This window comes from Osmerus mordax, chromosome 18 (genome assembly GCF_038355195.1).
Source record: "Osmerus mordax isolate fOsmMor3 chromosome 18, fOsmMor3.pri, whole genome shotgun sequence".
NCBI classification, from domain to species: Eukaryota; Metazoa; Chordata; class Actinopteri; order Osmeriformes; family Osmeridae; genus Osmerus; species Osmerus mordax.
This window is the reverse complement of record NC_090067.1, coordinates 7,707,164-7,827,146: the sequence shown is the minus strand read 5'-3', so window position 1 is coordinate 7,827,146 and position 119,983 is coordinate 7,707,164. Positions and strand designations below refer to the sequence as shown.

General features: G+C 46.5%; 10 protein-coding genes and 1 pseudogene across 16 annotated transcripts; 8 read left to right on the top strand and 3 right to left on the bottom strand.

The window, feature by feature from the left end:
* Window positions 1-1,705: 1,705 nt before the first annotated feature.
* grin2da (glutamate receptor, ionotropic, N-methyl D-aspartate 2D, a) lies at window positions 1,706-4,747 on the top strand. The gene is given in 6 exon segments (XM_067256270.1): window positions 1,706-1,918; window positions 1,920-2,198; window positions 2,200-2,433; window positions 2,435-2,540; window positions 2,543-3,434; window positions 3,469-4,747. Coding segments are annotated over 6 exon segments (3,003 nt in total).
* Window positions 4,748-23,080: 18,333 nt separating this feature from the next.
* cacng7a (calcium channel, voltage-dependent, gamma subunit 7a) lies at window positions 23,081-30,757 on the top strand. Of its 2 annotated transcripts, XM_067255183.1 has the most exons (6): window positions 23,081-23,276; window positions 24,071-24,160; window positions 25,226-25,366; window positions 28,922-29,067; window positions 30,281-30,511; window positions 30,704-30,757. In XM_067255183.1, exons 1-6 carry the CDS (start codon window positions 23,081-23,083, stop codon window positions 30,755-30,757), a joined length of 858 nt encoding a protein of 285 aa, XP_067111284.1. The 2 variants fall into 2 exon arrangements, with proteins under 2 accessions (XP_067111284.1, XP_067111283.1); XM_067255182.1 differs by having other exon boundaries at window positions 30,281-30,757.
* A 4,711-nt stretch (window positions 30,758-35,468) lies between these two features.
* On the top strand, window positions 35,469-41,363 carry LOC136961762 (voltage-dependent calcium channel gamma-4 subunit-like). Of its 3 annotated transcripts, XM_067255178.1 has the most exons (6): window positions 37,267-37,297; window positions 37,705-37,722; window positions 37,860-38,096; window positions 38,979-39,062; window positions 40,167-40,307; window positions 40,543-41,363. In XM_067255178.1, exons 1-6 carry the CDS (start codon window positions 37,267-37,269, stop codon window positions 41,361-41,363), a joined length of 1,332 nt encoding a protein of 443 aa, XP_067111279.1. The 3 variants fall into 3 exon arrangements, with proteins under 3 accessions (XP_067111281.1, XP_067111279.1, XP_067111280.1); XM_067255180.1 differs by lacking the exons at window positions 37,267-37,297; window positions 37,705-37,722 and adding an exon at window positions 35,469-35,502 and having other exon boundaries at window positions 37,851-38,096; XM_067255179.1 differs by lacking the exon at window positions 37,705-37,722 and having other exon boundaries at window positions 37,869-38,096.
* Window positions 40,131-49,755, bottom strand: cacng6a (calcium channel, voltage-dependent, gamma subunit 6a). Of its 3 annotated transcripts, XM_067255187.1 has the most exons (6): window positions 49,404-49,686; window positions 47,788-48,807; window positions 47,159-47,233; window positions 46,820-46,957; window positions 45,782-46,007; window positions 40,131-40,251 (listed from the first exon to the last, which is right to left on the bottom strand). In XM_067255187.1, exons 2-5 carry the CDS (start codon window positions 48,194-48,196, stop codon window positions 45,787-45,789), a joined length of 843 nt encoding a protein of 280 aa, XP_067111288.1. In that variant the 5' UTR covers window positions 48,197-48,807; window positions 49,404-49,686; the 3' UTR covers window positions 40,131-40,251; window positions 45,782-45,786. The 3 variants fall into 3 exon arrangements, with proteins under 3 accessions (XP_067111288.1, XP_067111286.1, XP_067111285.1); XM_067255185.1 differs by lacking the exons at window positions 40,131-40,251; window positions 49,404-49,686 and adding an exon at window positions 49,721-49,755 and having other exon boundaries at window positions 44,672-46,007; XM_067255184.1 differs by lacking the exon at window positions 40,131-40,251 and having other exon boundaries at window positions 44,672-46,007.
* Window positions 49,756-49,910: 155 nt separating this feature from the next.
* si:dkey-14o18.2 (neuronal pentraxin-1) lies at window positions 49,911-61,848 on the top strand. Its single transcript, XM_067256269.1, has 9 exons — window positions 49,911-49,980; window positions 51,775-51,780; window positions 56,952-57,152; window positions 57,192-57,586; window positions 58,831-59,119; window positions 59,226-59,645; window positions 59,839-60,089; window positions 61,171-61,350; window positions 61,639-61,848. The coding sequence occupies exons 1-9, from the start codon at window positions 49,911-49,913 to the stop codon at window positions 61,846-61,848; spliced, it is 2,022 nt and encodes a 673-aa protein (XP_067112370.1).
* Window positions 61,849-66,362: 4,514 nt separating this feature from the next.
* On the top strand, window positions 66,363-68,963 carry LOC136962482 (cytochrome c oxidase subunit 6B1-like; annotated as a pseudogene).
* slc2a3a (solute carrier family 2 member 3a) lies at window positions 68,468-75,702 on the top strand. The gene is made up of 11 exons (XM_067255176.1): window positions 68,468-68,607; window positions 69,066-69,175; window positions 71,492-71,593; window positions 71,757-71,917; window positions 72,315-72,555; window positions 72,683-72,845; window positions 73,387-73,574; window positions 73,969-74,073; window positions 74,156-74,254; window positions 74,458-74,661; window positions 74,831-75,702. Exons 2-11 carry the CDS (start codon window positions 69,164-69,166, stop codon window positions 75,110-75,112), a joined length of 1,557 nt encoding a protein of 518 aa, XP_067111277.1. The 5' UTR covers window positions 68,468-68,607; window positions 69,066-69,163; the 3' UTR covers window positions 75,113-75,702.
* Window positions 75,703-78,151: 2,449 nt separating this feature from the next.
* On the top strand, window positions 78,152-84,528 carry LOC136961757 (polyhomeotic-like protein 1). Its single transcript, XM_067255173.1, has 15 exons — window positions 78,152-78,412; window positions 79,048-79,169; window positions 79,393-79,503; window positions 79,679-79,756; window positions 79,870-80,007; window positions 80,098-80,271; window positions 80,423-80,495; window positions 80,649-81,619; window positions 81,783-81,918; window positions 82,075-82,244; window positions 82,336-82,426; window positions 82,585-82,672; window positions 83,001-83,202; window positions 83,307-83,514; window positions 83,657-84,528. The coding sequence occupies exons 2-15, from the start codon at window positions 79,050-79,052 to the stop codon at window positions 83,806-83,808; spliced, it is 2,712 nt and encodes a 903-aa protein (XP_067111274.1). The 5' UTR covers window positions 78,152-78,412; window positions 79,048-79,049; the 3' UTR covers window positions 83,809-84,528.
* A 182-nt stretch (window positions 84,529-84,710) lies between these two features.
* Window positions 84,711-90,543, bottom strand: styk1a (serine/threonine/tyrosine kinase 1a). The gene is made up of 10 exons (XM_067255177.1): window positions 90,399-90,543; window positions 89,071-89,117; window positions 87,897-88,115; window positions 87,442-87,675; window positions 87,058-87,239; window positions 86,330-86,410; window positions 85,950-86,164; window positions 85,744-85,784; window positions 85,548-85,644; window positions 84,711-85,329 (listed from the first exon to the last, which is right to left on the bottom strand). The coding sequence occupies exons 2-10, from the start codon at window positions 89,114-89,116 to the stop codon at window positions 85,134-85,136; spliced, it is 1,311 nt and encodes a 436-aa protein (XP_067111278.1). The 5' UTR covers window position 89,117; window positions 90,399-90,543; the 3' UTR covers window positions 84,711-85,133.
* A 1,195-nt stretch (window positions 90,544-91,738) lies between these two features.
* Window positions 91,739-105,253, top strand: clcn1a (chloride channel, voltage-sensitive 1a). 2 transcript variants are annotated; one of them, XM_067255168.1, is made up of 23 exons: window positions 91,739-91,810; window positions 94,822-95,122; window positions 95,535-95,666; window positions 96,117-96,245; window positions 96,439-96,572; window positions 96,676-96,753; window positions 97,046-97,124; window positions 97,446-97,571; window positions 97,902-97,986; window positions 98,137-98,238; window positions 98,347-98,431; window positions 99,041-99,196; window positions 99,333-99,402; window positions 99,668-99,778; window positions 100,212-100,425; window positions 100,670-100,803; window positions 100,976-101,166; window positions 101,255-101,336; window positions 101,536-101,618; window positions 102,515-102,559; window positions 102,893-102,997; window positions 103,238-103,324; window positions 103,519-105,253. In XM_067255168.1, exons 1-23 carry the CDS (start codon window positions 91,760-91,762, stop codon window positions 104,065-104,067), a joined length of 3,129 nt encoding a protein of 1,042 aa, XP_067111269.1. In that variant the 5' UTR covers window positions 91,739-91,759; the 3' UTR covers window positions 104,068-105,253. The 2 variants fall into 2 exon arrangements, with proteins under 2 accessions (XP_067111269.1, XP_067111268.1); XM_067255167.1 differs by having other exon boundaries at window positions 91,760-91,810; window positions 99,668-99,764; window positions 100,731-100,803.
* A 553-nt stretch (window positions 105,254-105,806) lies between these two features.
* Window positions 105,807-109,249, bottom strand: fam131ba (family with sequence similarity 131 member Ba). Its single transcript, XM_067256411.1, has 5 exons — window positions 109,031-109,249; window positions 108,693-108,830; window positions 107,207-107,529; window positions 106,262-106,522; window positions 105,807-106,125 (listed from the first exon to the last, which is right to left on the bottom strand). Exons 1-5 carry the CDS (start codon window positions 109,233-109,235, stop codon window positions 105,901-105,903), a joined length of 1,152 nt encoding a protein of 383 aa, XP_067112512.1. The 5' UTR covers window positions 109,236-109,249; the 3' UTR covers window positions 105,807-105,900.
* Window positions 109,250-119,983: the final 10,734 nt, after the last annotated feature.

The following is a 119,983-nucleotide window of genomic DNA, read 5'->3' as shown; positions in this document are numbered from 1 at the left end:
CCATTCAGATAACCCCCCCCCCCCCAATGAGCCCCATGTCCAGAGCCTACCCCCCTCTCTCGCTGAACAAGTGTTAGTGGTCAGCGGACACATCAGTGACCTGTCCACTTTCAATTTCACAGACGGTGCTCAGCTGATTCATACACACACCGTCAGGACATTACTCCGCCCCGCTCCCCCCATCACCCCCGCTCTCCTCCCACCCCCTTCTACCACCCCCCTTCCCCCTAATGGAGATTTAGTGAGAGTGCTGTCCGCTCATCTCTCATTAAGACGAATGGCCTGTGATGAATTGCTCCCGTATCTACAGCGATAAAGATGCTGTGATTTACATGGGACTCCGCCCGTCGCGCTCCCACGCCGTAATGGTGACACGTCGAGTTTGAAAAGGTCGTAAACACGGCGAGCGTTAGAACTGACGTCCGGCCCCCGGCTCGGCGGCGTCAGTGTTCGCCGGTCAGCTCTCTCGTTTCTGAGAGGGGAGGTGCTAACATAGCCAGGGAAAAGGGAGAGCGGAAGATTGAGGGGGAGAGCCAGAAGGAGAGAAGTGATTCTCATTTGTGATGCTGGAGGGGAGGGCACAGACGGGTTATATGAAACGGTTCTGAATACCGCTCTGCGGTGGAGTCGCTAAGTAGTGTCTGCACACTGCAGTGCGCGAGGTGATTTAAAATACATTGAGCAGAACCTTGAGTGCTTTAATGAGATATAGGCTAAGTGTAGCTCCAAATATCAGCTATGCTCACAGTTGGAGGTAAGACTATTAACGACCAGACTGGGAGACCTGTCACTGACTTACAACGCAAGCTTTTGGCCAAGGTGCTCGAGCAATCTTTTCCAACGGATGTAATGCAGCAATGCGTCTTGTCTTCAAAGGAAGACAGGGAAATGTGGCTATAGTGCCTGACTGGTCTGTTAAGCATTGCTCTCTCTCTGTATATATTTCTCTTTCATCTATTTATCTGATTTTACTGTACCTTCTCTCTTCCTCTTCTCTCCTCCTCCTCTCCGCCCTCCCCTTCATCTATTTCCTGTCTTGACTACCATATCTCTCTCTACCCCCCTCCCTCTCTCCCTCTCTCTCTCTCTCTCTCTCTCTCTCTCTCTCTCTCTCTCTCTCTCTGTCTTTCTCTTTCCTTTCCCCCCAATATCTTTCCTCTCTCAATTGCTCCACTTTCCCTCTCTCTCTCTCTCTCTCTCTCTCTCTCTCTCTCTCTCTCTCTCTCTCTCTCTCTCTCTCTCTCTCTCTCTCTCTCTCTCTCTCTGTCTTTCATCTTTCTTTCCCCCCAATATCTTTCCTCTCTCAATTGCTCCACTTTCCCTCTCTCCTCTCTCTCTCTCTCTCTCTCTCTCTCTCTCTCCCTCTCTCTCTCTCTCTCTCTCTCTCTCTCTCTCTCTCTCTCTCTGTCTTTCTCTTTCTTCCCCCCAATATCTTTCCTCTCTCAATTGCTCCACTTTCCCTCTCTCTCTCTCTCTCTCTCTTCTCTCTCTCTCCTCTCTCTCTCTCTCTCTCTCTCTCTCTCTCTCTCTCTCTCTCTTTCTCTCTCTCTCTCTCTCTCTCTCTCTCTCTCTCTCTCTCTCTCTCTCTCTCTCTCTCTCTCTCTCTCTTTCTCTCTCTCTCTCTCTCTCTCTCTCTCTCTCTCTCTCTCTCTCTCTCTCTCTCTCTCTCTCTCTCTCTCTCACTCTCTCTCACCCTCTCCAGGGTATGTACAGCTGCTGCAGGTTTGAGGACGAGACCTCCTCTGGGGGCATGAAGTCCACCCTCCCCCAGTACCACAGCGTGCCCTGCGCCATGCCCCCCCCGCCCCCACCATACCTCGTCTCCTCCGCCGTCACCAACACAACCATCGCCATGGTTCAGCAGCAGCACCTGCAGCAGCAGCAGCAGGCCTACACCAGCCTTCTCCCTGGATCTCCTCCCCCACGCAGGGCATTCAGCCATGGCCTTGGGGCCCTCTAACAGCCCCTTACTGGAGGGCCCCATGCCCTGCTCCACCTTCCTACCCCGGCACGACCGCAGGCTGGCTGTGGTGGAGCGCTGGAACAGGCCCCCCAAGCCTGGTACGGAGAAGTCTATGGGTGGAGGTGGGGGGCACTCAGACCAGGGGCCTTACCCCCAGGGAATGCCCCCTCTTTGGGCTGGGGGTGCCAGCGGAGGTGGGGGCGGGGATGGAGGTCTGGATGAATATAAGCGCTACTTACGGTCCCATTGACCCTGAGGGTCTGGGGGCCAACACTGACCCCCAGACCGGGGGTTCCCAGACCCCCAAGATGAACCCAAGGGGAAACAAGCCCCCTGGGATGCCAAGGCTGCCCCCAAAAGGCTTAGGGCCTCCTGGACACCTGCTTTCCAAACTCCCACTAGCACTGCCCTCCTCCCCCCGCCGGCCCTCCTTCTGGCGGAGGGGCAGTCTCCCCAGGAGGAAGAGCTCCGGGTGGGCCTCTATACGAGAACATCCTTCCCCTCGGAAGACGAGGCGGAGGGGGACGCTATGGATCCAGGGACGGGGGCAACAGACGGGGGCGCCGCCCTCCCCCCTCCCTCCTTACCCGTCCCTGTCTCCTCCCCCACACACACCCCCGACCACCCCCACCACCCCCTCCCGCCTCTACACCTCCTCCTCATCCTCCTCATCCTCCAGCTCGTCCTCCTCCTCGTCCTCCTCCTCCGACTCGCTCTCCCGCTCCAACTCCCCGTCTCCTTCCTCCTGCTCCAGCGCCACTTACTCCTCGTCTCAGAGTTTCCGGTACCGGCCCGGGGACCGGGGCCCGGGCGATGAGTTAGACTCGGACCAGCTCACCGAGGAGTCCAGCCTGCTGCTTGGACGCAGGAAGGGAGGACGACGCTCTTGCTCTCGCATGTCGTCGCGCTCGCTTCCCTGCAGCCCGCCGCCACCTCCCGTCCCGCCCCGCAAGCCCCGCCTCCAGCGGGAATACATCCGGGAACGGGCGGGGAGCCAGCTGGCTCAGCTGCAGGAGTGGTGGGCCTCCTGGGGGGAGAGAGAGCGAGCGAGGGGAACCGAGAGGAGCCGGGGGGAGGGGAGGGAGGAGAAGAGGCACCACAAGGAGAGGGAGAGGGAGCGGAAGAGGAGGAAGAAGGGCCGGAAGCAGAAAAAGCGGGAGGAGAGGGAGCGAGAGAGGGAGCGCAAGCGGCGCAAAGGGAAGAAGAAGAGGAAAAAAGAGGACAAGGCGAGGAGGAGGGAGAAGGGGAGGAGGTCGGAGCAGGAGGAGGGGGACGGAGAGAAGCTTCAGGAGCTGAAGGCGATAACACAGGATTATTCCTCCTATCCCGGGATGAGGAGAGAGTCGTACAGGAAGAAGAGCGAGAGCTCCACCCGAAGCTGTGGCTGGGACGTCCCCCGGGAGGAGGAGAAAGAGAGGGACGAGGGGGGAGGACAGCAGAGGGAAGGAGCGTCACCATGGGAGAAGGTCCAGTAAGAGCTACCACACCCCCAGTAAACCCCCCAGCTCTGTCAAGTTCTGGAGGGGAGGCAACCCGTCCTCCGACACACCTCCCTCCGCCTTCCTCCCCCTCCTTCCCCTCTCCTCCAAACGGAGGAAGAGTAAGGGCTCCGACAGGGAGGCGCTGGGGAGGGAGGTGGAGAAGCGCCCCCTGCTGGGCAGGATCGACCGAGGCGAGGTGCACTCCAAACAGGGCCTCTCTTTCCACGAGTGGGAGTCTGAAGAAGAAGTTGAGGATGAAGAGTCGGAGGAGGAGAGGAGGAAGGCGGAGCGAGCCAAGAGGAGGGGAGGTAGGACTGCTTCGGAGTCGGAGCGCGAGCGGGAAAGGGATAAGGTTGTGGGCGTGTACTCGGACGAGGGATCCTCGGGCGAGTTTGGGAAGTTCGAGAGGTACTGGGAGGGGCACGAGGGGCGGGCAGTGGGGGGCATCGGAGGCGGGGGCTGGTTCTTTGGCACTTATCCTGCCAGAGAGAAGGCTGGCAGCGTCAATAGCAGAGACGACCTGTTTCTAGGGCGTGGCGAAGGGTGGGGGACAGGGGAGGGAGGCTGGGGGTCAGCCGGAGGGGGAGGCGAAGCAGGGAGAGAGTGGGCGTCGGGCTCACAGTGGCCCCCGCCCCCGTTGACCCCCCCTCCTCCTCGGAGGTACTGGTCGGTGGACAAGCTTCACGTCCAGGAGGAAAAGAAAGGCAAACGCAAGAGCAAGGACAGAGGGAGGGGCTACGCAGGCTGTTCCTGCCACTCCCCCCTGGACCACCCCCACTCTCACTCCAAGTGGGCCCGGGTGACCTCCCGTAGCCAAGAGGAGCTCTATCAACACTGTCAGAGCTTCGGCAGCAGCAAGTCCAAGCGCCACGCCTCCAAACTGGACCGTGCACAGGACCAGGCCAAGTCGGGAAGCCAGACCAACCTCAGCATCCAGCGGACGCAGCGGGCCGACCGCTCCCACCAGCCCTCCCCTCCGCAGGCCCTCGTTCCATCCCTCCCGCCCTCGCTCCCCCCTGCCCTCCCTGCCCCGCCCTCCTCATCTTCCTCCCATCCCATCCACGTCCCTCCGCTGACTTCCTCCTCCTCCGTCTCCTCCCCCTCGGTGGTGTCCTCCACCCCAGGTGCCCCCCAGCCCCCCTCCTCCTCCATGGCGTCTGCCTCGGCCAAGCTCCAGTACCAGAGACTGCGCTCGGTGCCCCAGCCTCAGAGATTCCAGTCACCCCACTTGCCACTAAAAGGCAAGAGCATGTGTTCGCGGAGAGGCTCGGCTCACTTTTCCAGTGTTGAGAGCGAAGTGTGATTTCAAGTGCCACGTAGGGACCTAGGCCTGAGAGCCAGACGACACGTGTGTTCCACAGACTGCAGTTTCAACAAGCTAGCTAACTGTGAATTTGTGTTGTTGCTGAGTTGCTGAAGCTCTTAGAAGTCTTGCACCGACCCCCGATATAATGTTTCCAAGGACTGTTCATTTCTCTCAGAGTCCCTGAAATACTTCAAACATGGGGACTGAAATACTTCAAAAATGGTGACTGAAAGACTTCAAACAGTTTTATGGTTTCTGAAAAACGTAAACACACGGTGTCTCCAAAAGACTGTCTAAAAGATATTTATGGAGGCTGAAAGACTACAAATATTGTGGCTGAATGACTATCAAACATCTAGCCAATAGGTAAACTGAAAAGTTGTTCTTAGCGGGACTGGTCGCCTGTCACAGGGTCCTCTTTTATAGGGCTGTGTGTCTGGCTTTGACGTCCAGGTGTGTTCATTGTAAAACTCTCTTTGCTTCTGAGGGCTCAGGTACTCGTTAATGCAGCAGGCTACCCTACTGACGGCCCTGACACAGAAACATGGTCCTTAAACCACACATGACCCTCTTCTCCTCCACCTCTTCCTCCTTTCAAAACATTTACCCTCTTGGCTTTCCTTTACTAAACTGTTTACATCTGAAGGAACTGTGAAATCTGAGGCAATTGTTGTGGTTTATGTGTATGATCAATACTTATCAATACTTTATGTATAAGGAGTTCAGTAGATGTTCTAGTCTTATATGTTTTAACTCTCAATACTTCATGTTGAGGGAGAGTGGAATATCGTCTCTGTTTTTCATTATCCCCCTCTCACCTTTTCAACCTCAGATTTGATATTTTGCATCTGTGTTTTACCGTGTTTGTGTTCTTGACAACAGGGTAAGTCAACCGTGACTGATGTTAATACAGGCTTACTGAAGCTGAGTGCCAAACCCAAGGAGCTTATGTCCATAGCTACACACACTCACACAGGCACACACAACACGACTGCACCACAGCTATCTTGCAGGCTCTCACACACAGGACACATGTCATCTATTCCCCTCTTGAGCAATACATGATCCGCGGAACCACACACACATAAGTTCATGATTTTTATATATTTTTAAAGGTTGTTTTACTATTTGTGTTGTGATATTATGAGACAAATGTATTGAGGGCGATGACAAAGTAAGCACTGTGCTGTACTTATACTGGGCGCATATGACAAGTGTTCAGCTACATATTGTCAATGGCAGCCTCTCCCCAATAAGACTGAATGTAGCCTCTACCCAGAAATCTTTGCTGCAACTACGACGACACTTGAAGACTGGACGTAGCATTTGGGGAGGAGGGGGCAATTGTTTGTATGTGTTAGTGTGGGTGAGTGTGTGGGGGGGTGGGTGTCTGTAACTTTTGAGGTAAAATACTATGTGAAATTGAAATTGTGTTTGGAATTGTGACTCTTAACTTAATTCTCATGTTATTGGTGTGGGAATAGTAAAGTAGACCAATTCCAAGTTAATAAGTTTGAATAGAAAGCACTGGCTTCTATTCAAGTCCATTTTTGTCATTCAACATTGACAGCTAGTTTAATTATACCAGCACATCCAGTTTTCTCCAAGTAAACAGTTCATAATCCTGTTAGCATTAGCATAATAACATTGCTGTGGCAATGGTGAAAATGTGCATGTTGATTAGTTAGCAGCTAAGCTAACTAGCCAGTTAGCTCCATCTTTCCATCCAGTCTGGCCAGCTCCTGTGACTGCTACTGAGCCATATTTCAGTTGAAGAAGAAGAAGAAAAAATATAGATTTTACGTTTAACACAATGTTGTTGTGTAAAAGTTTGTCTGCATTTCTTTAAATATCTAGATATATAATATCACATATGTATTTGTGGAGGTGGATAGTGTTAGCAGAATTGTTGTTTAGCATCTTTGATATTGGGAGACATTATTTATCATTCCAGTTTCCATTTCGTTAGGATTTACTGTATAGCTGTGAGGAAAAACACAAAAGATACTCTCAAGCTGTCTCCCTTCGCTTCACCCACAGTTTAGAGCTTGGGTTTAGAACTGGCTACCAGATCTAGGTTTTCATCTTCAGAAGAAACCTGTCTATAAAGCCCAGTGTGGCAGGTATACACAAAGGGAACAGTGCTTTGCTTGTTACAATCAGCAGCTTACAAGAATCCAATGATGGCCCACAAGGTGACCAGTTGGCCTGGTTGTTATCTGTTCAGGCTACTTGTGGATCACTAAACCAACAGAAATGTCTGCCCCTCTTCTTCTTCTGTATGTTTGTTGTGTTAATGAGTGTCTGCAATTGTAAACTGGTCTATTTTTTAAGTATTTGTGTGGCTATTTATTTTATCTCAATAATAGTATATATATATATATATATATATATAATAGTATATTTCAAGCTAAGATATGTTACTAAGTTTGTCTACTAAATTTACAGTATTATATTATGAATCTGTCTTTTTTCGTCCTGCTGTCTGTCCTCCCTTGTCTCGAGCCCAGTGAATCCAGAGACCAGTACTTAACTGTGTTCTAACGCACTTATTAACACACACGCACACACACACTGGGCCAACCAGCGAGCACCACTTACAAACGATGAGACTCACCATGTAAGTTAGGTGTGTATGAGGAGAAGACCATGTCACTGTAGTGTGTGTTCAGACCCTGGCTGTGAGCAAACAGCTTTTAGCACACTGTGTAACTGGTGAGACACTGGATCTTAGTCCATCTGGACAGAGAAGTTCTATACATGTACAGTGACCTCTTAAGACAACCAAACACACACATGTAGCTGGTTACTGGCTTTGCATTTCACAGGTAACTAAATTACTCAAACCAGTGAGACCGTCCCTGAACTGCTGAGGTGGTAGTGGTGGTGTGTGTGTGCTCTCTGCAAATGTTGTGCCATCAAAAACAATGCATTCAACTTTACACACTGTGCTCCTTCATTACCGCATAGTTTCACCGTTCTAGTCCGGTCGGGTCCGGTCCTGTCGACCGGCCCTGTGTGGTCACGTGAACACCACCGCTACTGTACTGGGCTGCGTCACTGTGTGAGGTTGGAGGTTGTGTTTTAGTGCCATATTCTGTCGCACACTGGAAAGGGCCCTGCATCCAACCAGACACTATGACTAAACTGTGCTGTAACTGCAAGCAGAACAGAAATAAAAAAGTATAATTTTAATAAGAAAACAAGCTGTCCTTCTGTTCTTCTGTCTTCTAGGTCGAGTTTTTTGGTCCTTTATGTCAAGGTGTTATTTCAATCCCGAGGTGGGGGATAGGTGAGAAAGTCTCATGCAGATGCTGGGAGAGAGAAAGAAAAAGTGAAAGGAGCGAAATAAATTGACAGAGGGAGAGCAGGAAGTATATATAGTGTAAAAGAGAGACAGAAGAAGATGACGAGGAGAAAGGGAGCAAGAAGAGAGGAAGTGTGAGGAGAAATAGCATGACAGGAAGTGAGGGGGTGGGGGGGGGTGGAATATCTGCAGAGAGATATATAGGAGAAGGACATGTCAGGATGTTGTTTGCTGTATGTAGACTAGTATAATGACCCATCAAGGAGAATGACCAGAATTCTAGATTCTAGGCTTTTATCCAAAGCGATTTACAACAAAGTTTAGTTTTACAGTTAGTTTTGTAAGTTTAGTCTTACAGTTTAGTCTTTCCCTCACTCTATCGTGAAAGCATGCTCATGAACCTTCTTTCTCTTTTATACTCCCAAAGTGCGTCCAGTCTCTCCAAATGTGTGTCACTCCCTCTCTCGTTTCATTTGACTGGCCTATATCTAGGCACCTAGGGTGGAGGGGGTGTTTTTATTAGCTAGCTTCCCTTGGTTGTCACCCAGGGGGTCTCCTAGCACCGTTCACAATCAACGACATGCATTACGTTTAATGAACGCCATACAGAACGAGGTGCAGGAGCACTTACAACAGCGATGAAGCTAGATAGCTGCCACCTCTCATAAAAAATGTAATGGGCTTTCTGCTCAACAACCATTTTGTGACATGGCAAGCGCCTATCCAATAAGCCCAACTGGGAGAGGTCAGTTATCACTTCTCAAGTTAAAGTGGAGAATGGACATAGCGTGGAGCTGGAATGGGATTTTATGGGTCCCTTGTCCTTTAATATTGACTGCCTTCCAAAGTCGATGGCTACTCTCCTAGAATGTTTAACTATGATCTTAGGTTCAGTGGTTGGACTATGGTCTCCCTGGAGGCTGGTGTCCACATTCACACGATACATATTCATGCACCTGAGTGGTGAGAGAGCAGGCGTCTGATGCAATAACCTGACAGCCTTGGTATTCAGAGTGCTGCTCTTTGTGTGAAGACCAGAAAGGAGAGATGGAGGGAGAGAAAGGACTGAGCGAACTGCGGCAGAGAGGTATCCAGGAGCAACAGTGTCCTCAAGGGAACGATGTGGGCTGTTTCAATGTTCTCTACACACACACACACACACAAAAGCACAGTCACACATACACACAGGCCTACACTTGTTTATTTAATTATTCATTGTTCAGTTTTTCATGAACACAAGAAGTGCTCCTTTCATGATACACTTGTCTAGTGTATCATGAAAGGAGTCTAGTTGCCTTATCAAGCTTGGCAGGAGCTTCACCCAGAAGTGTGCTCGACCCACTAAACAGCCCCTTAAAATCAGATCAATTTCTTTTATATTAATTCACAATACATTTCAGGAAATAAATTAATATTCCATGTTCTACCAAATGAGCTTTTAGAACGACTGTAAAGTGTGCATCTCTTGCAATAATAATAAGAATTCTCATTGAGAATCCTAAAATACATTATGTAAGTGAAGGTACTGAATGACGTAGCATACCACGAAGGAGAATGATCCCAAGATTGAACCTTCTGCAGTCCTTAATTCTGTTCTGACAGATGTCTCTGCTGAGTGTGTTCCAAGCTATGTATAGCTGACGTGTTGCTAGCTAGTTACCTGTCTCCTGAACTGCCTGTTCAGTCTGGCTAACTGGAGCAAGAACCGGGACGAGGGAAGAAGAGAAGGAACCGAGGCCCAGGAGAAAAGAAGACGGAGAGAGAGAGAGAGAGAGAGAGAGAGAGAGAGAGAGTGAGAGAGAGAGAGAGAGAGAGAGAGAGAGGAGAGAGAGAGAGAGAGTTAGAGAGAAAGACAGAAACTGAGCAGAATAACAGGAGTGGAAAAAATGAAGGGGAGGTAGAGATATAGACAGAAAGGGGGAGAAAGGGAAGCAAGGTGAGTGAAATTGGCCTGAGTAAGGTGGGACACTCCAGGAGACAAAAAGTTATGGAGAGACTGGAAAGGGTAGGGAGCGATACATAGATGGAGCAAAACTGACAGACAGACAGACAGACAGACAGAGCGTGATATTGACTATGCCAGGAGTGATATTGATTCCACGAGAGAAACAGGTCTATGGATTCTTTCAAGCTTGTTGGTTTTTAATATTTGTTTTCTTTTACAGACCTCAAGTCTGAGTCTCACACCAACTAAGAGACTGAAATAAACAAGACATTTTAACATGCGATTCCCCTCACAGATTTTGTTTAGACAATTTAGGATTTACAAACTTCATAGTATGTGCTAAACCATGAGATGATTCACTCTGACAACTGCAGATGTTTTCAGAAAATATCACTGAACTGTGGGGTTTAATAAATATGTATATTTGACCTAACATCAGCATGGAATTACAGCAGTAGTCCAGTCTAATGGAGGGAAACTGGGAAACTGACTGACAGGTTGTGACGCCACCTGCAATACCTCAGCCAACCAGAGAGTGGCAGTGGTGTTCAGGTTCACGCTCCCTGTCAGCTTCACTGTTGACCTCTTGTTCAGTCATCATATGTGACCAAGGCCTGGAGTTGTGGAGTGGAATTGATTGTGTGAGGTATTCTCACTTGTCACAGATGGAGTCACTATTACACTGAAAAATCAATTTGGCCCTTAACCTCGTCAGTTGCATGCCATCTATTCATTGTGGCAGGAGTAGCAGTGACTTTACTGGTTCTTAGGTTTCTAACGGCAACCCTCAATCGGAACAAAAATAAAATGACTACTTGATAACGGCAGACAATGTTTTACGGATGTTAAGTTTGCGATGTCCATTCTATGTAACAGTGTCTTCTGAATGCTCCACTGAGAATTAAACCCTGGATCATGTGAATATGCTATAATCAGACGAGGGTCATTGGACACATAGGAAGAGAGTGGGAGAGTCAGAGGTAGAAAGAGAGTTAGTGGGGAGAGAGGAGAGAGGGAGATGGATGAGTCATAGGCCAGCATTGTGCAGCACCGTCCCTGCAGGTCCACAAGGGGGCAGTATTGACACCACTATGAACCAGGGATTCCCCCTCTTACACAGTTCAGGGAGCTTTGCAGTACCCCGCAACTGCTAATGTTAATCACGGTAATGTGACAACCAATAATTCCTATCTGACTCCCCTCCTCTCTGAACTCCCTACTGGACCGTCCCCGCCTTCAGCTGCCAGAACAACCGGCAGCCCCGCCGACCCCGGCAAGCGGCAACGCTCGTGCACTGTCACACCGGATCACATCTCATTTGGGGATTTTTTTCTCTCTGTGGAGACGTACAGTACAGTGTGGAGTCAGGGCTGTCTGCAGTTCCCCTGTCTCACCACCGGGGAGCAGGCTGGCGTCCTGTCCTGCTGCAGCGTGCGGCGGCCGCGCCAGGGAAATCACTCACCATACGCAGATTCCTGGAGAACTGCCGGCGCACGACCGACGACTGGCTGGTCTAATTTGAGCCACGCTCCCCTGGCGCCCGTACGCCTTCGCATGCGCTGGTCACTGTGACCAAATGCTGCCGACTCAGACCGGACCAGGCTCTCAGTGATTGCATGTTCAGTGGTCATAAAGTTGGATTTTAGATGATTCTCTGCTGAAGGAAAAGAGAGAGAGAGGAGAGAGAGAGAGTGTGTGTGTCCGTGTGCGTGTGTGCGTGCATGTGCGCGTGTGTGTGACCAGCCTAAGATGATTATGGTCACAGAGTGATCCAGCACCTCCCTCTAGGGTTTCTCTGCACCAGAGTGTGAATATAAGATGAGGAGCAATGAGGACGATGGTGGGGGGGTGAAAATGTGACAGAGAGGAGAGAGAGGGCTTGTGGAACTGCATATGACACCAAGATAAAGCTGGTATTGTGAGACTGTGAGCAGAAAAGAAAGAAGGAGGAAAATGAGAGAAAGAGCGATGGGTGTACATGTGTTTGTGTGTTTGTGTGCGTGTGTGTGTGTGTGGAAGGAAGGGGGTGCAAATGTGGAACACGGAGAAAACACAGAGGAAGGTGTTTCTGCTCGCACATGATTTTTATGTGTGTTGTGGGGTGGTCGAGGGGTGGTGGTGGGGGGGGGGGGCATAGACCTGGAGTTTACGCACATGTGTGCATAGCGTGTGAATGACGCATTTTGTACTTGCATTTCATTGCAAGAAGAACCACTGTAAAGGAAGAACATTTTGACTTTCTGTACACCCAGCAGCAGCATAGATGTGTATGTGTTGGTGTGTGTTCTACCCTGCTGTCCTGAGAGGAATGGACAAAATAAGAATTTCATTGTACCACAAATAGATATGAAAAATAAAGATCTTGAGTCTTGAATCTTGTGTGTGTATATGATAACCAGTGGACCAGTCCATGTTCCCCACTTAAAGGTTCAATGCCGGTGTACTTCACCTCCTTAATTAAACAGATTAATTAATAAAAAAGCATTTGACTTCTGACAAGGCCATTAGCAGTCCTAGACAGGGCAGGCTAACAAGAACAGATTGCTGCTCTGTTTTGACCTAAAGCCCGTTATATAATGTGTTTTTCGAATGTGAGCGTAATAGGTGTTGGTGGAGAGGGTAGGAGTGGGTGGAGGGGATTTTAAGTTAGCTGTACCATAGGGGGACTGGTTCAGACTGTGATATATAGGACTGAGAGCTTAGACAAACAGCCTGTCTCTGGAAATGCTCAGAGGACTCAGCATGGGACCAGAGACAGTAGAGAGAGTTTCACACACACACACAAACACACACACATACTCACACAAACACAGAAACACATACACACAGAAACACCTGCTGGAAAGGCAGATAGTAAGAAAATACCAACCAGGTTTGTGATTGTATTTGCACCTGGTGAAACCTTTGCACCTGCTCCCTGCCATCCGCACCTTGGACAAACATGCCGAGGAGGAAAGCAAGTGTGTGATGTCACGTCGATTCGGAAACAGACGGAACCTGACACTACTACAGTTCTTTCCGATTGCTTTGACACAACATTTTCAAATAACACACAGTTAGTGAAACCTGACACTCAAGGAGCAGAACAGCAGCACAGATCCGGACAACTACAAGCACATTCTCAGCCTCACACTATTTGCAAAATACTACACACAGTGTTTTGGAAATCACTGGACACACTTTTCTACATTAGACACAGAAATATAAGATTATGTCACTTACTGTAAAAGAAAAAAAGGGTCAGGCCAAGTATGTCATTACAACAGTACACTTACTTACAGTACACAACTGACACATATTCACACGCACGCACTATGGACATGGGTATCAGGATACAGAGAGATCTGAGTCCTGTACTGGAAGTCCAACCCTGGACCCTCAGTCACAGGAACAAGATCTAAAATGGCCGTTGCTGATGGGACACAGGGGGGGCTGTGTGAGGCCACATCAGAGAGAGAGATAGGTCCTCTATCACAGATGTGTGGTGTGGCTGGGGGCTGTAAACACAGCTTCCCACAACTCTCTGTCTCCCTCTTTCTCTCTCTCCGCCCTTCTCCATCTCTCTCTCTCTCTCTCTCTCTCTCTCTCTCTCTCTCTCTCTCTCTCTGTTCCACTCTCTCTTTCTCTCTGTCTCTCTCTGTCTCTCTTTCTCTCTGTCTCTCTCTCTCTCTCTTTCTCTGTTCCACTCTCTCTGTCTCTCTTTCTATCTGTCTCTCTCTGTCTCTCTTTCTATCTCTCTCTCATTGGGGTAGCAGACACGAGTCCCTAACTGGGTCAGTCTCCCCGGAAAGAAAATCCTTCACACTCTGGCACTGGGTCTTCATCAGTATAACAGTAATGCATGGAGTTTACCTCTGCTCAGTCAGGAGACTGAAGAGTGGCTGGGAATACAAATGAAAAGACATGAACACAATGGAGGAACACGCGCATGCAAATGCGTTTGGCTAATTCGATTCCTACTGTTTGGATGGGTTTGGGTATCTTTGATTCATACTCCTTCGCTGGCGGAGGAGGAGCCGCGTTCACTGGCAGTGCCCTGTGGGCTCTGGCACAGTCTGCCAACAGAACAGGAGCCTTGGGCAGCCTTGCTGCCCGATGTGACACGGCAGGAAGGGAGTGAACATGTGTGTGAATTGGAGGCTGTAGTTTGATGTAAATGAGGCATTGCGTGTGTTGCTGTTCCAATATGGGGGTTTGGGCCGTGTGTTTATCAGTGTACATGCTGTCTGTTCTGTGTTTATGTACTGTACACATGTCTGACAGGCTGTCCTTGTGTCACTTCCTGTTTCCTGTCCAATAAGTTTACTCACAAGTCATTTACACTCCGGAAAGGCCTTTGGCTGTATGGATGGGGTCTCTAAGAGCAGAGAGTAAAGGTCTCACAGGGATGGAAACCCCACACACACCCTTCACTCTGGGTGTTTAGTGGCAGTTCATCTCAGTAATATAAAGTCATGACAGTTTGACTGAACCACAGGAGTGAATACACACTGGGCCCAAATTAAGAGGATCAGGTCTTTTATGGCTCTAATTCTGGGATGGGATTGAATGAATGGGCCTAGTTGTATTTAGTTTGGCTTGTTGGATTGGGAGCCTAAGAATGAACAGAGATACACTCGCACACAGAGCCGCATTGCTGTAATGCGCCTTTTGAATCTTTGACTAATATCTCGGCCCCCAACTGATTCTTAATTTCCTCCTCTCATTCTTCTCTTCCTATTTTTTCTTGCCAGCCTTCAATAACTTTTGTCACTTTCGCTCCCTCCATTGTTCTTCTCTTCCTTCCTCCAACTCTATCTGTTCTCCTTTATCTCCCCGCAGCCACACTCCCTTATTCTCCCTCAGTCTGCCTCTCTCGTTTATTGCCTCCCTCTATCTCTCACTCCTCATTTCAACCCTGCAGCCTTTTTCTCTCCAGCTCTTCCACTCCCTCTCTCTACCCCCTCTCCCCGATCTCTCTCTCTCTCTCTCTCTCTCTCTGCCTGCACTTATAAGATGCTGACCATCCGCTTTAGTAACGTTGAAACAGCAAAGCTCTCCTTTTCAGTCACTCAAGTCTGCCCTCTGCCTCCCTCCCTCTTTTCATTCCTCACACCACCAACTCTCCACCTTCTCAGTGTCGCTTCGGTGTTCTCTCTGAAAGTCTGAATGGAACAGCTCCCTCCCGCTGTGTGTACATTACTGCTCACATGAACCTTGTTCCTCTTGCTGTTCCTATTCTGTGCACGTTTAACACCACTTTGCTGTACACACTCATTCCCCTTTCTTCTTTTATCCTTATCTCTGGAGAATGTGCCTCCGTGGCCTTCCTCTCTTCTTCAACTCTCCCCATTCCTTACCTTACTCTCTGCTCTCTCCTTCCTTAACATACTCTCTGCTCTCTCCTTCCTTACCTTACTCTCTGCTCTCTCCTTCCTTACCTTACTCTCTGCTCTCTCCTTCCTTACCATACTCTCTGCTCCCTCCTTCCTTACCTTACTCTCTGCTCTCTCCTTCACACCAACTTCCAGCTGCATGTCAGCCACACACTTGATTCTTGCGGAATTCAGTCTCCTTTCTTGTTCTTTCCTCTCTTCTCCTCTCTTTTGGTCCCCTTTCCTCTCCTCTGGTATCCTCTCCTGTCCAACCCCACCTTCTTTCCTGACAAAATTTCTCTGAAGTAATGGTTGTCACAGCAACTAGATAACGTCATTGAAAATATTCAAGAAAATCTACATTAGATTACACAAGATTTACCTAGTGGACGATCCCCCCACTAACACACACACACAAACACCCCAAAAAACGGAACCAACTTTAGAATATTTATATAGAAATGATGTGTGATTTCTCACTGTGACACATTAGGTATTACCGCAGTCTGGATGTAACTGGCACATGTTCTGGCCTCATGCGTACAGCCCGGTCCATCCTGCATGGGAACATAGATCCGTGGATTGGCGATGTCCATGTATTTCTCATGAGATGCTGATCAATATGCAGCAGGCTATTTTTACCTCAGCCCGCATATCGGATTTCCCTGGCAAGGATCTAAAAATAGACTTGAAAAAAAGGAGAGGGACCTCAGAGGAATATAAAAAAAGCAGAGGGGAAGGGGGAGGAGCAATGGAGGGAGGGATGAAGGGAGGGAGGGAGGGATGGATCAAAAGAAAGTCCCCCTCAGCCCACTGCTAGTGCTGTGGTTGATAACACAAGCCCCTCCGATGACTGAGAGATACCAGAGGGAGACCTTTGCTTCACCATAATCTGTCACAAGCAGACATGACATCTCTCCAGCACGCCCTCCGAGCTGTGCGCTGGTAGAGACCCAGTACTGGATCTGATGTCACCCTGGACACGGGAACAGCCTGCTCTTTCGTCAGCACTTCTGTAGTGTCGAGCTCTTCTTAATTCAACAGTGTTTACCATTCCTTTTCTTAACATCCCTTCTGCAGTGAAGTCATCTGCTTAACCATGCTGTAGTGTAGTCTACTGCAGAACCTACTGTGCATGCATCTCTGTAATGGAGTGCGCTCCATTTTTCCAATGCACGTGCCTTCCTTTTCTGTTCTCTCTTTCTCAAACACACTTTCTCCCTCTCACTTTCTCTCTCGCTCGCTCGCTCACTGTCTTGGCAGTAAGCTGTTTAACTCTTTCCAACTGAAGAGGCAGTAACCGGTTAAATGTGAGCCATGAATCTTTAACCTTCAGCATGCAGGCAGCTGTACAGGCTCCATGCCGAACAACACCACATATGAGCTGAGAAGAGCGAGCTAACATACGCCATGCCGTTTCTGTGCTGGATTGTGACCTTTTGTCTTAATCAGCATGGCCTCACTGCAGTTGCCATGGAGGTGTTTAGGATGGTGGTCCTGGTGGTTGTAGATGATATAATGACCTCTGACTGTAGAGCTCTGTGGTTTGGTTGGGGGTGGAATGTGGTTGTGTGTGGTTTCGGTGGTTTCGGTTTGGTGGTTTTGTGTGTGTGTGAGTGTGTACGTGTGTGTGTGTGTGTGTGTGTGTGTGGCGGGTGGGATCGATTCCCTTGTGGACCACTTTACCCCCCTATCTCCACACTGACTCATAGACTACTGCCTATCAGTCTGCTAAAGTTGATGTGACTGCTCAACCATGAAAGGGTGCAGGCAAGCATGAAGACACATACACACACACACGCGCTTACACACAGACACATCACACATATACATTCTGTGTATGCACTAAAGTTCAGTACCTGTGTGTGTTTTTTGTTTGCAAGTGTGTATGGCATTGGTGATTGTCTGTGTGTCCATGTGGTGTGTGTGGCATGTGTGTGATTGCATGGCATCTATTGTATAATATGGGAGTGTGAGTGTGTCTGTCTGCATCGAAACAGTGGTGTATTTTGATGTGTGTGTCAGTGTGTGTGTGATTGTGTGTTTCTTAAGTGTTGTGAGTGTGTGTGTGTGTGTCTTGTGTGTGCATGTGTGTGCGCGTTTTTGTGTACAGGTGACCAGAGCTACAAGATATGAAGCCAGAGAGAGCCCTGTGCTGAAACACCCTGCACTACAGCAGTCATCCAAACACCCTGTCTTCCCCTCCTCTCCTCCTCCTCCTCCTCATCTCCCCATTTGCCCCTCCTTATCTCCTCCACTCCTCCTCCTCGTCTCCCCCTACTATCCTCTCCTCATCTTTCTCTGCTCCTCCCTTCACCCCTGCTCTGCTTCTTCTCCCTTTTTATTTCCCCACTCCTCTACCTACCTCTACTGTCTGAAAACAATACTCTGTGGGCCTACCCGTTGTATTTCAATACATGTACAAACGATGTTATGTTGTGTCATTTCTGTTTAAATGTTGAGAGTTACATGGATAAATGGGGTATGGCCCCAAGGATGGTCTGTATTGTTGCGCAAGACTGCCGCTGATCACTGTCCTTAGTATACCCCTTATTACCACGTTGCATTCAATGTGTATGTGAGTGCGCGCGCAATCAGCGCGGCCGAGTGTCTGTGCATACCCCGCTGCATGTCCCTGCCTCTGTCCCAGTTTGTGACGCGCGTTTATGACTCTTGTCCCCTTACAACATTGAAATGTATTCACTCGGCAACTCTCCCCGGTCCTACCCCCCCCCCCCCCCCCCCGCGCATCTCCCGCGCCGTCCACCGTATAGCCCATTCAACCGATTCTCCGCAGTGCTGAAAGAGAGTGAGTGAAGGGGGGCGGGGTAGGGGGGATGAGAGTGCGAACGAGGGAGAAGCAAGGCGAGGGGGCGATACGGGGAAACACGAGAGAGAGTGTGTGAGGTGGGAGTGACTGAGAAAGAGAGAGAGAGAAAGGGGGGGGCGGAGAGACAGAGAGAGAGAGGGGTGCAAAAAGAAAGCTGCAAAATCCGCCAAGGCTCCGAAGCGCGCGGATCTTTCGACGCCTGCACCATCCATTCAGACGTCGGGAAGGGTGAGTGTTTGGTGTTTCTGTATTCTCACAGAGCTTTTTGCTCAGCCGTTTTTCTCAGACTACCTGGAATATGCTCATAACGTAGGCTACCCAAATATACTTCACCATTTGTCAGTTAAAGCAGTTGGCATGTTCTGAGATGGTTAACATCAGTCCGTCAGACTATGTTCGTGTCTATGTAAATTTTCTGCGCCCCAGTATGACATGGGGAAATACACCGACACAAATATATGTAACTAAACATTTGCCTTAAAATTCTTCAAAAGGACTGTCTGGCGTTGTGCAATAAATGTGCCTCAGGTCTCTCTCTCGCTCTCTCTCTCTCTCTCTCTCTCTCTCTCTCTCTCTCTCTCTCTCTCTCTCTCTCTCTCTCTCTCTCTCTCTCAGCAAGACTTGCGTGTGACAGGCTCAGAGAATGTTATCTTGGTGGATGTTTCCTTTCCGTGACGTGTCTGTATGATTGGAATAATTCGCGTGTCGCATTTGGCAGTGCACAGAATCGTTCACACACAGCCAGCTACACTAAAAGTGGTATGTGCTCGAAGCAGTTGGAAGCGTGAGAGTATAAACGAGGGAGATTACGCACAATGTGTATGTAGTTTACATGGGAGAAAGTATTTGACTCATGTCTCTCCCTTTTTGTACATCGTTGTGGATATGTGTCTGATGAAAACATTGGTATTATTATTATTATTAGAAGCATCTATCCCGTGTTCACATTGGAGTGAGGCTGCAGTAGTTTTGTGTCTATGGCCATTCCAATGTGTGCATGTGCGTGTGTGTGAGGGTGAAAATGGAGGTGTGACAAGGGAAAAACGAAGATGGAATAAGGGACAGAGGAGTCAGATGTTTGGCTGGGTTATCAGTTTTCCTCCTGTGAGTGCTGAAGTGAATGCTGGAGGAAGCCTACATGCATCACTGGCTGCTAATGTGCGTTTTGTGAATGGTGGTCTGTGTCTGTATGTGCGCTCTGAACTAGGACTTTCGCATGCACAGGCATGTGTGCCTCTGAGTGTGTGTGAGAGAGAGAGTGTGTTGTGTGTGTGTGTGTGTGTGTGTGTGTGTGTGTATCTGTGCTGTGGAGTCTCCTCACATTTTTTGGGCCAAGGTCTTTCCCCAGTTATGTCTCTCACTGTCTCTGTCTTCTTTCATTCCCTCTCGCTCTCCCTGTCTCTTGCTTTCTCAACCCCATCTCAACCCCCAACTTCCCCTTCTCACTCCCTTCTTTCTCTCAATCCTCCACCCCCCCCAACACAAGCCTCTCTGTCCACAGGGTCTGTCCCCTCTTCCAGCGTTTCACGGTAATTAGTTGTATCTTTCTACCATTCCAATGCCCATGCTTCTCCGTGCACGTGGAACGGCACTTTACCCACCTGCCCACACCCCCGCATGCTATTCTACACACTATACTCCCCTCTCCAAAGAACCATATTACACCATCAACGGGCCATTGTTGTACACATGCTAATATCCATTGTCCATTCCCAGCCATCTTAGAATCCTTCCTCTTCTCTTCTTCATCCCTTCTTCCCCTCCTCCTCGGCTCCTTTTACTGCTTTTCTTCTTTCCAGGTCTGTACATGCATGTTTTTTTTATCCCAGGAGGAGCAGCTGTCCAATCAGCTCCCTGCTTTAAATACATATTCCTCCTTCCTTTCTGCCCACGCTCCCTCACCCCTCCCTCCCTCACCCCTCCCTCCCTCACCCCTCCCTTCCTCACCCCTCCCTTCTTCATCCCTCCTTTTTTTCCCTTGTCCTGCCAGTTGGCCTGGCCTGCTGACGGAGGAACATATTGCCCTCTCGACAGAAAACTACACCCCCCATGAGTCTCTGCTCGACACTTAGCTGGGAATACCATCTGTGGTGCTCCGCTCGGCACCTTGGGAGATGTAGTATTGGGCTACTCAGCAGTTGTTTCCGTCCACTCTATATTGACCCATTATCGCTCCAAACCACTTCATTCCCTACTCTGTATCTTTCCTGTCGACCATCCCTCCATCCCTCCATCCATCCATACCTCCCCCCTTCCCTCCCTTCTTCTGCCTCCCTCTCTCCTCTACTGTAAAACAGTACAGCATGTGATACACCAGGAACAGTACATAGTTCTCCTACACTGCAGGAAACTGGCAATGCCTCTGAGTAGTGGCTTGAGTAATCCATGAGGTCCCACTCAAGGTGCAGTATTGCTCCAGTGGCTGTCTGTCCTTACTGGTCACATCAGGATAACATTTACATCAGGTGTCTATAACATATGGGTTACATGCCACACACTAAAGATGACATGATGCCTTTATTGCGTAGTCATGGCATTTAGGAACATGTGGGTAGCATGCATGGTCACAACTCTCTTTTAACAGCACTATTACCGTCTCGCTGCAGTGACATGACGACTGTCCAATTACATCACCTAGTTCACATTGAATTCATATTTAGAGCTAGTACCATCTAAAAGTGTATATAATTCACATTCAGTTGAAATTGGCTGGTAGACACCTTGCGATGGCGTTCCAAGATACTAGATGATCGGTATTGTAAAGGCAGAAAAGGGCTACAGGGCAGTAGTTAGCTATTCCTGGAATTAATTCATATTATAACCCACGGGTAAGATTCTAATTAATTCAACGTATGAAACACCTCCATATTAACATTCTCAATTGACTGTTTTAATTGATAACTCAAGCTAATTGATTAAGTTAGTTAATTATGCAGAAAAAAGGTCCTGCAGAATTGAGCTATATTTCCAGAAGCTAGTTTGGGCCAAAGCATGACTATGCAATGTTGTATTGATGGCAATGGTATTTCAGGACCACAGTTGTGGACAGCTCCACCCTCGTATCTCTACCCCATGCTTGTCTCTCCTCTACATGCTCATCTCTCTACCAAATGCTCTTAGACATGAGATATACTGTAGTGTCTTCTTTTCTCTTTTCTCCTTTCTCCCTCTCCCCATACTCTCAAAGTATAGTATATTATCCTCTCCCTCCTTCTCTCCCCCTCTCTCTATACTCAACACATTCTTTAATCATTCTTCCTCCATGGACTTCTTGCCCCTCTCCCTCCTTTTCCTCCTCTCTTAGCTCTAACATAAAGCCCTTTTCACCATTCATCCCCCTATTCATCTGTAATTCATTACATTGCCCCCGGCTCTCCCAGCCCTCCCAGCACACTGTGGTAGCTGTGGGTGCATCATGGGAACTGTGGTTTTTATACTGTAGGTTTAACTACAAAAGGAATCTCATTCAAGACCCTATGGCCGGATCTTAGGAAACACGAGGGTCTTCATGTTCCTAAGACTCTGAGGGCATCCGTGGATCAAGGGAATAATAATCTCCTCTGACTTGTGGATGTTCTGACCCTGGAGAACTAACAAAACCCGCTCTCTTTTCACTGTCTTTGAACTTTCTCATCTAGCTTCAAGGGAAGCACTGTTAATCTATCTGTCTATTCGATCTATCCTTCCCTATCTGTTTATTTGCTGTCTTCTGTCTGTGACTTTATGTGGATTTTTGTCCTGACCAAGGAATTGTCCTATCTTATCTGTGCTTGATTGGTCTTGTCTGGTGCAATGTAACAGATGGGAGCAGTCATCAAAGTGTAAACCCTGTCGTCCTAAAACTGGATTTCAAAAATATATTTGATTGGGACTGTCTTGCTTAAATGTCAGGCAGAAAGCTGTTGTTCCAGAACTCCCCTCTCTCTTGCCTTCTATGAGGTGTCTCCTTTTTAAATTCCTCTTGACCTTGCATATGCAAGTCTCCTATATGTCATCCTGGTTCTAACTCAGCACTCAAGCGAACTGTTAAACCTTTCTCCACCTCCACCCTTCCCTCTCTCCTTTCCCCCCTCCCTCTCTCCTTTTCTTTCTCTCCTCTCTCCCTTCCCTACTCTTCTCAAGCCCTTTACTTCTAGTCTGGAGGGGCTCCCTTTTTCCCTCATCCGCCACCTCTTCTCCCACCGCTCCACCCCTGTCTCCCCAATCGTGGAGGACACATCTTTATTCATGGGGTATTTGAAGGGCTGGGTTGGCTGAGTTCACAGTCAAAGCAGGTTGGGTTGTGGCTGCGCTTTTTTTCCATACCAAATATTTGTTGCTGGTGAGTCATCATGAGTGAGAGAATCCATTCTGACATTGCTGAATGTGCTCTGCTGCATTTCAAACCGGTGATGAGGTCATTCGGCTCCACGCTGCCTTCCTGCCGTTTTCTTTCCCCTTCCTCTGCTCTCTGTCTCCTGGCCGATGAGACTGTTTCAGTGAGAAACGAGGCCCCTTTGCCCGATAGGTTGATGAGGCTCACCTCTACGAGCACACTTGGGCGATGAGGTCATTCAATTGCACAGCCAGTCACGTCTCCCTCCCGTTCCTTATCGAGCAGATGTCCCATTGGCGGATCTGACTCACCTCTGCCTTGTCACGTGGCTGTGCTGAGAAGAGCGAAGACTGGGGGGATTTCTGTAAAATAATCTGAAGCCTAACTAAACACTTAATAGACGAGACCGTTCAGGGGCAGTATAAGATAAGACTCGAATTTGATCTGGCCTTGTCGAGTAATAATACATTGAAGTTCATCTAAAGTTATTCCCTGATTGCTGGTCGTATTATTTGAATGTCTCCTAATGTAAGACTTCCTCCTTTCCTCTCCCCTCCCTCCGTTCCACCCCCTCCCCAGATGAGCTCATTCAGCACGCGGGCGCTCACGCTCCTGTCCTCCGTGTTCGGGGCGTGCGGCCTGCTCCTGGTGGGTGTGGCCGTGTCCACAGACTACTGGCTGCTGATGGAGGAAGGCATCGTGCTGCAGCAGAACCAGACCACCGAGGTCAAGATGGCGCTGCACTCGGGCCTCTGGAGGGTTTGCTTCGTCGCAGGTGAGGGAGGAGGAGAGGGAAGGGCGGGGACGGTGGAAGGGGGAAGAGGAGAAGGAAGAGGTGGGGGTGGTGGGAGGAGGAGGTGGCGGTGGAGGAGTAGGAGACAAAGGAGGAAGCGTGAGGAGGCAAGTTGGTGGAGGAGGAAGAGAGGGGCCGAATGGAGGAGCTACAGAGAGGTTGAGGGCGTAGCTGTGGTGAGATACTCACATTGGTGTAGCATTATTCTGCCTGAGTTCTCAGACAGTGGGGGTCGATAGATACACACACATACACGGGAACACACCCACACGCGCCTGGCCATGCCAGGTCCTTGCTGGTGTCCCTTGGGGAATGATGACATGTTTGTTTCTGTGTGCGTACGTGTGCGTTTGTGTGTGTGTGCACCTGTGTTTGTGCGCGTGCGTGAGTGTGTTTGTGTGCGTGACAATGTGTTTGTGTGTGGTTTTCCTGGTACAGAAGGTGGGAGGTGAAACATTTGCCTGTCATGCGGAATGTGTGTGTCCTAGACGACTGTTGACCTCTGTGTGTGTGGGGGCGGTTTGTGTCCTCTCCTTCCTCCATCCCAGGGTCATGACTGCCTCTCTGTTTCTTCCTCTGCTCTGTGCCAACCTGATTTTTATTCTCTCACTGTCCTCTCTCACTCCCCTCCCCTCTCTATCTCTCACTCCTCTCTCTCTCTCTCTCTCTCTCTCTCTCTGTCTCTCTCTCTCTCTCTCTCTGTCCTCTCTCACTCCCCTCCCCTCTCTATCTCTCACTCCCCCCCCCCCCTCTCTCTCTCTCTCTCTCTCCCTCAGGAGCTGAAAAGGGGAGGTGTGTAGCATCCGAATATTTTTCAGCAGACACCGAGATTGAGATCACGACGGAGAACACAGCCAACATTCTCAGTAAGCGGCGCTTCTGCTCCACGACACGTTTTCTAACACCTCACTGTAGTGACATCAACACCCAGATGTGGTAAGGTCATACCTTCAAGACACGGCTGACCCCTGTTATCTAACTGAACTGAACTGCAGCCAGTTGGGAGTTTGAGACTGAAGAGGGACAAACAGAAGAGAGCAAGACATGCACAGCTCACTTGCTTTGTTTGGGTATTTGATTTCTTTAAGGACTTTAAAGTTCATTTACACAACCGACTACTCGTCTGGATCATGTTAAGTATGCAAACACCAGGGTGTTTTACTGGACACTAAGATTGCTGTACTGCAGTTCTAAACTCCATGCCTTGGAGGTTTGTGAGTGTGTAAAAGGCCTCCCCAGTTCCCATGGTACACCCACTGCATCCCACAACCGCTTAAATGATTTACAATGTTGAAATGTAGACCTTCGTGGAGCTGCTGTAGTTTTGGAGAGCATGGTAGGTTACACAGAGGATTCTACGGAGGGCCTTCTGCATCCACCTGGCTCAGGCCTACTGGTAGGTCAGCACACCCTCCCTCCAGAGATGTACACACACCTGCCTCAGACTGACGCCAGCTACACACCACCTTTTTATGGGATTCCAATCTCTTGATTGACAGGTGATGCAATTGAAGGGGATTCAAAAGAAGGATAATCCCCCTGTGCCTCTGTTGTATGATATTGTGTAAGACGGGAGTTGCAGTGGATCCATGTGATTCGTTCATGGTTGCGTGAAGAGATGAATGAAATAATAGATGTGCGAGTTATTTTAGTTATTTAATGACCAGTTTCAGGCCTCACCTCGATGGAGCCTCTTCTCTCTATTGATTTGTCTCCTTTGTGTAAACCTGATCATTTATGGATACTCTTAATAAAAAATGAATTATAGCTGGAGGGTGATGTCAGGGTTTAATAATGTGTCTCTAGATGCTGTGTAATTCTATATTGTGTAATATGTAATGATCACAGTGGAAGTACTGTACCAACTAGTTCTTACAGTCTATTTTCTCCTCTGGCACCCTACTCCCCCCCCCCCCCTCCCCCGCTCTCAGAAATGGTGAGGACAGCCACGCCCTTCCCCATGGTGTCCCTGCTCTTCGTCTTCACCGCATTTGTCATCAGCAACATCGGACACATTCGGCCCCAGCGCACCATCCTGGCCTTCGTCTCTGGAATCTTCTTCATCCTCTCAGGTCAGGGGCCTGGACCTCCAGATGTCCTTTCACACACACACACACACACACACACCACTCACGGACAGTCCACTGACTTTCACACACAAGCTTGCCTTCAAGAGGACTTTGCAGTGGACTGATGCAAATAATTTTTTTCATCGACCTTGATAGATATAGAGCAGTATGCTACAGTGGGAGCACTACTGTGTGCATTACATGAGACCCGTACTGCAATAATGTCCTTTATAGGGGCTCTATTGTGTATTGTATGGTGTAGGTAATTGCTTAAATATAGGCTTCATGAGTAAAACAGTACAAATACACCGATTGGTTAATGATGATGAGGCAGAGAGGCTGATTGGCTGATATGGCTGATTGTAGAGTGTTTAGATTGGAAGGTAAATGGCTAAAATCATTCCAATTGGATGTTGTTTTTGTGTGTGTGTGTGTTTTTTTCCTCACTTGGTTAAAAGGATTGATCCACAAATTGGTGCAGAATGGATGACATCATCTGTTTGGGATGACACCATCTTTTGTGGATGATATCATCCGTTGGCTATTTTAGGTGTGGAGTTGTTAGCTCACAGATGCTAACCTAGCATGGGACTGTCCTCTACGCTGCTGACCATGCAGCTCTCCTCTCTATGCCAGTGACCTCTATCAGAATCACTCGGAGTCCTTCAGCAGCACATGGCAGAAACAAACTGTAGCTACCATCTTGGTTTATCTGTTGAATGCTAACACAAGGAAGTGCATAGTTGTTCTTTGTCATAGTCAGAGGATGCTTACGATACCGGTTTAGAGGAGCTTAGACATCAGGCTCAGCTTGTTCTGCAGTCGACCATCTTCACTTCATCATCACTGCGACAGTGGAAGTACAAGTCACATCTTTTCTCTTTCACTTTCTTTCTCTGTGTGTCTCTCTCTTTCTCTCTGTCTCTCCCTATTAGTCTGTGTACCACTAAGCATCCAGGAAAATAAATTAAGTATAGAGCCTATGGTGTGGCCTGGTCATTATTTAGTCAGTGTGCATCGCAAAATGTTTTGTTGTTTGTTTTTTTAACCATCAAGTTGGGTACAAAAGAAAAGAAAAACACAGAGCCTTCAGATAATGAGTCCCCATACTCATTTGGAGAGATCGACTGAACATTCTCACAGAACTGAGTTTTCAGTGGGTTTTTTTCTCTTCTTTTATTATTTTTTGGAGTAATTTTAACAATCGACATTGCTGGCCGCTGTTGCTAGGCATCACACTGTTCCATTCGTTGCATGTCTTAGTCCAGAAGCCAACACATCTAGCGTACATTGTTTACTGTGGTCACTGTGGACTGTCTCTTTATCGACATTTCATTTCAGAGAGAAATAATAGTTTGCTGGATCAATTGTCATTCTGTTCCAGGTTGAGTTCTTATACGTAATAGTTGTTTATGACCAAGAGACCACACTAACAAAGTAGGGCACAGACACACACACACTTAAACACACACACAAACACACACACACAAACACACACCTCAGGAGCAGCTTAGCAAGGGGACATCTCCCTGCTAGCCGTCTGTCCTCCCACGCAGAGAGACTGCTGTGAAAGAGATGGGAGCGAGGGAGAAGAGAGAGAGAGATGGGGGGGGTGAAACAGACAGGAATGGAGAGCTTTCAGAAAAGAAGAGGAGGAGGAGGAGGAGGAGGAAAGGAGAAGGAGGACACTTCAGCATAGCACTTCCTGCTGAGACTTGAAGGGGCAGTCAGGTCACCGTTTCCCATGAGCCTCTTGGGCAGGCTGGCTGGCCCCTGGCCCTGCCCTGCTGCTGCATCTCCTGCTGCTGTTGTTGATAAGAATGTTGGTGTTGATGACGTTGTTGTTGATGATCCTGCAGTTGTTGATGATGTTTTTGATGATGATGATGTGTTGCTGGTAGCTGGTAAAGGCTGCTCTGTGCTGGCTTGCTCGTTAGTGGATGAAAGGAAGGAGGGATAGATGGAGGGATTGGAGGGTCACCTGCAGTGGCCAGGCAGTCTGGAGAGAAATATATATATGGTATTTTTCCTTGCTTCCTTTTTTCCTTCTTTCCTTCTTTCCTTCTTTCCTTCTTTCCTTCTTTCCTTCTTTCCTTCTTTCCTTCTTTCTTTCCTTCCTTCCTTCCTTCCTACCTCCCTTCGTTCTTTCCTTCCTTCCTCCCTTCCTTCCTTCATCCCTTCCTTCCTTCCTTCATCCCTTCCTTCCTTCCTTATTTACCTTCCTTTCCTCCAACCATTCCTCTCTGCTCTTGTTTGTGTCCAGTTGTGGGGAGTTTCTTCTTCTATTTATAGTCTTAATGAGGCTAACTTGTGTGATGGTGTTGGTGCAGATAGAGAATGTCTGTGTCTTTCACACACTCAGCTGTTTTGGCCGGTAATGAGCATCAAGGCAAAGACGCAGTCAAGACCTAAGGAGGTCCATCTGTACTAGGATGTACTGTCCTGAACACTGGTTAGTCCATCTGTACTAGGATGTACTGTCCTGAACACTGGTTAGTCCATCTGTACTAGGATGTACTGTCCTGAACACTGGTTAGTCCATCTGTACTAGGATGTACTGTCCTGAACACTGGTTAGTCCAGCTGTACTAGGATGTACTGTCCTGAACACTGGTTAGTCCATCTGTACTAGGATGTACTGTCCTGAACACTGGTTAGTCCAGCTGTACTAGGATGTACCGTCCTGAACAGCTGTCCCTGTGTCAGACCTTCTTAAATCTACAGTTTGGATCCAGGAAGAACTACTGGGTACCATCATGGTTCCTTTGCTGGGTGGCTTGGGAAACCTGGGGAACCTCTTTCCTCTAAGAAAGAAGCGTTCCTCATGTGCATCTTTCAGAGATAATCAAAATCATGTTACAGTGTGGTGTATGCATGTTATATAATTCATAAATCTCCCTCTCCCTAATGAATGGCACACAGCTGTCTCTCTGTTTTATTTTATGGGGGTAGATCACTGGGGTTGTAGTCTGGTGTTTGTGATTCCATCCCAGCAGTGTCCTGGGCATTCTCTGTCTATGTGCCGGTCCAGAAGGGTGCTGTGTCACTTTATGACAGATGTTTCTGCATGCCGCACAGTCTGCATCCAGTTGGAATGTTTACCAACCAGCTTAGTCTCTCTCTCTCTCTCTCTGTCTCTCTCTCTCTCTCTCTCTGTCTCTCTCTCTCTCTCTCTCTCTCTCTCTCTCTCTCTCTCTCTGTCGCTCTCTCTCCCGCCCCCTGCATGTTCACACTCTCTGACCCCCCTCCCCCCACCCCACCCACTCTTGCCCCGGGTCTCTTTCTCTCTCTTTTCCCCATCGTTCCTCCTCTCTCTCACTCTTTCTTTTGCGGTCTCACTCTCTTTCTCTCATGCATGCCCCCCCCTCTCTTGCAGTTTCTCACATACTCCTCTCTGTCTCTCTCTCTCACACACACACACACACTCCCCTGTATCTCACATACCAATCTCCGTCTTTTCCTTCCAATCTCCCTTTTATTCTCCCCCTGCATCTACCCTCCCTCCCTCCCTCTGCTTTCCCTTCCTCCCTCATCCCCTCTTCTCTTCTCTGTATCTCAGGCCTCAGCCTGGTGGTGGGTCTGGTCCTCTACATCTCCAGCATCAACGACGAGGTGATGAACCGGCCAAGAGAGCCAGAACAGTTCTTCCACTACCGCTACGGCTGGTCCTTCGCCTTCGCCGCCTCCTCCTTCCTCCTCAAAGAGGTGGGGCCCCCTCCCGCGCTCCCTCCACCCGTCTGTCCATCCCCACCCACCCACCCTCATCCATCCATCCTTCCATCCCCACCCTCCCTCCGCGGCTAGCCTGCCCACCTACCGTAAACAGTGCAACACACATGCGAGCATACACACAGACATGCACACAAGTAGAAACATACGTACAGTAGGTACACATACACACGCACGCACACACAGTCTTAGAACACCCAGCATCAATATTCATGAACGTTAATAGCGCATCACTTCAGGGTAACAGCTCTGTCGCAGCGCAGCTTAAACACCCTGCTCTTCTGTTGTCATATGAATACTATACACCAGGGGGCATTCTACAGCACTCTACAGAGGAAGGAAGGGGGGGGGGGGGGGGGGTTGGAGAGAGAGCGATAGAGATGGGGTAGATGGAAAGAGAGTGGGTGGGGAGAGAGTGAGTGAGTGATGCAGGGTAAAGAGAAAGCAGGAGACAGAGCATGGGAGACCGAGAGAGGAAGAGAGAAAGAAAGAAAACAGGAGAAGGAGAGAGAGAGAGAGAGAGAGAGCGAGAGAGAGAGAGAGAGAGAGAGAGAGAGAGAGAGAGAGAGAGAGAGAGAGAGAGAGAGAGGAGAAAGAAAAAAGGAGAGGAAGAGAAAGGGAGAGGTAGGGGCACAGAGAAACCATGAGAAAGATGGAGAAAGAGACGGAAAGACACAGACAAAGACATGAGGTATCCCTCTGTCGAGTTCAGGCACAATGTCGAGAAATGTGCTGATGAAGAGCGGATGTGGTATGAATGTCGCGAAGACACTGTGCGACATGACGGCATGTTTGATAATGAGTTATTACACAGAGGAGAGGTATAGTTGCGTCTCAGCACTATGATAATGACTGTTACAGCAACACTGCAGGGATAGTGTTGTTGCTGACACGCACCATCACTGTTGAGAGGAAAAGAGAGAGAGCAGGGGGGGAGAGGGAGAGGGGAGAGAAAGGAGGAGGGGGGATAAGGTGAAAGAGAGAGAGAGACAGTGAGAGAGAAATAAAAAGAGAGAGGGAGCTTTAGAGTGCAGATATTTCATACTTATGGTATGTTATTGAAGCCTCCAATGTAAGCATGTTATTGAGTTTCACGGTCTGTCATTCCATCCAACTTGTATTATTGTATTACATCTCTACGCGCTCCATCTCGTTCCATCTCTCTCTCTTTTCTCTCTCTCTCTCCCAGGGGGCAGGAGTGATGTCCGTCTACCTGTTCATGAAGCGCTATGCTGAGGAGGAGATGTACAGGCCCCACCCAGCCCTCTACCGCCCCCGCCTGTCGGAGTGCAGCGACTACAGCGGCCAGTTCCTCCACCCAGACTCCTGGCCCCCTCCCCAGCGGGGTCGCAGTGCTTCGGAGGTCTCCAGCGACATCTCCATCCAGCTCAACCAGACCCCCCCACCGCCACCCCCCAAGGGCAGCTCCTCCCAGCAGACCCCCTCCTCGGGGCCGTCCTCAGGGGCCAGTTACCAGCTCCAGCCGGCCTCCTCCTCCTCTTCCTCCTCTTACCCGCACTCCTCCCACCCCCTTCACCCCTCCCACCCCCACTCCTCCCACCCCAGCGGTCTCCCGTCCCAGTCTGTGTCCATGGGCATGCCGCCCTCTGCCGTGCCCCCCCCTCGGTACCACACACACATGCGCATGAGCGCCTCGCCATGCTAGATGGAGGGAGGGCAAGAGGGAGACAGGGAGGGAAGGAAAAGGGGGAGGGAGAGAGCAAGGGGTATATAGCAGGGGATTGGCTGGATTATACAGTAAGGGCAACACAGAGACAGACAGATACACATAACCCAACACACACATACACACATTAAAGTTGTGGGAGAGGGTAGGTGAGTGCATTGGATGAAGATAGGATTTAGGAGTTCAAGGGCAGCGAGCAAAGAAGAGATGAAGGAGGAGGAAGGGATAAAGAGGAGACAAGATGAGGATGATTCCTAGTTGATGCTGTGCTTAAAGATGAAGAGAGACATTTTGAACAAACTTTCAAAGAGAAGGAGGGCATGAGGGTGGGGATGGGGAGGGAGGTATTATTACAGTATGTATCAGAGGGAGGAGGAGGAAGAAATTTGAGAAAGAGAGGTTGGGTCAGTTAAAGGTCGATTTAACTATACATTTGACAAGCACTATCGCTCACAAGAATCACAGCAACTTGTATATGCATAGAGATTTATACTTCAACTGTACATACATTTCTTTTACCTTACTCTCCAATGTCCTGGAAACTGAATCCAAACGTTTCAAACTTTAACCATGTTATGTCGTTCAAGGAATATGTTACTGTATGTTTACGTGACTCATTTTCGTACATGTTTGTATCTAAGAAGCAAGCTTACAGTAATAGAGAATGAATGTTAACCTTTTAAAGTGGGACACAGACCGAAGCAAAAAGCCCTTCCCTGTCTTAGAACATGTTCTGGTCAACATTCCATTTCTGCACCGCACAGAACATTCCTCAGAGAATCTTCTCAGAATATTAAAAATGCGTTCCAAAGTGCAGACACAAGCTGTTGGACCAGACCATGCTGTAAGAGCAGGTGTGGCTGGGCATTCTACAACTGTACATACAGAACCATACTAGAGCACTGCTCTGCTGTAACATCGAAACAACCATGAACACGGTACCAGCTCATAGGCTTTACAGAACCTCACTCTGGAAGCAAACACCAAAACTTTGGCATTCTCAATTTCTGTTTACATGCTGTTGACGTTGAAAAAAAAGAAGAAAACATTGTAGCAAACTTTCAATAGACAATTTGCATCTCTTAAGGTTATTTACGAGTGTTAAATATGAAAATGTTCACTTTACGACATAGAATCAGTGCTACAGTAACAGACCATACGAGACATATCCTGTTTTGAACGTCAATTCTCTCGTTAGCTTGAGCCTTCTTCTTTATAAATGTAGCACACTGCTGTTTTTAGCAGCAACATGGATGTGTAGCGCTAAGGGTATGTTTAGATCCTGTCATTACCAAAAATCTGATTCTGCCACTTAGCAGGGAGGTTGGCAAGGGGTGGACACATTATTTGGAAAGAGCTGTGATCAACACCGGTTCTACGTGCAGTAACTATCAACATACAATCAGCTCCACCTTCGGGGATGTGCAACATTTAGCTATGGTTATGGTCAAGGTTATAGTTACAGTAGTCTGATGAATGTTTTTTGATAGTTGAGCATCTATGAAGTCACTGATTGGCACAAGAGAGGAGTGATTTTTGGAAATGTTTACTTTTTATTAATGCGGACTGTCCAACTATCTGTGATCTGTGTGTGGGTGTGTGTGTGTGTTTATGTTGTAATGTATGTATGCAGACTACCCACTGCTATACATGTTTACATCCAACTCCCACGTTTTTGTGTAAACTTTACAGCCAACTTTACACTCAATGCAATCAATACAACCCAGCTGTAAAAAGACTGCTTGGCCTTCAGTTACTACCACCACTATTCCAACAGTAGACGGTAAAAGGAAATATTGTGGCCATTATCATGTTTATTTACGTCTGTGAAAACGACAATACTGTAAAGTACTTTGAAACATGACATACAACTACTGCAGAGATTTACCATGAGAACACCAATGTCAAGGTGTTTTAGAAAATGTTTCTCATTGGACATCTGCAAGATAGGCCTCCATGTTTATGATACGATTGTACTGTTAAAGGGAGGTTTTCTCTAGCGCCCTCAAGTGGACGTGACTAGAGAGGACCAGGTGGCACCTTAGGAAGAAACTATCATGTACGCTCTTACATAAAACCACAACAATTGCTACAAATATGAACACGATAAAGATATTATAGTTTTAACTGTCTGACTTACTGAATTATTCATCTCATATGTAATTAGAGTTTATACATTTACATTTAAAAAAATTCATGCGGAAATTGAAAAGCTCCAAACACAGGTTCTTCATCTTTTGAGGTCTGGATAAACATAACTGACTCCACTGTAGCCCTTGGCTTTACAGTTACATATAGTGCAGAAATACATGTGGAAAACTGTAGACCTGGGAACATATTTCTTTTTGCACATTCATGTGATATATGTAAGTCTATGTTTCATTGTTTGAGGACCCAGGACAGACGTGTACAGTCTAGACTATATAGAACATAGAGAAATATATGAATGCGTTATTATTATTATTATTACTATGATGATTATCATTATTATCAAAGACCAGGGCAGGTTCCTGCTGGAAAGAGTATTAAGAGAACTATAGAACAGATATTTGTAATTCCTTGTATAACCATAAATAGATTAGAATAGAGTAGCATTGTAGTTTTATTACGAACATTATATAAGATACAAGCCTATTTGATAAGCCTATATGATTTGATTTGGTGAGCAGGGTGATGAGAGACATAGACAGAGAAGGAGGGAATATTGGAAATAAAAGGTAGTTTTTAATTAAACATTAGTTTGCCCAGTGAGAGACAAGTCACTTCAGGTCCCTGTGAGAATATGTTCTGTGCCCTGGCTGTTTTCTCTAGCCAGGGCTGGACTGGGAATGTTTCTGAAGTTCAGGACCATTACATTTTATGTCGCCGAGAAAGAGAGAAAGGAAGGGAGAGAGGAGATATATCCTATCTCTATATGTATTAAGATTATCCATTGATATTGATCTGCCTCTTTTTTAATTGCCTTTACGTTTAGTCATTTATTTACATTTAGTCATTTAGCAGACGCTCTTTAGTCATTTAGCAGACGCTCTTTACAACTTGTTCATGCTCCGTCTGGTCTGCTCACCCCTAGATCCTCCTCCTGAATAGTATTGATCGTTTGTCTTCCTTTGTCCCTCTTCCATCCTCATTAAAGGAACACAGGCAGACATGCTCTACCTGTCTCTTCTACTTCCTCCCCTTTTCTCTCACTTCCTCCCCTCTTCTCTCACTTCCTCCCCTCTTCTCTCACTTCCTCCCCTCTTCTCTCACTTCCTCCCCTCTTATCTCACTCCTCCCCTCTTCTCTCACTCCTCCCCTCTTCTCTCACTCCTCCCCTCTTCTCTCACTTCCTCCACTCTTCTCTCACTCCCCCCCTCTTCTCTCACTTCCTCCCCTCTTCTCTCACTCCTCCCCTCTTATCTCACTCCTCCCCTCTTCTCTCACTCCTCCCCACTGTCTTCGCTCATTCTTTCTTGTTCTGTAAAGTCTCTCGCTAAGAACCGTTTGTTCTTGGAGCGTATTTAAGGGAACTGTGCCTAACAGCAGTAACTGAGAACAATTGCTATTATTAATGTTATATTGTTATTATTGTTTAACTAGTATTATTGTAAATTGTAATATCAGTGCTGCTACAATGGAATAATAATGATCATGTCATGTTTTAATGTTTTTTTTTTAATTAATGTATTAATTTTGTTGCACTGGTAGAGATTGATTGTTAACACCCGAGAGATAGGGTTTGTGGAGATGTGAATATCACTGTGTGGGAATCTGTTTGTGGGGTGGCTGATTTCCATGTCATAGTCTACAGCTATTAAATAAATAGAGGTGAAATAGGTGCAAGTGTGCTTTTTGTTTGTAGTATGTGCTACACACACAAACACACACACTCCTGATAACAGTCAAGTAAACTGAAGAATGTTTGTAGAGAAAACCAAACCTAGGACATTCTGTTACTTTTCAAGCTGTACGTATGTGTGTGTGTGTGTGTGTGTGTGTGTGCGTGTGTGTGTGTGTGTGTGTGCGTGCGCGCATCTGTGCCTGCGGACAGGGCCACTGTATGTGTGTGTCATCTTGGATTACCAACAGAGCTAATGCAAAATTCAACAGGCAATCGTGCAATCAATATTTCTCTCCTGTGAGTCATACCACAACAAAGCTGTAAAGGACAAAACTATCTATCTATCCGTCTCACTACATATCGTTTCATATGAACGTTAAGGTTTACTACACAGCGTCTGACCAGATACAACCCCTAAAATTAGGAACATTAACTGGCAAAACCACCTGACGGATTAACAATTGGGACCTTAATGCTGATGAATTATTTGAGTGTTATCCATCACGGTCAGTTCGTTCGATTGAATAATTTATCTAAATGCGGTCCAATTATCTAAAGAATAACAGAAAAACTGCATTTTTCCTGCGAGGTTCAAGACCTCTTCTCCCCTCCTCCGCTCACTGACAGCGTCGGTCGACATTCATTCTTGCAATTATCTGATGTTCTCACAGTTCCGTCTCTTGCCTTGCGGTGTCCATCCACAGACACAGCTGCAGAAGTTCACATATTCACGGTAAGGTTTTGATTCATTAACAACCTTCCGATACTGCGATTAGGCTAATCCGATTGGATCTGGCAGCGGTCTTCTCCAATTACTAATTATTGTTTCCAGAACTAGATAGCCTACGCTACAATTAGTATTCTGTTGGTCAATTATTGATTTATTTGACTAAAATTACGTCGATTTCTATAGTGTTATATGTCATTACTGTCTGCAAACAAAATACCGAATAGAGCAGTAGGCCTATTTTACAATTAACTATAGCTTTCTGAGTGACATACGGACGCGAACCATCACAATCTCTTTAGTGCATCTTCAGGTCAAATCAGTACCCCTTTCACATTTGTATAATCCTATTTCGCAGCACGACAGTCATCATACAGGTGGTAGGGGTGTTTTGGGGTGTCTTATAAAGCATAGAGTTTAAGATTCATATGAATCCCCCATTCACAGTATGACAGTCTTTCTTCCCATGACATGTTGCGAGCGCATAAAGACGCTCAGAACTGAGTCTATCGTCGAGGTTGATCCGTAGTGTATACCTCCCAGAGGTGCCCCATTAGAATACCGTGTACACACCCTGGGGCTGTACCTAGAGAAGTGTTCAAAATGTTCTATAATATTCATGCATCAGTATCACACATGCACGTTTCTCTCTCTAGGAACTAGGATATGTCTGTTTGATCCTTCATGTGTTTATGGTCACACTACAATACGGTCTGCATTATTCCTCTACTGTTTCACTGAGCTGAGTGAGTCGAGCTAGTCTGATGCATGGCTGTGTGCAGCTGGGAAAACTTGACAGTGATTTCATGATGATTCCTGGAGACCTGGTCTAGATTTATATGGACTTGGATCATCATCATCACCACCACCACCACCATTCTCATCGTCACCTAGAATTAAATAGCAGTGCACCTTTACTGTGCTGTGTAAGGTTTCGAATCATCCACAACTAATATATATATATGTGTAGTAGTATGTCTTTACACAGTAATGGTGGGGGTCCAAAGCATCAATATATTTAAATGCTGTTTAATCTCATGAAAATCCCCTCAGCTGTTTCTTTCCCACCTCCACCCCCCCCCCCCCCCCCCCCCTCACCACACACTCTTCTCACTCACCCTGTTCAGTCCTAGACTTTGGAATTCACTGTTGCCATGGCAATGGAATAGAACACGCTCTCTCGCTCTCTCTCTCTCCTCCCGTTCTCTATTGCTTTATCTCTCTCTCTTTCTCTCTCTTTCTCTCTGTTGCTCCATCTCTCTTTCATTCTCTCCCTCTTTGGGAAATGTAGAACCAGCATTCTGATTTATTTTCTTTGGACCTGTCATGAAGAATCTGTTGGGCTGAATAGTTGATTAATATTCTTTTGGTTGTCAGGTTTTTAAGGTAAGATCCTACATAACCACTTGACTCTGTCTCTGTCTTCATCCCCCTTCAATCATTCTCTCTCTCTCTCTCTCTCTCTCTCTCTCTCTCTCTCTCTCTCTCTCTCTCTCTCTCTCTCTCTCTCTCTCTCTCTCTCTCTCTCTCTCTCTAATTGTTCTCTCTCCCTACTCTTTTCTCTCTCTCTCTCTCTCCCTCTCTCTCTCTCTCTCTCTCTCTCTCTCTCTCTCTCTCTCTCTCTTCTCTCTCTCTCTCTCTCTCTCTCTCTGTCTCTCTCTCTCTCTCTCTCTCTCTCTCTTCCCCTCCAGGACTGCTATGGTTATCCTCTGAGAAGGACGACAGCTAGCGGAACCTCACTCACCCAGGGACCTAGCAGAGAGAACGAGGGTGAAGAGAGAGAGAAGGCATACGAATTAAGGGTGAAAAGAAGTGAGGGAGGAAGGAGAGAGATAGGGAGAGAGATAGGGAGAGAGCCAGTCGATGGATGCAGCTTGGAGAGAGGGGACCCCACCACTTTCTCCACTGACGAGGAACAGCTAGCTACAGACAAAAGGCATGGAGGCGAAAGGCAGACACATGCCCCCAGGTAATGAACGCCACACACTAATGCACACATACACACACTCACATACACACGCACAAGCATGAAATGCACACATACAATAATACAACAAAAAGTAACTAACCATACACACACACTTAAACATAGGCATGCTTGAACGGGTGTGCCTCTGAGCGTTGAAAATAATGGTTGTCGATTCAGTTGTGGTAGCTAAGCTTGTGATTCCACAACACATACTGTACTTTGGACTCTGGTGCTGTACCTGTTCTTGGTTGTAAACACTAAGGATATCTTCTACAGTAGGAGTCCTTCCCTATGTGGGGTGTGACTTCTCTCCAGGTTTAGAGACCCAGGTCAAGACTAGGTCAGCATAGCAACGCCTCAGGAACAGAGCATCCTGGTACTGCTGTTGCCTTGGAAACAACCAGTAGACCTAGCAGTTTTCATTCACTCCGGATGCCAGCTTTTCATATTTTCCAAACTTCAGCATCCGGCCTCTGTCATGCAGTGACAGCTCGCCACCCCCCCACCCCCAACCCCCACCCTCACTTGTTTGGTACTTCCTCCTCCCCTCGTCTCCTCCCCTCCCTCCCAGCCATGGTGTGGTGCGAGCGGGGCATCCAGGTTCTGCTCACCACCATGGGGGCCTTCGCGGCCTTCGCCCTGATGACCGTGGCCATCGGCACCGACTACTGGCTCTACGCCCGGGCCTTCATCTGCAACAGCACGGCCAACTCGTCTCAGGAAGACCCCAACAACAAGGACAAGAAAGACCCCGGCGCGCTCACACACTCGGGCCTCTGGAGGATCTGCTGCCTGGAAGGTTCGTCAGACCGGACACCGGGGATGGGGGGAGTGTGTGTGTGTATCTTTGTGTGTGCTTATGTGAGTACCTACATGTGTACGTGCATGCGTCATCCCGCGGGGAGTATTGGGACGACGCTTGATGAGCTACTGGAGCATGAAGTCCTCACACATAATCACACATGGAGACGCATCAGAGCGGACAACGCTGCTTTCCACAGCTGCCGAGCCATGAAACTGCCAGGTAGTGTTCAGTAGCACACTCGGGTAATGTCAAGGAGGACAGGGAGGAGAGAGATGAGTCAGGTCCGCACTGCTTTTCCATTTGCCCACCTGAAAAAGGGGCAGACAGCTTCAACAAGGGACATTACACACTCATACATGCACGCAAACGCACTCACACACAGACGTACCGCCATTTTATATAATGCAGTGTTTTAGACAGGTGCTGGCTCAGCAGGAAAAACCATTATTATGGTGTGCCACTCAACATGATTATTACTGTGTTGATGCTGCTTTTGTCTCCCGAGACAGAAAATGTCTTTTTCCTCAACGGCAGGTTCTACTGTAATGACATGGTGGCAGTATGCTACAACTGTTCAAACAAACTACACTGAATTGGGCTCTCTCTCTCTGTGAAACCCCCCCCCCCCCAAACTAAATCGTGGCTCTCGTTCTCCATCCTCCCATCCACCCTTCTTCTCTGTCTCCCCCCCCCTTCTGTCTCCATCCTTCTGTCCCTCCTTTTCTCTCTGTCCCTCTCTCTCTCTCTCTCTCTCTCTCTCTCTCTCTCTCTCTCTCTCTCTCTCTCTCTCTCTCTCTCTCTCTCTCTCTCTCTCTCTCTCTCTCTCTCTCTCTCTCTCTCTCTCTCTCTCTCTCTCTCTCTCTCTCTGTCTCTCAGGGCTGAAAAGCGGAGTGTGTTCTCAGATCAATCATTTCCCTGATGATGCAGACTACGACCAGGATGCTGCTGAGTACCTGCTGCGTGAGTGAAGAAAAGAGGGATGGAGGGAGAGGGGGGTGGAAGGGTGGATGGGAGAGAGGGATGGAGGGTGAGAAGGATGGAGATAGAGGGGAATAGAGGGAGATATAAAAGAGAGAGATGAGCAAAAAAATGAGTATACTCTGCTGGTAAAATAAACATTACGTAGAACAAAAATTTAAAATCACTGAGTTTAGGACAGACTAGGAGAGGAATGGGAATGAGATGGAGGGACAGAGACACAGAAAAGAGGGGGATGGAGAGATGGAGGGATGAGGGGAGGTGGGCGATTGTCAACACCACTGATTTTGGATTGAAGTGCAAATGCTGAAGAGGAACATTGAAGGGGGCCAGGTGCATGCTGGGTGAGGAGTCTGGGGGCGGCCGCGCCGTGCTCCTTTCAACAGAGCTGTGGAAACAAACCCTCAGAAAAAAAACATGACTGCATCTTGGCATGGGGTTTGAAAATGTCTTAGACACCATTTTAACAGAGAGAGAGGAACCAGTTGTACTTGCGATGGTCGTGATCAAGCGCCTCTTGTCATGTCTTGCCCATGAGAGGGCTGGGATGATTTAGGAGAGCTAAGAGTTGACAATGCATTTATGCAATGTGCTATGTGCCATCCACTTCAGACTTGTTCAGATTAAATGTTCCTACTGAGTAGTTCTGCTTCAGGCCATTTATACCACATCCTGGCCATGTAAGAGAATCCCTTTGATACAGTATCTGTCTGTACACTCAGTATGAGATTTCATGCATCATGATTACATTTCAAATTGCACAGGATATATTCATATAGACAAGGTGATAGGCAGATATGTATCAAGGGTGGCCATGGATAACTGCTATATAAAATGCCACAGTTTTCTAAATGGGACTACTGTACTCGTAGTCAGTCTAATGAGGGTCACTTTTACATATTTCAGGAATCTCTGGAATTTTAGTTTAAATTTCCGGGAAAGAACTGCAGAGCATCTTGAGATGTTCATCTTGAGATGTTTTATTGAGTATCAAAGCACGGTCCCTTTCATAGAAGAGTGAGAGAGGTCATTTAACGTGTCTACCTGCAACTCAGTTGTATTTAACATCTTCTTTTTTCTGTTCAGGCGTAGTTCGGGCCTCGAGCATCTTCCCCATCCTGAGCGCCATCCTGCTCCTGCTGGGCGGGGTGTGTGTTGCTTCCAGCAGCTTCTATAAAAGCAAGAGGAACATCATTTTGGGAGGGGGAATCCTGTTTGTGGCAGCAGGTACTAGTCTGGTCTCCTTCCGGATAGTGTGCTTTCTTTTTTCTTCTCTTATGCCTGTTCCCCTTTTATATGTAAGCTACAGCCAAAGCTCTACCTCCCTCAAGCTCTTGAACTCATTCTTATTCCTTTATTCTTCATCCTTTGATTGAATCACCATCTCACTCACTGTTGTCTCTTTATCTCGGCCTTTTTAATTACCTTACCTTACCTTACCCTCCCTCCCTGCCCCCTCCAGGTCTAAGTAACATAATCGGTGTGATTGTGTACATCTCGGCCGCTCTAAGCGACATCTCTCCTAAGAAGGACGAGGATAAGAAGTGGCACTACTCTTATGGCTGGTCTTTCTACTTTGGCGGCTTGTCCTTCATCCTGGCTGAGATGGTGGGCGTTCTCGCCGTGAACATCTACATCGAGAAGAACAAGGAGCTGCGCTGCCGATCCCGCACCGACCTCTTCAAGACCACCACTCACGCCATGCTCCGCCTCCCCAGCTACCGTTTCCGCCGGCGTTCTCGCTCCAGTTCGCACTCCACCGACCCACCCCACTCGCGCGACGCCTCACCAGTAGGGGGCGCCAAGAGCTTCACCCTGCCGCCCTCTGCTCCGCCGTTCTCCGTGGCCACCCTGCCCAACCCCCACCACACCAGCGGTGGAGGAGGGGGGGATATCTCCATGTACACGCTGACCAGGGACTCCAAGCTGGGGAGTCTGGGAGGAGGAGGTCCCCCTCTGTACGGGACGGTGGATCGGGCCACGCTCTACCAGTTGCACAACTACTTCCCAAAAGATGGTGGCGCGGACAGTGGAGGAGGAGGAGTGATGATGAGCGGCACCCTGCCGTCCCTCTCCAAGTCCAACCTCGCTGCCTCGGCCCAGAATGCACCTGTGTCTGCCGCACCGTTGAATACCTCAACCTCCTCAGGCCCTGCCACCTCTCAGCCGCCCACCTCCACCATGGAGCGTGACAGAGGCATGGCCACGCTCGATAGGCTGACGGCCAAGCGCGACAGAGATAGCAACTCTGACACGTTGAACAGGAGAACCACGCCAGTGTGAACCGCGGATAGAGAGAGTGTGGAGGGGGAAGAGGAGGAGGAGAAAGGCTGACATGGTGGCATGCTAAGCTAAAGCTAACACTTAACAGCTAATCGCATTGTGAAGCCTTCGTACTGCTGCCATAACGATTTAATACGGTGATACAAGCAGTCATAACAACTAGTGTACGTTCATGACAACTGCCTTAACCTGGTCATGACCCACACTATGGCTTTCAGTGCCTAGTTACTTAGTTACCCATTTAACCAATTAGCTAGTTAGCTAGTAGCCATAGTTATCTCCTACACAGTTAAATGCCATATTAGTGATGTACAGTATCTGCCTATGTAATGCTTTTGTTGTTATGACTGCTTCTGACATCCATCTTGCTGAAGGCTGTACGATTACTTCTGTAAAGTGTTACCAAAAAGGGCTGTAGAGTAGGTAAAGTGGACTTGGAAGGAATGAGGGGATAAGGGGATGGGGGGGAGGATGGAAGTAGTGTGAAGTGCAAGCCTCTCTCTTTCGATCCATCTCTATTTCACTCTATTTATCCTATTCTACAGACTAGAAATAATAAATGTATAATTAACAATATTATTGAGTATTAGATTATTTTTCAAACAAACATAATGTCTGTGGTGGTGATCTTTGGGTTGTCTTTCATTCCGAGTGCTTGATCATCGGTTACACAAGATTGTAACTTTCTCTTGACTATTACCAACGTTGCTGTTGTTTTTAACTTATTGTAGTAAACGTTATTGCAGGGTAAAATTTGTACATTTTAGAAATATGATTTTTTGTATTTTTCTATTCCTTTGAAGTTGAGGATTTCAATTGTTTTTGTTCACTCCAAATCTAACGGTATCATGTCAAAAGCATGTGCGCCAATGTGAGTGTGATGTTGAATATACATATTATTAATATTATTACATACTGTTATCACCAATTTACTTTTTGCTGGCTATTGATTTGATTGATATAACCAACGTAGCCTACTCAGTGTTTTCTATGGTTTCTGACCACTAGTGTATTAGACGATAGAATTTATATAAATCCGTTTATTTTCGTGATGGTATACGTAGGTATCCTTAATGTTATTGTTTCCGGTTCGTACTGCGTACCGTTTGTTTGGGCAAGGAGGGCTGAGAGAGCCTGTCAACCTCTGAGAGCAGAAGTATCCTGACACTCACACCGTGACTCCACGCTGTTTCTTAAGTGAGAGGAGTACATTTACAATGGGAAAGCAATACAATATTCTGAACCTCACTGAGAAAAGAACAATAAATATATGAAATAAAGATGATTATATATGAAAATACTTTGTGTTGACTCTGTCATTAAGCACTTCCACAGGGCATACAGAATTGTGACAGAGTACATTTGGGTGGGTAGGTAATTTCAAACTTTATTTGTAGTAGCAACCCGATTACAGTTGACATAACTGGGACAAGCTAACATCGGCTTTTAACCCCCTGCCAAGTGAATTATGTAATGAAAAATAGCTATTTCCAATTTCAAAGCTATTTCCATTCTCCTGATGGTCTTGAGTGATGGGCCAGTAGCAGTGCATTGTGGGACACTTGAACTAAGGGTGCTACAGTATATAGAGCAGAGAATATAGAAAAATGTTCAGGTGTTGCTTGGAATCCTAAATGTTCTAAACAGAACCTTATAGACGTCAAACGGATTCTAATTGATTTCTGTCTTTTTCTTTCTCTCATAAAAAATCATTTGAGTGTACAGTAGGTCAGAGTTCACAGTCGTTCGTCTTGGATGTTAACCTCAGGAGGAACCTGCACAGCAGAGAAGGAGGGGAACAGAACCTAACAGGGTTCCATGACACCACAAGTTCCAGAACACCATGTAGATCCATTAATTAACACAATAACATCTTAATAAGCCCAAATCTCCCCTCCACTGGGAGAATGTCAAGAGGACAGGGCCACTCTGAACCCAGGGGAAATATGGAAGCCTCTAATCTCATTAAAGCTCGTCTGCAGGACGAGGTCTGAGGCGGAGGTTGAGCCAACCTGGATCTAGCGTGATGTGTGATTGAGTTTGGAGTTTTAATTAGCTAGCTCTCTGTGGGGGGTCTAGTTGCTGCGGAGTCTCCCTGTCCCGATAAACACCCCAGAAGGGAGGTAGTTCTGATGGCTTGGGAATGGGGGAACCGGACAGGAAGAGACTGTGACATGAGGGGATGGGGACAGCTGCTGACCCAGGGTGCCATGACAACAAGGTGAGTTATGAGGTGGTAGGGTCAGGCCTCTTGTATTTTGGTAATGTCAGAAGGGGCCCTTTCCTCCTATTACGTCTGATCTACGCCGAGCCACACACACCTACACACACGTATCTTAGATGCTCTAATAGCCATTTTCTCATACACACACAGACACACGTTTGAGATGCCCATTCACATACACACTTGAACACACAAAACTGAGCGTGTCCATTTCAAAACGATTACACAGCTAAATATACAGAGTGGGCTGGGTGTCCAGTGACTGGCGACAGAGGTTCGTGTTTCGTCTGTATCCAAACTGGACGTGTGTGTGTGTGGGGGGGGGGGGGGGGGGCTATGTGTATGGGTGGGTACAGAATGAGGACAAGGGTTAACACACCGGAGATATCCACCGAGGGGGCCTGGCTTTCAGCCCAGTCAACCACCAGATCTAGCATGAGTGACAGAATATGTACTCATAGTATGTGGTGCGGGTGTGTGCGTGTGTAAAGGTGTGTGTGTGGGGATGTCTATAGATTTATAGAGACATTTAATACAGGACTGAGTGACTGCCTGACTCCAGCTGGACAGAGTGTGGTGAGTCAGGCAACTCACTTTAATGGCTCTCCAAAATATGGACTTCTGGTCAAGAACAGAAGAAAACATAATCAGAGCTAAAATCTTTCCCTGTCAAGATTGACATTATTATCATAGGTTGTACATGTGTGAGTCTATCTGTGATCATGTGTATTGTATTATATTGTATGTGTTTGGGAAACACAGCTCGAATCCAGGTTTGTGTTGCTTATCCCTTTCAGCCAGATTTGTCATGGCCTAAATATAGAGGAGAATGTTGCCAACATGTGGGAGAGAGAGAGATAGGGGAGAAAGAGAGGACCAGAGACAGAGCAAGGAGAGAGAGAGAGAGAGAGAGAGAGAGAGAGAGAGAGAGAGAGAGAGAGAGAGAGAGAGAGAGGGAGAGGGAGAGGGTGAGTGCACCATAAAGGGAGAGATTGGATGGAGGTCAAGAAGGTGAAAGATATGTTTCTTCACATTGTGGGACAGATGGAGGATGATGAAAGACAAGAGAAGGAGAAAGGTGTAGGAGAGGAATATCTTATATTCACATTTCATAATAAATATCATGTCAATAATAATAATGAATTACCCTTCAAAAGTGAAAGAGCAACAGTTTGCATTTACACAGGTGAACACATAAAAACACTGAAAATCTCAGTTCCACAATGAGGTTTAGATATATCTTTCTAAAGGTACTATGCTATATTGTGTCCCAGTTCATTGGTGGAATCTCCTGAACGTGTACATTAGGTCACTTATGGTATCTGGGTTGTAGTTATACATAGACATTCTATTTACAAGACCATGAATTGTCAGTGTTATAAACTTGTTTCATAAGACTGATAGATTGATCACAACAATAGTAAATAACCAAAAAAAATGAAAAAAAGTTCAGCAACCTCAGAACATGTCTTTGATTCCTCCAAAACAATTTTGCATCCATTTTCAATGTCATGCTTGGGAGGCTGACAGAACTGAAGTCTTCACATGTGATGTGAGAAGGAACATTAGCGCTAGTAGCCAACACTTTAGAGTCAGCATCTGCACTCAGTTAGCATCAGTCTCACACCTGTCTGCTCAGCTATCCGTGTCAGTATCCCTCCCAAACCTGGGTGCCAATACTAACTGAACCTTACACTTCGTATGAGCTTGAGTCTGCCTGGAGTGTCAGGTGTGTGTGTGTGTGTGTGTGGGGGGGGGGGGGGGGGCGTGAATAGTTAGACAGAGATTGGTTTTATTGTGGCAGATGACAGAAATCTGGCACAGAGGTAGCATTTTAATTGAGGGTGCCTCTTCTACAGAAGTTCTAACTAAGATTTGACAAATTCCTACAGCAATCATCCATGACCCTAAACTAAGCCAGTTGCATGTCATCAGAGTAGGTCAGTTGGTAGTGCTGTACTATACTAAATACTATCCTTGGAACCACTTCTACTAGATTTTTCCTAGGGAAGGTCATTGAAATTCATCCAAATAGTGTGTTGCACTAGCTATTTAAATGCATGAACTGGCGCAGTACAACAACCCAGCCGTAACAAACAACATTCAGGACAAGTGAGTAATCCTGTGTGTACTGTGTAACAGAAGAACAAAGTTATTGCAATTTGTTTGTTATTCAATTGCAATACTTCCTTACGGCCACTAGCTGTTGCTGTCCTGGTGAGGCAGACATCTCTGCCAGGGGCTGTAGGGCAGGGCCAGGAGCAGAAAGAGGGCTCCGCCCAGGATGAGGATGGCTCCAGCACAGCCCATAGAAGACACTGACCAGGACAGCTCGTGGTGCAGGGGGACTGTGTGGTCGCTGGCCAGGAAGGAAAGAACGGACTGATGGAAGACTATGAGAGACAGGAACACCAGGATGCCTGAGAGGAAGAGAAAGGATATGGGATCAAGGGGAAAGATTGTGAGAGAAAGGGATTAAACATCAAGAAAATGCTGATAGAAGAAGATGAGTGAATTGAATACCAGTGTGACTGAAGGAGGGAGGGGTAGGGAGAGAGGGGAAGGGAGAGAGGGAGGGAAGTGGGGAGATGGGGTGGAAAGGAGGGGAAGGTTCATGAGGTACAGCAAGATAAAGAACTAAAGAAGGACAGAAGGGTACAACACTAGGAGCAGGATGAGGGGATGTGGGTGTGAGAAGTTGAGGTCTTTATGAGGAGGTACTGTATGATGGGAGTGTCAGGGATGACCATGTGACCTTTCCTGTTGGCAGGGCCCATCCCTTGCAGACCGGGAGCACATATTACTGTAAGCCCCCCCAAGAGTCTGTGCCAGTCCTGGAGGCAAGCCAGAAGTGTCTAATGATCCTAGTTTCCTTCACCTCGACTGTTAAGTCTCCCAGTGAGGCGACTCTTCCATCCTGAGAGACTGCTGAATGAGTGAATGAGTGAATGAGTGAATGAGTGTGTATAGGGAATGGACGAGATGAGGAATGGTGGTCGGGTGGTTAGTATGATGTATTTATGTTTGCGCACACGTAGGTCACGCAGTCACTCATTGGTCCCCCTTTAGCTCTCATTTTCTCTCTCGCTCTCTCTCATTCTCTTATCTTGCTATCAGTCTCTCTGTCTCGCCACACGATTACACACTCAAAAAAAACAATTATTTGCTGACCGTTGACCTCTGGACTGTTTTGTTGACATGAATACTTCAACCCAAACAAGCTGTCACTAACCTGAAAGGACGAAGCAGAAGGAGGCGGGCTTCAGGAAGAACTGGACCCCCTTGCTGAGAGCCATGGTAACGCAGACTGACCCCATGACCATGAGGAAGAGGCTGAACATGGACAACATGGCCGCCGCAATGTTCAGATCTGGAGAGGAGAGACTACTGTCAGTGACGAGAACACATGGAATGGAGATAAGGAGATAAAGAGAATGTTGTGTCTGTGTACCAGCTTGTCTTCTTGCTTGCATGCGTGCGTGTGTGTGGTGTGTGTGTGGTGTGTGAGTGAGTGGTGTGTGAGTGTGTGTTGGACAATGAAAGTGAAAGGCCAAGGGACAGTGTGACTCACTCTTCACCATTGTCTTCTGAAAAAGCATCTTACTCTCTCCAGTAGTAAAGAACTTGAAGTAGCTGCAGTTCGACTCTTCATAGGGCAGGAGTGAGAAAAGAGGAGGATCAAGAGGACAAAGAAAAGAGAGAAATATTAGAGGAGAGACAAAGCGATACAACAAGACATTGATTGAGTCTGATGTCAGAGTTGTGTTCACATTCGCTTGTAGGAAAGAAATCTTTGAAATACAGCAACTGCTCTGCTGCACACTTTAATTACCCTGCATCAAACACGATCAGTCATGCACATCAATGACAATCCCAAGGTCAATATAAGGTCCTTCCCTGCCTATTAGGTCTGAGTAATCATGTGATCCACTCAGACATACATAAACGATAGAGACATGTGACACTCCTCTCTACTGCCTGTCTGCCCTCTCCAAGCTGAGGAGAGGTAACAGACCTTTATATAGAGCAGCACTACATGACTAGTATGCCAATATGGCTGTCTGTGAATATGTTTGGACCTACCAGCAAAGTGAAATTAAGGTGTGAAAGCTACAATCCATAGGTGTTGCATGCTGTTTTGACTGGAGAACCAGAACCCCCCCTCCCTTACCCAACCCCCCTGGCCCAGGCACAGCCCACCTCCAGACAGGTCGGCTGGACCGCAGCTCTCCCTCTCTGGGTCTATGTCGGCCACCCACAGGGTCCTGGAGCAGCCCTTCCACAGTCCATAGTGGGCCGTCAAACATGTCTGGTTGCCATAGAAACTCTTCGACGGCGATAGTTCCACCCAGAACTCTGTGCCCACACCCAGCACACTCAAAATCACACCCACGATCGCCAGGAAAAACGCCAGCTTGATCTTCCCCTCCTGGTTCTCGCTCATCCCGCCTGTGCCTGATGATGCCGTTGTTCTTCCCCGGCGCTTAGCCCCAACTCCTTTGCGCCCACCCCCAAAACCTGACATTCCAGCCACCCCTCCAGCAGTCCCGCTCCCAGCTGAGCCTGCTGGCCTTCCATCCTCATCTTGAATGAAGAAGGTGGACCACATGAAGGACTTGTTGGGACAGATACACCTGTGTGTTTGTGTGTGTTAAGTGGATGATTTTGTACTGTATAATGTATAATAAATATTATTTTTATAATAAAGTACAGTATTCTGCACTGGACTATTACATATGCTGTCTTATTATGTGCATGTGAGCATGGACACAGGAGAGAAGAGAGATATAAGGGATGTAAGACAGATAAAAGAATGTCAGGCACAGGCAAGGCAAGGCAGATGATGATAGGGACAGGGGAATGGAGAGATTGATGCTGCAGGGGGGAAAGGGAGAGAAAGACGACAGGAAGAGAGTGGGAGGAGTGGAAGAACAGAGTGTATGGGACTAAGAAGGAAGTGGGGGGTAGAAGATGACTCAGTTCATGAAGAAAACTGAAGAAATAGACAATCTATGCCTGGGATTAGCATGCACAAATTGAAAATAGAAGGGGGGGGAAACGATTAGCTGTCATTTAGAAGCGGCAGGTGGTTTGGAAAACGAATATAAGTCGAAAACATTTGTCATTTTTTCAACATTTACATATTTTGTAAAAAGATCAAATTAAATACAACTATTCAAGGGAAGCAGGAGAGAGGATGTGTAGAGTGGTGTGGCAATTCTGGGAGAAAAAGGGAATAAGAGGGAAGAGAGAGAGAAAAACGAATTACTGTGGTGATCAGGCAGATCAGAGGAACGGTAATTCATAAATAGTCAGAAATCTATTGTTATTATTGAAGAACTGTGACTGAACAGCTAACAGTCAGTCAGCTGAATACATCTCCTGTCCTTAAGAAGCTCTTTGAAGATACAGATGCAAAGCTCACACATCCAGACAGACTGTCTGCTAGATTCAATATCTGTTTAAATTGACACTCGGACAATAGTAACGTTTTGGAAATTCGATCAGATCAGATCAAATTGATAGGCATGATTAGACAAAACACACTTTACTGATGAAGCAATAATCCAATATTGTAAGTGCAGGCCAAGATGTACAGCAGAACAAGACGAACATTTATTTTTTACAGTTTGAATGTTTTACTGTTAACCCCAAAGTGATTGTTAAAAGGTAAAAAAGAGTGCATAGGATGGTAGATTGACCGTGTCCTTGTTATTTATAAAAAATCTCAAGTGACAAAAGAAGCGCTGGTGCATGCAGATTTAAATGACAGTGGCTACAACCTGCAATCAGTCTTGAAAATCACACACACAAACCTCCTCAGTATTTTTCTCTCCAACCCCAGGGACATCCAACACAGCTACCTCGCTCCAAAATGTTAACAAATATATTTACAGCCACGGTTTACAAACAGGAAGAAAATAAGAAGCTATAGGCTATAGCAAGAAATACAAATATCCCCACAGTGACTTTTACTGCCACAATTAAAAGATAAGAACAATCTATTTATTTGTCCAGATTGTAAATCAGGCCAAATGTGGACACAAAGCTGGTTTCTGCCAGCCGTGGTGCCTTACTTAACTCATCATGGCCACGACACAAATCACAACAATGATATTAACAAGTTGCTGACCTGTTTTGTGTGTGTGTGGCTCAGTTCGGAGTGAAAGAGGGTGAGGCGAAGGGAGGGAGAGAGAGGTCGAGTGAAAGAGGGTGGGGTGGGTGCAGAGGAAGAGAGGAGGGGAGAGAAGGGGAGGGGAAAGGGGAGGGGGCCAAAATGCTCTGCTCTTTCTGTTTGTCACATAGTGATCAAGTGTGAGAGAATGAGTGAGAGTGAGAGTGAGAGTGAGAGTGAGAGTAAGAGTAAGAGTGAGAGTGAGAGTGAGAGTGAGAGTGAGTGAGTGTATGAGTGAGTGAATGAGTGAATGAGTGAATGAGTGATTATGCATATGTTTGTGAGAAATGGGTTTGTATGTTTATGTGGCTGTGTGAAAATGTATCCATAAATGTACATATGTGTGTGTGTGTGTTTGTATGTGTGTGTGTGTTGGGGCTAGGGGGTGGGAGGTGGGGGGTCTGCGTGTGTCCCTTCTGGCTATTTTTGACTACCACCTGTTAATGACATTAAAAAAGCCCCCTGAGGGCCAGAGTCTTGCTGTGCAGTGTACCCTGGGAAGCGGTTGGGGGTGAATTCCTGTGGTATCCTGGGATGTCCTGTAGATTGAGGCAGGTTGTGGTTCAGCACCTTCTGAAGGGGACTGGGTGTTGACACTGGCGCAGATTTAGGTCAGGGTCAGACCATGCCATCTCCAAAAGCAAGTTGAATCCCCTGCTGACACATGCAATGCCATAGTTTATCCGGCGCTGATTTGGCTGTCCATTACAAATTGCAAACACATAGGTCTTTGTTTACTATGTGTGCATAGATGCTAAGAGACTAGGCTGTTACATAATACCCTCGAGCTAGCTTTAAGTTCCCTAATCTGGCCAGGCAACACTAACACTCCGTTATTTAAAGCCACCATAAGAAGCTGTTATGCAAAATGTAAGTTATGTACACCACTGACATGCATAGAGGCCTCTTCCTGGGACATACAGAGATCCCTCAAAACAAAACCAAAAACATGCCACATTGGTTCATTGTATGAGTCAAAAAAGCTGCATACCATCTTTCTGGTTGGCGTGTTTTTACAAAAAGCCAAAGGTTGAGGCCCCTTCACCCCTCCACCCCTCCACCCCCCCACCCCTCCACCCCCCCCCCCCCCCCCTGCTTCTTTCAGCAAAAGGTCGAGTGTAACCAGGGGCAGACATGGAGTCCAGATTGTATGTCTCACACTTACACACAAAGTACATAGCGGGCTGGTGCTGCTTCATGAGCACATCTATCAGGTGATGTCATAGAGAGATCTGCCTTTCACACAGCACTACGATTGGTTGACTGACAAAAACAAATATTTATGAGGATTGTTATTCTATATAACCTCAAATGAAACATGTTTCACATCGTAGATCATGAAGTTAGTGAAAGAAATCCACACAGTGCTATTAAAACGATCTTTGGTCAGTATACCTGATAGGGCTGTTGAGTCTGACTGGGACCACTCTGGCTCTCTGTACACTATTTCCTTCGTCTGTGTGAGAATACTGCAGTCAGATGTGCCTGGCATTGTGATAAGAGAGGGAGGAAGAGAGGGGCGACATACAGAGAGAGAGAGAGAGAGAGAGAGAGAGAGAGAGAGAGAGGGGGGGGGGGGAGGAGATGTGACAGTTCATTAGAAAAGGGGATAGAAGAAGGTACTGTGGTGGAAGTGAAGGGAAAAAAAGAAGGCAAGAAAAGAGGGGAGGAAAAAGAATATGATGAGAAAAAGAAAAGATGACGAGGAGAAGGTGGAGGAGAAGGCCTTCAGTAGCAGAACATGAAGCTGGTGAAGTGCAATGAGGACAGCTCTCCATCAGATGGCGCCGCTTGAGAATTGCCCAGGGCAGGGAGAAGAAGTAGGCTCTGAAACTAATGTGATATGGTGGGGGAAAGGTTGTTGAAGAAAGAGGGGGCGTCTTGCCAGTCAGGTTTTGAAGCCCTCCAAACCTGCAATGTTCTTAGCATGCACAATGCCTTCACTAAACAACCTAATTGACAATCCTGAAACTGTGTGGATGTGTGTGGTGTCTTATGTGTTGTGTCTGAAGATGCCAGTGAGTTCTACGTCTGTTTTGAACAGTAGTTGTGAGTGAGTTTGTGCAGTAATGACCTGTGAGCTAGCTACTGTATGGTAATAGCTTCTGACTAATGCTAGTGATAATGCTGTGCTTCCTCTGATCAAATGAAAGCTCTGGCTGACGCAAAAAGAGATAAGGGGATTGTCATCGTAGAAGGGCCTGTTAGAGAGTGTGTGTGTGTGTGTGTGTGAATGTTTTTGCATGTGAGTGTCCTTGCAAAGAAAAAGCATTACTCATCAGCCTAGTTTTCTGTCTCTGTCTCATACTTAGTCAGTTATCTCACACACACACTCTCCCTTGCATCCCCATTTAACATAATTAAAATGTAAAAACCCCACTCTTTCTCTCTCTCTCTCTCTCTCTCTCTCTCTCTCTCTCTCTCTCTCTCTCTCTCTCTCTCTCTCTCTCTCTCTCTCTCTCTCTCTCTCTCTCTCTCTCTCTCTCTCTCTCTTCTCTCTCTCTCTCTCTCTCTCTTTCTTTCTCTCTCTCTCTCTCTCTCTCTCTCTCTTTCTCACTCTCTGTCCGTCTCTCTCACTCTCTCACTCCACTTGTGGAAGTCCATGACAGGGAAGACACTTGAGACACAAAATGGAGACTGACAGTGACAAAGTATTTTAATTAGCTCTGGGATTAAACAACAAGCCATGCAAGTGATGTACTGTCCCTTCCAACCATCTAGCAGTAATGGGATTTTGTAGCACAAAACGAACACACACCAGCAAACAGACATGGAGGCACGCAACCTCACTGGATCCTTCTTGGGCCTGACTGTGGATGAGTCAGGCTGACTCTACAGGACACGGATGAGTCAGGCTGACTCTACAGGACATGCCCCGGCGCAGGTGTGAAAGTCTCTCTCAGAGAGATTGGCTGGCATAAAAGATGATAGGATGCAACAGCCAAGAGCTAGGCCTCTCATTCGCCTGTGGCTAAACGTATTCAAATATACTCATTGTGTTGTTTTCCATAATGAGGAGGGCTGCATGTTCCTGGCCGCAGCTCATTTCCTGACATATATATATAATTACACTGGAGAGGACATGGTATTGGATGCTGCAATGTATCATACAACATTTGATAACCGTCAATAAACATGAATTACCCCCCCCCTAAAATAAATATTTTTAATCCACAAAAATTGCCTATAGTGCCTACATTACACATCTAACAGATATGCCAACTTGCCTATGTATACAGTGAAGGACATCACCGTAAACATCCACATTTGTTATTCAGAGTGCTGTGTCTAAGTGTTGCGTGGGTGGCAGAGATAAGCGCCCGGAGCATAGAGAGCAGCCGCTGGAAATCACCTCTCTCCAAGCTTCTCACTGTGACTCCCCAAGCTGCCAGCACTGCTGGGGGTGGACGGTAAGGGAGGGGGTAGGGTCCGGGGTGGTGGTGCTGGTGGTGGTGGTGGTGGTGGAGAGGTAAACGTGGGAACAAGACAGAGCTGTCTCATTTGGTTCTAGGCAGTCATGTTGAGCTGGACATTGAGATATTTCTACAGACATTTTGGACATTTTACAGTTCAGACAAAGTCAATCAAAGAGGTGCAAGCCAGGGACAATGCAAAGCCCTGAACCATGTCTAGAGCCAAGGAAGGTATAGAGAGACCTTACGTAGACATGGCATTGGACCCGAATAACTTTGGGATGTCATAACAGGGATCATATAGGTCAGCCTTAATGAACGGTCCAAACTTAGCCCTGTGGGACCGTGTTTAGACTGTGTCAGGTAGGGATATAAAACACTGGTGCCTGGAAAGGCCAGACGAGGTCTTCATTTTGCTCTCAAATGAGATAACACTTCACTTTCTACCAGTTCAAAGTTTGGTGTTAATTTTAGAGTGCCCTGTCATGATAGAAGACAAATACAATGCTCCTTTACTGATGCCAATAACGCGGATGTGTTATAAATTTGTTACTATGACAACTAACAAATACATGAAAGATCTCAAAGAAACAAAATAAAAAATCCAATGATGTGGGAGAAATGGTTGAAAAAGATGAGAGGTTTTCTGTGTGTACAGGATGGTACTGTATGAGAAAGTAAAAAATAAGTAATAAAAGTGAATCAGAGGGAGTTTGTAGGAGGGGTGGAGGAACAGGGGGAGAAAGAGGTGAGAGAGAAATAGAGAGAGTGGGAGGGAAAGAAACAGAGTTGAGATTATCTTCCTGAGGTAAATCCTTTTCAATCTGATCCGTGTTTGCGATGGACTAACCATCTTGGGAAAGCTTGCAAGAAGGTAAGAAAACGCATTCTCCCTTGAAATAATTATTACTCATTCAGTTTCTTTGTAACACTCAAACGTCTACTGTGACTGTGTTTGTCAATTTTAATTAGTTAAGTCTGTATTTTTTGTTTAGTCAGTCCTAAGGAGATATTGAGGTTTGCAGTATGAGAAACTTGGAGTATGACAAAATATATGTACTTGAGTAAATTGTACAAGTGCTGGTGTTGGGGTTCATATGTCTGAAAAGTAGTCAAACTTGTCGCATTTAGAAATGTAAATGCATCCTTCAATTGTATTTGTTTACACTGAAAAAGCTTCGCGTTTAGGGATAAGCCTAAACCGTTTTCTTTGGCTGTGTTTACCATCTCTATCAGGTGTCCGAGGGTTTAAACAGGGGGTTTATTTCACCTGTAGGATGATATCATTGCCGTGGGCCAACAGAGACCAACTATACTGATAACTGAACAGAAACAAAGTCAGGTCACAAACCACAGGTGTTTGTTGCCTATGAAATACTCTACACTTACTGTGAGATTGGATCCTGGTGAATGGAGAGTGTGTGAGGGTACCTGTGATGGTCACATGGTTGTTGCTGTGGATGTCCAACACAAAACCCTGCTTTGTCTTCGGCTAAGCACTGACATGTACTTAGAAGACCTTTCTTTCCGTGCAATACGGAATCCCTGCCGTCATCTAACGGTCTCAATAGTGAGAGACAAGTGGGGCATTATGCAGAAGACGCAGTTAAGAAGTCAATGAGATACTTTGAATGTCAACTCCGGGTGTTGCAGACAATGTTTTGCACATCATGGAATTTTATGGACTGAGAAATGCTGAATTGTTTATTGTAAAAAGTAAACAAACAGGGTTGAGCTTTGGTTTTGTGTTCTGTCATCACAGTGTAAACTGACCTCTCACGGTCACTTCAGAATGCTTTTCCTGCCCGCTGGGGCTAAAAGTAAACTTTTGTATTCGCTCAGGTAGCATCCTTTGCCTTGTAGGTCATGACCCTTGCCTCACCTTTAGCCCTGATGTAATCATGTCTTCGTACATTTCGTAGAGAGTGTGTGTGTGTATGCCTCCATGCATCATCCTTTAATGTTAATTCTTCTGTTAATGTCATCTGAGTTTCACTGGTGAACTTCAGTCACGTTCAGCAAACATACCACGTCATTGTTCCAGTCAGCTTGCCAGCCTGGTCGCACGAGGGAGGATAGAGGGCATGGGATGAGAAGACTGAATCTCCTTAAGCAGTGAGACATGGATACAGCCAGCTGAGACAGATAGAGACAGACCTGTCCAGGGCTGGCTGGTTGGCTGGCAAAGGGATTGGCCAGGTGATCTCACAGACGGAGAGATGCTCCCCCTCAGACACGTGGGAGGGTGACAGGGCCATGACTTTGTGAAGTTAGCTGGTCAGTTCCCTCCAGGGGGTAATCCACAAATCCTATTAGTCTGTCAACCTTGTGAGGGAGAGAATTCTGTTAAAACAGTATAACTTTACCTTGGGAGTGCTCACTTCTTTCCCTTGGGACTATTGTTCTTTAGATCCTCATCACCCTCATCACCCTACCATGGTGAAATGAACACTTTCTTTTCTGACTCTATGTAACAAGGTCTATTCTCATACAGTATGACAACATAGTTTTACTTTAGACCCATCTGTTGGGTAAAGGTAGCCTTCATACAGGAGAGTCACATTGTGGAAGGGAGAGACCCTGGTCATACGAGCTGTACTCCTGCACCCCTCTTCGCACATCCTCCTCCTTTCCCTGCGTGATTGTGTTATTATATTACAACAGACTGTGGACATTGGAACTATAATTAAAGTCATCAATCTGTCTCTCAGATACCAGACTGCTTGACTCAATAATTTAGGTTGAATTGTTTGTGGTAAAGCTACTGTAGCTGACACCCCCCTTCCCCCTACACTGGGCTGCATTACAGTGGCCTTGATACATTCACTGACCATGACGTGTCAACACATTTCCACTCATGATTACAGGTAACGACATGAGACAGTTGTGTGGGCGGTTGCCAACACTGTGGAACATGTTCTCTTTCTCTGGTGTTCTTGAGAAGGTCTGGCCCTATCATATGTACATAATGATACATAATGTCTTAATCTAGAACACAAATGTATCCTAAGCAGCATGTAAGGGTAATTTGAACCTTGAAGCTTTACCACTGAGCTTTACCCATCTAGTTTTAATCATTTTTAACAACTTTCAGTACTTTAATGTGTTGTCTCTGTTTTCCAAGGTAGGTCAAATCATCTTGGGACCTCCTGGGTGGTTTGAAACCCCGGATAAAAGGATTCCTTTGTCTGAGGAACACTTAACGCATCTACAGGAGATTGACTGGACCAGCGCCCAGGGACGAAAATCACCTAAAGCAGACTGACACTGGTGCCCCCCCCCCCCCCACCTACGCAGAGCGGAGGAGGAAGATAAGGGTGATCAAAGCATCTGGCCCCATCTGGCATGGAGACAAGGGGCCTAGCTGGATTAAGCAGCTCAAGGATGGATGACTGAGGCTCTTGGCAGAGACAACAGGTCCTCTGTGCGTTCTTTGTAAAACTGTCTTTTGTGTTAACGTGTCTGTGAGGAACAGAAGTTGTCTTGGAGAGTGGGGCGATTGGTGTTTGTTATTGACATGCATTACGCTGGCTCGCAATCTACCACAAATGACCGGCCCTCATGGTGCACATTCCACTCAAAGTAAAACTCAGAAGGACTTTCCCTTGAGAAGAGAAAACTTCCGCAACAGCCAAAGATGGCGAGATCCGTCCATCCATTAGAAGTGTCTCTGTCCTCAGGATACACCCGCCGGACAGGCCTGTTCACAAGGCACATCCTCCCTTCCTTCCCATTCCTCTCTTTGCTCCTCCACTGTCTCCTGTCCTTCTCTACAGTGGGAGGTAGTGTGCCAGGGTTGGAGTATGACTATGGCATCAGCCCCAAATTTGTCTGCACCCCAATCCCACCGGAAGCAGACCCCAGCTGTTTTACACCGGGCGGGCCAGCACACGGGCCAGCACACGGGACAGCACACGGGACAGCACACGGGCCCAGCAGTAACGGCCATGGTAACGGCCACAGTAACGGGCACCACAGTCCTGTGGGAGGGGCTGCTAATGGCGGCACACGGAGAGTTATGTCGGACGAGGCTAAATCCACCATCTTGCACCTGCGGGAGAGCCTGGTGCGGCAGAAGGAGACCATTTTGGACCAGAGGGAGACTATCCGAGAGCTGACGGCCAAGCTCACTCTCTGCGAGGGCTTTGGTCGTGGGGTTGGTCACCACGACGACCACGAGGACCATCATGGGCCATCGTCGCACCACAGCTCGCACCACCCGGGCTCCTCTCACCACTCCTACCATGACACCGACCACCACACGGACTCCCACTACCCCCATAATGGCCACCGGCCAGACCCACACCACCGGGGGACGGGGTCCTATAGTGGGAGCAAACATGGGGCGTTTTCTGCTGAGCAGACAGGAAAGACCCTCCAGACCCTGAAGGAGAGGCTGGAGAACTTGCAGGTGAGTGTTGGAACACAGCATACAGTAGGGTAAGGATGAGGTAATCTTGTGGGTCAGTTGGGAACGGCCTGCTTTTCATCCGTCAGCTTAACCTCTTCTTGGAAGCAAAACGGCTGTTTGTCATTCTTTTGATTCCCAAGATCAATGGATAGCAGAATGGATAACATTCTCTCACTCTTGTTCTTTAACACACCCTTCCGGTCTGTCTCTCCGTCTGTGTCATGCCACTGCTACATCCCTTTTCATAGGATGGCCTAAGTTTGTTAACTAATTAACCCTGGATGACCTTTAGAGACTGTGTTCATGAAAGCGGATGATGCGTTTGGCGGTTCTGACTAGTCAACCTGCGTGCTTGAGACCACAAACACAGTCAAGCCTGGTTCTGGATGTACAGTACAGGGCTGAACAAACCAATATTACCAGTAAGCTTATGACGAAGGCACTTCCACAACTAAGTCTCTATTTTATGAATGGAAAAACTGGTATTGTGCCTTAACTGGTCTTAAAATTGATTGATTAAATCAAAGTGAAAATGCAAAACCATTTGGAGTGTGTATCAACTAACTCAGGATGTTTGGGCTAAAATGAAAATTAAACCATTGTATGATAAAGTATTTGGAAAATGTTCCTTTGTTTTAAAATGATATATTTTTACATGCATTACCTTGACAGCTTGGGTACACATTAAAAGGGTTGTTAGCTGTCAGTATGGGTCACCAAAGTGTATCACCCTTTTGTTTGAATGAATGTGAATAACTCTGGCTGCAACTTAAACACTGCAGGTACATGTGGCTCTTTCATAGAAAGTGTTGCAAAAAATCCTTTCACTATTACCAAGGTGTTAGACAAATACAGCAAAGCTGGGATTTGCCTCTGTCCCTCCTACCTTTAACAGGATGTCTATGTCACAGGTAGCCGGGCTAGCGTCCAAGGGTGCTAGCCACACTCACAAGCAATTAGCTAAATCCAAGTTGATGAGCTATTAATCGGTGGCATTGCTTTGGCACTGGGCAAAGCCGGATTTGAAATTAAAGGAAAGAGAGGAAGAAGGTTGACAGGGAGGGGTCGGATTAAAATGTAATAATGCTCAACCACTCTATGGCTAAGCCTGGTCTGCCATTTCACTCTCTGGAATTGTAGGGGGACACACAAATTCTACAACCTTCAGAAGGTAGTCAACTGTATTCTCAAGCCTTTCTCAAGTCTCTCTTTCTCCCTCTCTTTATCTCTCTCTCCCTCCCCAGGCCAGGAACTCCTCTAGCTCCTACTCCAGCTCACTGAGGGACCTGCTCCAGAGAAAGATTAATGCTCTGGAGGAACAACTACACAATCACCATGGGGGAAACCATGGCCCTGGTCACCATGATGATCACCATGACAACCATGGTAACGGTCACCATGACGACCATCACGATGACCACCATGATGATCATGATGACGATCACCATGATGATCACCACGATGACCATCATGATGATCACCACGATGACCATCATGACGATCACCACGACGATCATCATGACGATCATCATGGCGACCGACACCATGATCGCCACCATGATCGCCACCATGATCGTCACAATAGTCACCATGACGACTATCACTATGATCGACACTATGACCGCCATTATGACCGTAGCCACAGCCGTCATGACAATCACCACGATGATCACCATGGCCCTGGTCACCATGACGACCACCACGATGATCACCATGATGATCACCACGGTCCTGGTCACCACGAAGACCACCATGCCACTGGTCACCATGACGACCACCATGGTCCCGGTCACCACGACGACCAGCAAGGACCTGGCCACCACGATGACCATCACGATGACCACCATGGCAGTGACCATGGCCCTGGTCACCATGATGATCATCACGATGATCACCGTGACAATGGTGGACACCATGGTAGTGACACAGACCATCACCCCAGACCTCCCTATGGCAGCAAACCTGTTCCAGCCAGACCTCCTGTCCGTGGGGGAGTGGGCCATGCCAAACTGGACACGGTCTTCAGTCACCTGCACAACAGGAACACTGAGCCTGGTAAGTTCCCTCCTACACTATCTGCCTATCTATCCTATTAGGGTCTCTCCCACACTAGCTGTGTATGTATGCTGGTAGTGTCTTTCCTATCCATCTTGGAAGGGCATCTCCTACATTAGCTGCCCATATCCCCAGGTTGGGCACCCTCTTACTCCACCTAACCAGTCACTTCTGCTCTGATGTGGCTCCTCCTCCAGGTGGCCGCAAGAAGCCAAAGAGTCCAGACGCCTTCCAGATCGGCTTCCCCATGAGGACCAACTACATGTACGGAAGGGTGAAGAGGACCCTGCTCAACGAGATCTTTGCCCTGACCGTCTGCCTGTGGCTGAAGGGCGGCTCTGGCCCTGGTCTGGGCACACCCTTCTCCTACTCCGTACCTGGCCAGGCCAACGAGCTAGTGCTGATTGAATGGGGCAACAACCCCATGGAGCTACTGATCAATGACAAGGTAAAATAAATCTAAGCAAGGGAAGTGATCATGTCAGGTAGAGGAGTCAGGTGGCTGAGCGGTGAGGGAATCGGGCTAGTAATCCGAAGGTTGCCAGTTTCCCGGTTCGATTCCCGGTCATGCCAACTGCTGTTGTGTCCTTGGGAAAGGCACTTCACCCTACTTGCCTCGGGGGGAATGTCCCTGTACTTACTGTAAGTCTCTCTGGATAAGAGCGTCTGCTCAATGTAAATGTATAGTCATAGGGAATCAGGTGGCTGAGCGGTGAGGGAATCGGGCTAGTAATCCGAAGGTTGCCAGTTTCCCCGTTCGATTCCCGGTCATGCCAACTGCTGTTGTGTCCTTGGGCAAGGCACTTCACCCTACTTGCCTCGGGGGGAATGTCCCTGTACTTACTGTAAGTCGCTCTGGATAAGAGCGTCTGCTAAATGTAAATGTCCCACAATGTTGAAAACATTTTATGTGCTGATGTATAATTTCAATGACAGCAGAGCCTTGTTACAATTTTAGCAATCAGTTACTTCATTGGAAAATACAAATGGAAAACCAATGGTCTCTAGGAAGAGTGCCACATTGCATGGCAGGTGACACTCCCCAGCTCTCATCCAATCAGGGTGAGAGAAGGACTTAACCCCTGTCCCTAAGGTGCGTTTGTGTGACAGTCACAGTTCAGCTGCTGCCTGCTCTCACCTCTTCTTTGGCCTTGCAACACAGTAGCTTGTCCTCGCCTCCTCATCCTCGCTAATGAAATAAGACCACAGGACAAGGCAAGCAGCTTAGCCTTAGACCCAGGAGTTAGAAACACATGGGCTTGGTGTTGGGGCTGGGGCTAGAGCTGGGGCTAGAGCTGGGGCTAGGACTAGGGCTGGGGCCGGGGCTGGGGCTTGGGCTGGGGCTACAGCTGCGGCTAGGGCTGGGGCTGGGCGACATAAACAGAGGTCGCCCCCCTGGTGCCACCACGCAAGCTTGGAAGAAATAAAAATGATGAGGGGCCTGAGCCCCAGTAGAGCTTTATGTCTAGCAACGCCGCTGTGCCCCACCATTTGCAGCTGGTGCCCTATTTTATTTATTTATCATGCAGGCTGTGACTCTGCCCATCTCTCTGACGGATGGGAAGTGGCACCACCTGTGCATCACCTGGACAACGAGGGATGGCCTGTGGGAAGCCTACCAGGACGGGGTGAAGAGGGGGTCAGGGGAGAACCTCTCAGCCTGGCACCCCATCAAGCCTGGAGGGGTCTTCATCCTCGGGCAAGAGCAGGTACAGAAGAGAACTCTCACTCTCAATTTTCACACAATGTTTGAACTGAATGATACTCAGATAGATTTGGTTGTTTACATTTCCAGGAAAGACCTTTTGGATTGTGGGAAAGCAATTTCCGTATAAAGCATTGAACTATCTTTATTTTGCTATTTACTTTTGTGAATAAATTGTTCATTCATATTTGGTGCTCAAGAAAGTACACAGATCACAGTAAAAAGCATAGTATGCCAATCTTTATCTCACAGGTTTGCTGTAAATAAATCAAACCTGTCTCTTGTTCAACAGGACACGCTGGGTGGACGCTTTGATGCTACTCAGTCCTTTGTGGGAGAGATGTCTGACCTTCAATTCTGGTCACGGGTTCTGACGCACAATGAGATCTTCAGTCAGGCCAGTTGTGGAGGTCACCTGACCGGTGATATCATCACATGGACAGAGGCTGTGGTGGAGTTACATGGTGGGGTTACCAAGTACCCCTTTGACCCTTGCCACTAAGAACTAATACCCTGCCATTCTACCAGGAAGAACTGGAGACGCCCTATACTGCCACCATAAACTTGCTCTGACTTTGCCCACCTCTGCCGAGTACCCTGGCGTCTACAGGATGACTAAGTTGGCCAATAAGGGCTCTGCACAGCCCATTGCGAGGATGATAGCCGGCCCTTAGTAACCGAGAAGGTGCCGGCCCTCCGCCACAGCAGCGTGGAGTCGGTTTTTCTTTCTTGCTATTCCCTTTTCCTTTCCTTTTTGTTCTCCTCCCTCTCTCCATCTCTTGCTCCTACCTCCCTCCACCCCTCTTTCCTCTCCTCCCTTGCTGCCAAGCACGGCAGAGGCAGTGTGGACCAACCAAGCGAAGGCCGAGTTCAATGTTGTTGTCAAGACTGCTGCCACCATAGGCAGGTAATAGGATTCACCATCTTAAAACGGATCCCTCTATACCCAGGCATTAGCAAGACTATTCATTAGCTATGCTGACACTTCACACCGGGATGTAAGGGTGACGTCTAGATGAAGAATGCAATACCTTTCAAATGAAAAACAGCCCGGAGGGGACTACTGGTCTCTTAACTTGACTGCACCCACCATAAGAACACAATACACTTTACAAATGTTTTGAGTGTTGAATGTGAGAGGAGACTATGAAAGGGGGGGGGGGTTATATACAGAAGCATGTGGGCTGTTGTTCAGAAACGGGTTGGTTTTAGGACTCCAAGTTCCCAAGTCCATCCTTGAGAGGGGCCAGCACTGCTCTACTTTGCACACAGAGATTTTAGAGGCCTATTTTCTACTTAATGTATCTGCACACTTATAAAGTTGCCGTTGCTTCACCCGAGTTATCATAACAAATGTCGTTCTGTAGTTGCTTTGCAAATAGCTGCCGGTGCTTTGGTCTGACAGTTTTCTAAATACAGTGGGGAAAAAACATTGTATTTATTTTTGGTATGGACATACTGTGTTTTATTAATTTACATATAGATGATGTTGGGGGATAGGCCATTTTTGAGATGTCATTTCTTGTTGCAATGCGACAAATCTTCTGTCAGTGTAATGGCGGCTGAAGGTATCTTTATGTAAGAGCACGGTTAACATTGTCAGGTGTGACATCATGTGGGCTGAAGTCCTCATAAATACAGGTTAACTAGCTGTCAGGAGGTCCAGGACCTCTCCACTGACCTCTCCATGGTAACCGGTGGCTTATGGTGGGATTTAGCTGGCAAGCTTTGATCCAGACTATTCCTGTGCTGTCAGTCTCCTGCCCCTGCTTTACACACACACTGAATCCAACCATCACATGCACACACATACACACTCTCACATGCACTCAAGTCTGTTTGGACACATGCACAGAAACACACACTCTGCTGGTATTTGACTGTAAATGTCTTTAAAGCACTTAGTAGTTCCACTATTGAAGGATGTTTTTTTGTTCACATTGTTGAAATGTAATTGCATTTTTGTATACATGTCAAGATGGTTACTAAACATCAAAAGATACACTGATTATTTACAAAAAAATATAAAAATTTAAATAACTTTTATAGAAATGTAAATATAAATTTTAGTCTAAAGTTTAGCCTATTACGTATGTCAATTCCATTTAGCTATTCACCCTCCCCCATACACCCTGACAATGTATGAAGCTTGGACTGTTTCGATCATCCTGAAGTCATTACACCGAAGATGGAAGTAAAAAATGTTGTTGCCATGGTGATAGCTAAAAGACTTTCGGGTGGACATGTTCCCTGACTGCAAACAATGGTTTCAAAACATCTGCAATATACGCTAGTTTCTTCGTACCGTTAATGGAAAGGCTTTGCGGTATACAATGTTAGCTGTGTGTAGTGTCTGAAAATACTTTGAGTTGGATGCCAAGATGAGCCCTGAAAAATTAATTCTCCTCTTGTCCTCTTCTGATAGTGGGCCAAATGGATGACACTTTTCATTTACATTTTTATGTAAAACATAATACCTTCTTAAAATGTAATGTCAAAATGCTTACAATGGAACCATAACATGTAGAGATGGTTGTTGCCATCCTAATGACAGTTGTACAAACGTTAGATACCTGTTGAGTGTATTTTTGCTTATCCCGCCTTTGGTGTAAATCTGACCACTATGTTCAGACATATTCAATAGTTTTGTTCTTATACTTTTCTTTCAGTACCTTTGTTGTAACCATTGTTCCTTTTCCCTTCATTAACTGAAGTGTGTTTATCTGGTTGACAGTCCCTTCCCTGTGTGTAAGCCAAAATTGTATGCTGAATTTTAAAACTTGAAAGAGTAAGAAATGCACTAAAGAATGTAAAATACTTGTAAATAAGTCAATATTTTTAATAAAACTATTGCAGAATTTAGTAAGCCCATCTGTTGACAAGGGGGACATTAATTCGTTAGGGATGTTAGAATGAGGATCAGGTGAATGTTTAGCAACATGTGGAGTTAAGTAGACCGGAGAGGTCAAAGATTAAGTAGTTGTAAAGTATTTTAAAAACAAACCCAGGTGTTTCACAACCGTGTAAGATGTGACAACCTTAACTGTATATCTTCACTATGAAACATTCAACCAGACAGTGTGAGGCCTGTGAATATTATTTTCATGTACAATCATACCGTTTAATTTAAGGATGTATTGAGGATAAATATATTTAACTCATTTTTGCATTCATGAAAAGCTGTTGGGTAGTAGCAGGTACAGTACATGAATGAATGTTCGACTCTGCCTTGTGCAACTCAGCAGATGAGAGCAGGCCTGCCTTAAGTAATTAAAAGTATTTTGCTGGTAAACCGCAAACTAATCCTGGACACACAATATCTGTGCAGTATTATCAAAGAACCACTAGGAGGTTCGAATGCGCATAAACGGGTATGCCACCCCATGACCAAAAACACTGGTGATGACTGTGGGGGTTTACCATAGATACAATCTATGGGATACACCATTAGTAATTTACTGTTAATGAAGACAGACAAAAAAGAGACATGCAATTTCACATATCCATTTGGATTTAGTTCAGAAGAATTTATTTTTGAATCATTTATCCAAACACATTGTTGCACAAAATAACATGAGTTCAGAACTGTTTATTTCTGTGGAAGAAAATTACTTGTTTCATCTATAATCTGGAAGACAGGAGCAGTGAGCATGTCACCTTATTGCATATTTGAACCCCTTATTGTTAAGAATAGATTAAAGAGACCTTTGAAAGATGGGGCCACCGTCTATTTGAGGCCTTCAGTCTGACTGCTGCATTTTTCTAAGATCTTCTTGTGGGTGTGAGCCAAGATCCAGAGCCAGGGAGACTCCTGCTGCGGCACCCTGAAGAGCAGCCCCCAGACTGGGTTTATCGTGGGCTAGAGGACCCTTATTCCTTCTACAGGCAAGGCAGCATTGAGGAATCTTGGGAGAAGGCTATTGAGGAAACCTAATACAACTACATTAGGGCATCTATGGGATTGAACCTAGTGTTGAATCCTAATGTGTCGTTTTTATGTTATTTGCAATTATTGAGTGAAGACATCATTTTAATTCAGTATCTAGGTTAATTGCCACAGCATTATGACCCATATCCTACTTGGCTACAATATACTTTAGGTACAGACGTATTTATTACACAATAATTGAAAACAAGATGTTTTCGACATTAGACGATTGGTTCAGCTGTTGGTTCTGCTGTTCTTCAGACATTTGTTGTACATACATAGGATTTACAAAAGGTGGCGGTAAGGAACTGGGGAAAGGCCACAACCAAATCCTCCCTTCCCATCACGCTTTGCAGTTATACATCCACCAGAGGACACGCAAAAAGGTCGGCACATCTTTTCTGCGCAACCGAGGTATAGGCCTTTTCACGACAATAGCTCTCCCAGTTCAGTTTTTCCAAAACTAAAGTCTGTTTAACCGGTATAATTTCTTGTGTCTCCAATAGGTATTGCTACTGCTTCTCAAGATGCTAATTTCAGTAGCATTAACCAAACATTCACCGCTTGCGAAGATGGCAAGCTGGATAAGAACCGCTATTCCAAGCTGGATAGCCTTAACCGACATGCCATGTTTCATTTGACGTTGAATGTCTTTCTTTCTCTCGACAAGTAGCAAGTCGACGAGATAAGATTTAAATGGGCGAGCTAACAATATACCGTAGCCGGATCTTGTCTCCCGTGCATTTCTACTTATCTGAGCATTCAAGAGGAGTGAACAACAAACTACAATTGTCGTTGCATACAACCGTTACTGTAGGAACAAGTTACAGTAAGATCAACACAGTGAATCATATATGCCACCAACTTGACAGGCTCTCTCAGTGTCTTGCGTATTGGGTCATGCAAGCTGAATCCCAGATGGCTATCTTTAGCCAAACACAAACTGGCCTTGTAATAGCCTCACTCAAAGTAAACATACACTTGCATGTGCACCTGTGTCATACTTCTTAGTATTGTAATGCCACATAACTTGCACTACAAACATTCATAATAATTGATTGATCTATTATCAGATCATATCAGTGACCATGTCTGAGCTGATCGAGGAGAAGATCAAGAATTACAGGACTGCTCCCTTTGACGCCAGGTTCCCCAACACCAACCAGACCCGAAACTGCTTCCAGAACTACCTGGGTAACCAACCACCATTTAACCATCCTCTTCAGAAATATCATGACAGACAATGAATGTATTTGAGATGGAACACAAATCCTACCAGCTCAGACCAACACACAGGTCTACAGCTGTCAAACGGTGCACTATCCCCCCTTTACATGGTGCCACAGGCTTACAGTTGCATTGAAGGAATGCACTGACACATTATCTAAGTGTTATTTTATGGTAGAGCTACTCTGGGTGGTTCCCAGTCCAACTCTGCTGAATCCCACCTTAACTGTTTAACCTTGAGCAGCAGGTAAAACAGGGTACAGGTTCATTTTCTACACGGATTGGATGTGGGTGATTTTTTGTATGTTGAAAGTTTAATTCAGTGTGTGGTGCACATAATGCACTGATAGTTCTTACTGTAGCCTAAATGTTGTGTGGAGGCTTCTGACATTAAGCTCCAAGTCATCAGACTTCAGTCCACCTTTCCTTTTTTGCCTTTTACTCAGTTTACTGATTCAGCATGTTTGCTCTCATGCCTGAATGCCCTGAATTTGCATGTCAGCTGAAGTGGTATTACTAATGTCAATGGTTGTGACAACTTATTGATTGCCTCAGAAATCAATCAACCGAACTCAACTGTTTTAGTGGTATTGATTTCAGTCACTTTCCATCTGTCTTACTACCTATTTTAATATGTGGAATAGGTTTTTCCACTTCATTAATAAGTGATGTCTATTTATTGTTCACTTCCTCATTTATAGTCTTTGCACACAAAAAGCCAAGCGTCTTGCTTCTCTCCTCCAGACTTCCACAGGTGTAACAAGGCTCTGTCAGAAAAGGGTCAGGATGTAGCACCCTGCGACTGGTACCAGAGAGTCTACAAGAGCCTCTCCTCTGTCCTATGAGCTGGGTATGTATGTGAATGTGAGGAATAAAAAAGGTTCCATTCACCCTAGTTGATCTAATTGAAAAAGCTGCCTAATATCAAAGTAACTTTATGTACTTTGTACTGGTCATCCCTCTACTTTGATATTTTATATATTTTTATATATATATACCAGTTTGAAAGTGGAAGTTTTGCTGGAAAGATCTAAAGGGGAGACAGTTCCGCTCTCCTCTCTTTCTTACCTCGCCTCTTTCCCTGACCTGATGCCCAGTCCTGCATCTTAATGCTTCTGTCGAGCATTCTGATGTTTCTGTAAAAATGTGACAAATAAATATTTACTGTTTTAATGTACCTTTTTGATTGTCTTTCATTACTCAAACAGTGGATGATATTGTTTTACACACACTGGCATTATTTAATTGTTCTGACTTTGTGGCTACCCATGTGATTTTGGAAGTGACATGAATAATTCTTGGTAAATGCAGATGCCAAAATATAGAAGGGGTAGTGTTTTGTGTGTGTGTGTGTGTGTGTGGTGGGGGGGGGGGGGGGGGGGGGGTCTGCCTGTGACGACTGCAGCTTGTTTGGCGCAACAGTTCTGATCTGTATCACTGTGGTCACGAGGAAATTAAACTGTCAGCTATGCATTTTTTGCCGCATCTGGTATCAATGATACCGTATCATTGCAAATGTATCATTGCTAAAGGTCCATTAAGCCCCTGTATAGCCTACAATGGCATACACGCTTATTTCGATACAATGACGGACACAATTAGACAAACTGGTTAATAAAGCAAGACCTCACAACAGAATTCACATCATTTCGGGTGATTGAGGTCGCCTATTATCGAGAGCGTCCAAATAGATCGGTAGGGCGCGTGATGTGTTGCTTGGGTACCAGGCAGCTTTGCATCAGCAGCATCCATCATCAGCTGATTGTCAAGGTCGCCAGCGCGAGGCATCATGGGGAGGGTCCGTTGAATCCACTCCGGGACCGGCATTGCATGCAGAGAGGCCACCCCTTTTGCTCATGACGGTGCATATGTCACGAAGTCTATTGCAAAAAAAAAAGTCACAGATTATCGAAGGAGGTTACGTATTGGCAGTGTTCTCGTTTTTCATAGGCTGATTGTATATTTCGTCAAAGTAAACGTGCGGATTGCCTCGCATCCCAGTACTATATGAAACGAATTGTAAGGAAGACATTGCGAGTGTTTGAGTTTGCATTTGGTGCTACCAAAGGGGCGGGTGGACAAGCCTATCTCTTCGAGTCACGACAGGTGAATCTCGTTGAATTTCTTGATTGATTTAACTGCGATTGCTTTGCAGGATATTGCGGAGAAACGTTACTCCTCGAATATGAATGTATGTTTCCGAAATTGTTGTATTTTTATCTTGTTTGACTACAGAACAGGTCAGGCCCGATATCACTGGGTGAATTTGACTTCAAATTTGAGTTAAATATATTGAGTTAGGGTCTTTCCTTCTCTTTGTAACAATGTAGCTTGTTCATAACAAATGAATAGTATTGCAAACCTGACTATTTGCGACAGCTTGAGTCTGAAATAGGTTGGAACATTTTCTTGATTTTTGTGTCAAGATAAACGAGACCGGGGAGCTGCAGTCAGGAGTTTGACAATTGTGTGCATGCAGGTACCATGGACAGCGACTGACAGCGTTTGCTTGCTTTTTTCGGACATTCGGTGTGCCTAACGAGATACATTTATCTCCACCGCAGATCTTCCTTTAGTAATCCTGTTTTTGGAGGGAACTTGTAGGTTCTCAATAAGGTGGGTGCGGCACTTTGGTCCAGCCGGCGTCCAGAATTGACTAAAGATGGAGGGCGAGGTAAGGACCGCTTTTAACTGTGAACACGTACCCATGTGCATGCTCTACCAGGAGGAGTAATGTTCAACAAAAAGTATCCCTACATAGCTGCTTTGACCGCACTGTAGAAATGATAAATTAGATTTTTTTATGTAATATACTGCTTACAACCCATTCTGAAACAGAATGTATTCTGATGCATGCAACCCTCTATGAATGAGTGGGCGTCAAATGTGTGTTGCTGTACAGCTCTGAGTCATACGTTTTCACTGTGTTGTTTATGAGCAATGCTGGATTGACCCCACGAGTTGCTGGATGTGAATTTGCTGAATGTATAATGTTTTACACACACACACACACAATAGTTCCAAAAGGGCAATCTACATGTCCTGACTTGGCATAAAATTCCTAACTGTCATGCCCACTATATCAACTGTTATGGCATATGCTCATAGGCTTTTTGGATCCACTAATAATCTATGTGATTTTATTGAGTTTACATCTCAAACAAAATCGGTGCAGCCTTTCCACTTCCTGATTCAGTCTGATTGGCCCCTGGCTCTAGATGGTCTAAGAGTGAGCATCAGCGATTGGCCAGCAGGATCTAGGTCAGGATATGGGTTGTGATTGTTGTATCTTGTGATTAAAGTCGGAAATATTTCTGTCAAACATCACATCCCATAAAGCTTTTGATTGAGCGCTAAGCCAGATTTATTACTATTCTGTGTGTAGGGGTGTTCGTGTTTTGGTACATTTAAGCTTTGTTTATTTCACTGTCACCTCCAGGCAGTTGTTATGACACAGAGGTATATATATATATATATATATACACAGGAAGGGGACATGGGCCAGGGATCACGGAGTGGGAGCATAATTGTGCGAAGAATGCGAAGAAAAGAGAGATACTGGAGCCACCATCTAAAGACAGAATCAGAGCACTCTGTCCAGCAAGGTCATATTAGATATGTTCCACTGCTGTGACTGAACGGATGGTGTTTTATTGAGATGACCGTTGTTCACTTTGCAAGACCTTTTACTGACACAGAAACCCTGGCCCCTTAAGCGGTAGTGTGTATTTGTAGAGCCATGTTGACAGTGTAGTTCGAAATGATAAGATAATATTTGTTTTAGAACAACATTGCGCTTGTTTGATACAGTTACATCTATGAATTCTACTGTATTTAATTCCATAATTGGTTTGTTATGTGATTATACATTCCCAGCCGGTAAATGTGCCTTGTATACTAATCCAATGTCTGATTGCGTTATCTCCACGTGTAATCTCTTTTCTAACAAATTTCATTAGCGGTCATTTGTAAATCATTCCTTGTGTTTGTAGAACAACATTATCTGGTTGTGGAACAGATATGCCATTACAAATCTCATCATCTCCGCCTCTTCTCCTGGTTCCTGTGTTGTATAGAGTATTGACCTGACTGATGACATATGAAATACAAATGAAATAATCTGTAATAGATTTTTAACAGATTTAACATTTTACATTTTCAGTAGAGGACAGCTGTAATTTCTCCTGAGTCATTGTGAGTTCACAGGAATGGACAGAGGAGATAGAGAGAGGGAATGGGGGAGAGAGAAAGGAGAAAGGTGAAATGCAGGTCACACTGAGAAAGAAGGGGAGAGGAAGGGAGAAGATTGATTGTTTAACTTGATAGGGTTGCCCCTCACTGTCTTGTTGAAGTTTGTTTACTATCTAGAAATGACACAGTTGTTTTTGCTGTGGTTTATGTCCAAGCCTTGTGACATGCTTGTCTCCCTCTATTGTGCTTTTGTTCTGAAATTTCCACAAGGATATGAAAGTTTGTGTGATATATTTTCAGAGTTATGTAAACGGTTCCTCTTGACAAATTTCAGCATAATTTAAGTCTCCATGGCAGTAATTTGTAACCTTACCCTGATCAAACTTAGTCATTCTGCAAACACACACATACACACACACACACACATACATACATGAACAAACATGCTCACACACACTAAATTTAGATAAAGGTGGAGTGTAGGGTGTGGTAAGGCAGGGTAGGTGGGACAGTTTCTGTATCACATATCCTCTAGTAAAGTGCCCCATCAGCACTGTCTCTCTGTGCTGTCCTATATTACAGCATTCAGCAGAAAACACACAGTAGCCTGGTTCCTAACCTGTGAAGATGTTAGATCAGAGTACAGGGTCATACCAGGACACAGTCTTTGGTAGAAATGTCTTAATAGGGGCGCACAGGTAAACAGGGCTTGTCTAATCTGATGTGCAAGGCTTGTGTTAATCTGCTCTCTCTCTCTCTCTCTCTCTCTCTCTCTCTCTCTCTTTCTCTCTCTCTCTAGAAGAAACAGGTTACAGGGTACCTTCTGTTCTCATTGGGTACTGCTGTCATTGGGTCACTGCAGTTTGGCTACAACACAGGAGTCATCAATGCCCCTGAACAGGTTGGCGTTTTGTTTGTTGTTTGGGGGTGGGGGTCAAGTGTATGTCTATGTTTTTAAACACTATTATTGACAGCAAGTTAGTCAAGTGTTTTTCTATCCTTTTCTATATTTGAACATCCTAGTATGCCTTCATGTCGGCTGTCTTTCTCTCTTTGTTGTTCAGAAACTGCGAGCCTTCTTCAACAGCACCTGGATGGAGCGCTACAACGAGCCCATCAGCCCTGGTGTGTGCACCATCGTGTGGAGCTTGGCCGTGGCCATCTTCAGTGTGGGCGGCATGGTGGGATCCTTCAGTGTGGGCGTCATGGCCAACCACTTCGGCCGGTGAGTACGGACATCCTGTCCATCAATCGATTTGCTTCTGGATCAGGGATCTTGGCCACAAGTGAGACCCCAGGGTCGACACACTGTGCAGTAGTGATAATGTGGCCTGTCACTAGTTCTACTCCTGGTTAGGCTGTCAGACCCTGTCAGGCTCCCAGGAGTCACTGGAGTTTTCTTAGTTAACAATGCTCCAGTTTTCAGTCTAGACATTCCTACACGTTTCCTTATACTGTCTCTTATGTTTCTGACTTCACCCTCCCTTGCTACTCTGTCATCGGCACTTTTCTTATTTTCTCTAAACATGAAAAAAAAACAAATATTGATCAGCAGACTGTGTTTAACCACTTAACGTCCATTAACCCTTAGCCCCCTGTCTCTCCCCCTGTCTCTACTCCAGGCGGAGGTCTATGTTCCTGGTCAACATCCTGGCCGTGATTGGGGGTCTTCTGATGGGCTTCTCCACCATCTGCAACTCCTATGAGATGGTCATTGCTGGACGCCTCGTCATCGGCCTCTTCTGTGGTCTCTTCACGGGCCTCACTCCCATGTACGTTGGCGAGGTGTCCCCCACGCCACTCCGGGGGGCCTTCGGCACCTTGCATCAGCTTGGGGTGGTGATTGGCATCCTGGTGGCACAGGTGGGTCTGATTGCATCTCTGTCTCGTTCTCTCTCTCTCTCTCTCCCCGTACCTCATTATCTCTCTCTTTAAACGTGTGCACGTGAAAACTCTGAGGGCAAACTATACATGTTGTTCCCTCCTCTAGATCTTTGGCTTGGAGTCCCTGCTGGGGTCGGACACACTGTGGCCCCTGCTGCTGTCACTGACGGTCATCCCAGCTGTGCTGCAGTGCATCCTGCTGCCCTTCTGCCCCGAGAGCCCCCGCTACCTCCTCATCAACCAGAACAAGGAGGAGCAGGCTCGCAAAGGTGGGCGGTGCTCTCACCCGGTCCTCTAACCCTTATATAGCAAACCCTCAGTATTTAGAAATGACCCCTCCAACAGTGACCCACAGGTAAAGGTAGGCCTATGCTGGCCTATGCATTTACCCATCCTGTGGATTTTTATGGGGCCTAATGTATGCAGAGTCAGGCCAAACCAGATCAGACTGGAGCTTGGCTGAGCCAAGAAGAGAGTCCTTGAAGCCAGCAGACGGTTTTGGCACCTGGCCCTGGTACAGTCTATCTCACTGTAACAACAGAGAGGCTCTGACCTCAGGCTCCTTCACAACACTGCAGAAACACAACAGTTTCTTTTTTTCATGTTGTTTATCATTTTCGCAGCTTCTTGAATTCTGTCATTTTTTAATTTACCTGAGTTCCTTTTTCATTGGAGAGCGGACATAAATCAAGCAATTAATCTCTCCAAAAACAAAAGCCTAAAATGGAAGGATGCATATGAACATTTGTGTGGCCTTCTCTTTTTCTCTCAGACTCTTTCACTCATCCTTACCTTCTCTCCCCCTTCTAGCCCTGATGCGTCTGCGCGGTAGCGAGGACGTCAGTAAAGACATGCAGGAGATGAAGGAGGAGAGTGCCAAGATGGCCGCCGAGAAGAAAGTAACCATCCCTGAGCTGTTTCGTATCCCCGCCTACCGCCAGCCACTCCTCATTGCTATTATGCTGCATCTCTCCCAGCAGCTGTCCGGGATCAATGCCGTGAGTTCTTAAATCCCATGAGGGTTTGGGGACAATACAATTCAATACGTTTGAAAGGTCATGTGGTTATCTGCAAATAGCAATTAGTGTGTAGTATTGACCCTTGTCAATAAGGAGCTTTCTGTGACCTGCTTTGCATATTGAATGGCAGGTGCTGTCAGCTCTTCAATGTGTTGGAGATTTGATGGGATTACTCAGAATACAACAGCTAAACACATTATTTATGTCCACCAACATGACCTTTCTGCAAATAATTTTCATCACTATGTATTCAGAATATGAGTTATAAGATATAAGATATAAGATCTTAAATTAGGTTTGAACCTCCTGAGTCTTTTTGTGTTTGTTGAAATGAACACAGGACATTCCGTAAACCCTCCTGATCTCTGTCCAGGTGTTCTACTACTCCACTGGTATCTTTCAATCTGCTGGTGTGACCCAGCCCATATATGCCACCATTGGCGCTGGTATTGTTAATACTGTCTTCACTGTGGTGTCTGTAAGTATCTAAGCATTTATTAGGACTTTGGAAAGTATTAAATCATTTCTGCTGTGTGCGTATTAATTTATTTTCCTTTCAGCTATTCCTGGTTGAGAAGGCGGGACGGAGGACTCTCCACCTTATTGGACTAGCTGGAATGGCGGTCAGCGCCCTGTTCATGACTATCGCTCTCTTGTTGGTAAGTGACTTTGTCTGTCAGAAACCAGGAAACCAAGGTGAAAATATTTCTACCAGTCAATGTAGCTGTCGTCAATAAATGTATCTAGCCCTCTTTCCTAACTGATGCTTTATCCCTCCCCCTGTCTGTCTGTCTGTCTGTCTCTCCCTTACTCTCTACTTTCCTCCATCCTTTGTCTTCTCCCTCCCTCAATCTCTGAGCAGAAGCACATCGAGTCTCTGAGCTATCTAAGCATAGCTGCAGTATTTGCGTTTGTGGCCATGTTTGAGATGGGGCCTGGTCCGATCCCATGGTTCATCGTGGCCGAGCTGTTCTCCCAGGGCCCACGTCCTGCCGCCATGGCCGTGGCCGGCTGCTCTAATTGGACTGCCAACTTCCTGGTTGGAGTCAGCTTCCCAAAGCTAGAGGTGAGACTGAAAAATACTTTTAGCAAATTAATTGTATTTTTTAAATAAATTAATATTTATTTATTTATTTATTCAAATGCAGGTCCTGTGTCAATTCATTTATGCACATGAATTGTGTTCTGTGTGTCTCATTGACCCCTCTTCTGCTCTCTCTTTGACACTCTCTCAGGAACTGTGTGGTCCTTACGTCTTCATTATCTTCATGATCCTCCTCATCTTCTTCTTCATCTTCACCTACTTCAAAGTCCCAGAGACCAAAGGCAAAACCTTTGATGAGATTGCGCTGTGCTTCAGTGGCATCCCAACCACCGACACATTGGTGGAGGCCGCGCCCACCAGCACCAGCGGTGCTGTGACACTTCCTGCTTCCCCTGTGAAAGAGAAGGTGCCTTTGGTTGAGGCACCGCCGGCAGAGGATAAATCTAACTCTACTGTACAGGAAAGCTTGTAGGAAACCTGTTGCAGATTAGAGGTAAAGGGTATAAAGTCAAAGGGGGTAAGATATTAACAACAACAAATCAAAGCTTCAGTCTTCAAGTCAATGAAAGGTGAGTTTGTAAGCAACGACACAAACAGATTTCCTCAAAGGTCAATATGGGGATCAGGAGATGCTTGTAGCGGACATTTTGGTGCAATACAGTAGATAGGCTGATTTAAAGGTTATTTTTATTAACTTAATTTAATTCCTTTTTAATGTTACCTCAAAAGGGATCATGGTATTTATAGTTTAAACCTTCCGTTCCGGTTTCCATTCATGATTTGAACTCCTTTGCAGCTATTCCAAAGTGTTTTTAATTTTAAAACGCACCTGGTCAAAATGGAGAACAGATAATGTTTTTGATACACACTGTATTGGTTTTAACCGTCAAAGTAACATGTAAAGTGAAATTGGCCAAGAGAAGAGAGGGGACTATAGTTTTGTTAGGAATAGTATTTTTACAAACCCGTCCCATATAATTAAGGCAGTTAAAGTACAAAATGATACATGCTTATTGCCACTCTTAATCATATAAACTGAATAAAGATCAATAGATCTCGAATTGTATAAAAATAGAAATCACGTGTTCTGCTAGGGCGCTTTAGGTGCATCTTGTAATCCTGATGTAATGTAGTGTCTTTATAATCAGCAGCAGACAGTGCTATGAAAGCCAGTATCCAACACTGCTCAAAAAGCACAAAAGCGCGTTATAAACAATTACCGGTAAGTCAATGAATTATTCATGATTAGAGAAATATACCTAAAGGGAGTATTTTTATAATCTGCCAATAATATGAATTTAGGATAGAAGATCTGTCTCAATCAATTAATCATTAATAATTGTAGAAATATCTACCTAAAGGGGATGTTTTTTTTTCCATCCGCCAATATGAATGTAGTATAGTTTAGAATTACAATAGGATAGAAAAGTAATAGAATCATTAACCCTAACCCTAGTAACTTATTAGGAAATTGTATCTCATCGTACCAAAAGAGGTTTAGAATTAGGAATGGTAATCTAAAGGACGGGTATTTTAGAGCTGTTGGTAGTTTGTAGAGGGGAGAGTCAAAAAGGATTTTAGAGCTGGTCACAGTGATGCTGGGATGTGGAGTGCAATGATGTTTCTTGAGCGGAGATGCTTTGATGATTTGGTGAAAGAATCATAAGAATGTTATTTTGTTCGTTGTTGGTTTATGGAATTTTATTTTGAATGCTACAGTGAACTGCCGTTGTGACCAAACATGAGGAGCCACATATTTTTTCAAATAACTCAATTACGAGTTTGTGCTCATTCTAGTTTGTCATGCTTTGTCTGAAGATAAATTATGTGGAATCTAATTCATGAAGAATTTTATTGAAAGATTTGATGTTTCACAGTTTAGTACTGCAGTATGTTACACAATATATTTAAATAAGTATTTGTGCTTGTGTAAATTAATTGGAGTAATTTATCGCCCCTGCACTTTTACCATTGATCTTGCTTTGAATGAAGCCAGAGTCATTGCAGTGTTGTGTATTGGTCATACAGTATATTGTGAGTATATGTGTTGCACAGGGAAAATGCATTCCCTTGATGGTAGTGGTCTATATTGTCTTTGATCTCTCTCTTTTCCATGACAACACTAACCCTACTGTTACTATGACTGCGGTACTACTACACTAACCATACCCTGCTAACTTATGCACATGTGTGACAATTCACTCACTGTACAAACCTTAGGAAAATATTCATTTGTAAATATGTAATTTTTAAGAGAGAATATTTATATGTTGACTGCTATGATTGAATGTGCACTCATTGTAGTTTTTTTACCTTGAGGATGCCAGTAGGTCAAACAGAAAGAAGATTTAACAGTACTTGTGTTTAAACTGTGGTGAGGATGCAACTGACCACGTTAGTCTCTTAGAGAATTCCAACAGTGGTTCCAATTAGCACTGCCCCACTCGGCCTTTCTCCATTTGTTCTTCCCAACTAAGCATCACTCTTCAGGGCCACTTTCCTGTGCAAGGGTTAGTCCCAACTCTCAAGTTTTACTTTAATCAATAACTGCTATTTATTGTTTTATAGACATGGACTCGGGTTAAGACTAGAGTGTCTTAATCCTGTCTCATTGTCCTAATGTTCATTGACACAAATGCCAAACTCTGTTGTTTTTGCTTCACAAACCAAACCAATTGACCTCCTCAATGTTCATATTGTGCGCTTGCCTTTCCTTACCTGTGCTTGTTTCCTTTGGTACACCAGTGCACCAGTACCTTTGTCTGCTGCACCTGTTCTCTGTTTCTTGTCTCAAACAACGCTTGTTCTCTGCTTGTGCTGTGTTTGAACATGTTTTCACAAGGCTTTGCCACAACAAGGGCATTTACTCAAGGTCTATGGTCAGCCAACAATGGTGATAAGGGAACTCATTTGATGTGATGAACAGTAAGGTGCAGTAAAGTACAAGTTGAGAGACATTTGGTGTTTTCTTCACAGAATGCTGTAGAGTAGATTAAATACTGTATGATAAAATGGCAAGGAAATATGTTCCTTCTCTTAATCACACTTAATGAACAACAGCAATGATGCACACTCAACTGTTACATGTTTTTGTTTCTTTGTGTTTGTATACAAATATAATGTTGTTAAATAAAATATACATCATCATCCAGAAATGGACCCTAGGCCCTACTTCTGTTTGCTCAGTATGTGAGTGTGGGTGTGATTAGTAAGGCAGTTAACTATCTAGTCGAGAGTGTTGGGTGCTCTAAGGAGATACATTGCTCATGTTTTCCACATTTAAAATATATTATCTGCCGCGCTGAGAAATAAAATTGAATCTACTGTTTATTCCCCTTTCTAACCTTGTTTTGCCTGGACCAGATCGTTTGCAGCGTACGCACATTTGATTGGGCTGTGGTCGAGGGTGTGGGTTTTGGACTGACAAATACTTCCGCCAAAGATATACACCTATGTAACCTCCGTTTCCACGTCCTTTGTTGTGGTGTTGTTTTACAGTTTGAACATATCTTCGCTCATCTCCTGTATTTTTTAGAAAGAAAGCACTATGAATATGCAGAACAATTTTCATGTAAATTTATATATTTGGAGGAGACGAGTCAGGAGTGATCGAGGAGAGGAAACGAATTCCGACTAATGGGATGGACCCCAGCACAACACAGCAGTTGTAAATTTATGCAAAAATACTAATAGCAACAGGATTTACTTTTACTTTGAATTATTGCAAAGAGAAATTATTCCGGATAATTACAGGGTCGGGAGACAATCGCAGGTCAGTGCCAATACGTGGTGTATGGTGAGAACACAATGATGATGTCCAGCAGTACTGTGTGCTTTGATGCTAGCTAGCTAGCAACGTTAGCTTCGTTAGGTTTGTAGCACTAGAAAGCTGACTAGCTAACTCGTAACTAGTTAGGAGTAGGACTATCTGTAACTGCAGGTGGTTGAATTGGAAATGTAACATCAATTGCAGTGCAACAAATGATCGGATAGACTATTGCTAACGTTTATTAGCTAGCTAGCTTACTGGCATTCCAAATGTTTTTTTTGGTCGACCAAATGTAAAGCATTTGTACATAGATGGCTCTGGCAGTGTATGTTGCATTCTATAAATCTTATTTATGCTAATAGCCTGCTCAAGATCACATTTGCATTAAGCTTTTCAAAGTGTAATTAGTAGGTCACGCTCTTGTCACTGTATGTAAGCTGTCGTGGCATTGATTGAATGCTATCATGATACAGATATTATTCTTATTCAAGCATAGCTAGCCTACATCTTGCTTAGCACATCATTGTGTTCGGCGGTATGAAGAATAATGTGCACCCACACTGAGTGATAGTCACGTCTTTAGGGGAAGTATTTTCAGACAGCTTTTGATTGAATGCCGCTGTCTTTATTTCTGCCAGTTATGGAGACAGATGGGGACCAGAATAAGCAGAACTCCACCAATGGTAGTGCCCCATCAGGGACAAACTCCCGCCCCTCTCAGATGAACTCGATGTCCCTGTATGAGAGACAAGCTGTGCAGGTTTGTATCTGTCTATATTTATGCTGTATTTATGTGTGTGTCAACCTGTGTCTGTAGTCATCCATGTATCATGCAAAACTTCTACACACCACCATGTCACAAGCCTACCAGACCCATCTTTTTTAGAAGGGTTCATATATTAGCGTGCTGTACTCTCAACTGTCTCTCAGTTTCTCTCTCTCTCTCCCCATCTGGCCCCTAACGTGGTGTGTATGTTGTGAAGGCCCTGCAGGCATTGCAGAGACAGCCGAACGCTGCCCAGTACTTCCAGCAGCTCATGCTGCACCAGCAGATCAACAGTGCCCAGCTCCAGAACCTGGCTGCTGTACAGCAGGTAAACAGTCATGCAGTAAGAAAAGAGCAGGCTAACTCTCTGAAAGATTGGGATCTACACACATGTTTTATAATGTGGGTACCATTTTGCGCGTGTGTAATGGTAGGCTGGTAGTGATTTTTGGGACAGTTCCGGTGTTCAAAAATGTCGGAACACATTTCGGCCCCTCTCATAGGCCACTCTTGCTGCCAGTCGCCAGTCTAGCCCCTCGGGTAACAGCCAATCCCAGAGCACCAGCACAACTGTAACTTCTGTAAGATTGATTGCATTAACTGTTCTCAACAAATGAAGGCACAATATCAGCACAATAAATAAATACATTCTGTATCTTTCTGGAAGAGTTAACATTTAGTTTCTTCTTGACAGGTGAATGTAACCACATCTGGGGGTGGGGTCACAAATAGCACCCGAGCTATTGGTCAAGGCTCCTCTGCAACATCCACCATCAGCCAATCGGTATTGCTGAGTGGGAGTGCCGGAGGACAGGGACAGATGTATCTGAGAGTGAGGGATTGTCTGCTTTAACAAAGATCTTAACATCTGATTTGTATTTTTGAATGTACCTATTTTAATGATACATTGCTTTTGTGACAGGTGAACAGGTCTCTGAGGGCCCCAATATCCTCCCAGCTCATCTTCATGCCTGGTAATACAGCAACAGCTGCCATGGCGACAGTAACTCAACAACCACAAGCTCAGCAACAACAACAACAACAACAGGAAGTGACACCCACTTCTTCCTCCAGCAACCAGTCAGTTAGTGACCAGGTGTGGGCTGAGTTTGTTTTTCTCTAACATTCCTCGGTCGTGTGCATTTTTTCAGTAAGTGTATGCAATCATTGTTGAAAAAAAGATTGTATTCCTTTTCTCTCCATCAAAATCTTCTGTCTCTTTTTATTTTTCTGTCTTTCTCTCTCAGGTGCAGAACCTGGCCCTGCGTGGTGCTAGGGGGATTGGGGTGAAGACTGAAGCCCCAGAGAGAGGGGACTCAGGTAGGGTAAAGAACAACAGGACTTGGCCTCCTAACCTAGCCAACTCCAAAATCTCCAACATTTGTTCTTTGTTGTGATAGGGCTGATAAAGTATTCATTTTGACTGTCTATATTCTTTTGCTAATGTTTCGTCTTCCCTGATTCTATTTTTAGCCACCTACTCCCTCTTCCAATCTTCTCAGTCTTCCACTAAGCCCACCCAGCCACAGCTGCCCCACATCAAGATCCCAACATACCCCCAGAGCTCCAGCACCAGCCTCAAATCTGGCAACCCATCCTCCTCCTCAGGCTCCTCCATCCCCCTCTCCCAGCTCCTCCTGCATGGTCCTAGCTTCGCCTCAGGACGTGCACTTACAACGGTAACCTCCACTGCCACGGCAACCCACATCTTGGTGCCCACTTCCAGTGCCACTAACCAATCACACGGTTACCCGGTTGGTGCTGCCACCATCAAGCCCAGCGTTGCTGCTCAGACTCTGGTGGTCCAGCCTCTTCAGAAGAGCTCTGTCAACGCTGGAGACAAAACAGGAGGACACGGGAATGGACCAATCCCAATCCAGCCCAAAACTTTACAAGGGCTCCGCCTTCCTCTCCCGCTCCCTTCAAGGAACCCTCCTCCTATCTTGCCTGCACCCCCCTCCATCAACCAGACAAGCACCACCCAACCACCTCCTCATATTCCCGTCCAGATAGTTGGGGCCAGGCAGAGCAGCATAGGAAACTCCCAGGCTTTGGCCCTGGCGCAGGCCCGGAGCTCCAGCTCCCAGGACGGGGCTGTGCTCAGCAGCTCCAGCAGCCTTCTAACCATGGTGGCCTCCCTAGCCTCCAGAGAGGGAGGGGTCATGGGCCGAGGGGCAGGGCTAAAGAACCTTCAAACACCCCAGGAAGCCCCCCCATTGGCTCACGTCTCCCACGTGCACCCACAAGCCAAACAGAGCCCAGGACCGAATACCAATCAGAACTGCACCTCAGCCACAGCTACCATCTCCTCACAGTCCCCTTCTTCCGTCTCCACTCCTCCTTCCATCTCTCGCTCCTCCCTGTCCCTGGCAAGGGAGGAGTCAAGGAGTGTGTCCACCGTTGTGCCCACCAATGGAGATGCAGCAAGCAGTCAGAACCCCCTGGTATGTGGCCGGCCAATCACTCCCAAGTTGTAGTAGTAGGCACTTTATTGGTCACCAAGGGGAAGGACATACAGTGACCAGACATTTTCTACACTACAGTGACAACAATCTATAAGAAAAGCAATGCTGTGTAACTCTGTCTGTCTGAATCAACATTTACCAGGGAAAGACGGTGATTGGCTCGCTGAAGAGGAAGTCCGAACCAGATGCAGCTATTGAGGAAGATGGCCCCTCCCCTCCACAGCTTCAGCCAGTGAGGGAACAGTCCCCTACACCCCTCTCCTCTGCTGTTGAAGCAGGTGAGATAAGCTATTGCTAGGGATGTTTCAAGTCTCAACCCATTTTCAGTGTGTCTTTCTCTTTGACCATGAAGGGTGAAAACAAGCCATATTGAACATGCATTACAATTTCACGTCCTGCCTATTTGAACACTGCTTTCTTGTCTTCCATCTCAGGCCCGGGCCCTCTTCCTCCATCCCCCTCTCCATCTCCAGCCCAGTCTGTGTCTCGTCTGGGGGGAGGACCGGGGGAGAGGGCCCCCCCTCCCCAGGCTGTAGTCAAACCTCACGTCCTCACACATCTCATTGAGGGCTTCGTCATCCAGGAAGGAGCTGAACCCTTCCCAGTGAGTGATTATGGGATTTGTAGTGTAAATTAGATTTAATCAAATCAAATTTTATTTGGACCTTATGCCGCTCTCATTGATCGATTGACAGGTTTGTGGGCCACTGAAGGAGCCCTCTGGTGAGGATTTAGCGAATGACAATCCAGATGCAAGCCAATCAGAGACTGTTACTCCTGCAACAGGTGAGGGTCAGACTACGATAACAACATTACGAAAAAAATGATTCCCGTCTTTGGTTCATACAATAATTATGCTTTAGGTGCCCTATTGTCCACCTAGAATTGTAATAGTTCCTCTCCTCTGATGTGCTTTACGGTCCTCTCCCCTCCCCCGTCCTCAGTGCTGAAGTGTGAGTACTGTAAGAGCTTTGCTCCTGCCAGCCAGTTCAGAGGCACCAAGAGGTTCTGCTCCATGACCTGCGCCAAGAGGTAGGGTCCGACCCCCGCTACAGTCACTGTTCACATACTAACAGTCACTAAACCATGTTGGTACACAGTCATCATCTCACTCAGTTAGCAGCCGGCAGTCTCTCTCTCCCCCAATACAGTCCTCCCCCCTCATACCAAGTCAATGTCACCCAGCCCAAATTGTATACATGTATCATGTTTCTTTGTGAGTAAATCTAATGGTTTTAGTACTGTACATGTGAACTCATTCCTTGGGTGAGTGGTGTGTGTCGTTACTGTCAGTACAGCCCGGTGTCTCTGTGCTCTGTGTAACTGTATGTGTCTTATTCAGTATGTATTGGTTCCCCAGGTACAACGTGAGCTGCAGCCAGCATTTCCGCATGCGCCAAGGGCATCACCACGGCAACCAGGGCAATCACCAGGGCAACTCGCTGTCGCTGGGTCACCTGAGCCAATCGGACGAGGACGGGGTCACGAGGAGGCGGGTGCCCCGGAGGACCAGCTCAGAGATCGCAAGCGCCAAGATCGCCGGGAGACCCATACCTGTCAAGGTGACTGTGATGCTCTCTCTGTCCCGCTCTACCAACCGTGAGAAAGGATTTGTTGGCACGCAACGACACAGACGCATCTCACACACGCCGCTGTTTGTCGCCAGTGTCGTTCCGAGTCCAGTCGCTCAGACGAGGCGTCGAGTGGAGAAGACGAGGAGGATGACCCCATGTCCCTCTCGCCCGCCTCCTCCGCTTCCTGTCATCAGCCCCCCTCTGGGCTTCCGTTGGAGGGCTCTGGACCCAGTTTCCTGCCCGGCAATCCAGCCCAGTGGAGTGTGGAGGAAGTGGCACAATTCATATCATCTCTACAAGGTTTGTTTATGTGGTCGAAAATACTTGCAAGGATCAATACGAATTGTTAATATGCATTTATATTTGTTTTTCGGTGATCTATGCAATTATTTTCTCTCTTTTTTTACCCCTCTCTCCTCATTCTCTTTCTCCTTCCCTCCAGGTTGTGAAGAGCTTGCTGCCCAGTTCCTGTCCCAGGAGATTGACGGACAGGCCCTGCTTTTACTTCGAGAGGAGCATCTCATGTCTACCATGAACATCAAGCTAGGTCCCGCCCTCAAGATCTGTGCCCACATCAACACCCTGAGAGACTGACTTAACAAATCTGGCATGTCCAATCACAATTTGGCTCCCCGGCCACAAAAAAGGTGAAAGCTTTACATTGCGCTCTGATTGGCTGGGTGAAATGTTGATACCCACCAAGCAGAAAGGAAAAGAAGACCTCTCCATAAAAGAGAGAGGGGAAAAGTGAAGATGTAACCGTCAAAAGACCAGCTAGTGTTAGATTCAATAATTCGTATCTGTTTTGTTCCGTTTCATTTTATATACTGCAAAAGACAGCAAGAAAGCATAGTGAAAAAATGAAATCTTAAACATGGTTTAAGTATGAGTGATTGTGTGAGTGATTGTTTGAGTCCTGCGGTCAGTGTAATGTTCTGCCTATGCTATTTAAACGCACCTTGTTTTACTGTACTGCCTGTACTTGGTTTACGCGTAGAGAATTATCATGTTTTTATCTCTTAGTGAACATTGTGGCCTTTTATCTATTATCTGTAGTTTTCAGCAATGACCCAATAATAGTACTAGAATTTTTTTTGTTTTTGTTTTGTTCTTTTGGAACCCAGTTTCATAACCATTCCTCGAAGCACTTCTGTGTGGTAAAGCCTTCTAGAGCAGTGTCTGCTATTGTCTTTGCCAACCATGAGTAGCATAAACTGCTGCTAATAGTCTTAGCAACTCAGACTGCGTTCTTCCTACTGTTCCTAGCTCTTCTGTCAGGGTTGCCTGTCATGACGCATTGTAGCAGTGACTGTAACTGTCATCGATATTCTCTCCTATAGGTACTCCTGCTAGTTTGTTTCTGTTCAAAGTTTTCAGGAGGTCAATAATATAATAAAAAATTAATAAAAAAACAACAACTATAGGACAACCTATTGCAAAATAGTTTTGTTTTATTTAGCATTTGTTTCTAATGTGTCTAAAAGGAGATGTGGTGTGTTGGGAGTGCTTTGTTCTGACAAAGGCATCCATCTTAGTTTGTTAGCAAGGGCTTTGCTCCGTGTTTCTCATTGCAATGTCAACTATCCATCACAGATGTCTGTTTTTAGAAGAGAGCAAGAGATGGTTTGGTGTAAATGTTGTCATTGCAAAGTTTATTTTTCTGCTTGTCCACACACACACACACATTTTATACTGTATACATACATACACACACAATGGATACACATTCAGGCAAAATTATATATTACTCTTTAGGCGCATAATTTCTGTAAACAGTGTATACTTTGTTCCACTTCAGTCCTCCTTTTTATTTGAAGGACTTTTAGACAAATTCCATGAGTCAGTTATTCAGTGTGAGATCAGGTGACCCTGGCAGTTCCCTCTGACCAATCCAGAGAAACTCCCACACAGCCATCCAATCAGAGAACAGCGTAATTGTAGGCCTCCCCGTACCCGGCCTCCCTGAGATACTTCTCTGTGTCCAGGGGCTCGGGCACCCGCAAAACAGTCCTGTCATTGGCACTTCTCTCTCCTGATTGGATCTTCCGGATCAGCCCAGCCAATGGGAGGCGCTCCTGGGGACTCCACTGCACGCAGGACTTAATTGTAGAATAGCTGAAAGATATTTTTTACAGATCAATCTTTAATCAATCACGCATTTATTGCTTTCCTTTTGTCAGTCTTTGAATACCATGGAGACAACATCATTTGGGAAGATGATAATTCAGATCTAATGCATTATTGTTTTCAATGTGTTAATGATAGCTGAAGGTATAAATATATATTTGTGTGTGTGTATATATATACACATTCTGTTAGTGTGGGGATCTCACAGTGAGTTAGAACAGCTAACAGGCCTCTTCATGGAGTTCCCTCTCTGGAGGTACTGCAGCAGCTCACTGGCCAGGACTTTTGGGAAGGGAGGGTCACCTGGAAGAGGAAGTGAACAGTTCAACAATGCAGAAGTGCCCCACTGTAATTCAGCCATTGCTGGTTGTTTGGTTAAACCAAGAAGAATTAGACACTCACCAAGTGTCACCATCTCATAGAGCAGTATACCAAAGGACCAGCTGTTGGAGAGATTATCACCTGATTTAACTTACTATACTGTACATTCAGTATTCTGAAAATACATACTACTACAAACAAATACATGCTACTATCAAACAGTATTCAACTTTTTGCTGGTTATCTAATTACCATAGGTGATCCAGCCAATCAGATGAGATACTTACATATCACTACTTTGATTGATGTCTCTCCTGGCCAGTATCTCAGGAGCCTGCCACTTCCTCAACTCCATGTCCTCCAGCTCCCATGGAGTCCCCATCTGGCCCCGCCTCCTGTACGCTGGGCCCAGCCCCCAGAGCTTGGCTGTTAGGTCCTGACCAACCAGCACACTCCGGGCACCCAAGTTGCCATGGATACAGCTCTTGCTGTGCAAATATTCCTAGGTGGAGGAACAGAGGTGAACTTGAGCTGACATTGTACTTGGTAAGAATAACATTAGAGGATGGAGAGAGAGAGAAAATGGGTGCTATAGTCATTTTCAGTTTTTTAATCCAGATTTCTCAATGAAGAGAGGATGTAGAAAGGAAAGCAGAGTGAAACCAACCAGAGCAGATGCCACCTGTCCTGCCATGATGAAGATGCGTTTTTCTGTGAGGTCACATGGTGACCCCTCACCTGTGTGGTCCTGCCAAAAAAACAAACATTTTAAACTTTAATTACTTTCTGAATCCCAATTTCAGTATCAGTTGCATTGATATACTTTAGCCTAAAGACTATTACTGTACTACCAACAATAAAGACATAGTGACAGTTTTTTTACCTAGAAGTAGGCCAACACGTATGTTAGTTAATGTATATGACTGCAGTATGGTGTGGAGTATTTTGCTATTCACTGTCTGCTGTACCTGTCTCACCCTGCAGAGATAACCCTGCAGTACCTGTCTCACCCTGCAGAGATAACCCTGCGGTACCTGTCTGACCCTGCAGAGATAACCTTGCAGTACCTGTCTCTCTCCAGAGATAACCCTGCAGTACCTGTCTCTCTCCAGAGATAACCCTGCGGTACCTGTCTAACCCTGCAGAGATAACCTTGCAGTACCTGTCTCTCTCTCCAGAGATAACCCTGCAGTACCTGTCTCTCTCTCCAGAGATAACCCTGCGGTACCTGTCTCTCTCTCCAGAGATAACCCTGCAGTACCTGTCTCTCTCTCCAGAGATAGCCCTGCGGTACCTGTCTCTCTCTCTCCAAAGATAACCCTGCAGTTCCTGTCTCTCTCTCCAGAGATAACCCTGCAGTACCTGTGTAACCCGGTGGAGATAACCCCATGGTACCTGTCTGCACCTCCAGAGATAACCCAGCAGGTCTCTGTGCTCTAGCTCCTCTATCACTGTAACCATGGGCGACCGCACGGACACGACTCCCATCATATCCGGCAAGAAGGGGTGGGGCCCCAGCTCCGACAGGAAGGAAGCAAACCCCAGGAAGTGCTGCCGTTCACCGGCGTCTGCTGATTCTGGTAAGAAAAAGGGAAGAGTCTTAGATTCCGGGATGTATTTCTGCTTTCGAGACAGAATGTTTTGCTGATTTGGGTAGCTAATCAGTACTATCAGTTTTTTCCGCAGAATACATTGTCAGATATTGTACGTCATAAATATAGCCTTGTCCTCTTCCTACTAGTAACTGCATGGCAGCCTTAGTCTGTTACGGTGTGTCACCTTTCAGCACTCGCAGAACGACATCCCTGTTCTCCATCCTGGCCCTGTAGACAGTCACAGAGGCTCCTGGAATCACGAACAATGACCTGGGCAGAGGAGTGACCAGCTGGAAGGAACCAGGCTGCCTCTCGCTGGCCATCTCCGGTACTGCAGCCAATGTGGGCGGGGCCATCGTCCTGCTAGGGGTTGTTATGGGTACCACCTCATGTTCCAGAGGGTTGAGCTCAGTAGGAGCTGCGTAGAGGAAGGGATTTGAGGGAAGAAAGGAGATAAATGAAAGAGAGAGAGAGAGAGAGAGAGAGAGAGAGGGAGGTTGAACTTGAAATCAGCCTTACCTACTGTGCTGTGGTAGATTTATAACACAGCACTGCTAAAAATAATGAATCAATGTCATGCAGACACAGACTCAAACCCTAAAACACACACACACACATACACACACATAACACACTCACCATCTATGCCCCGTAGGTTGTGTCTCTGACTGCGTGTGCGTCTGTGTTTGTGTCTGCTCGCTCTGTTTCCTTGTGGCGGAGTGGTGTTCGGGAGAAGCGTTGGGGCTGGCGTGCGGTCAGGGCAGAACTTCAACAGGAAGATGGTCAACAGAGCGACCAGGAAGATCACGAGCAGTACAACAGGAACTACAATCACTTCCTTTTCATGATTCAGGACCACTGAGGGAGAGATGAAGGAAGTCAGAGAAATGTAGCGGGTAGGGATGGAGAGAGACAGAAAGAGGAGAGAGAGGCTGAGGTTGAGGTTGCAGAGTTGTCAGGATCTACAGTAGTAGATAAGCATGAAAGCATTTTCACTTGCTTTGGACAGTGTCGAGTGTTTCCACAGTCTGTGTACATGACACAGCTGGACCCCACCTATTTGAATACCTCACTAAGTACTGGTGTTTGTATCCTTTGTAAGATGAAACAGTGATTTATGAAGGTAAACTTGAGTAACTAGTACAGTGGCAAGAGCATTCATGGAAAAACACATAGTGTCATGTAATACTTCGTCATTCCACTGACTGAAAGCTTAGCTCAGCCTATTGACACATCACTGGTAGTCTTAGCTTCCACTAAGTGTGACAGAATTAGCATGTCAATAGAAACTAGTGAAAGCAAATCCTGCCCAGCGCCCATAGTTTGTTTGGTGAAATGTACAGATCGACATGATCAGAGTTAGATGTGCTGGAGAGTAACTGATCCTTTAAAGACAGATCCTTGTCTTATGTGTGGAAACAATGAAATAGACTGGATTCACATACTATACAGATGGTGTTTACTTTCTGAAGCCAAACAGGTGTGTAATGTTTTTCCAAGTTTGATTTTTCCTCTATTTGCTATGTGTTTTTACCTGTGTACTCAAGGCGTCTGTCCAGACTTTGTTGAGTCAACATGATCTGACCTTATCTCCAATGGTTGCAGCACTGTTAATTTTGTATTGTTTGTAAAAGGCGGTTTGGTACAGAGGCATATTTATTGTACTCTGTTAACATGGGGTTTGAGCCCATTGAGCATCTGTACCTGAGCATGGCTTGGCTTGGTTGAGGTGAGATGGAGGCGGAGGCTTCAGGGGAGAGATGGGTTGAGGAGAATAAAGAGAGCGAGTACTGAGAAGGAGAGTGACACTCACCACAAAAGGTGTTTCCTGATGCACACTCTACGTCTCCCTGTGACATCCTGTGGAACACACACACACCCACACACGCACACAAGCAGAAAGTACAGGTCAGCAGCACCTCCAAACCCCTGAAGTTCAGAGCTGTAGTGACTCAGCGTGAAGCCTGCTAGCTGGGCTACTCATCCCTGGTTACAGACACAGTACGAACACCTCTCTCTTCACCCAGAGGTTGCCATGGTCACCATATCCCTGCTGTCAGACCCAGAGAGCATTCTGTGTGGGGTCCCATCCCATGTATTGGCTGAGTTATGAGGTTCATAAAGCTGGTTACTGTCAGCTGAACTGTGGAGACTAATACTATATGACACGCACATGGCATGGTGTCAGAATAACCCACGGTTGAGCAGGCATTCATAACGTGTTCTAATAACGTACAAGCGGGCAGGGCTGGGCATGTCTTACACTGGTGTCAACATAGCTAGGATTTAGGCCTAGTTTTGGGAAGCACTCTTTTTATACAAAGCTGACCTTAATCGTTTCATTTGAGATGGATCACAACTGGACTCAGGTGCTTGGGCTTGTTTAACACGATCAATACACAGATTTACATGATTTCATGTGGTTCAGTGGAACCATGTCACTGAAGTTTCCGAAGATTGATACACACGGGATATTCAAATCTGTACACCACAGGTTCAGACGAGGTTACAAGGAAAGGGATATTATGGCATGGTAGCCATCATATAATAGCAGGAAGAGACCATGCTATGATATGGAACAATTAGAAGCTTACGAGAGTTCCTGGTTCATAGGTTATCAAATGCACCACTATATGAAAATAAAACAGTTGATATGGATAAAGAGAGAGAGAGAACAGAAGAACTTTAGGACCACTTACAGTACCAGTCAAAAGTTTGGACACATTTTCCCATTCAATTGTGTCCAAACGTTTGACTGGTACTGTATATACCTAAGTATTACCAAAGTATGAATAGGTTAACTGCACATTATCAGTAATACTATAACATTTTAACACCTGGAGTTAACACCTGGACTATTATACCAGAAAAAGGTTGTAGTAGTGATCAAACTGTTGACCGAACTGCTAGTTTTTACTGTTTTCTGAGTGGGGAAATGTGAGGTAAATGTCCCTTGTTGATTCTCCCATCCTTGTGTGTTTTTTTTACAGTACAGCAACTGTGCAAGTGTACAAATACAGATTCAAAACAAAGCAATTTCTCTTTCTGTCTCAATGTTCTGATCTATCTTTGTTCACATTTTTCTATTCATTATTTCTGTTAATCTCTAAACCCAACCACGGCAGGTGCAATCAAACTCACCTGTCGCACGCTCCTCCACTGCTCTCCGGCACATTACAGAGGGATGGGCCTTCTCTCACAGGCTTCCATAATTGAGTAATCTTAAGGTATCGTATGTGGTCAGAGAGAGTTTCTTTGCGTGTGTGTGTGAGGGGAGTTATAAAGGATGTCTGTTGGACTCCTCCTGCTCAGAGCATGTTGTTGTTGAGTCGTCACTCACATTCCTACATCTGGTTTCTGTTACCTACACTGCCCACGTCTAGACAAGATGAACCAGTCTAACTGCATTACTGGTGCTCTCGGATGCACGTGGCATGATCACACACACAGGCAGACATTCACACACACGTGATGTAAAAGAGACACACTGAAATCACTGAGTGTCTGCATTTTGCAATGTCACCTTACCTGGCATTTTGTGTTGGAGTGCCCCTAAATCAGTCGGATGTGGAGTCGGCATAATCAGGGCACACAGTGTTGTTTCCTCTCTTTGCTACGACATGCTTGTAATGTAGACTGGCTTAGCCGTATATGACTGACTCTCCAGGATGTTGCATTATCTTGTCGGTGAGGTCTCTGTTCTTTAATCTCTCTCCCTCTCTCTTGTTCTCTTGGTACTGTGTTGTAATACTTCCCCACGTCTCTCTCTCTCTGTTTCCCAGGTTGACCACACCCTTAGCTGCACCTCTTCCTTCCACCCTTAAGGGTGTTTTTGTTTCAAAGCCCAACATAGCGGTCTCCGAATTGTTCTTCACACTTCCTCACTGCCCACCTCCAAAACGACACCACATAACCTACCCTTAGTTAAACTGGTCTAGCCTCCCCTATTGCCAGACCTCCCTCTCTTCCTGTTCGTCCTGCTCTCTCTCTCTCTCTCTCTCTTTTATCTCCCATTATTGTGTAGTCCTGTTTAAATTAACGGGTGATCAAAGTGTTCCAGGGTTACCAAGGGAAACGTGATTACGTCTGATGAGGGAGGGAGGGAGGGAGGGAGGGAGAAGAGGACTGAAGGAAAGAAAGAGAGAGGGCAAGATAGAGAGAGGCATGGATTGGTTAACACACCCTGCCCCAGTGTGGCCATGGACATGGGGGGGGGGGGGGGGTGGGGGGGGGGGGTGCTACTGCTTGAGGGCTAGTTTACACCATGTAAGAATATGTGTGTGTGTGTGTGTGAGAGAGCAAGCAAAGAAAAATGAGCAAGAGAGGGAGAGAGAGCATGAGATTGCATGTATGAGAGAGTGAACTAGAGTGCACCTGTGAAAGAGAAGCATGTGCATTAAAGAGAGAGAGAGAGTGTGTTCGGCTGCACGCCCCCTGCCTGAGAGTAGCGGAGACACTCAGCCAGTGGAGGGGATTATTTTTGGGTCAGTGACAGTGTGTCAATGGCCGCAGATGCGTCGCAAAGGAAGGCTCTGAGATACCAACAGACCCTGGTTAGTGCCTCTGGCTCTCTCACCCACTCCCTCTCTGTCTCCCTCTTTCTACCTCTCACCTGTCCTCCCTCACCCTTCTCTCTCGTCCTCTGTAGCTGGTTCCCTCCATGCATGTTGTGTGCTGTGCTTTTCTTTCCTGTCTCCTACGGTTATTGGAAAATGAATACAATAATTCATTAACTATATAATCTCTGGAATGACGTTGCGAGTTTTGCAGCTGTGGACTGTGCAGTCAGTGAGTCAGTGTGGTTGTTTGCGTGTGTGTGTGTGTGTGTGTCTGCTGGTTAAGCAGTCTGGTCACAGTCACGCAGCAGGTTTTCTAGAAGACCATGTTCTTCCACGATTTGTCGTAACTCTCTCTTTCTCTCCCTCCCTGCATGTCTCTTTCATTCCTCTCCCCGCTGGTTTCTCTTTCTTTCTCTTCTTCTCTCCCTATCTTTCTCTCCCTCTCCTTGTCTTTCTCATTTGAACTCTCTCCACTCTCCACATCCTGTCCACTTTATCACTGTGTCACCTGTCAACCTCTCATCTTCCCCCAAAGTAGAGGGGGGGGGGGGTGATGGATGTGTGTAGGAACCTTAGTTCTGTTTACTTTCTTGATCCTGAAGTAGATTCAAGAACCTGCTCATGCATGTGAACTGTTGTTGTTAAAGTTCCATGCCACATTATAAAGTATGTGTTTCTCTAGAACTGCACAGTCATGCACCAGTGACATTTGGCAATTGTGTTTGTTTGAAAGATTTTGAAGACTTGAAATGTTCAATAATTGACTAGTGTAAGTATTATGAAAAACATTATACATAACTATATGTAACTGTTAATCATAAAGTTGCAAATAACTGTGTGTGTGTGTACTGATGGCCATGTGAATTGTAATAACTTACTATCACCCATAGCACTAGGCTATATTCAGAAGTGTCACTTTTTCAGCCAGACCTTGTCTTTGTGAGTGTATTTGCATGTTTGTTTGTATTGGTATATTTGTGTGTATTTATGTCTGTGTGTTTATCTATATGGCGTAATGTTGACAGGACCCAGGGGAATGCCTGTCTAATACCCTCTATTTTAGAAGACCTTCATATGCATTAAGTTTGACTTTACATAAACTGATACAATGACATGCACCTACATGTAGCTAATATAGCTAGCTACTACTGCTGGGAGTATCACAGTCCACAGACAGGTTCAGGGAGAGATCGACACAGACGCAGTGCCACAGGTAGATTGTCAGACATACAGTAATGTTAGATTGTCCAGAGTGCGACATGCAGGACAGACAAAATGGAGAAATACTCTGTGGACATTTATCTATTATAATGCCATGTTAGGAGCCTATCCTTATGTAAACTTAAATTAGTAGAACTTCCTCAATACCAAGTTGGGAAAAAAATAAAAGTTAAGACCTGCTCTTTGAGGTGACACCGGTATTTGAGATTCTAGTCCAGAGTAATACAGACTTTCACTTTGAATCGGTATAGACACACCTTGGTACATGCAGGATGAGTTTTCTGGCCATTTTAATCATGTGACTACTTCCTGTGATTCGTCCAGGCATTTCAAATGTAATGTCCCAAAGTCCTTGATGGTCAGTTTCAAGGACGGATAGACGGACGGCGAGAGAGAGATCAGGATTGCGAGAGATTGAGAGATAGACCTGGAGGGTGAGAGATAGAGAGGGGGAGAGGTGTGGAGAAGTGTGTCGGCGATCATTGGGTCACACCGGTTCTAAATATAACCCCCAGGGTAGAGTTACATCCAGAAAGAGGGAGAGATAGAGGGAGAGAGAGATAGAGAGGGAGAGAGAGAGAGAGGGAGATAGAGAGAAGGGGAAGGTAGACCAGAGAAGGCGAGAGAGGAGGAGGCAGGTGTTTAGGGGGTGTGAGGTGTATAGGGTCCGGGGGGGGGGGGATTTTGAGAAAGCAAGGGATTACATGTACTGACAGAGGAGGAGTGGAAGGGAAAAGGGGAATGACTGAAATGGACAGATGAGTTTGTGTAAGAGAGAAGTGACAGGATGGTATGGGATCCCTGTAACGTACCATTCTATGAGAATCACAACAGGTGTGGTCATCCATAGCAGAGTAACTTCAGCAGTGACCTAGCATGAACTAGCTAGCAAATAGCCCGATGACATGATTGACGGCAGCTTAGCAGTCTGAGACACAACTTCAGTAACCTATTTTAAATAAATTGTCAAGCTATTGTAGGAAGTTTAGAGGGTGTGGTGTTGTTCTTTTGTTCCCAGTAGAGGGTTGATGTAAGCCTGGTGGGTTGGTAACAGTCAAGCTGTTTGCTTTCTGATAAAAGGGCCATGCCCAAACTATGAAAGAATGTGTCTTTGTTCAGCATTGATGGTGTCTCGTGATGCTTCATTATGTTGTGAATGTCTTATGTCATGGCTTACTGTAGGGTCCTAGATAGACAGGCTCTCAGTGGACTGATGGTGTGTGTTTGTGCAAGAGAGAAAGGGGATCAGGTTGGTCTAACCTCTCTTCCAGATGCCATGGAAGCTGTCCAGATCAGATTCATGTAGATGTAGACCCCAGCTTCCGCTCCAGGAAGATTTAGGTCAACAAGTTGAGGAGTCTATTCCTGTGGTGGCCAGGGCAGGACAGACCACTGCTCTGTGACACCCTGACTTTCCCACGCTCTGGGACATCTGCTCATGTCCATGTGCATTTCTTTTTTTATTTTACTCACAGAGAAGATATAAGAAGTCTGTTTTGACTCTTAGCAATTAAGTTGATTCATCACTGAGTCTTCATTGGGATTTTTTCCTGAGCAAAGGCCTGTGGGTAACGTAGTTCTCGTACCATTCCCCCTTTCAAGCTCCATGGAAAGTAATTTCCCGCTGTTTAGGCATGTGGGTAACGTAATTACGTTCTCCTTAAATATAAACCTTTTTTTTTTTCTTTCAAAAATATATTTGTACTTGTAGGCTTCCATGTAGGCATATAACTGTATTTTCTCCTGAACAGCTTTATGGGTAACGTAGTTCTCTTTCCTCTCAGCTGTATGGGGAGTACCACGAGCACCACGGCGGGTCAGGCAGGAGAGAGGCCACCCGCCTGCTGACAGAGAGACAGTTCAAGAAACATGGCCACCAACATCATCACGGTCACCAGCACCATGGACTCCATCATCATGGACACGGCCACCATGGGCACAGTCACCATGGTCACGGCCACCATGCGAGGCATCGGAGTCAGCACCACTCCAATGCGGAGGCAGGGTCTGGTCAGGCGGGACAGCCTACAGATCAAGAGCACAGCTCTTCTATAAAGAAGCGGCGTTCCTACACAAAATGCAAAGGTCAGGGGTCAGAAAAGCTGTAAATAGTGAGAGGGCGACAGCTATGTTATATGAGTGCAGGAAAATAGTTAGTAGATGTACTTGGGTTTTAACCAGACCATGCATGTGTCTGGGCTATCTTGTGTACTACTTGTACTTGCTGGAAATTAGATTATTGTTGCTTGCTTTCCTACAGGTACATGCTCTTGTGTTTCTTCCCATTGGCACTTATTTGCTTATCACAATGTATGCTTATGTTTTGGCTATCCGCAATGTTTTTTGGGGCTATCTCGTTGTTTATGATCATTGACCTATGCACTTTTTGTAAAGCTTTCTCTTGGAAGTCGCTTTGGATAAAAGCGTCTGCTAAATGAGTAAATGTAAATGTGCTTGTGATGAAACCCGTTCACACTCTGTCCTGTGCTCTCTCCAGACTGTGTGATGCGTGTGCAAAGGTTCCTGGTAACCAAGCTTGGTGAGGATTGGATCTTCCTGGTCCTCCTCGGCATCAGCATGGCTCTAGTCAGCTGGTCCATGGACTACGCCAGCGCTAAGAGCCTTCAAGGTAATAAACTACTATACCCATCATGCATCAACACATCATTTCCCCACTGGACACACCATTTATTGATAACATTTGCATGGGGGCTTTGAAAGACCACTCTTCTTATTAATTCTCTGGTCGACTGGTACCATGTGGACAACTAATATGTTTCTAACCAACATTCTAACACAACAGGTCAGTACTCTTTAGTAGTATGGTTTCTTCAGTCACAATGTAGGTTAATCCTTTATATTTTTGCAGTTTAGCAAGTCAAACGGTCTGAAGTCCTTCAGAAGTGTCTCACAGACGACAATCAGCACCTTTCAGTCTCGACAGATTGGCCTTTAACCTTTGACCCCGTCCAGGGGTGGTCTTTACCGTGTTATCCTTGTAATTGTGAGTCTACCCTGCTATGACTAATCTTCTTCCATGCCCTTGGTCCCCCACCCCCTTGCCCCCGTGCTCCCCCAGCCTATAAGTGGATCCACATGGAGCTGAGAGGTAACGTGCTGTTGCAGTACCTGGTCTGGGTCTCCTATCCCATGATGCTCATCATGTTCGCCTCCTTCTTCTGCCACCTGGTCGCACCGCAAGCCATCGGTGTGTACCCGCCTCCCTGCCTCCCTGCCTCCCTGCCTGCCTCCCTGCCTGCCCGCCTGCCCCTCTCCTTGCTTCCTCTCTCCCTTCCCTGCTCTCTTCCTCACAACCCCTACCGATCTCAGATATCGCTGATCCACTGACTTCAACTTGCCTTCCTCCTTGTCCATCTCTTTCCGTCTTCCCTCTCTGCCAGGGTCGGGTATTCCGGAGCTGAAGACTATTCTGAGGGGAGTCGTGTTGAAGGAGTATTTGACCTTCAAAGCCTTCACAGCTAAAGTCATCGGCCTCACTGCTGGCCTTGGCAGTGGCATGCCTGTAGGAAAGGAGGTGGGCATCCATCCACTCACTCCCACACACACTCATACCCGTACTCACACACACACATACACACACATGGTCTAACTCTCTCCCTGTCTGTCTGTTCTTATAGGGCCCCTTTGTCCACATAGCCAGCATTTGCGCTGCTGTTCTCAGCAGACTCATGTCCTTCCTCTCTGGGGTCTATCAGGTAGGCACTCATGAAGCCAGGGCTTGGAAACATACACATGGTTACAACAAACGTATTTGGCAGTTATTCAGTGAGGCAGGCATTTTCCATTTACGCTTTCTCTTTCATCCTCTCCTCAAATGCCCTTGCTAGTTCTGTCCTCTCTCTTATTGTCCCTCACTCCCCATTCCTCTGTCCCTCTCTTCCCTTCCGCTCTCCCTCTCCTCCTTCTATCCTTTCCCCTTCTCTTCATACTTTATCCCCCTCCCCCCTTTTCCGCCCTTAACCCCCTCCCCCCTCCATGTGTCAGTAGAGCCCATACTGCTACACAGACATCTTGACAGTGGGCTGTGCCGTGGGGGTGGGATGCTGTTTCGGGACCCCTCTGGGAGGTACTGCTCCTCCTCCCTTTCTCGTACTCCCCTTTGTCCTCTCTCTTTTTTCTACCCTTTTCCACAGTTTGTAAACAGTGGGATTGCGGGAGGATTGCATAGCACAGACCTAATGTAACAATTACAGATCCTTTCACAGTGTCTGTGACAAGATCTATCAGGATCTAACATCTCTGTCTCTCTTCTCTCTCTCTGTCTCTCTCCTCTCTCTCTCTCTCTCTCTCTCTCTCTCTCTCTCTCCTCTCTCTCTCTCTCTCTCTCTCTCTCTCTCTCTCTCTCTCTCTCTCTCTCTCTCTCCATCAATCTCTCTGTGTTTATCAGGAGTGCTCTTCAGTATCGAGGTGACGTCCACCTACTTTGCGGTGAGGAACTACTGGCGAGGTTACTTCGCTGCCACCTTCAGTGCCTTCATCTTCAGAGTGCTTTCCGTCTTCAACAAAGATTCCGGTGGGTTCTCTGGATGACCGCCGATGACTCTGTCAAGTCGTTTATAGGAGTTAAACTAGAGGGCGCCATTTCTCTATGGAGCTGTCTCTGAGGCGTTAAGCTGTGCCAAAGTTTTTTGCATCGGCCACTAGGTGGTGCCATCCTGGATTCTGTCCTGTTGACCATCTTGATTCTGTAGCTACATGGTTCCATCTAGATCAAGATCTTAAGAACCGCCTTTTGTCCCTTGCCCCTCCCTTCTCTACCCTGTCTTCCTCCTTCCACCCCCCATCTCTCCCCCCTCAACCACTCACTGCCTCCCTCCCCATCTTTCCCTCTTGTCGCCCTCAGTCACCATCACTGCTCTGTTCCGTACCAACTTCCGCATGGACTTTCCCTTTGACCTCCAGGAGCTTCCTGCCTTTGCAATCATCGGGTAAAAGAGAGAGAGAGGAGGAAGGAGAAGAAGGGGAGGGGGCATAGGGATGAGTGTTAGTAATGGTCCTACGATCCAGAGAAAATTCTATGACATCCTGCTGGTACAGAGGAAGTGATGTCATGCAGGTTTTGCTGACCCTGTGTGCAGGATCTCCTGTGGCTTCCTGGGGGCGTTCTTTGTCTATCTGAATCGTCATGTGGTGCTCTTCATGAGGAGGCCCAACGCCATGACTCGCTTCCTCACCAGACAGTAAGACACAGGGGAGGGCCGTGTGTGTGTCAAACAGGAGTATCTTACACAGTTTGACAGAACATGTTAAAGCTGTATTTGAATGACTGAATTGAATTTCTTTTCCAGCCGACTGATCTTTCCGGCTGTTGTGACCTTTGTAATTGCCACTTTGACCTTTCCCCCTGGGTTTGGACAGTTCATGGCCGGAGAGGTCAGAGTTCAAAACAATTTTTTTGTCCAATGTCTTTTGACTTTAATACTTGAGGGCTTTTTGACATAGACCCACCCCCCCCCCCACAGACACACACACACACTGTAATCATGAACAGCTCTCTGCTCTGTCACCTTCTGCAGAACAATACTTGAATGCGTAATGTGTTTTCAGGTACTTAAAATAGCCTGTCTAGTGCCAATAAAGTGAGGTGTTCGTGTGTGCCTGTGTGTGTGTGTGTGTGTGTGTGTGTGTGTGTGTGTGTGTGTGTGTGGGTGGGTGGGTGTGTGTGCGTGTGTGCGTGTGTGCGTGTGTGCGTGTGTGTGTATGCGTGTGTGGTTGTAACACCAGCTTCTGTACCCTCTAAGCTATCCTTTTGACACAGTTGGCAGCAAGTGTACATTTTAAATACAAGAAATCTGCAGCAATGAATCAGAAATATGCAGTACAAGGGCAACATTGTCTGTTACATGTTAACACTTGTCAAAATGACATTTATATACAGAGTATGTACACACTTCCATCACTTTTCCAAATGAGCTATTCACCTTTCTTTACCCCTCCCCCCCCCCTCCCCTTCCACAACCACCCCCTGGATTCTACCTCCAGCTCATGCCCAGAGAGTGCATCAACTCTCTGTTTGACAACTTCACCTGGACCAAGATCTGGGGCTCCCCCGCCCCCCCGGGGCTGGGCCGCTCCTCCGCCTGGCTGCACCCTGACATCAGCCCCTTCGTCATCCTCCTCCTCTTCTTCATCATGAAGGTCATCCTCTTCACCCTCCCTCCGCGGCTTCACCGACACTCCGTATCTTTCCGCTCTGTGTGTCTTCTGTTTGATTCGACGCAGAGCAGAATAGAATCAAATTGAATAGAAACGTATACAACTTTCCCTCTCGTAGTTTTGGATGTCTGCGGTTTCCACAACGATGCCCATCCCCTCCGGGGCCTTCATGCCAGTTTTCATACTTGGTAAAATGAATATATTTTTTTTTATTGTAGAATCAAAACAGATTTTAAACATCTGTAAGATATTGATAATGTGGAGAGAGGATTCTCTGTCAAAGACATCAGCCAGGTGATGAATGTGGTGTATGCTGGAGCTTGTTGCACTTCAGATAAATAGTGGGGGTGGGTAGGATTTATGTCTGATTATTCTACTTCATACACACACACACACTAATAAACACACACACACACAAGGAACTGCCCTGACACCTGGCCCACCCCCCTCCAGGCGCGGCCTTCGGCAGACTGGTAGGAGAGATCATGGCCGCCCTCTTCCCCCACGGGATCCTGTTTGACGGCATCTTGTACCGCATCATCCCTGGAGGGTATGCTGTCATTGGTCAGTCTCCCTTTGCTCCTCCTCCCCCTCCCTCTCCTGCTCCCCCCTGTCTTCCTTCCTCTCCTATCTCTCTCTCTGTCTGTCACATCCCAGAGAACCCTTTAGTCGGACAGGGACATGTCAGCCTGTGTTCCTTCTCCTCTCCTCTTTTCTCCTTTCCTCTCCTCGTCTCTTTAATGTCATCCACCATCCCCCGCTCACCCTACACCTCCCCTTCATCCATGCCCTCTTTCCTTCCTGTAGTCCCATCCCCCCTTTGATCCTCAATCGTTCTACGTCCACTCACTGACCGGTACATCAATCAATCTGTCTCCAAATCTGGCATCATGTGATCGCTCACCTCTTCACCCTTTCTCTCTCCCTCTCTGCACCCCCTCCCCCCATCCCATCCCATCCCCCCCCCCCCCCCCCCCCCCCCCCTTCCGGGTCACAGGAGCAGCAGCGTTGACGGGGGCAGTGACCCACACGGTGTCCACTGCGGTGATCTGCTTCGAACTGACAGGGCAGATTTCCCACATCCTGCCCATGATGGTGGCGGTGATCCTGGCCAACATGGTGGCCCAGGGCCTGCAGCCCTCGCTCTACGACTCCATCATCCAGGTCAAGAAGCTGCCCTACCTCCCCGAGCTGGGCTTCGGACACATCAGGTACCACTCCGAGGGCAGTTGAAAAGCTCTGGCCTCTTCCAACACGAGGCTGGGCTGGAACTTTGATAGACTGACCTGTCCGTGTATTTATGTGTGTGGTTTTAGTTGTATTTTATTTATTGATGTACTGTTTATTAGCCTTAACATTCCAAGGCAGATGATACAGTAGTTTTGATGATAGATTCATCAGCTTCAGGGGTCATGTTGACTGTGTTGTATATCTCTATGTTGTATGTAACTCCAGCCAGTATAACATCTTTGTGGAGGACATCATGGTGCGAAAAGTGAAGTTCATCTCTTCTCAGACTACCTACAGGCAGCTCATACACCTGCTGGAGTCCACAACGCTGAAGACGATCCCCCTGGTGGACTCCAAAGGTAAAGCAACCTTCACACCTTTTTCTTTTCTTTTGTTTTTCTAAAGAGCTCCTCCCAGCTCCTGGTTTATCACAAGTAAAACGGATTCATTGACATGTTTTTCTGAGTGTTACACATCATTTGTTTCAGTACCACCGTCATCCTCGCTGTGATTGGCTTTCGTTCTGTCTAGAATCGATGATCCTATTGGGCTCCATCGACCAGTCGGAGCTGCTGGCTCTGTGTGATTGGTGGCTGTCGGCAGAAAGGCGGATCTTGATGCAAGGCCAGACTCTCCAGATGCAGAACCAGTGCGCCAGGGACAGCTGGGAGTCCTTGGCCTTCGTGGACGAGGAGGAAGAGGGCGAGGAGAGCGGAGTCAACGTGGGTGTGAGAAACGTTGTCCAGGACTGAGGAAACATTTGAATATACGGTAGCATGATAACAAATTCCTGCTTTTGTCATTTTCCAGAGTACCCCTGTGCAGGAGGAATGTAACGGGCCCCTCCCCTCCCCTAAGCCTCCGGAGCCCTCGTCCAATCACACAGCCCCTGGTGAGTTGTCCCCTCCCCTTGGGACCCATGCTGTCCAATGGGGAACCTTTTCAAAGTCTGAATAACACGACCTGGTCAGATACAGGCTCTCTGTATTCATCAGATGCAGAGGAGGTTGAATATTAATTGTATTCTAAATCTTTTCATCCTCACGTTTTCCATCTGTTGTCCTCCTCTCCTCTTCTCCCTCTCTTCTCAGACAAGGGATCTCTCCAGTCCATGGGGAGAACTCTCCGAAATCTCTTCACAGCCAGAGACAGTCAGACAGAGGGACAGTCTCAGGTAATATTCTGTAGCAGACAGACAGACAGACAGACAGACAGATAGACAGGGACAGATAGACAGAAGGACAGTCACTGGTAACATTAGGCGTGCAGACAGACACACAGGCGGACAGACCAACATTGTGGCCAATTAAAAAGCATCACCTGTTCATCACCATGTCTGCACGTCAACCCACAGTGTCCTGATTGGATGAATCCACAAAAAAAAAAAATCTGAATGAGTCATGTGATACTCCCTGAGCTGTGTCCCTTCCCAGCGAATCAATTGTCCCAGAGTAACGAGCTGTTGAGATGCAAATGGAGGCCGTTCTTGGCGATTGATCCATGGAGAACCGTGTAGGATTTTTTTCAAACGGGAAACATAAATATTCATCCATTGTTTATTTGGTTGGATGAATCTCATTAAATAATCTCCAGTCGTTTTCTATGTATACAAAACGCCTTGATGTGATTGTCTGTGATATGTGCATAAGTTCATATGAGGATGGGGATTGGATATTGTTTAAGTGCTTCACATTCAAACATGTTCCATCTCTCACACATGGAGATCAGCCAGTAGAATAAGAAACAACTTGTTGTTGCTGTAGTTGTCGTGGTGATGGGTATTCACTTGGCAGATGCTGTCGGTTGGCTCCATACATGCTAATGGGGATATGAAACAAATGTATGCTTATACTTTCTCAAATACATGCATGTAAACAGAGGATTTGAATGGGATTTCAGCTTGGCTCTGTCCTCCATGACTCTGTGTGTCCTCAGTGGTTCATGTTTGGCTTGACAACAGTGACAGCTGGAGTGCCAGAGGTGTTTGGCTGTGTGAATCAGAAGACTTATGATCAAACCTCTCTCTCTTTCTCTTCTTTCTTTTTATCATATCCCTCCTTTCCCCCCCAGGAGCCCTCGCCCCCACCCCTCTCAGACACCATGACTCCAGAGGAGGTAAGTGATGTCACCCATAAGGTTTTTAGCTTCAGTCCCCCAACTCTATAGCCTCATGTTGGATCTCCCTGGCACCCGACCAAGTTATTAGAGGATGCTCCCCCTGAAAACGCTCCAACACTCCAGTGTCCTTGTCAGAGCAGTCTTGGTTGATATGTGGAAACCAATAAGAGGGTTAAAAGGTGCCAACCACCCTAAATCTAAGCTGGCGCAGTGTGACGGATTTAAAGGGTTTCTTTGACATCGAGTGAGCCTCAGCCACCCCAGTCACCTACCTCAGCCAATGACAGTGTTGACTCAGACCCTGACCTTGTTTCTCATTGGCTATTGCAGATTAAGGCATGGGAAGAAGCGGAGATGGACAAGCCAATGGAAATCGATCAGATCCGAATAGACCCATCCCCTTTCCAGTTGGTGGAGAGGACGTCATTACACAAGGTTGGTACAGAAAGTATCGTAAATTATTATCCAAAAAGAAGTGAAGAAGGATGAATGTTTATAGGATTGAAACACGGCCCCCAGCCAATTAAAATAGTGGTACTTTATGATGCTGTGTCTAGACTATACTCCTCTGAGTTAACTGTGGAGAGGAGTTCTGTCTGAGCAGGGTCATGCTGTAGGTAGGAAGTAGGAGAGTCTAATTTGATGTGTGACCTTTTGTGTATGTTTCCATCCCAGACCCACACACTGTTCTCATTACTGGGCCTCAGCCATGCCTACGTCACCAGCATCGGAAAACTGGTTGGAGTGGTGGCACTGAAAGAGGCAAGGCGGCTCTCTTTTTCTCTCTCTCTCTCAATTCTTCTTTCTCTCAATATTCAGACTTTATTTTTCATAAATCATTTTCTCTCTCTTTTCTAAGGCACTCTGTATGTCCTTCTGGATGAAATCATCTGCTAAATGAATACATGACATTGGCGCATGATAGATATGCCGCTGTTCTCTCTCTCCACCTGCAGCTCCAGAAGGCGATCGAGGGCTCTACGCGTAGCGGTGTCCGACTTCGCCCCCCTCTGGCCAGCTTCCGCAACATGGCCCGGAAGTCCTCCAAGCCCCCTCCAACCCCCTCCGCCCCCTCGTCCCCTGTCGCCCCTGCCTCGCCCCTTCCCTGCCCTGTCCTCCCCCACTCAACGCCCCCTGTGCCTCCCCACTCCACCAAGGAGGAGGAGGAGGAGATGGTGGTGTGGATCGAGGGGGTGTCCAGGGACGTGGTGGTGAACAGCAGCAGCAGCAGCACCACAGGGACAGGCAGCACTAGCAGCAGCAACAGCAGTCCCTCCCTGCCCCCGTCCTCTCCTCTCGCCGTCCCCTCATCCCCTTCCCTTTCCATCCCTCCCTCTCCTCCTCCTCCTGCCATCCCCGCCTCCTCTCCTCCTTCCTCGCCCTCTTCCTCTCCACCCTCCAGCTCTCCCTTCTCCACTTCGGCCATCCCCCTCTCCTCCCTTGGGCCTGTGCTAGAGCAGCTGAGAGAGGAAGAGGAGGAAAGCGATGATGAAGAGGTCATTTAGAACAGTTAGACTGTTGTGATTAATTACATTTTTATAAATAACATGTTTTTTTTATGGTGGAACTTCTTATAGTGAATTATTTATCCATCCCTCCCTCTCATCCTTTCATTGTTCCTCCTTCTCTGTCTGCGTGCTCTTCTCCATGCCTGTGAATCCACGAGGACCTTCATTATGGGGAAGTCAATATTTACTTGTCAGATGAACATGAACAGAATCGCTGATTTTAATCAGAAGCAGAGCAACCAGTAGCAGTGTGACCTCAAACAGCAAAACCCCAACCTTGAGCATGGGAGGATGGGCCAGCGCTATGATTACCGTGTTGTCTTGATGAATGACCGTTGACAACCAGACCGACAGCACGCAATCACGTTTAACAATGCTGAAAGAATTTTAACTAGAGAATTCCCAGTATCAGAAATCATTAGGAACTGCAAATTGAGGGATTATTAAATAGACACATAAACCACAAACAATTAAATTATAAATACTTTTGTAGAATAAGTACGTATTTTTGTCTATATTTAATAATAACATACTCACTTAACTTTTATCCAAAGCACCATACAGGACAGGGGGATTTGAACCTGTGACATATCTGCAGTCAAATACTCCAGCTACTGAGCTATGATCTTGTCCCTGATTGTATCTTTGAGGACATGTTAATGCTTGGTTTAAAACCGGGGATTGTTTCTCCATGGTTTTAAAAGGCACCTTCAGTATTGTGCAGCTGTGTGGTTTCAGTATTTCAGCCCAACCCCCAGGAGAACCGATGCTGTGAGCAGAAAAAAGGATCTGACGTGTTTAATCTGAGGAGTGGCTGGGCCCTTTATTAAATTCACCCTTTCCCCCTTCTAAAATTGCTTCGATTATGATCCTGTGACCTCTTTTGTTTCTCTCTCTCTCTCTCATCTGCTCTCCCCCGTTCTTCCTTTGCTCCTTCATGCTCTTTTCTCTCCTGCTCCTTCAGACTGATTCCCAGGTGGTTACCTATGGCTTTAAAACTGCAGAGGTTGGAATACAGGATTCTCTTTTTGTTTGTGATTTCATGTGACATTCTGTATGTGTAGCTCTTACTATGAGACAGGAAAATGTGTTTGTGTTTTTGTCATTGGTTGTGTTTTATTTATTACTTCTTAGATGCCAATTTTGTCAGGATGTTTAAACAGTGAACAATGTAGTTAATAAAAGTTGCTAATCTATGTGTTGCACTTTGGGTATGTTAACTTCTCAATAAGGTATGTTGCAACACCAGTGCCAACAAGAATAGTATCTTTTGAGAATATATATTTTTACTCACTTACATTCATACATACTGTACTTACATACATATATACACACACACATACATACATACAAATACATTTAGCTTTATGGGCTTTTTAGTTTTATTAAAAAAGCATGTATATATATTATTACTTTGTATACTGATATGGCTAAATCACTTTTAAAAGCATGCACTTTCTTTCAGTTGTCTCTGGAGTTTTTCCCAGTGTCCTTTTTCTCTCTTTTTACCTTTCTGCTTCATCCATTCTTCACTTCATTACTCCAGCCCTCCATCCAGTAATTACCTCCTCAAAGTTCTGTATCATAGGAAACACCAATGCGCTGGCCCTCGCTAGTGTTTTTAAGTCCAAAAGTTCAGTTGTCTCCTCAGATTCTCACATGACTCAGCCCCCATGTTGGTTTTATCTGCAGCTGAAAAAGATTCTTCTCAGTCTCTGATTGGGTACATACCTGGGAGGGGGTGGAGACTATTTTGATTGGTTGATTAATTGATAAGTATTTCCAGCCTATTTGTCAGTCTTTATCTGACCACACCCCGATTGGCAACCTTCAATTGGTTGCCACAACAACAATGGAACCCTCCTCTGCCTCTTCATCCTTTTCCTCTAGCGATTGGATGACGCAGGGCGTGACATCAAAGGGGAGACGACCCATGATTGGTTCTGTGGGGACCAATCCCGGGCTGAAGCTTCCGATTGGCATTGCATTCTCTCGCAGATAAGAGGGGGTTAGAGTGGCAGGCTCCGCCTCTAAGGTTAATGTAACCCCTTCTTCCTGTTAAAAAAGGAAATATTTTTCACTTACAGTAAGTGTGCATGTAAAACTTCCTTGATTTATTCAGTTTTAAGGAAATTTATTTTCTTTGGAACAACACAAAATGATTTTAACAAAACCAACGCATTAGCCTCACCTTGGCTTCCTCCTCTTCCTGCTGCTCTGGAATGCACTCTCTCTCCACATCCGCCTCCAACATACCGACCACACCCCCAACCAGGTCAGCCATTGGCTGACAGTTCATCTGTCCGACGATCTCCACCTGGTGAGCCTCCACCTGTGCTGAACCCCATAGGTCAGCCAGGCGAGGGTGGGTGGGCAGACCAAGACTGTGGATGGTGCTGTTGGGTGTGGCTTGGAGAGAGTGGGAGGCACTGTGTAGCCGGTGCTCCATTGACTGAATAGAAGAAGAAGAAAAGTAATGAGTTACCTCACTTCTTTCTCTACCAATGTTAAGACACGGTGGGTAGGAAACGAGGGGGGAAGGAAGGGAGGGAGGGAGGGAGGGAGGGAGGGAGGGAGGGAGGGAGGGAGGGAGGGAGGGAGGGAGGGAGGGAGGGAGGGAGGGAGGGAGGGAGGGAGGGAGGGAGGGAGGGAGGGAGGGAGGGAGGGAGGGAGGAATGGTTGGAAAGGGGGGAAAACCCTGTTCCTTCAGCTTATTCAGATATACTGTATAATGACAAAACATGAATACATAACCTCATTAGAGTACGTTTGTGGCCAGAGGACTGGGTTGATTCATCCGTTGCCCCTGGCAACAAGGACTGCAGTGAATGATGAATGGGAACTCACCTGTTGCTGCTGCGGTGCAATATAGACTCGCTGGAGAATCCCAAGGACACTGCTACTCTTATTCAGACCATCCAGTCAGCCAGGCTGCTGATACCAGTCTACCTCATCTAAAGCTGTATTTTCCCTACCATCACACGGTTTTTGTTGTTTGCAGTTTGAAGAACTGCAGCAGTTGCTTGGGCCGATAGTGCTAGAGTTGCTCATGTCAAAATGACACCACCCACAGACCAGTTGAACTCATAAGTAAAAAACAACAACACATCCAAATCCATTTCCCATGGAGCCTCACCTGTTGCTGCTGTTGGTACTGCAGCAGCTGCTGATGCTGGAAGTGCTGGAGATGCTGGAACTGCTGGAGCTGGTTCTGCTGCTGCAGGCTTATCGGCTGGCTCTGCTGCGTGTAGCCCCCCACCCCACCCTCGTACCCCTCCCCCCCAGGCGTACCCAACCCCCCGCCGCCCGCCACGATGAAGGAGCCGGCCGCCGGGGAGGCCACGCCCGAGGGCTCATTGCTGATTGGCTCCCAGGCATCTGAGGAGGAGAGGCAGTAGAGGCCCTGGGAGACGTAGGTACGTGGCCAGACGTCCGCAGAGGAGGGGTGCAGCACCTGGTCTGGAGGGATAGAAGGGAGGGATGAGAAGAGGAGGAGAGTGGGAGGGAGGGAGAAGGAGGATGGGAGGGAGATGGAGGGAATATGAGAAACAGGAAAGCGGTAAGAAGGGATAGAGGGGGGTAGGAGAGGAGCAGAAGGGGAAGAGGGATGGAGGGATGAGAAAAGGGAGGTTGAGGGGTTAAAAGGAAGAAAAAGCAAGGAAACACTAACACTAGTTTGGGTTTCTTTCATCTTTCTCTCAGACAGGATGACAGGAGACCGGCCCAGCTCCAAACAGAAGGAGCGTCCAATGAGCTTCAATCTAAATGTGTTTCCTTACATCAACTCTGAGTCACTTTCGCTGAGACCACTGACATACAAGGTGAAAATAAACAAAACCACATTATTTCAAATCACCTAGAACTTTCAAAGTGAAAGAGAAGGAATGGAAAACAGAGAATATTTTATTTTTGTTCTATTGACACTAATAAGCACATTTTAATTGTTTGTTGCCATGTGTAGATGAAGCAGGCAGCAGGACCATATGGCGGTGCTAATGGGAGGTGGGGGGGGGGAGTCCTTGTGTTCACCTACAGGCTTGGGTCCCTTGGGGCATACACTGTTCACTACGACTGTGGAAAACATAGTAACACACAGCCCAGCTCGCTACAACACTGGGGAACACAATGACACAGCAGCACTCACAACACAATCCTGAATCGAAATGCCAGGACACCCTTCGCTAATGCTGCCATTTTGAGTTATTCTGCTCTGACAGTAAGATTTCTCCACTGTAGATGAAGGCGTGACACACCTCTCTCTGAGCCTGTCAGCCCGGCTGCAGGCCACATCAATCAAACCAGAGTCAACAAGATCAATCAGAGCACACAGACAGACACACATTATACACACACACACATCCTCCTAAGGGCAAATATGGAGGAGAGCTGAACTGAAGGTGTTTTATCTCCTGTAAGTAAATCTGATCCATCTATGGAGTCGAACAACGAATATGCTTTATGTTATATAACAAAATGCATCAATATAATAAACAATTGTTCAGTGATATGTCTCAAATATAATATGTGATATGTGAACCGTGTTCCAAAAACGGCTGCAGGGAGCACAGCACTCAAACAGCCATTATTGTAGTCCTCTGTCAGCAACGTCTGTAGTCCTATACCTCGGCTGGTGATGCTCTCCTGGTTGACCTCACTCAGGTGGGCCACGCTGCCCTGATTGGAGCCAGCACACAGGCTCTCCCCCTCCATGTTCCAGCCAAACAGAGTAGCCTGCGAGATGGCAAACTGCTGCATGATACCTGGCAACAGAAGTAGAGAACAAACTCTGTTTTAGTTGCATAATTGCCTCCAACTGTTTCTTGCTGTAGTGCTGTAGTAGAAGTGCTGTAGCGTTGAGACTGTAAACACTGGTTTTAACTGGTCTCATTAAAGTGGCTTCATCTAGGAGGGAATGGTGCCTCTCTGACACATTTCTTTGGGCTCTGAGTCTGAGTCTGACCTGCTGCAAAGCGGGCCTCCTTCTCTCCGTCACTCATTTCGCTGTAGGCGTCGTTTTCCAGCCGCCTCTGCTTCTCTCGCTGCAGCTTGGTACGTCCCGAACACCCCTCTGGCCCAGCGGATGGTATGCCCCAGCTCTGCCACTCGATCATGTGGGCCACTCGGCCCTGAGCCATGGCAGTGGGCTTGGTCACCTTGTCCTTCATGGAGCGACTCACACCTACAGGAGCAAGGGGTGGTTGTACAAACGATGTGTCAGTGCATACGTTCTATCACGTGGCACTCGTTTAGCAACCCTGAGCAGCCCAGATGGCTGGAGTGTCCTCAAAATCAAGGAAACCCCACCCATCCTGGATACCCCAAGGAATTACCCGAGCACCCCCTATGTGATGAAGGATGGCAGGTCACAAGGTTTTAAGTCGTGAAATGATGTTGGGAAGCGTGAGATTTATTGGTGAAGAGGCTACAATGCTGTGTGTGAATATGAATCTCCACACAAATGTCTCTTCCTGAAAGTAGGCCACACGAACAAGCTCTGGTGGGTTGGGTGGAAGGATGAATGAGTATTGGGTTTCACTGTGTGTTTTATGAACTGTCCGTTTGTCTGTCAAGACAAGTTTGTTTGATCAGGAGTTCTGAGTTCTGAGTGCAGAGCAGTGAGGACTGGGTAGAGCAGGCCAGTGCACTGGGCCGTGTTTAAATAGCACGCTGATTCATCACTCCACATCACATTAAACCATCAGACTCAGACATTAAACATGGCAAAGTAATTAAAAATGTGCAGAAAAGTCATCTTTGCTGTAAACACTAGAATGAAGAAGCACCATCACTCACAAACTCCTCATTAAAATGTTAATATCGGAAGCTAACCGGGGCCGAATTCCCATCGTCTAAATGTTTGGGGGAGAACAATAAAAATCTAATTAAATCAACTGAGTGTGAAGTGAATACATGGAGCTGAAAGCACTCATGCTGGGCTAAAACCCCCTCTCAACAAATACAGATAGAAATACAACTAATTGTCCATGAAACAATGCAAATAATGTTCAGAATACAAATATTCAGAGAATGCATTGTTTTTTTTTTATGAGATGAAAGTGGGACTGGTGATGATGAATGTTGGTGTTGGGGCTTTTACCATTTAAAAGTCAATATACTCAATAAACAGCACAAAAGATCTATAGATATCAATTCCTTCAACTGTTTTACACAAAAAAAACAATTAAAAAACGCAATATTATACTGGCACTACATTTCAACAAAAGACACACAAAAATAGTCCCAGTTACAAATATAGAAATGCCAACACTGTACAAAAAAAAAAACTACATTTCCAACCTAAACACCACAGTAGAACTACAATTCCCAACACACCCATGGAGATGCTAGGTGCACTTCACTTTCAACTTTTTGAAAGTGAAATTAGTGAAAATCTGGTTGGATTCCATCAATGACCTGGGGTCAGGCATTGACGTGTATTGTCAATGGAGGCAGGAAGTGAAAAGGATAGGAGGCACCCATGGGGGCTGCCATGTTGGCTCCATCTCAACCCCCTGGTCTGGAGCCAACATGGGGTTGGTTTACCATCTATCAGGACAGACACACACCTGACACACCTGTCAGAGAGGACTTAGCCAGAGCACCGATCCCGTAGGCATTAGAGTTCCGCTTCAGACGAGGGAGGATGGAGGTGGTGTCTTCCATAGACAGCTGGAGGGAGGGATGAGGAAGAAAAGAGAGGGAGAGGGAAAGCAGCGAGAGAAATTGATTTGTTTGAAGAGAATAAAGAGGCTTAATGTTTGAACAGGTAGTGGGATCATACTGTAGCCTCTTGACTACAAGTTGGTTGAAGATGAAACAAGACATTTGAGAGTGTGGTGACATCACAGACTGAGAAAAGTGAGGAAAGATTAGTGTAGGGGGGTGGAAAAAATCTGGAAAAAGTCTTTCAAATTGAAAAGAACCGCAAGGCACACATACTACCATGATTTTCAACAAGATTCTCAGAGACAAATATGCAAATCACTTCACCCGTTTAGCATCACAGTGATTATCAGCCCATTTGGCACTGCCGTGGCCTGTGATTCTCACACATAATCAACAGTAACAGTGTGTCATTAGCTGTATGCTACAGTAGTTTCTACCAACTGTTGCAATGCCTTTCAAAGCCTACTGTAGCATAGCTTAGACTAGTATAGCATAGCCTAGCATAGCCTAGTTTTGCAGATAAGGATGTGTTATTACAGCATGTTATCTTCCAGGCTCACTCTATGTAGCCAGCAGTACAGTAGATTAGCACAGCACCAAGATAGAGGCAGACAGGGGAAGGAGGGGGAGGGGGAGGGAAAGGGAGAGAGAGTGAAGGACAAAATATTGGCTTATCTACAGAGAGAGCGAAGACACACGGCGACGGGATATTGGGAGAAAGAGGAGGAGATTATCACGGGACTTACATTGATTCCTTCCCAGGAAAAGTCTGCATGGCCATGCTGAGGGGGAGGGGGTGCGAGAAGGAGGAGGAGGAGGAGACGCGAAAATGGAAGAAAGGAGAAGCGATGACGAAAAAAAGAGGAAGACAGCGAAGGAAGGGGGAATCATGCAAAATACAATATATGTGTGTGTGTGTGTGTCGGAGGAGGGACGTCAACAGAGAGGTGACAGGGCAAGGATTAGAAGTAGTGAACGAATATAAAGGACAGAAGAAAGAAAAGGATACACAAGAGAAACCCTTGTCACTGGTTAGGAGAATGAATGGAATCTCTGCCAGCAGGGATGGAGGGATGAAGAAGGGGAAGCGGGAGAATGCAATGAAAATGTGACGGCCAAGTTGTCAATCAGTATAACCATCAACCACTGTTTGATGCTTCACAAATCAGAATGAAATCTTCTCCATTCTATTGTTAGTACAGTAACTAACAATGGCTTGAGAGCTGTAACCAAGCATTATCTAGTTCCTACTTCCTCTGAGCCAGATTGTTTTGTTTTCCACCATTACTGTGGCCTTGTTTTTCTGGGGCAACAGCAACATCTGGACACAATAGCATGTCCAGTATGGACAGTAGTCCGTAACGTGTCAGAGGGGACCAGACTGGCCCTGGAGAGATGCTAAGTGCTGCTGCTGCTATTATGGCTTCCATGCAGCTGTGACCATACAGGCAGTCTAATAAGAGATAGATTGTGGTTGGAATTAGACAGCTGTGACGTTTGTATTCTAAGTGTGTTCGTATTTCACTCTGGGGTGTTTACTGTGAAGACAATTTTGCAAGTCTAGAATTGATCATCTTGTTTTAAAGAACACCTCTTGAATTGTCAGAGCCACATAAAGACCCCAAACTGCAAAGCCAACCAGCCTGTTAGACAGTCAGCCAGTCTACTTGTTAGACAGTCAGCCAGTCTGCCTGTTAGACAGTCAGACAGTCTGCCTGTTAAACAGTCAGCCAGTCTGCCTGTTAGACATTTAGCCAGTCTACCTGTTAGACAGTCAGCCAGTCTGCCTGTTAAACAGTCAGCCTGTCTACCTGTTATCTTGGTAGCCAGCCAGCAAGCCAACCAGTCTGCCAACCAACTAGAGGCATTGAGGATTTCTGTTTTAGTTTGGAACTTGGCTGGCAATGAGGATGATGATGAAACACAACATGTTGAACAAAGCACAAAGCCACGTCCAGGCTCCCTACCAGCATCCCATGTGCCTCACTCCTCTACATGTGGATTGGGGGTGTCTCTAGATCAACTGTATATATTCTCTACACTCAAACATATACATTCTATATGCTGATTAATACACTATTCTTCCTGCTTTCTCTTCTTACAGCCTGTCAACATTCTGTAGCCTGATTGCTGGAAGGAAAGGGTCCATGCAGCTATGCAGCTATGCATGGACCCAGCAGCTATGATTTCCTTCAGTAAACATGTTATATATGTGGCAGCAGCCTCTCATGTTGTTGTATTGACCCGGCGGCATGGTTTGTCCCTCCCAAGCAGGACTGAAAAACACACAAAGTGTAATTCTGCAGAGGAGCGACAGGAGATAGATGGTAGTCTGTCCCTAGAGGAGCAGGAGGTGATCTATAGTACGGTAATGTCTCGTGCTCTGGGGAACGGCTCCAGTAACCTCGCTGAGAACCTCAATACTGCATCATCACAGAGAAACATTATGCCGTGGCGGAGGGACTCTCAAGTTCAGTTTCTCTGAAAACATGGTCTTGGCTCAAGATGCCATGATGGTGAGGGGTCAAGATGTATGTTGAAATTGCTGCCTTACCTGCTCCCCATCCTTCCGTACAGGAACCGCCTCCGCTGCTGTAGAGAGAGAGAGAGAGAGAGAGAGAGAGAGAGAGAGAGAGAGAGAGAGAGAGAGAGAGAGAGAGAGAGAGAGAGAGAGAGAGAGAGAGAGAGAGAGAGAGAGAGAGAGAGAGAGAGAGAGAGAGAGAGAGAGAGAGAGAGAGAGTAATAAACACTTATGCAACCTCTACTTGGTGTCTGACTGGATGTGACAGCTCACAGTTGAGTTAGCGCTGACATTCACACAAAGCTCTAAAATTAGACTCATTATCTGCCCCAAATGTTGTCACATTGGGGGAAGGAGTAGCATGTGCCATTGTTGCACATACTATACAGTCTCTCCCACAAATGACCCAAATATGGCTTAAAATGCAAATTCTGTCAAAAATGAACAGAGTTTTTTTAATAACTATGTCTACACCAGTTCATGCAATAAATATATTCACTAACATGTGTTGGCATGTGATCATTGTGGCATCTGTTTGATGTTAATTGGAAATTACTGGAATACGGAGCTCCTCCAGGGCAGAAAGAGTCTCAAACACATTCGTCACTTCAGTGTGTGGTTGGCAAAAAGCTCTTTATTGAAACGTTATAATATTATCGTGCTTTCTTTGCAAATTTCTGGGAGCTGGCTTCAAACAGTAAGAGATATCCTGAAGAGGAAGTGGAGTTCAGTTGAGAAATGAAGCTCTTGATTTGGGCTATCTAAGGTCTCCATTGTCATCAGTGGCAGCTGTGTGAATCACAGTCTTTAACTAATGCTGAGGGGGCCCTTGGGGTACGATGGGGGGCATTCTCTTGTCTCTCTTGAACAGCTTTCTGCTAAGTCTTCCTTCCCAGCTCCTCCTGCTCTAAAACCTCTTCTCCAACCTCTTATTCTGTCCTCCAAGTCTGCCTCTGACACACCAGAGACCTGCTTCTCCTCCAGCCTTTTCCCTCAGATCGTCTCCCTCGCGTAACAAAAGAAAAATGTAGTTCCCAAAGGCTCGTCAAAAAAACGTTGCAGTGGAGAAGCTCTCCGCCCGCCTCAGTGAGAGCAGGTGCCGGCCAAGCAGAAGCGGGAAGAGGCCGGGAACCGTCGCAGCGAGCAGCGGCGGTAGGGAGCCTCGGCGGCCACGGCGGCGACGGGCCCAGACAGATCTCCTGGCTAGGGACGTCATGTGTCGTTAGCGATAGCTCCCGGGAGCGCGGAGCGTCTCGCAGGGGCCGCAGTGACATGTGGTGACTCCCGTCTTGACACTGATTCGGGTTGAAGCCTAGAGTCTGACTCACCTCAGCTCCCAAACCGGTGCCGACGGAGCTCCAGTGGGTTGAGGTAAAGAGGAACAAAACTGAAAAACACACAGGGAGACAGCTAAGGGGAGGCAGGCAGGGCCTAACCTAGAATCAGTAGGCAGCCCTGAACCAGTTCTGATATATACTACAGCAGTGATAACATCTATCTAGGTGTAGCGCACCTCATCTCTCTCTTTGTCTCTGTCTTTCTCGCTCCTTTGGTGTGTCACGCTCTTCTCTCTCCTCTCTCTTTCTTTCATCTCCCTGTTTGAAGTCCTCTTTCATGGGTTAACAGCTCTGGGCATGGCCACCTGACAATCATCCCATCCACCAGTCACCTTGACCCCGAATGTCCATCACCTTGCCACAGAGTAATCAGTCAGCTCAAACAACCAGCTACATGCAATGTGTGTCTGTGTTGCCTGTGTATGTCATTGTGTTGGTTTGACTGTGTGTGCATGTGGCTGTGTTTGCCTGTTTGTGTGTGGTTGTGTGTGCATGGGTGTGTTTTCCCCTTTGTCAGTGTGTGGGTTTTTTGTTTGCCTGCGTTTGTGTGTACGTGTGTGTGTGTATGCATGTGTTAGTGTGTGAATGTGTGTGTGTGTGCGCAACAAGGGAGTAAATGTCACAGCAGGGGTGCCCAGCTCAAAACAGGGCATCCATCCGTCAGTTTGTCCACACTTTTAATGAAATCAATATGGGGTTGGGGGGAGGGGGGGTGGTGGAGGGAGGGGGGGGGGCATTCCTCTGTAATGCAATATTTCAAAGACACTTGAGAGGAGAAAACAACAAACAGAATGGAGAGCCCACCATTACACCTTATGGACACAGCATCGCACTGCATGTCAATGGAGAAGGAAAGCCAGCTGAACAAGTCACTGTCAGCCAATGAACACTCTCAACAACACACACACACACCTACGCCCCCATAAAGCCTGAGTCACGTCCCACATCTGCATGCTCTGCCTCCGGTCTTAGGTCAGACAAACAAAGCTGCTCAGTGGTGTTCACACTGTGTGTTTGCTAACACCCTCATGGATGAACACCATCCCCATCAGCTAAGGACCACTAGTCCACCTGGCCCACACCCAGGCACTGCCCCAGCACCCCACAGGGATTCTGGTTATTTTACATTGTTTTATTCTCCCCCATGTTTGTAGTTTGGTTGAGAAAGGCTTCCGTAGGTGTGTGGGAGAGCATAACCCTCCAACAGAGAAACAGTTCAGTCGAAACAAGATCTCTATATTGGCCCACAGTAGATGCATCTATATATACCGTACACATGTACTACAACGATGGATAGGGTTAGGGTTAGATACAGGCACTGCCATAGACAGCCTAGGAGGCGTTAAAAATGCCACTGATCATACAGTCTCTGAGAGTGTTGATACTAAGGCAGTGCTATGGTGCCTTAGTTAGTGGTAGCGTAGTGTAGATTTCATAGCATTTTGCTAGAAGTCCTGATTGAATTTGACAGAGGCAAACCATGACCGAGGGGGGAGAGAGAGAGAGAGAGAGAGAGAGAGAGAGAGAGAGAGAGAGAGAGAGAGAGAGAGAGAGCGAGAGAGAGAGAGAAAGAAAGAAAGAAAGAGAGAGAGACGAGGGAGAAAAGCAAATATGAAAGAAAAAACACGTTTTCTCAAGGCAAATAACCAATCCCAGGTGGCTTTTGGTGTGTTTCTGGGTCCAAAATGCTAAAACGTTTGGATTACTTCATCCATCAGAAACAGCATCTCCCAGTGAAGCCAGCGTAGCTGTCTTCCCCCAGCCTCACACACATGCTACACATCCCACCGTCTCAATGACAGACAAAGGTCACATATTCCCCTTTTATTTATTTAACTCAGGCCAGCAGCCAGGGCTTCATTTGTTCCTGTAACAGAATGACATGGTTTGATAGAATTATTGAAAATAGAGCAATTGTCCTCCCTGAGTGGTTATACTAGGTGGGCTGCCATCCAAAATATAACACCACACACACACTGTAGCTTTAATCATGTTTCAGTCGCTAGCTAGCACATTCAGAATGGTGGGCCTTACGGTAAACCCCCACCACACAACACACACACACATACTCTTCTGAAGTCATTAGTAGGGGTAAGTTGGCTGTGTGTTAGGGCTAGGAGTGTGTACATGTGCAGTAGTCAGTGGGGCGTTGTGAGCTGGTTACCAGCAGGGTTGAGTCTGCAGAGTCGACCTACATGTGTAGCACGTCCGGCTTCACACCTGGGTCTGCCCAGATTGCTTGTGACTCATCCAATGCAGGTCATACTCATAAGTGTGGGTGTGTGTGTGTGTGTGTGTGTACCTCCTAACCTGGAATGCACTGCCACTTCAGTATATTGCGTCTCAGTGTGACGCACACCAAGGCAGAAAGAGGAGGGTTTGCCATTTTCTCAGACACAAAGCTCTCTATGACCTTAGCATTACTCCAAGGCTCTCTCTCTCACACACACACACACACACACACACATGGTGAAATTATTGCTCCTATTTCTCATATCTCTCTCCCCTTCTCTGTAATGAGATTCTGTCTGTTCATTTTTCTCTCTCTCTCTTTTCTCCATTACTATTTATATGTGCAACAGTACACCACGCAAGATTTCATCTCTTTTCTTCTATCCTTTTATCTCTCCCCTGTGATCCTTTTAACAAACCTCCACCATCACAGTTCAAACTCAGTCAGACAAACACAGAGACAGACGTTCACCCCACTCCACACTAGATGCACAAAACAGCTTGTCATACATGTTCATCAAAAAATGTCAACCTGGCACACACACACATCATATGTCCCACACACTCTGCTTTCAAACCATGGTCTGAAACACACACACATCCTCCTATATATTTACCACTCTCTCAGAAACCCCACCAACAATGCAAAAAAAAACACACGTTTCCCTTTGGTCGGCAAGCATCCCTCACCAGCATGTCTCCATAGAAACATCCCTCTGGAGAGAGACAGAGACAGAGAGACTTCATGCATCTGAACACCCCCACCTCCCTTTCTCTTTCCCTCCCTCCCAGCCCCCTCGTCACAGGGGCACAATGAAGAGGTAAAAGAGGGGGTCTTACTGATGGTCCTGGAGCCGATGCAGCCCATGGTGTCTCACTGAGGCTCTGGAAGCAGACAAGGAAGTGCCACGCTTTCTCCAGGCATTCTCTCGCTCCCCTCTTCTTCTCTCTCCACGCTCCAGTCAGTCTCCGCTCGGTCTGTCTGTACGTGTGTGAATGTGTGTGTGTGTGTGCGCGCGCTCATCCCTCATTCGCTCGCTCTCTCAATCTCTCTCCACCCCTCTCTGGCTCCCCCTCGCTGTACCTACGTTGTGCTCTCGGTCTTTCTCACACACACACACAAATGCACACACTTACAAACACAGATGGAGAGCGGTCTAGTGATACTGGGGCATCCAGTTACTCAGTCAGTAAGTCAATGTGTCTGGGAGAGAGAGGGAGAGGAGGGGGCAGTTTGAACCACATCTGGGTAGCTTAGGCACGCAGGTGAGAGCTTTTACAAGGGCAATGGACATCTGCACCCCGCTGAGCTGAACTCATTAAGACTTGTGACAAATAGGGTTTTGTGATGCCTAAAGGCATATCATTTTTCATTACGCTATATGATTTTTGGCTTACCATACTTTGTGGTATTGTGGTAAAATATGTCATATCTCTCATTGTATCACTCTTGTTTCTCCTTCTCTTCCTTTCCCTTTCATTTTTGACAGTGCTGTGCAACTGTTTCACACAGGGTCAACCCTTAATTTTTGCCTCTCTCTTTCAGTCTCTATCTCACGCACACATTGTCCTCCTGACTTCACAGCAAGTGGGGAGGTGGCACGGTCTGAGAATGTAAAACCCTGAAATACTTTAATCTTCCTCCCTCTCATCTTCCCTCTTCTTTTCTTCCATTAAGCCTCAGTCTCCTGAAGCCCCCGTCAAACACTCGCTCTCCGCACAGTGACCTTGCTCTCCAAAATCCTTCAGCTGAAGTGTTGTTTATTTAGCCGTCTTACAGCCAGACAGGCACACACACACACACACACACACATTGGACATGGGATTGAGAAAGGGAATAAGGACGGTCTTGCAGTAAGAATGAGGGAGGAACAGGGTGGAGAGGGGGAGTGCTGAGTCGAGCCTTGCTATGGTGGAGGGGTTAGACTGAGACGATCAAATTAGCATTCTAGGAGGGAGGAAGGTGGGGTGAAGGGAGGGGGAGGGGTGACAGGGAGGGGGAGGGGTGACAGGGAGACAGAGGCGGGGGAAGATGCTTGTGTGCCTGCATACAGAAACAAACAAACAGTCTATTTATAGCTGTGTGTGTGTGTGTGTGTGTGTGTGTGTGTGTGTGTGTGTGTGTGTGTGTGTGTGTGTGTGTGTGTGTGTGTGTGTGTGTGTGTGTGTGTGTGTGTGCTGGTTGGGTGGCTGGTTGGGTGGCTGGTTGGGTGGCTGGCTGGCTGGCTGGCTGGCTGGCTGGCCAACTGACTGTGTGTCAGGCATTGTCCAGTCCAGGCATTGTTACAATATATACCTCATTGATGAAGTCATGTGTGGATGTGTCTCTGTATTTGTCTGCGTATGTATGCAGACATTGAGGATCATTGAGTGGTGATCCCAAAGAGAGATGCCAAGAGCAGGGAGTTATGGGTAATCCTATTTTGGTCCATGAATGGTCTATCACATGTTGGCCTTGATTAGAGGCAGAACACCACTTAAACCTGACCAGTGCCTGGACTGTGGTTCTAAAACCACAGACAGGGAGTGTGAGATTGTGTGTGTAAGAAAGACAGGGGAGGGGACGGGAAGGGGGGGAGTAAGGAGAAAGGGGGGGAGAATGATTGCAATTTGATAGATATAATAAGAAATAAGAAGTATAATAAGAAATATGAACAAAGTTGTATTTCTTTACTGGCCTAGATACACTTCAGTGGCCACTGTCTTGTATGACATCCACCCACTCACCCTTCACACACACATGCACACACATGCTTAAACCCAAAGGGAACCAAACACTTATCGGGTCCAAAAGCGTCAGCAAAGACCAGAACGATCCCTTCCACACGGGTTGATGGGACTTGTCTGGTATTCAGATGGGTGGAGCTCAAGGATCTGCACTCACTGTGAAATCCCTCCCTCAGACGGCTCCTTTATCCTGGCACTGTCGGACCCTCATTAGAGTACACATGACGTCCCAATGTCATCAGCAGCTTTTCCTCCATCTCCGCTTCACTCAGTCTGGGGGGGGGTCTGTCTGAGTGTTTGTCTGGGTGTCTGCTCTGCCCGTCAGCCTGTCTGTCTGTCTCACTGTCTGTTTATCTTTCTGTCCATCTGTCTCTTTGTTTGTCTGTTTGATGTGTCTACAAAGAACCATCCCCTCAGGGCTGTCATAGTT

What these genes read in the sequence shown, in the direction of transcription:
- cacng7a (XM_067255182.1), top strand. Translation starts at nt 23,081, where the DNA reads ATGAGCTCATTCAGCACGCGGGCGCTCACGCTCCTGTCCTCCGTGTTC. An exon ending in GAACACAGCCAACATTCTCA is followed by an intron (nt 24,161 to 25,225) that starts GTAAGCGGCGCT and finishes CCCCGCTCTCAG; the next exon opens with AAATGGTGAGGACAGCCACG. An exon ending in AATCTTCTTCATCCTCTCAG is followed by an intron (nt 25,367 to 28,921) that starts GTCAGGGGCCTG and finishes TCTGTATCTCAG; the next exon opens with GCCTCAGCCTGGTGGTGGGT.
- LOC136961762 (XM_067255178.1), top strand. Translation starts at nt 37,267, where the DNA reads ATGGAGGCGAAAGGCAGACACATGCCCCCAG. An exon ending in GAGGATCTGCTGCCTGGAAG is followed by an intron (nt 38,097 to 38,978) that starts GTTCGTCAGACC and finishes TCTGTCTCTCAG; the next exon opens with GGCTGAAAAGCGGAGTGTGT. An exon ending in AATCCTGTTTGTGGCAGCAG is followed by an intron (nt 40,308 to 40,542) that starts GTACTAGTCTGG and finishes TGCCCCCTCCAG; the next exon opens with GTCTAAGTAACATAATCGGT.
- cacng6a (XM_067255185.1), bottom strand. Translation starts at nt 48,196, where the DNA reads ATGTGGTCCACCTTCTTCATTCAAGATGAGGATGGAAGGCCAGCAGGC. An exon ending in TCAGAAGACAATGGTGAAGA is followed by an intron (nt 46,958 to 47,158) that starts GTGAGTCACACT and finishes TCTCCTCTCCAG; the next exon opens with ATCTGAACATTGCGGCGGCC. An exon ending in CTTCTGCTTCGTCCTTTCAG is followed by an intron (nt 46,008 to 46,819) that starts GTTAGTGACAGC and finishes TCTTCCTCTCAG; the next exon opens with GCATCCTGGTGTTCCTGTCT.
- si:dkey-14o18.2 (XM_067256269.1), top strand. Translation starts at nt 49,911, where the DNA reads ATGAGTGAGAGTGAGAGTGAGAGTGAGAGTGAGAGTAAGAGTAAGAGT. An exon ending in AGAGGCTGGAGAACTTGCAG is followed by an intron (nt 57,587 to 58,830) that starts GTGAGTGTTGGA and finishes CTCCCTCCCCAG; the next exon opens with GCCAGGAACTCCTCTAGCTC. An exon ending in TCATCCTCGGGCAAGAGCAG is followed by an intron (nt 61,351 to 61,638) that starts GTACAGAAGAGA and finishes CTTGTTCAACAG; the next exon opens with GACACGCTGGGTGGACGCTT.
- slc2a3a (XM_067255176.1), top strand. An exon ending in ATGGCCAACCACTTCGGCCG is followed by an intron (nt 71,918 to 72,314) that starts GTGAGTACGGAC and finishes TCTCTACTCCAG; the next exon opens with GCGGAGGTCTATGTTCCTGG. An exon ending in TTGGCATCCTGGTGGCACAG is followed by an intron (nt 72,556 to 72,682) that starts GTGGGTCTGATT and finishes TCCCTCCTCTAG; the next exon opens with ATCTTTGGCTTGGAGTCCCT.
- LOC136961757 (XM_067255173.1), top strand. Translation starts at nt 79,050, where the DNA reads ATGGAGACAGATGGGGACCAGAATAAGCAGAACTCCACCAATGGTAGT. An exon ending in AGGGACAGATGTATCTGAGA is followed by an intron (nt 80,008 to 80,097) that starts GTGAGGGATTGT and finishes CTTTTGTGACAG; the next exon opens with GTGAACAGGTCTCTGAGGGC. An exon ending in ATTCATATCATCTCTACAAG is followed by an intron (nt 83,515 to 83,656) that starts GTTTGTTTATGT and finishes CCTTCCCTCCAG; the next exon opens with GTTGTGAAGAGCTTGCTGCC.
- styk1a (XM_067255177.1), bottom strand. Translation starts at nt 89,116, where the DNA reads ATGTCACAGGGAGACGTAGAGTGTGCATCAGGAAACACCTTTTGTG. An exon ending in CAACCTACGGGGCATAGATG is followed by an intron (nt 87,676 to 87,896) that starts GTGAGTGTGTTA and finishes TCCTCTACGCAG; the next exon opens with CTCCTACTGAGCTCAACCCT. An exon ending in ATCAATCAAAGTAGTGATAT is followed by an intron (nt 85,785 to 85,949) that starts GTAAGTATCTCA and finishes TCTCTCCAACAG; the next exon opens with CTGGTCCTTTGGTATACTGC.
- clcn1a (XM_067255168.1), top strand. Translation starts at nt 91,760, where the DNA reads ATGGCCGCAGATGCGTCGCAAAGGAAGGCTCTGAGATACCAACAGACC. An exon ending in TCCTCTCTGGGGTCTATCAG is followed by an intron (nt 96,754 to 97,045) that starts GTAGGCACTCAT and finishes ATGTGTCAGTAG; the next exon opens with AGCCCATACTGCTACACAGA. An exon ending in CATGCCAGTTTTCATACTTG is followed by an intron (nt 99,403 to 99,667) that starts GTAAAATGAATA and finishes ACCCCCCTCCAG; the next exon opens with GCGCGGCCTTCGGCAGACTG.
- fam131ba (XM_067256411.1), bottom strand. Translation starts at nt 109,235, where the DNA reads ATGAAGGACAAGGTGACCAAGCCCACTGCCATGGCTCAGGGCCGAGTG. An exon ending in GGAGGCCCGCTTTGCAGCAG is followed by an intron (nt 108,831 to 109,030) that starts GTCAGACTCAGA and finishes TTCTGTTGCCAG; the next exon opens with GTATCATGCAGCAGTTTGCC. An exon ending in AGTACCAACAGCAGCAACAG is followed by an intron (nt 106,523 to 107,206) that starts GTGAGGCTCCAT and finishes TCTTCTATTCAG; the next exon opens with TCAATGGAGCACCGGCTACA.